This window comes from Thunnus maccoyii, chromosome 16, assembly GCF_910596095.1.
Source record: "Thunnus maccoyii chromosome 16, fThuMac1.1, whole genome shotgun sequence".
NCBI classification, from domain to species: Eukaryota; Metazoa; Chordata; class Actinopteri; order Scombriformes; family Scombridae; genus Thunnus; species Thunnus maccoyii.
Window position 1 is genome coordinate 4,254,409 of NC_056548.1, and position 131,372 is coordinate 4,385,780.

At 38.9% G+C, this 131,372-nt stretch overlaps 4 protein-coding genes and 1 long non-coding RNA gene across 13 annotated transcripts; 2 read left to right on the forward strand and 3 right to left on the reverse strand.

Moving 5' to 3' along the window:
* Positions 1-4,993: 4,993 nt before the first annotated feature.
* Positions 4,994-20,716, reverse strand: zfyve21 (zinc finger, FYVE domain containing 21). Of its 2 annotated transcripts, XM_042388786.1 has the most exons (8): positions 20,515-20,716; positions 16,095-16,145; positions 13,671-13,839; positions 11,729-11,804; positions 11,057-11,148; positions 10,700-10,753; positions 8,575-8,705; positions 4,994-7,356 (listed from the first exon to the last, which is right to left on the reverse strand). In XM_042388786.1, exons 1-8 carry the CDS (start codon positions 20,638-20,640, stop codon positions 7,321-7,323), a joined length of 735 nt encoding a protein of 244 aa, XP_042244720.1. In that variant the 5' UTR covers positions 20,641-20,716; the 3' UTR covers positions 4,994-7,320. The 2 variants fall into 2 exon arrangements, with proteins under 2 accessions (XP_042244720.1, XP_042244719.1); XM_042388785.1 differs by lacking the exon at positions 10,700-10,753 and having other exon boundaries at positions 20,515-20,714.
* Positions 20,717-29,372: 8,656 nt separating this feature from the next.
* On the reverse strand, positions 29,373-82,511 carry klc1a (kinesin light chain 1a). Of its 3 annotated transcripts, XM_042389233.1 has the most exons (16): positions 81,956-82,511; positions 74,097-74,364; positions 72,227-72,457; positions 71,087-71,165; positions 63,920-64,148; positions 62,280-62,367; positions 58,739-58,840; positions 53,168-53,341; positions 52,305-52,404; positions 51,913-51,965; positions 51,324-51,391; positions 50,174-50,282; positions 48,568-48,729; positions 37,333-37,466; positions 34,132-34,198; positions 29,374-30,499 (listed from the first exon to the last, which is right to left on the reverse strand). In XM_042389233.1, exons 2-16 carry the CDS (start codon positions 74,361-74,363, stop codon positions 30,434-30,436), a joined length of 1,929 nt encoding a protein of 642 aa, XP_042245167.1. In that variant the 5' UTR covers position 74,364; positions 81,956-82,511; the 3' UTR covers positions 29,374-30,433. The 3 variants fall into 3 exon arrangements, with proteins under 3 accessions (XP_042245169.1, XP_042245167.1, XP_042245168.1); XM_042389235.1 differs by lacking the exon at positions 81,956-82,511 and having other exon boundaries at positions 29,373-30,499; XM_042389234.1 differs by lacking the exon at positions 34,132-34,198 and having other exon boundaries at positions 30,466-30,499; positions 81,956-82,509.
* A 3,768-nt stretch (positions 82,512-86,279) lies between these two features.
* On the reverse strand, positions 86,280-95,166 carry LOC121881468 (cytochrome c oxidase assembly factor 8). 3 transcript variants are annotated; one of them, XM_042389242.1, is made up of 6 exons: positions 95,079-95,166; positions 94,180-94,232; positions 89,962-90,159; positions 88,410-88,473; positions 88,044-88,134; positions 86,280-86,432 (listed from the first exon to the last, which is right to left on the reverse strand). In XM_042389242.1, exons 1-6 carry the CDS (start codon positions 95,149-95,151, stop codon positions 86,312-86,314), a joined length of 600 nt encoding a protein of 199 aa, XP_042245176.1. In that variant the 5' UTR covers positions 95,152-95,166; the 3' UTR covers positions 86,280-86,311. The 3 variants fall into 3 exon arrangements, with proteins under 3 accessions (XP_042245176.1, XP_042245177.1, XP_042245175.1); XM_042389243.1 differs by lacking the exon at positions 95,079-95,166 and adding an exon at positions 94,413-94,449; XM_042389241.1 differs by lacking the exons at positions 94,180-94,232; positions 95,079-95,166 and adding an exon at positions 92,659-92,941.
* bag5 (BCL2 associated athanogene 5) lies at positions 91,025-102,412 on the forward strand. Of its 4 annotated transcripts, none has more exons than XM_042389237.1 (3): positions 91,025-91,508; positions 99,283-100,179; positions 101,032-102,412. In XM_042389237.1, exons 1-3 carry the CDS (start codon positions 91,450-91,452, stop codon positions 101,570-101,572), a joined length of 1,497 nt encoding a protein of 498 aa, XP_042245171.1. In that variant the 5' UTR covers positions 91,025-91,449; the 3' UTR covers positions 101,573-102,412. The 4 variants fall into 4 exon arrangements, with proteins under 4 accessions (XP_042245171.1, XP_042245174.1, XP_042245173.1 ...); XM_042389240.1 differs by lacking the exon at positions 91,025-91,508 and adding an exon at positions 93,140-93,350; XM_042389239.1 differs by lacking the exon at positions 91,025-91,508 and adding an exon at positions 94,186-94,392.
* An 8,064-nt stretch (positions 102,413-110,476) lies between these two features.
* On the forward strand, positions 110,477-121,161 carry LOC121881371. The gene is made up of 3 exons (XR_006091767.1): positions 110,477-110,517; positions 111,017-111,247; positions 120,940-121,161. It is a non-coding gene; the product is annotated as an uncharacterized LOC121881371 (long non-coding RNA).
* The last annotated feature ends 10,211 nt before the right edge of the window (positions 121,162-131,372 follow it).

Below are 131,372 nucleotides of genomic sequence, written 5' to 3' on the forward strand. Positions count from 1 at the left end.
CTGCGCCGCGGCCGGAAAGGCGCGAAGGACCGTTCAACGCTGCTTGCAGCTTTAATTAGGGCCTGAGCCCCAAAGAAGACCCTATTGTATTTCGTGTGTTTGTTTCTTTCTTCTTATTATTATTATTCTTTCTTTATTATTACGCCACTTCAACCCTTAATTTGACCCCCTAAACATGCTCAAAAACTCACCAAATTTGGCACAGACATCTGGTGAAAAATTTGATAAAATGTAAAAATTATCCCACAGCGCCACTTATGTATCTATTATGGCTGCCACAGCCCATAGGAATGTCGTAGAGAGATTGAACCAAAACTCAATTATTCACCTCATCAAGACCTACAAATCATATACTGACACCCCTGACCTAAATCCAACAGGAAGTCCGCAATATGCCCAACTTTGGACCCCCAAGAAACGCTATCCTCTCCTCCTAAGGTGTTAATGGTATCAGCTTCAAACTTGAATACATGACTTATCACACTGTGCTGAACAAAAGTTGTTAAAAACTTTGTAATAACTCAAACGGTTTAGATGTTGTAAGCCCTGAAAGTTGTAGTGCCACATCACACCTTACAATTTAAACCAATGGGGAGGCAATCTCTAGGCATGGACTTTGTGTCAAACAAATGGTTCTGATGTCTAAACTATAAGTCTGACCACTTTGAAACCTGTATCAATGGATTTGTGACAAAATTTCCTACAAAAAATGTGATTTTTAATGTAGGATTTGGCCAAAGTCCTGGGATTTATGAGGATATTTCACAAGAAGAGTGACATTCTCTTCTCCAACTGAGAGGGAGAGAGAGAAAGAATGGAGGGGGGTGGGGTTGGGGGTTGAATGGAGCTCATTGAGTGAGAGTGGCAGTTTAGTGATAAAGTGCTGCAGAAAATAAAATCAAAACTAAAATTTGTAGCTCTGTACTGCAGTTTTTCCTTTATTAAGGCCCAAGCACCTAGCGGTTCACTCACACTCTCCATTCAAATATATGAGTATTTTTCTGTGTCCAGCTCCAGGTCATGTGGGTTAAAAGTCTTTACTTTTCTAAAAATAAACTTGATGAAAAATAGGAAATGAATTTGTTTTACACACAAACTCATCAAGAGTTTTGTTTACTCATTGAAATTCAAGTGAATGGGCCCAAAAATTTTGATGCCACAGGTGTGAGCAAGACAGACATGTCTCACCTTGCAGAAAATTCTCATCCTCACACCGTTGAGATTTGATGTTTCGCCATGACAGAGGAAGTTGCTATAACTTTATTGTACATGCTCCAGTCTGCACCAAACTTTACATGTTTGATAAGAGTCCCGGCCTGAACACGTCAACATGACAATATTCCAACAGTGATGCAAACTTGCTGAATAGCGCCCCCTACGAAATTGCAGCAAAGCAGCCCCAGCAGCCGGCAAAATAGTGGACAAAGGAAGTGATGTTTATCTCCGTCTTGCATTGTCTGAAAACAGCCCGGGTCTGAAGACAACTACATGCCTGTGACAGAAGCCCTTTGACTGTGCTGCGGCCGCGCGAGGGCCCGTTCAACGCTGCTTAATTAATGTTAGGTTTTTCTTTCACATCTGACAGGTCAGCTGTTAGGCTACACACAGACTCAATGTTTATACAGTGAAATTGGAATAAAGCAGCTCCATCAGACCTGTCATGACGTTTTATTCTAAATAAGTAGTAAGTGTAAAGTCTATTCAATTGTTAAATACACTCATCAAAGAAATAATCTTTAGTTGCCCCATAAGGTAGATGTTGCCCGATTGGACAGATAAGCCGATCATATCAATACTCATAATAATGTCAGCGTTATTATTGAGTTCTGGGACTTGATGAACTTTTTAGTTCTTCTGATACATCTGGACCTGTTTCCTACTGGTCCATTTAAATGGTCAGTTCATTTTTCTCTCTAACCTCTAATAGTATCTCTCCATTCAGGTAGTCTTAGTTTTGTTTGTCCAGGTTCTGTCTCTGAGAGTTTCAGATCTTTTCAAACTGGAACGCCTCTGAATTTGATGTTATTTGACTAAAAATAACCTTCAGATTTAAATGGGTAATGTTTGAATTGGTCTCCCATATAATTGATTTATGTCCATGTAACTGATGCACCTAAGCATGTACATATAAAAGTTGACAGTTCTCAGGGAGCTGCAGCAAAATTTGATGAACAAAGCAGCTTAATCACACATTTTAATGCCAGTCAACGTTCACCCTGTGTTTGTCTCTTCATGGAGGAATCACTTTTTCCAAATGAAATAAACAACAAAACATATGTATAAACACTTGATTTTATTCTCAGCAGAATAATCCAACAAAGGGTGTAGTTTATCATTTTCAGCGTAATAAACGAAGCAGTGGGATAAAAAGGACAGTAATCGGGGACAGTAATCCATAAAGTGCAGGTACAAACACTGGCTGAGTCATGACTTGGTGACGTTACACAAAGTGCAAACTTACAACACAAACTCATCATTACATTTTAACTGAGGACAGACTGTAAAAGCTGCACAGTCAATCACAGTGTGATCATAGCTGGTTCTTAGCTTAATTAAGTTTTAGTTTAATGCTTTTGTGTCTAATTAACAAACAGTTACTCATATTGGCACCAGTAATCTCACAATATTACAATAAAGCTGCATTCAATGGCAGCTAGAAAAAAGTAAATGACTAAAACTATTATATTACATTAAATAACCAGAAATCCTTTAATATCAGTTACCTGCAGAAATCCAGAAATTCAAGGTATGTTTGTGTATTTTTGATAAAACTTGGAGAGAAGATTTTGGCGGTGTGTCATTATAATTTAAAAAAGGGGAAAATTTCCCATTTTCTGATTTTAAATGAACACAACTGCTAATATCAACAATCTGATTTAGATATTTAGACTCAACCTGTAGGCAGAGTTAGTTTTAATATCTTAATAGTGCAAGAACTGTAGTAATTGGCCCAAAAAATGAGGAATTAAAGAAGGGAAATTCTTTTAGTTGTCATTAACTGAGGCTATGAATTAATATAATAGTTACAATGATCAGTTTTGCTCATAACTGTGCAGCCCTCACATCTACACATCACCACAAACATCTACAAAGGGAAAACGTTGTAAAAACAAAACTGGACAACCTCGTGAACGTAAAACCTCTGAGACAACATTAAGAATGACCACACAGACGTCTCTTTTACACAAAACCTCACAATCCTCCTCCGTCTCGGCTCTGAAAGCCTCAAACCAGATTACAACTTGTGATTTCAATTCTTAGGTGAGCAGCGTATAAAAATAAACTTTATGTCACAAAGTGGAGGTGAGACAGGAGGTGTGACACGAAGGTCATAAGGAAGGTAAAAGGCCGACGAACGTCCGAACAATTCTGTGCTCCGTTAAACGTCAGAAATTCCCAACTAAGAGGGAATCAAACTACTTTAAGTTCCTGTCGTCCAGCTGAGAAAAACAGGGAAGACACACGGATGCAAGCAAACTTTTCATAATGAAAAGTTATTCTGAAGTCATTGATAGTTGGTAATTTTAGTTAAATATAGCATTTAGTGTTAGCAACTCAAATACAACTTTACATCTATATAGGGCTGCAACTAATGATTATTTTCATTATCGATTAGTCTGTCGATTATTTTCTCGATTAACCGATTAGTTGTTTGGTCCATAAAATGTCCAAAAGTGGTGAAAAATGTGTTTTTGTTCTGTCCAACAGTTCACAACCCAAAGATATTCAGTTTACTGTCATAGACGACTAAAGAAACCAGAAAATATTCACATTTGAGAAGCTGGAATCAAAACGGTTAATCAATTATCAAAATAGTTGGCGATTAATTTAATAGTTGGCAACTAATCGGCTTTCAGCAGCAACCCGTCGGGTTTCCTCAGTGGACGGAGTTTGCTCAGTTGTCATTGTGCATAAATCCCTTATATGACCACCTGTTATCACCTAAAGTTTTAACAGTATGGCGGTCAGTAGCGAGATGATAACCGAGCGTACACCATCTGCTGATGAAGACCGTGAGATACAGCTGAAAGCCCCCTGAAAAACACTAGCTAGATATTTGTCAAAACCCTACGTGATCTTAAAGCCGTACTTAAATTCACAAACACACTTCACACTTCAACTTTAAGTGTATTTTCAAGATTATAAATGTGTTAAAAGTACTAAAATTTCCCTCCACGGTTTTATAGTTCTGAGTTTCAAAACTTTAACAGAGATCTTGAGTGAAACTTGGTGATTAGTGGGAGTGTTTCTTTAATGTAATGTCGTGTAGCGTTAGCAGCGAGTGGCTCCATGCTGACAAGGCATCACATATCTGCATCGGGGGAAAACTTGAAACGGTCCCTTCATTTTCTTTTTTGTAAGTAAATCCGACTTTCAGGTAGCCCTAATTTGTGCTTCTTGTGTATTATCATTTGAGTGCAAAGAACGGTAAGAAAAAAATACCTTCAAAACAGCTGTTAGTGTTGGTACAACAACCTTCTTGGTTTCATTCAGGAATAAAAAAACGGATGTTTAGCTCTGTGAATGTTAATGTTAATGCTGAGGAACTGAGGAAACTTTCAGAAATGATTTTGATGCAGTGAATGGAACAGATTTAGGTGCATCACGAGCTGAAAGATGGAACACTTTAACTTCTCTTCTCACTCAAAAAGTACATTTTTGTTTCAGAATAGGTTCTCGGAAGCACGTTTAACTATCCGCTGAAGAGACAAACCTACCAACTCAACCAGAACTGAACAACATTTGGCTGATGGAGGTCCTAGTTGTGGCTCGGCACATTATTGTCAACGAAAAAAACAATGAAAAAAAAAAAGAGGAAAACAGAGTCAAGGAGTTTGAGAACGGACAAAAGGAATTACTGTATACTGTATAGAAGTGTTACAAAAACTATAGTCATAATTCAGCTTTAAAAAGTATGTAAGTACGTACACGGCTTGTGTTAAAGTAGGAATATTTAACAAAATAGCTCATACAAAACTTCAATACATGAAACTACATTTAAAGCATTTTTTTATGTCTGTGTGTGTTTATACTTCACTAGAATCAGTGAATAGTCTGTAGATTTCCTTAGACACTGACGCCTAAAGATTTAAATCTGTAAATACTTGTAGCATAGAGCAGAGTTATAAACACGACTTACAGAGAAGAAACAGAAACGTTGTCGCCTGAAGCAAATGACTCTGAACTTTCATCTCTTTTACTCTAAAACTGTGACGACAAGTCGATCCCTTAAAAAGGAAAAAATCCAGCATGCGACGTCACTCTTATAGAAACTGGAGATAAACCTGTGATGTTCTTTAAAATTTCAGCAATCATTTTGTCGTGAATGTTTTTCTGCTTCAAGTTTGAGAATCCTACATTTCCCAGAATGCCCGAATACAACCTACCACTGCATTCTGCTGTATTTCCTGCTCCTGTGGGTGTATAAAACGCCCTTTGAGCCTCTTTTCTGATGGACGTCTCTCTGTATAATATTTAAGAAGGTTTAAAACATGCAGAGCTCATCACAGATAGCTGCTTTTCTACCTGCGTTAAAGGGTTTTAAGGTAAATTTGTCCTTCAACCTGGGTGAGACAATTAGGCCTTTTCCACTACATGACTCAACAACCTGAAAATTAATTAGCCATTGACACGGTTTCTGCTTTTGATTCCACTGTGCAGCTTTAGGGCTGCGTTTCTGAACCTAAATTTGTCCGCCACAATGCAACAACTCGTTTGCATTAAGATAAACATCACAAAAACAAACGATGCTGAATTTGTGTTTAGCTAAAAACTGCAAGGAAGTGTTGCAGTGTTGCAGAGTAAGCTACCAGTTTAAATATATTTCCCTGCAACGTTTGGGTTGTGTAGGTATTTTCAGAATCTTGTAATGCTTCAAATAGTTAATGTTTTTTTCCACTAAGTAGCGGGTTAATGCTATCTGTCTCCAGGGACGCGTCGAGCTCTGCAGAACTGGTCTGATGCTGGTATCTCTCTCTTTGCTCTGTTCTGCCGAACTCCTCCTACAGGTGGGGATGTTTCATGCATTTAATGATACTGATGTTTAAAAGTGTATGTAAAGGAAAGTAAATATTAACCATAGCTGTCCGTCAGCACATGGCAGCGTGTCTACACAAAAAGCGTTTCAGCCTTCGTCTCCTTCACGTGCGTCTGAAGCTTATTTTTGCGCTTCAGGTCTATTTTCTTTCATTTTAGACACGTCACTATAGTGATGGTGTTTAGGCTTCGGCGCGCTGCCAAAACACAGGTGACCTGCATTTCTCATTGTGCCTGAACGCATCCTGTGCTCACACTCTTCCTCCTGTGTAAACACAGCATGAAAATGAAAATATTTGCTCTGTTGTTGCCATAAAACACAGTGGAAACAAGGACTTTGGCTTAAAGCCTTAAGCATCTGAAAAGTTCCAGTTACAGGACGCTTCAGGTTACTGGTTGTTAAGTTCCCATAGAGGAAGACCTAAATGCTTCACCTGGAAGATCTGGGTTCAAATTGGTTCCTTCCCACTGAAGGTCCTTTGAACAAGACATTCAGTCCCTACTTGGTGTTGTTTAGCTGATCTCTGAGGAAGCAGCAAAATGAAAATAAAAAAGTCCCTACAGGGATCCGTAAAGTGTCTCATTACCTCCATCAGGAAACAAAATCCTCGCTGACAAATAAACAAATTAACAGCAGCATATAAAATATTATGTCGTCATGAAACAACTGTGCCTTGATCTGAAGTTATGAAAATGGTTTCTGGAAGGTCAATAATCACATTTCATGGATGTTATAACGTTCAAAGTTCAATGTTTGTGCAGAAAAACATACTGTAACTATAAAAAGGATCATCTGGCAAACAAAAACAATGTCCAAATCAAATCTGAAAAAGTAAAAGGAATTGAATTAGAAACCTCCAAATATCGACTGATATGGACAGATGTTGTAGAGCTTGTTTTCCTGCTCAGTTTAGAAACATTAATGCTGCATGCCCTGATTTATGTATTAAATCAAAGAGGATTAAAGAACTCTCTGAGATGTAAATGTGACAAAAATTACAACAACCAGCCTACAGTAGTTGTGGTAAACATGATGTACAAAGTACTTGTTATAGAGGTAATAAAGTTTTTTTTTTTTCTTTTCTATAAACATTTCTTTCTTGCAAAAATTACCATGATAAGAACTGGTATCAAGAACTGATGAAGAAACCGGATCAGACGGATAAGCGGAATCAGAACTGGCGTTAATAAAAATCCAAACGATACCAACCCACCCCCCCCCCCCCCGGAGAGACGGGGTAGAAAACACTTGGGTGTGTGCTGCCTGCGGGTCCAGTCTTCACATCACTGGTCCCGAGCTTCGTACAGAAGTTTGGCCGCCTGCGGAGGAGACGGAGGAAAGACGAGTTAATGTGGCGTTAAGAACAGGAAGGTTGACAAAACACTGAAATTTACAAGTTACCAAAAGGTCAAAAAAAGTCAAGATGTTTAAGACACTGTAGGTCGAAGCTTGCAGATTTCAGTGTGCTGTATAAATGGACTAACAATTAATACATTTTATGTTTATCATTCTTAATGATAAAGCCCCTCGGCTTTGGAACGACCTGCCTGAGGAGACACGGTTTGCAGAATCAGTAACTTCTTCGCTACTTAAAACCCATTTCTACAGATTTGCTTTCATGTCATCTCTCTATTGCTTTTCATTGTCTTCTACTGTCGTCCTCTTAATGTCGGACTTGTTATTGCTTTCTGTGTCGAGTCTTTTTGCTTTCGTATTGTACCGCCTTTGCTTTGTCTGTCAAAGCACTTTGTAAACTCCGTTTTTAAAAGGAGCTATATAAATAAAGATGACAAATAGTGTTCTGTGCGGGTTTCATTTCTGAGAGTCCAAAGTACTTTCAGACAGCACCTTTAACCTCTAATGTTTTTTTTGTTTACAACACCGGGGGGGGGTCGGCTGTGCATGCTATTATCCTTTTTTGCCAGGAACAAAAAAAAAGTCTCGTTCATGGAGTTAAAAGAGTCTACAGCCACACTAGCAGCCCCATGAGGCCGTAACGCTCACTACACACCAGAAACCTTTCTACTGTCCTGAGGGAGAAAAGGTCGCTTGTTACCAAAATATCATCTGTATGCTGATCATTTTAAACGCTGGTGATATTCTACATTTTTCCTCATCAACAAAACAAACAATGTGTTAATCCACCTCTTGATACTTCCAAACCTTCCTACTCTGTCTGTGGCACTCAGCAGCGTTAATATATATTGTTCCTCTTTTTCCTAAAAAAGCTGCTTTTCAGCTTTTCTGGTGCTCTAGTGAGAATTTCTGGCAGCAGGGCGGTGTGTGTGTGAGATTGAGTTAAAATAAACTACAGTGTGTGTTCATGGCATTGACGTGTTTGTAATTGTTTTGGACAATAACGGAGGTCTACAGCACAGAGGAATAAGAAAATACATGAAGATATAAGAGTCATATCCTTTAAGGTGAAAAGTGAATCTTTACAACACAATGTTGATCTACTGCAGCTTTGGAGTAAAGTTTTATACATGCAGGTATCTGCAGTGGAGTGACTGTATGAGAGTTTCTGTATTTTCTACCTTGTGCATTGCAGCCAACCATAGTGAGGCCACTTTCTTGTCGTCTGCTGCCTCCATGCGGAGCTGCTGGACGTCCTGAGAGCCCATTGGTTTGTATTGGAGCAGCATGCCGGTGGCCCGCGACGTCCCTCCTGCGCACACGCACACAAAGATCAGGTTAAATGATAAAAGAAAATGTAACAGGGAAAAAGAAAAATAACAAACTGAAACTAAAAATTTCAAGAAATCACTTGAGTAGAAATCCTTTTTTTTCTCAGGAGATCATGTTTCTGCTTCCGTATCCGATCACAGTCAAAGTTCTGTCAGTTCTCAACAATATCAATCACAACCAGTTGAAAACGATTAATGCATGCACGAACATACAGATGCAATAACAAACAGATGTCAGAGGAGTAAAAATGAAATCATGGAAGATTAAAAATCGATGAGAACAGAATAAAAATGATCTTTCATGCTTTTAAAAACATGACAAAAGGAATAATGAATATAAATACACGATGGCAGCAACAGAAACTAAATCAGGTGTGAAGAGGATTCAGAATGCTAAAATCTGATAACAACTACATGATGAGAATTCTGCGATCACAACGTTTCATTCCTTTGAGACACACGTGTTGTATGAAGAGGCAGGAAACACATGAAGACATGAACGTGTCCCAAACAGCACCTGAGCATCATGAAGTGGACGGTGTTTAAGACACTACGTCAGTACTAAACTTAACACTGCTCAATCATTAATTACAATAATGACATTAAAATATGGAGATTTATTAAAAACAGTTGCATTGTTGTTGTCTGAGAAAACCTGTTGATACTGTTTACAGTGTTGAGAATCTACGACTGATGAGCTGCTTCACAGTACGGATCCTTAAAGGTGAAAAGCTTCATAATTATGAACTTAAAAATGACAACAACTCTGTCTGCTGAACTACCTGGTCGAAATCATTGAACCTAGATCAGTAATGTAAAAAAAAAATCTCTTTTATGGGCAGAAAAAGGTCATTATCTTCTTTAAAATCACTTCTTAAAACTCCTTTTTATTGGATAATCTATGAATAATTTGTTTATTTATGTTCATTTATGCATGATATTTTATTGTGTTTTATACACTGCACTTTTTTGATTTGTATCTTATGTACTTGTGATACATTTGTAGTACTGGTTTTTACTGGTTTCTGTCTTTGGATTTTATTCTTTTTTAATGTTTGTTGTGTATAAAGCACTGTTTATGTCTGCTGTCTATCTCAGGTTCAGAGCAGAAGTTCAGTTTACAATGATTTTCAGTACTGTGCAAAAGTTTTAAGCACTTTAGATGTTTAAATTCTTCTCCATAATGCAACACCATCAGGGAGGCGTCTGACTGTCCCAAATTTATTCTGCAGCCTGACAACGACGAGTCATTAAGAACTATCTTCACCTACAAGAAGAACAAGGAGTCCTGCAGCAGATGGTCTCTGATCTCAACATCATGGAGTCAGTCTGGGATTAACATGAAGAGACAGAAGCAGCAGAAGAAGAACTGTGGCGACTTCTCCAAGATGCAGGAACAACTGACCTGCCGACTACCTGAAACACTGTTTCTACTGTTTACTCAACTTTGTATGAAGTTAAGTGATAAATAAAAACTATTCATGGTGTCCTCACTTTACTCATAGAGCTTAAAACTTTTGTACGGTACTGTAAATCAGAGAAAAGCTCACACCTGAGGAGCTGGAACCAGCAAATTGTTGCATTTCTGCTTGAAAAGTAAAGCTAAAGATTAAAGATATTTGATTATTGAAATAGTTGCCAATTAAATTTCTGTGGATGTTTAGATTAATAGACTAATCATTTCAGCCCTAATTAACTTAACTGAAAAAAAGGCCCTGTTTTTTTTAAATGTAATAGTATTCAGGCCAATACTGTACAAGTCTGCACTATGGGAATAAAATTTGTGGTGTTACAAGATGCTTTTGGGACTCATTGAGGCGTAAACATAAAGCAGAACAGTTTCGGTAGTTTTATTTTCATGCAGTTTCATGCGGACAAGATGCAAAACAAGAGAAATCAGATCAGATAAGAAGGAGGGACGGAGTGACAACAATGAGTGACTCAATACAGACGGAGGCTTTGTGGAAAAGCTAACCTTCAGAGATACAGTGACTGTCCAGCAGACTGGTATAAGTGTGAATGTCATTCTCTGAGCCCAGCGGAAGAAGAAGAAGAAGAAGAACCGGGTGTCAGAGCAGCAGAGGAGAAACGGTGTGTTAATGTTAGTTTAGAGAAAAGACAAACAGGCTTTTAGTGTTAATCCACAAACTTCTCAGATAGTTTGTGGATCCGACTCAAGAAGAAAACCAGAGTTTCCATCACACTTTATACAATGGAAATTAATATATTAAAATTTTCTTTGTCAAAACAAGCAATACAAAACTTTCAACAACATACAATGAATGTTTTATCGCAACAGGGGGTTTTCAGGGTTTTCTTTCTTTAGTCTCACCTCCTGGACTCGTCCCATCTGTCAAAATCTGCATGCTGGAGATCCGAGACAACTCCACCTCGAAGTGACTTTCACCGTCGAGGAACAGATACCTGATGTTTGGATCAGAACAAACAAAACTGATTCCACATCTCAACTAATAAGACTTTTATTCTTACCAGCTGTTATTTTGAATATTTGAAAGACCAATAAGCACATTTAATGAAATATCTGTTAAACATAAGACTCTTAGGCCCTGATCTTGCATCCAGGTAGGTCCAGATTACGTCTAGATCCACTTCATATGGACAGCTGTTCACACATGATGTCAGAATGTGTTTCAAATTATTCTTTAAGACCATTTGAGATCAGATTTTACTTGATTCAAACAGAGGAAACTGGGGAAACAATGAGGGAACATGTCACCCATTTCAACAGTGTGACTCAATAATGTTTATATATAATATAATAGTACAATAATTTCTGGACAACAATGGAGCACTTTGGCAAAAGGAATAAAATATCAGGCTTTGGATGCAAACACGCAATACTTGTTAGTAGATCAATTCATTGTTGGATTTGTTGACAAAAAAAATAAATAAAGGAATATCACCAGTGTTATCTGTTAGCATGTTCAAGTCATTTTTAATGTTAGCATGTTGACATACTGAGTGTAGGATTTTAAAAGCTCACCTGTGGTTGTTGGAGAGGCGACACGTCATGGTTTCAGACTTCTCTGACGTTCCCAAAGTGACAACGAAGGTGCCACCTGGAAACAGAAAACTCATGTGATAAACAGAAAAAGAAGAAACTCTCCAAACATCTTTCTGACAAAATTTTAACACATGTACATATGAGCATAAGTTGTGACATCACAACAAATTCAGAGCCAATCGTGATCCAGAAAGAGAATTATAATAACCGACGTACCAATCTGGATCTACTGCTTTTGAACTGTGAAGCATTGTGGATACATATATTAAACACACTATCACCACATGGACTGATTTAAAAGCTAGACTTGAGATGTTTCCTTACAAACTAACTGTTATTATAATTTGTTGGAAATGATACTGGAATTAGATTTTTTGTTTGCTCCTTTGGCTGGGTTGACTTGTTTTTATTTAACCACAAGATGGTGCTACAACATATAAAGACAAGCAACAATACAAGTGACACAGTTGATGGCTGGTTTACTGAATGATGTAATTATCCAATATGATGATGTGTGTGTGAAGTATAAAAAGTAATTTTCAACCAATTATTCTTAATTGGCCCCTGATGAAGACATAAGCTGAAACTCTGGATTTGATTCAACATGATGCTGTTTAAATAAAGTTAATCAAAATGATGAAACCAGCAAGTCTATATGAGAGACATATTATTCAAAGTGTTTTCATGAGTTTTAAAACATGTGTGCAGGATATCTTTGACAGCAGTTGATATTAAACCATAACAAATTGTCAGCAAAACAGACAAATATTTAAAGGGAAATAGCTCAGATTATTGCTTTATACGTCCATCTTGTGTCCCCGTTCTTGTGCTGAGCTATTGATAACTTCATCATCAATAAAGCATGAGGCCTCAACATGCTGCAGGCTTTCCATCGCATTCAGCGTTCAGCTCGGTTGTCGCCCCGCGGCTCCGAGCTGCTGATGGATTTTTCATTAAGAGCCTGACTGACTACTGACCGCTGCTGCTGCGTATTTATAGCTTCACACTGAACAACAACACAATGGATTATCAGGACAGGATGGAGGCACTCTGCAAGATTATTTCACAGATGATTTTTATGTATGTGAGCGACCAGGAAGAGAGAGAGTTTGTGTCATGTGACAGATCAAAAAAAAAACATGCTGAGTAAACAAATGGCAGGCAGCCAGTTTCCACACACGGACAGATTAAAAAGAAGATACCAAAGTCCAAAATGTAATGAATTATTAATAGGAAACAGTGACTAGACATTATTTCAAAACGTCATCATTTATAGCTGCAGTTTACTTTGCTGTTTCAAATGAAGTGATCATAGATTTGGCTGAGTAACTGTGAAATTATTTCTGAATATGGTGCAAATATGTTTAATAACATACAAAATTATTAGTTAAGGGATGAAAAATGTTAAAAACTAGCACAAAAAACTACAATTAACACTTTTATAATTCAACTCTTGATACACGTGGCTGATATGTTTTGCCAATAATCTCATTATTTTATCTTTTTAATGCAAGAAAATAAAAATTTATATCAAACATGAAGGAAAAATGTGAGAAATTGGCAACTAAAAAAAAGAATTAAAAGCATAATATGTGGAAAAATATGCTACTTTATGGCAACTTATGATCACTTTCATCATTTATTAATCCTCCAATTGTTTTCTTGATTAATCAATTGATCGTTTAGTCTATAAATGTCAGAAAATAGAGGAAAACGGGCATCACAATTTCCTAAAGCCTGAGTTTATGTCTTCAAAAAGTCTTGTTTTGTCTGACCAACAGTCTAAAGTCCTAAAATATTCAGTTTACAATTATATAAAATTCTTAATGGGAGAAGCGGGAACCATCAACTGATCAACCAATCGATTTCTGCTCTAGCGTCTGCTTCATTTACAAATATCAATCTCAGTTAAACCTCTCACCTCCAAGGAGCACTTTGAGCTGCTTGTCGTAGAACTCCATCTCCTTCTGAGAGACCAGGCTGCACTCGGCGCACTGTCGCACCGGATCGACGAAGCACATGCGGGGCAGCACCACCTTCTTACTGCAGCACTTATCGCAGAAACACCGGCCGCACCGCCGACAGTGATGCTGCAGGAAACATGAGTTACAGTCAGCTTCACTACGACTTTCATCTTTGTCTGTCAAACATAACACAACTTAGGAAATTAAAAATAGTAGCGTGTAAAAAAACTATAAATCTGAGCTGCACTGTGTTCCTCTATGATCACCATATGAGAAGTTTGTCCCAATTTCATACAACTCTGAACATGTTTTTAGTATGTTGCGTGTTCACACAAAGAGTGAACACTGAGTATAAAAAGTTATTATGCAACACATTGATCAAATAAAATGTGAGAGCTGCTCACAGCTGGAAAAAAAAAGCCAGAACTAATGATACATAATAATATATTAGAAAACAAAAAATAACTATTGAATATTTGGGGGGAAATTCTTACAGTTGCAGTTTGATCGCTTTTGAAATGTACATATTGCATCATTTCCTGTTACTGTAAAACAATGAGACATGTTTTTTATACACTAGCTGTAAAAAATAGTACACTATAAATATTAATATATACTGTAAACAACTAGTTTTGGGACACAGCTGAGCTTCTGTATACACTAATACTGAGCAGGTTTTCATTATATAGTGTGTTCACACCAGAAAAGTACCAAAATGTATACAGTATACTACAGTACAGTATACAGAATATATAAGACAGGCAGTATTCACAATAAATACAGATGTTTTTTTTGAATGTGCACCATTCTCCCACAATGCAATGAACACAGAGGAGGAGCTGCTCACAGCTGGAAGAGATTAAAATAAATGGAGTGTCAAGGTGAAACAGCTTCAGAAAGAAACAGAAAAATAAGTATTGAGTATTGAAGTATTTGTTGACGGTTTCTGCAGGGTTACGTTTAAGACTTTTTAAATACCACATAGAAGACCTGATGGAAAATCAGCAGGGACAATATGACCTCGAATTATTTAATATTTGTTATTATTATACCACATTTTGTCTGTATCTCTCAGCTCTATATAACAAAAATTCATAATGATATAACTAACTTAATGACCCAAATAAACTGCTGAAATGGATGGATTAACAACAGAAAAATGATTCATTCATTACTCATTAAAGTTTTTGCTGTAATTGAAATTTGACCTCTGAGTCAATGAGCTTTGTAGCAGCAGCGACAGTGTTTGCTGCAGTTTACCGCAAACTTTTCGGCTTGTGAGCCAATAAAATGAATCAATGTCTACTTGTGACCCCTCATCACAGATTATAACCTTAGTGTGGACATGAGATGTAGCACCAAAGAGTTCAGTTTCATCCTCAAAGATGTTTCAGCTGAGTGATTATTAGGGGTCTGAAAAAATAAACCTATTTTTGTGTATCATAAACACATAGTTTGCTCTCTTGTACCATCATCCTCTCAGATTTCTCTTTAGAAACTGTTTTACAGTAAAAACCATAACAGTGACTGTACAGTGAGCTCATGGTTTTCTGCTGTAGTCTGACTGCAGTGACAGGAAGTCGGTCAGTGGAAACTGCTGCGTCTGTAAAGTGTTTTTGTTCCAAAAACAGTTTTAGCCAGAAAGTGATTTTTCGCTGCAACAAGTTTGCAGAAAAACAGAATCACTGATATTATTATTAATAAAACTGCAGGTATATTCTGATCATGTGATGCTACAGGATGTTAAAAATCTTTAAAACGGGACAGAACATGAAACAGTCAAAACTAACGTAAACCTGAAGGAACACACTGTATGATTACACTTTCTGGATCTTCAAAACTGCCTCAAATGCAGAAAAAAAGCTAAAAATGAAAGATAAAAAGTGTTAAAACATCAAGATACCAAGGAAGTGAGTAATGCAAAGGACTTGAATTGTGCAATTCATTCAGTTGAAGGAAGCCTCAATATTCACATTGTGTCACATCGTGTCAGTTACGCTTCTTATTTTAGTTTTAAATATACAGCTGGCAGTTACATTAATGAAGGTTTGGCCAGAGCACAGAAGGTTTTCTGAGCTGATTTTACCATAAACTGAATATTTTCTGACAAATCTAAAATAGGACAAAGAGTCAAAGTGTTATTATGTCAGTAGTCTTTGTAAAAATAAAACTGTCATTACTGAGGCGTCAGTGTGAATCTGTGCCAAAATAAATGAACAGAAGCCAAGTGGGGGGGGGGGGGGGAAGTGAGGTTTCACAACACAGACAAAACGAAAGCTTCAAAATCTTCTGGAAAACTTTCCTTTCTTTCCAACTTGAGGCTCTTTTCAGAGAGTCGGATAAAGCTGTGACTTGTTGTTGTGTTGCAAAACAAAACAGACCTTTCTTCTGATGAAGTCGAACTTGGTGTCACACTGCATACATCTCGGGCACTGGAGGACGGGAAAGAGGAAAAACAGGATGTTACACAACATGCTGAGTAAGGCGGATTTGAGCTCAACAGCAGCTGGACAGAATATAACAAAATAGTTAGTTTAGGTTTCTGACCCAGATGTCATCAATAAAACAACAGACAGGCAGCAGGTTGTTGCTGCAAGATCATCATGTAAACAAGGTGGCAGCAGCAACCAATAAAACCATTTGTGTTAAGTGAAGACAGTTAAAGATGCTGTTTTAGATGCTTTGAACACTCTCGCCAAGGTGTTTTACACCTGACCTCACATGCAGTTTAGTGTTCATTTTTGCCTTTATTTGACAGTAGAAGAAGAGGTAGAGAGAGAGGAGTATAACCTGCAACACAAGTCCACGGCCAGAATCGAACCACAGACTGCAGATGTTTTACTACAGTGTTACTACATATCGCTGACAGTTTCTATTGCCGTCATTACCTTCAACACAGCACAGACACTCTCCTGCCTTCATTACCCGTTTCACAAGGGAGTGTCTTTATACTGATAAAAGAAAGGAAAATCAACCACAGCTGCTTTCATCTTATGTGAGAGACAAAGAGAGAAAACACCATGTTCCTCCACACTGGTCAGGTTTCTGCCAGCAGCGGAGATTTTATTTCAGCTTTGGGGAGAAGCTGCTTCAGGTAATATCACGATGAAACTGATTACATGATATTGCATCGTGGACGTTGTGGTTGTGTGCTATGCGTGGTAGGCTACCAGGGCGCCCCCTGAAAGGTAATTCTAAGTTTTTATTCATTTTCTGTGTCATGCTAAACATTTGGCCCATCCTACATGGCATTACAATACACCTCTATTTTATAAAGCATGCATCTTACAGCAGTATGTATACAATGTTTATACGGAAGCATGTGGAAAAAGAAAAGACACACAAACAAACTGAAACTGAAATCAGAGCTTTTACATATCTGCAGATTATCTCGATAAAGGGCTTGTTTTTCTTCTCGCAGTCTTTCTCCAGGTAACTGTCTCGTTTATATGTTTCATATGTGAACAGCCAACTCAGTCTTTGTGTGTCATCCATATTTACAAAATCAATATCAATATTTTTATCTTACTAGACAAAGTATCATACAGTTCCCAATAAACAGGACAGTAGAAAACAAAATGAATCTCATTTTCTTCATCACATATCAACAAATCCACTTTTCTTCTTCTAGATTAACAAACTGTCCAATAGAGATCTTTGCTTTTTAGACAGATTATATACACAACATAATTCTCAGCACCGTATTCGGTTTTTATCATCATAAATATACAGTTTTGGTTTCGTCCATATATCATCAGCCTGCTGCCCTTTGTTCTGAGCAAACAGACTCTCTGAACAAACATTCATTATTAAAATAAAGCTTCCCCAAACGCAGCGTTGCAGATTAATGTGCTCACATCTTTTGACCAGAAACCAATAATTAGTTTATCCATAATTGAAGAATCTTTCAACGAGCCGGAAGAGCCTATTTGTATCAAAGTTTAATAACAGACAGATTTATGAATGTGGACAAAGTTATGACCGAGCCCAGAGATAAGGACCGAAGTAGCTAAAAGCACCTTCACCAAATTTGGATCTTATTCTAGGTACAGTTACAGTGTTTTTCCTTTAACGAGACTTAACGACATGTAGCCTGGAGCTTCCCAGAACATGAACCTTTTCCTTTACATTTTTACACTTTTTGGCTGTATGTCATTCTAATTTAAAAAAGGTATTTTCAGACTGCAACTAACAATTATTTTCATTATCAATTAATCTGTCAATCATTCATTTAGTCGCTGAAATATGAAAGAATAGCCACCGAATCACAGTTTCTCACATGATATGGAAAAGTGTGTGCCTGGATGCTGTTCAACCCTTTTCAGACTGTTCTTCTAGATGATGGGACTTAAATTGTTGTTATGATGACCCATCATTAATAAAGCTATTCTCAGGGATTAAAGCAAGTAGGAAATGTGTACACTGTATTGAATTAAAACTGCTCTATGCCTGAAATCATTCATGGTGCCTGAGAACTTTAAACTCTGATATTCTTTCTGTAAACCGTTAACAGATTATATTGAAGATGGAAAACAGCAGATGAGAAATGATTAACTTCTCTGACTGTAGTTTACTGTCAGTCAGGGTAAAGTGCCTCTGTGAGAGGACAAACAGTACAGCAGACAGTTGGTGTTTGTCCTGCTGTAGTTTTACTGCACTGACAACAGACCAGTCAAACAAATAGACACAGAGAGGCTGCAGCTAGCATAGCAGCTCCACCGGATAGCTACATACGACGAGCTACGTGCGGACGCAACATACAAAGTAACAGCTGTTTTCATCACTTTAACGCTCTCTGCTGTAGATAAACACATTTAGTGCGTCTGACAGGGCTGTTCAGGCTGTTTTTCCAGGCTGTTTATCCAGCTGGCTCCGTTAGCTGCCAGGCTGGCCGCGGATGCCTGCAACGCCCAGTGCGTCAAGCTCCCCGCAGTGAGCGCGAGGAGACCGGATGTACAACGACCTCACCTCCCCTTCACCTGAAAGTCATCCTTTCTGCACCTTGGAAACATTCCCAAAGTCTCAGTAAAAGTGTCACAAACACATATCTGTTCAATGTTTTTATGGCCGCAAGTAAAACTAGAAATATTGTGCACCTCTGCCAACCAGTCAGTTTACATCCATGTCTGTCCAGACTCATATAATATTTGTAGTGAAGACTTTGAAGTGATTTAATAAAAAGGTATTAAGTGTATTTTCCTTGTATGTCTTCTAGAGCCCGACCGATATATCAGTCAGCTGATATTATCGGCCGATATTGGCCTATCACAGATCTATCGGTATCGGCATATATGTTTTCCGATATTTTTTTAATAATTAAAAGTTATATAGGCAGCATTTTATGTATATTTGTTCCTTTTTCTTAATTCAAGTATAATATATATGTACATATGATTTTTTGTTGTTATTTTTTGATTTATATTTTTTATTATCATTAAATTCTGAGTGAAGTTAACTGTTTCAGTGCACTAGTGTCATTTTATACAATAAAGTTTATTATTAATCTGTAAAATATCATGCCTCCATTACATATCTTTGTCATAAGGATCACCGAAAAAAATGTGCATTTATGTAAATATTCTGTATATATAAGATTATCAGCCGATATATCAATATCAGAATTTTTTTACTCCATAATATCAGTATTGGCATCAGCCCAAAATATCCAGTATCGGTCTGACCATAATATATTGTGACCGTTATGGTGTTGAATAACGGCCAGAAAAGTATTTTTTGCAAAACATCATGATGTCACAGTGAAGCTGACCTTTGACGTTTTGGATATAAATTATTAGACATTTGTGTTAAACTTTACGATTCATATAAATTCTTGAGTTATGGCCAAAACATGTTTTGTGAGGTCAAAGTGACCTTTGACCACCAAATTCTAATCAGTTCATCCTTGAGTCCAAGTGGATGTTTGTGCCAGATGTAATGAAATTTCTTGTTGGGCCAATCACAACCATTTCTCTAATACAGGGAGGGTTTGATATGATGACTGTACAGTGGAGCGCCATTGAGGAATTTCGTAAACACGTTCTGTTGACAGTATTAAACGAACATTGTATTTTCTCTAAAAGAAGAACGAACAACTGAACTTAAAGCTTTTGTTGACGACAAAGAGGTGTTTGCCGTACTTCTGACAGGATTCAGTGCATCACTCAGCGCTACGTCACATGTTTCATTGCTCTGATTGGTTGTAGAGTGCAGAGTTTGACAGTAAAAGGCTTTTTTCACATTCATCTGCTGAAAGTGGAAAGTTTCTCTGAGCTCATTAAAAATCATATTTGAAGGGGCGGGACTATGAGCATGATTTCTGACATCACAACTAGTTTGGAGCCAATCGTAGTCCAGTATTCAACTTACACAAGTGTGATGTGGAAACAAAAGCCTCCAGGCACATACACTGAGAATGGACTTTACAGTGAAGTAAGAGACATCGTGTGTCCAATAGTTAAACCTCTGAGATTAAATATATTTGCATATTCTGGATTTTTAATGAGAGAGAAGGAAGTGATGTCATTTTAAAGATTTTAACAAGATAATTGAATTTTTTGTTGGAAAAAACTATATCAGACACAAATTATAATTTGGAGCAGAGTGTTTTACATACATCTTAAAACTTGTCTAGAGGATACTGAATGTATTGAATGAATTTCTTTGATCCAAAATGTCCAAAAATAATTCGCAAACGGCTGGTTTATTTTGAAAACCACAACCGGAACAGCTACGCTTCCTATCCTCGCTAGCTTGTCGCTAATAGCTCCGCTGTGTCAAACAAATCCCCCTCGCCTGTCTCACCTCTTTATCCGGGACCCACTGTGGCTCGTCCAGGGAGAAGGGGCTGTTAAAGGCACCGTTTTCCGGCACCATGCGCAGGCCGCTGGGGCTCCGGACCAGCTTCTTTCCGTCAGGCACTGAAGACATTTTCCTTCGGCGGTGGTTCGTCCTCACACTACAGCAGAGGCTAACTCCTCTCTGAACACGCCCCCCGACTTGGCTGACAGACCGTTTGACCAATGAGAGCGCAGGACTGGTGTCACGTGGTGTGCTGGGCAGAGTGGAGTGTTTTGGTTTTTACAACCGCACCCATTGGCTGAAAATACACACGCTGCTGAAGGATGGGGAAAAAATATATAATAATGATAATTAATTCATGAAGAATATAAATAAATATATATTTAATAACATCAGCTGAGACAAAAATAGATATTTATATAAATATTTAGCATGCTGCTGAAGAAGAGAGATAAAAAATAAAATTAAATGCACAATATGTAATTTTCTGCCACTTTCAAGTTTGATGATGTTGTGAAGTACCATGGGATTATGGGAGTTGTTGTCTTCATTGTTAAACAACCACCATTGCCGTCATTGCAGTCAGCTTCTCCTGGTTAGCCATACTTTCTTTCCTAGGATGGCAAAGTCATGACCTGCCCTTCTCTGCCTCTGATTGGCTTACCCTGATATTCTTAGCCTAACCCTAACCAGTCTCACTCCTCGTGCCTAAACCTAATCAACCCAACCAACAAAGGCAATGAGTACTAACCAGTCACAGGCAGAGGAGGACGGGTTATGACTTCGCCATTGTAGGAGCCGGTCTGCTGCTAACATTTGCTCAGCTTGTTTCTCTGACAACTTAAGATCCAGACATCCGATGACTAAAATCCTTCATCCGGTGAAGAGATATAGTTAAAAACAACCAAGATCTAAAAAATATATTGTAAAAATGTGGCTTAAAACTGGATAAAAAGTCTACTCATGACAGTTTATGGTGGACAACCACAACACTGATGCATGCACAAAGGGGATATGACGCCATTGACATGCAACCAAATGAAACGGTCCGTTACCTTGATTAAAATTACAGATTTCTCTGGGTTTGAAACTTGTTGGAAACATTTGGGATAATGTAAGTACACAACTCAACAACATATATAACATAGGTCCAGTCATTTTTAATGATTTTAATGCAGAAAAGTTAGATATTGATCCTTTAAAAAATTAATTAATTAAATATATATATATATGTATATTTCATATTATGTCAACTGAGAAAAAATATGTATTTAAAAAACATATGATACAAATGCAGAAATATAAAGAAATATGTATATATGTATATATGTGTGTGTGTGTGTATATATATATATATATATATATATATATATATATATATATATATTAATCAATTAGTCAATCAACAGAAAACTAATCTGCAACTTTCTTGATAATTGATTAATTGCTTGAGTCATTTTTTAAGTCAAAATGATAAACAGTCTCTGGTTCCAGCTTCTTCAATGTGAGAATTTGCTGTTTTTCTTTGATGTATTTGTATAAAAGACAGTTAAATAACTTTCAGTTCTGGATAAAACAAGCAAATTAAAGGCATCACTGTAGGCTCTAACTAACAAACAAATAAAAAAATGACTCTTTCAATTATTAATTAACATTTCATAGACCAAATGATTAACCAATTAATAGAGAAAATAATCAGCAGATTATTTGATAATGAAAATAATCGTTAGCCATAAAAGTACTTGAGTAAATATACTTTCCACCATACAGATATTAAAAACAACAGCACAGAAGTCATGAATTTGACCATTTTATTCTTCAAATACAATTTAGCTGTACAATAATTTGCAGGACAAACATCAATGCTGCTCACGTTAAAAAGGGAGCGTGGTAGAGCATCAGTCTGCAGACAAACGACCTCATAATTACAGTGCAATTAGAGAGTAAAAAAAAAAAAAGCACATCATAGTTTTTTGTAGTTGTAAATTTGCTGGTGAAATTTTGTCAATTTGTTGAAATTACAGTGCCCATTCTCGCTATTTCATCACACCTCATTACTCTCTAACGACACCATCATTAGAAGAAAAGCCCACATGTTTGTGAGAGCAGCAGTTACAAAAGGACTAGTAGTATCATGAATGCCAGTCTCATCCAGGAACATTTACACACGCAGAAGAAAAGACATTCAAACCTGTATTTAATAATTGTGCCCGTAAAAATTTGGATTTAGAAGACGTTGAGGAGCCTCTGAGTTGGTGGAGCGGTAGATGAGGAGGGTGCAGCATCCAATATGTTGTCATGGTAACAAGACTGATGAAAACCCAGGTAAAGATTTGGGTCTTTTAAGTGAACTCAGGGGTGGAAACTCTCAATCAGCTACAACTTCATCCCAAAGGACACATAAGTGAATAAAGTTTTATCATGAAAATGTGAGACTTTTCTGAATTTAACACTAAATGAGGTTGAATTTGAAACTTACAAGTGTGATGAAACCACACTGAATGGTTTGTTTTTCTGCCCAGACAGAAAAAAACTGTTGATTTACCTACAAATTTCAATTTAATGTGTCTGTTTCTCAAAGTCAAGTACAGGAAAAAAAACAGCACTGCAGTGGTACAAAGCAAAAAAAAAACACTTCATGTCTTTATCATTTTGGTGAATTTTTATTTTCAATCACAGCCATATTGTCAGTCCACTAGTTGAAAATAAAAATTCACCAAGATAATCTAAACGTGAAGCGTTTTTTTTGTTTTTTTTTTTTACTAGTGGAGTCGGTGCTGCCTTGGTTTTTGGGGAAACAAACACATTGCAGTTTGGCTTTTTTAGAGCAGGAGAGGTACACCTGTTTATTCTCATAAATTCAGTTTCAGTGAGCGTGTTTACATGTGCACTAGTATCCTGGTTCTGATCGGGTTTTTGGAGAACCTGGCTATGTGTCATGGTCTTGTCACGGTCTGGTCTGTGTTCCTTAGTCTCCTCGGTTCCACCGGAGACTCTCAGCCTTTTTTCCTTTTGTTATGATGAGTTTGGACTCAGCAGGAGAAGGACAGATAGTTTGAATATTAAGATGAACTGACTGTTTAATCCTGCGTTGTGATCTTACATCGTGTTTATTGATCTGTTCTCTATCGATATTCATGGATAGATTGAAGGGGGATCTGTAGGAGGACAGAAGGTGGATGTTTCGTAAATATCCAACATGCTTAAATGATTCGACAGTATCAGTCTGTAAGATTTTGTTGTTCCTTATGCTGGTTTCACTTGTAGGTTTCCCTCCTCACCTGCCCTGCATCAGTCTCGTTAGCCCTGCCCTGCTGCATTTGTCTTCAACCGCCAATCAGCTCCTTTCCTGTTCTCCTGTCGCACCTGCACCTCATTCCCTCAACAGTTTATTTTCTATTTAAGTCCCAGTTTTCAGTTTACTGTTGTTGGAGCCTTTGTTCTGCTCTGTATGGGCTGCTTTGGGTCCACCTGTTCTGCTACTATTAACATGGTTTTTGGAGTATCCTGGTTACATTTTGCACCTGTAAACACCTTACCCTGGTTTCAGAAACCTGGATAAGGCTTTATAACCTGGATATACTCCAATAGAAACCAGGATACTGTTGCATGTAAACACCTTATCCAGGTTTCTGAACATACTTTACTGGTACAAATTACAGAATGTTGTGGCTGAGACGGTGAGAAATCAACATACAACTGCACAGAGATGATTAGAAACCTGGATAGTGTGAGAATCATGTATATAGAGACACGAATAACCAGGTTTCTTATGTTCCATGTAAACATCATATCCCGAATATGATCAAAACCAGGATAAGGCTCAAAACCGGGATACGAATGCACATTTAAACACACTCAGTGTGTGTGAGTGAGACTAATATGGATCAAAATTCTGAATAAAAATGTCTTTGCTCATTACATTTCTCTGGTGCTGAAGAACAGGGATGTAAAAGCATGTTTTACCTTTAAAATGTTTCCACACCTTCACTGAGCTGTGGCTGAGTAAATAAACCACGTATGAAGCAGATGGGATGAAGTAACGTCTTATTAGCTGACTGAAAACTTACCGACCAAATATTGACATCCATCTTTTATCTACTCTGCAAATAATTCACACAGTTACTTAGAACTTAGTAGAGACTTTACACACAAACTGATGGATTTACAAACAGCAAACCAGTTCAGGTAGCTAGTAAAGTGGCTGGACGTGACCAAGGTTTTATTAGAGCTATCTGGTACAGAGTGACATGCAAAGAACCAGCAAAATCTCTGTTATCGCAGTGTGCAGTGAGACGCCTTCAGATGGGAGGATGCTGATAGAGGTCATATGTTTAATTTAAGGCCCCTTTACTTAACAGGAATAGATACAGAAACCTCTTTTTCATTATGGTAAGTGTTCCCACTTAAGAATATACTGTATGCAACCCTCCACATTACCACTCCACCCAACAGGGTCCACAGCCAGGGAGGAGAAAGCACAATCTGATAAAAAAAAATGTTAAAGTAAAAAACAAAAGGATGGACTGTGACACTTTTACCTTCACTGCTTTAACAGGAAACACACTAAAACTTTTGTCTGTGCTTCAATAAATCCACAAACTTACATTCATAATCATCACTCAACAATAGTTTACAAACTGGTTATAAGTCGAAGTTTCAGGGCAGATTTTAAGTTTTTCCTTCTTTCTCTACATGAGCCTCTAGATCTCTAACAGCTGTGATGAACGGGGCAACATGTTGGTCAACTTTGACCTAAAATTGGGCAACAGAGTCCATGATGATGCATAAATATTGCTGCTTTACTCACAGAGAAATATTTTGTTGCCAGTGAGTAATTACAGTATATACAGACGATTACACACCAAGAGGACTTTTAACATCGTCACAAGAAATATTTAAAAAATAAAGACAACTTTAAACAGCAGTTAAATTCCAACATGTCAACATATAAATGTTGGTAATTTGACTTGGCTGAAAAACATATATTTCTTGTGAATATGAAAGCCCCAAATTGCATCAAAAAAGTACAATTTTATCAAAAAAAGGCACTTTTACTTTGTTGCTAAAGTTGCTGCGTTGCCCAAAATGTTGCCCTGATCATCAAAAACATTAGACATTATTAAGTTATGTGCCTCGTTACTCTGTGGAGCCTCTACAGTAAGACAATAAAGACAAAAAAAAGAAGCATGAAGCAGGTTGACAAGCAGACTGATCAACAGTCAACAAAAAGCTTCAACACACTCGACTCTGATTTAGTGTGAACAGAGCAGCAATAAAGACAAAAGCAAGAATTTCATTCTAAAATGAGACATTTTTAAAAGAAATTTTGACTAAATCATTGCGTGCAGAGACGAAAAAATCACTATGAATATCATTAAAGTTGTCAAATCTACTCAGCTTTTATAATTAACATTTTAGGGATGAAGTCATATGTGTTTTTATTTTAAACATGACAACGGCTAACATTCTGTAAAGGAAGAAAAAAGGGACATATAATGTTTTGGAATACATGTCTTCATATTTATGCTCTACGTAAATCCAGACGTCGATTTTAATTTCATTAAATTTACAAATCAGAATCATAAGATGTAAGCGTTTTTCCAAAGAAGTGTAAAGTCAAACACAAGCTTATTGCACACCCCTGCCAAAAAACATAATGTAATGTCTGCAAGAAACCTAACTTTCCAAAAGAACGCAGCAAATGCAACCAAATCTGATCTGATTATATCAGTAAAAAAACCATCATCACTTCAATCCCTACAGTAAGACGGGAAATGTCTTCCAGTCAGTCTGTTATTTCCAGAGTAAAGTCGTCATGACTGGTTGTTTATTATGAAAACCACACTGACACATTTACAACAAGATTTGGGTTTATCAAAGAATCCAGACATGAGATTATTTTATTTTACATAAAGACACTACAGATGTTTTTGGGAAACTCTGAAACTATTTCAAGATGGACAAGGGTAAAACCTGATTAAGGCTGGGTACCAAACCTCAATATTTTTTATTAGTACTGACCAAAATGTGTCTGTAGCTGAATATTAAAAAAAAACTATAAAGCACCAGAAGCTGGCAAACATCGAATCAGTGATCTTGTTTATTTCTAACTAACTGCTTGTCTGAAGTTCAAACAGTTTAAATGTTTGTCACTTTCAGAAAACCAACAATCTGACAACGGTGGCTATTTTACGCTGTGGCTGGTGTAAAAGTAAGCAAAGTTTTAAAGGACCAGTTTGAAGGATTTAGTGACATCTAGTGGTGAGGCTGCAGATTGCAGCTAACCCCCCCCCCCTCCCCCCAAGTATGTAGGAGAACCTACAGTGGTCATGAACATGCAAAAGGTCCTCTCTAGAGCCAGCGTTGTGTTTGTCCTTTCTGGGCTACTGTAGAAACACGGCAGGGCAACATGGCGGCCTCCGTGGAAGAGGACCTGCTCCCTCTGTTGATATAAAGGGCTCATTCTGAGGTAACAAAACACAATAATTCCTTTTTTCAGCTGATTACACACTAATTAAGATATACTTATGAATATTATATTCCATTTTTACCAAGTCTGTTCCGCTAGATGTCACTAAATTCTACACACTGCACCTTTAAAGAAGCTGTTTATTCATTCTTTACACGACTATTTCTGCACTTAAGTCACGACTGTCCAGAGACTGTCCAAAAGTGTTCACCAGTATCTTCAGTTTAATGATTCATTGTGTCTCGCCGCTCTATGATGGCAGGTTTTAGTGCAGCCGTTCAAAACAGCAGCAACATGCTGTAACACTTTTGCCTGCCGTGTTTAGAAAAACCGTTGTTCATTTCAAGTATATCCCAGCCTTTAATATTTGATCAGATAGTTTGTGATTTAATTAAAAATATTTAGACTGTTTTAATTTCTCATACTGCTGCTTGTGTTTAGATTCAACTTTTGCTTTTTGATTTAAGAAAAGTAAAAAGATTTTGTAGAAAATGTATATTTTTTTCTCTACGTTAGATATCTTAAACAGTACTGCTCTGGTATCGGTACCGAAACTCAGGTATCATATCGAGTATCAAAAATTTTCAAATGATACCCAGCCTTAAAACTATCTGATAATTTTCATCTCAAACATACAAAACTACAGACAACAAACCCCCCCCCGAGCCAACATTAACACAGCTCAGCACTTCATCCTAAATGTGTGTTAATGGGGCTTTACGTTAAGATTTTTTTTCTCATGTTGTTACAATTCAAGTTCGTCACACATTATCTTGTCCCCCTTTAAGAAAATAGCATGTATGCATAGAGAACTTCATTTAATATAAGGTTAATAAAAGGGCAGTAAAACTAGAAATATTAATAAAAGATCAAATCTTGAAATGACAGTCAGTCATTATAAAACTTTGGTAGGCCTTTTTTTTTTGTTTTTACATAAAGAAGGCTTTTGTATGTAATAAAAGTTTATGATTAATCCTTCAGTATTTAGGCCAAAATTTTAGCCAAAATTTGTGTGATACATAATCAACTCTGTTTTCATTCAAAATTCTTTATTATTATTAGTTCAGTGAATGAATTCCAGTTTTAAATAACACTTCAAAGTGAATCGCTGGTATACAGTGTTATATATTTGTTAAAATATATCTAACTAGCTATAGGAGGACTATTCCTTCTTATTTTGGTAATAGCAAATATATATTACTAGCACTTTAACTCCTAAAAATAAAAAAAAAATGCTCCGTAATAATTCTTGCATGATAATCATTTCATTAAATAATTTATAATTTGTACTTTTTGGTTGGATTTGTTCAAAATAATAGCTATCGACTTTACTCACATGGTAAAGTGTTGTCGTGAATAAACACTAAAACACCTGGAAGTAAACAACGTTGTAACATTTCTCCTGCCATTATTGAAAATGGCACGAACGAGCAAAATCGTGGAGTGATTATAAACTTGTCAGTGTGTGAAACTACAGCCTCGATCCTGAGAATGAGCCGCTCGGCCTTTCATGTGCCAATAAACGCAATCATCTCGCCTTTTTTTTTTTTCATTCGTAGCAGCGAACTGGTCAACCTCAGCGCTGCCATTCTCAAGGCTTATTACAGAAAGGTATCAAAAGAAACACTTCAGAGCAGCGCAAGGAGAGAAACAAACAAAACATCATTTACAAAAACCCCAAATGTAAACATAGAACTTCATACATCAAAAGCTAAATCTTCAATCAACACAGGACGGAACATTTTAGGAAGACGATTTGTAGTCCTAAAACCAAGAAGTATTTGAAAGGTGGGTTCCCTCAGCAGGTTTCCAAGGCTTTCGTCTCACAGGATTTTAATAAATGCAGGAAATAACACATCAAATTGGTTTAAAGTTCAGCTTAATCTGCTTCAAAGCCTTTTTTTTAAAAGATCAGTTAAAAGCCCAGTGCAGAACCTCCATTGGAAATCTGCAGAGGGAAGGTTGAGCTAAGCTAAGCTAAGCTAAGCTAAGCTAACGTCCGGGTCGGCCTACAAAAAGACGTCATTGCTGGACAAGTTCTCAGCAGAGGGGCCGGTTTTAGTTGTTAACGCATCTTTCAGAGGCAGAACTGTTCTCATTGGTTGAGTTTAACTTGAGATGCAAATGCGAATTGCATTTGATTCATTTATGATCGTGTTATTGATGATCTCGGATGCTCTGCAACCGATCAGACTGAAACTGCAACTTCGGAAAGTAAATTTGTCAACTTCTCTTGACAAAATGAATTTTTCCTCATGATGGTCTACAGTAAGGACTGAAATCTTGTCAATAAAATGAGCACAAGTGACTGAATGTGTGGGATTTCTAGTTTCTTCCCAGTCATATTGGAAAATATTAGTATTTGTGTTTTTAGCATTTTTGAACAGTTGTGAGTCAAGCTGCCACAGCTAGTTCAGACATGGCTGTACAACAACAGGTTTTATACACTAACAATTGAATCATTATTTAACTTTGTGAAGTTCACAAAGGGTCCAACTTCTAATTGCAAGTAGTGTAATAGATATAATAGATACACATTTATCTTATGGATGCTCAACTCCATAAACACGTTTTACTTTTTCAGAAAGTTACAGAAGCTAACGGGTTAGCAGTTAGCGGTGAAGTGACGTTAGGACTTTCCTATGCAGTCTGATTATCATGTTAATCTGTAACCACTTTTAGATTTACTCGTTTAGTTGTGAGTCAGTTTACTACTTATGAAATACATTTTATGTTGCATTGCAGCAAACTCTGAAACATAATAATATGTAGTTTTTGAAGTTCAAGTAAAATTCAGAGACAGTTGGACACTTAATTAAATATACTGTTTGTGATTTGTTTAATGTAGGGTTCCTTTTTTAATTACTGTGCTAAAAAGCTGAGCTCTATTTTTATCATTCAAGACTGTCACAGTGAACTTGAGCTCTGTATTTCTTTGGATTCATCCACTACAGTTAAACTCGACCAATGAGACTCATTTTTGTCTCTATATCAGAAATGTTTGTGAAACTAAAACTCCGCTCTGCATCTGCCTTCATTCAAGCGACAGCGTAGCATTAAATATTAAAAAGTCTTCGAGGGTAATTACTCACATGGGCACTCAACCACAGCACACGCTAACATACAGTACACGCACACACACGTAGACAGAAAAGATTTACACACTTAAACCAAAAACACACAGCAGGCCACTGTATGTTTATATTCTTCCTGTTCCACGATATGTATTGATACAAAAAAAACCCACCACAAATCCCCATCTAAGAGCACAAACCTTCAAAAGTGCAATGAAAGATTAAAACCTGTACAGTGGTGTGATGCTGAAGTATAATGGCGGACACATGAAGTTTTTCACAAACAGCTATTTACAGCGAGGAGAGTGTGAAGTTCTGACGGACGATGATGGAAAAGCCTTCGTCCTTCACCTCTTCCGGGCGTCGAAAAAAACCTTCAACGCGCCAAGTCGGTGTGGCTGGCACTCAGGTCGCGACTTTTGCTCAGACGATTATTTCGTTCCTGGAGGAAATGTAGTGAAAGGAAATGAAATTAGAAGCTGACAGATGGACTTATTTCAAAAAAAGTAAACCCCCAAACTTTTTAAAAACTGAAAATGATTGTTTTTAACTTGTCCAATATGATTTTTAGAACTTGTCTGCTGGGTTATAAACAAGTTTTCTGAGATCAAGGCTGGTAGAAGTTTCTCAAATAGACAGAAAATACCTGCACAATGATGTCATCTTGCTAATTGATTGTTAGCTAAACCCCTCCGTCAAACAGTGATTGTAGCTTGGTAGCCATAACGCCTCACAACAGGCCTGTCGAACTGTAGATCTTATTTTCTTCACATGTTGAAGAATTTAATCTTTCTTTTAGCCTCTCCAAAATCATTAGCATGTCCGAACGTTACTTCCAAGGCCAAGGAACACATCAGTAAGTGTGTGAGCTCATAGCTTACATTATAAAAGTCAAGTTTTACCAAAGTTTAGGCTAATGTTAGCAGCTCTTTCCTGCTCTTTACTGAATTTGTGGAAGTGTTTAACAGCAGAGAAACCACATACATCAGTTAGTCCTCATCCTGAAAGCTTTTACTGTTGTTACATTAAAAGTGGGAACATGCTGTTTGAAATATAAAGTCTGTAAGTTAAGCAGCCAAACACAGTTACATTAGAACAACATAAACTGATCATACATTTTTAAAAAAATCATACTTAGGAGGCTACGGCTAACTAGCAATACAAACAGTGTTTCTGTGTCTTCTACATGGATCATTAGCTGCAGATTCAGCCTCAGATTGTCATTTACATGGCTATTTAAGACCCTTTTACAAGGTTCTCACTTTTAAAACAAGTAAGCTGTAATAACTAAGAGCTCAGCTGTTTTCAACCAACTGCTGGAGCTTCAGTCAGTTGAGAAGCTGCTTTTTCAACTTCTGTTTGATATCAAGAACTTATATTTGTTTCAAAAATCAATAAGACTTTTGAAAGGAAAATCTGCCTCCGTTATTGTAAACTATTTGCTGTTGAGAACGGATAGGGGTTGCGGGTATTTTTTCCTTTTATTGAGCAAATATAACAAATATATATAAGATATAACAGATATAGCAAAGACTTGTGTGTGCATCTCATTGACTGTATATAAATATAATATATAGTGTTTATATACAATCAGTAATGCATCTCCTGATGATTGACACATTTTCTAAATTTATACAGAAACCTTTATTAAAACTTGAAAAATCTAAAAATCACTAGAAATTTGATTGTCAGAAGAGATCAAAACATCCAGAAGTTACACAAACAATATAGACAAAATTATAATTTAACTATAACTCACACAAGTTGTCAGTATGTGTTGATTATTTAGTCATTACCATCAATAAAGCTGCTTGCATGGCTAAAAACATTCTCTCTGTTAATATAATCTGTGTTGATTAGTGACGATAACGATGACGTGAAGTTAGTCTGTGAGTCACGCTGATGCTGTTACTCATCATCTGTCTTTAGTGACGAATGTGATACATCTGCCCGCAGAGACAAATACAGTTCTCTGGTTTGGCCACAAATTCAATTAACAGCCTCTGTTGGAGATGATACAGCTGATAAAGTCATGAGAGAGACGAGAATGAAAGAAAAGTTGGTGTCAGTCAGACCAGGTCAAAAAGTATCTGCAAAAAGCTCTTTAATGGTTTGATTTAAGTGTCCTGTTCAAAGAAAATTTTACATTTTACATTACATATTACATCTGTGAACTCAAGAGCATTTTGGGATTTATTTTAAGATTTGTTTTTTGTTGTTTACACCTTTGCTTCCTCATCTACTGCTACCTCAGTCTGATTTCCTAAGTTTTGAACAATGTCCTACAACAACACTCAGACGTGTGTGTTGACTTTCAGACTTAATTGCACTTTTCGTTTCACTATTTGAATCACTGAAGAAATCGGAGACGAGTTTGGTGATTCAAGGTCTGAAACCAGGATAATGGATTTGTCTACAGGAGGTTTTGTGGGTATATATATATATATATTAATTTCTCTGCTTCCTCTGTTTCCTGCAGACTTTCTCCATTTTAGATGATAATCACGTCAGATACGCCTAAAAATTCAATTTACCTCACCAGTGGCTGTTTCTCTCAAGCATTAATGAAGGAGCTCAGATTTATCTATTTCTGGTATTAATGTATTACACCCAAAAATGTAGATGGTCCGAATTGCAGATAAAGCAGCTGTAAAACATTGTTTTCTTTTTTAACATCTCTTCTTTGGACAACATGGACACTGAGAAGGAAGAAGGACAGATTTCTGGTCTGTGGAAAGTACTGAAACTACAAAGCTTATACTGTAAACTGAACATGTATTTAGAGATAACATAATGCAGTTTTTCAGTAATTATTAGTAACTGACGTCTTCAAATGTTCTGTTTTGTGCAACTTCAGCTCCTTAAGATGGAGGAAGTCCGGATTCCCAGCTCGCCACTTTAAGCTTGAGAAGGTTAAATGAGGAATTAGACTTTTAAAGACATTTTTAGTTTGAGTTTATTGGATCAAATTTGTTCTCAAATAAAAAAAAAAACAATGTTTTTGGGAACATTTGGAAACTTTGTTCATAGATGGATATAATGGGCGCCACATGCAGATGGTTGGGGTTATTCAAACATGTCAAATAATGTAAATGGTGTAAATACACTGAAAAGACTGAATAGTGAAACAATAGTTTTATTTGCCTTTTTTTATTCATTGCTGGCTTGAGATGAAATTAAACATTCTAGGGAATATTGTGAAAAGATGATTGGATTTACAGTCAATAATATTTCACTTATAATGTTTGTATCAATTAAGATAAATGATATTTTGTATGTAGTAATTTTGAAAAGGGGGTTGATGATGTTTTTATGGTATTTATAATGATTTGTTGATCACATGATGAATCAATCAATAACTGTATATACAGGAAACAGAAGCAAGCCTCAGACATCACTCTGATGAAGGTGAGATAGCTGAAAATGTTGGTGGATAAAACATGTTGTACTGGAGAGTTGTGTGACGTGTCTTGCATTAAAACTCGCACTGTTCTGCACTTCGCTGTGTGAATTTCTCAAAGCGGAAACTGTTTTATGTGACCGACAGTCTAAAATCCAAAAGAATTACATTAACTGATATAAATCCAAGAAAATCAGCAAATCCTCACATTTGAGATGCTGAAATGAGAGAAAACATTGTACTTTTGCATGGATGTTAACTAATTTTCTGCAGATTGATTAATCGATTAACTAAATGAGCAAAAATTTACATCCTGCGCTGGTTTTTCAAATTAATAGTCATTCAGTATTTTCCTTCAGCTGTTAATGCTAAATAAAGTATTGTCTCTGTTAATTAAAATCCAAAAAAAAAAAAGTGGGATTGCCAACCATCCAACATAAACTGCAACCCAAAATGAACTCCATAATAAAGTTCAATAAAATTATCACTGACAAAATATTGATTGTTATTGAAATCTTGCATATTTTAAGGCGGATTTGTCCTTAATTAGAAGCACACTGGGAGGTTTTTTTTTCAGGATTGAACTTTTCCTTACAGGACGTTTCTTCAGACAAACTAACAGACTCTCTGCAGATACTTTTGGACTCTCGGTCCCCGACACTCGGGCTCCTTACTTGGTAGTGGTCACTCGCAGCCTTGTCCGCCACGTTAAGAACCCCCAGTGAGCTGGCTCGCTTCATGCTGCACCCAGAGCAGTGACATGCAGGCGGGGAGGCGTCAGTGAGGGGTGGGGGAGGGGTGAGGGGTCAGAGGTCAGGGGTGAAGGGAGTGGAGAGTCAGGTGTGAGGAGTTTAGCTCGGTGGAGATGGAACATGTGTGTGTGTGTGTGTGTTGGTTAATCACATACATGATATTTTCACACAAAGGTTAGTTTCACTGTCAGTAGAAAAATACAATATTAAATTCACGTTTTTATCACTTTGTATATGAAATTTAGTTAACTTTTACAATAAAAAAAAAGTTAAATTGCATCAAATCTACAATCATAATTTAATCTGCCGGTTATAAGTGGTGTAGCCTGATATTTACAATATAAATTCATGCACACACTTACATCAAACCTGAGTTCAGTAAGGTCACGCTGCAGATCATGTCCATTATAACAAGAAATGTGATCTTTACCTCAATCTTAAAGGAAAAGTTCCACATATTGAGAAGCTTATTTGACTTCTTTCCTCATGTCTGTGTTTTAAGTACAAAGCTGGAGTTAACAGTGTTTAGCTTTAGCTTAGCATAAAGACTGAGAGAGAAATAGATATACTGGCACCGTCTAAACTATGAAAAAAATGTTTACCAGCAACTGTAAAGCTCTGTAATTAACATAATGTGTTTGTTTAATCTTATGCTTTTTCTGCCATGTCTCTGCCTCTGGAAGTGAAAAAGTAATTACACGCTGGAAACAATTCTTACTGAACTACAGTTTATCCGTCCGCCCGACACTTCTGTGTAGCATCTCTGCACTCGACTGTTGTTCACCAAGAAATACAGCAAGTAACCAAATACCTTTGAGGCCATAAATGATCATATTTTACATTTCTTTTTAAGTACAAATTAAAAGAAGATAAAAGTGTTAATTAGTGAGCTTTAGAGATGTTGGTAGTAGCAATTTTTAATTACATTTTCAAGGAATTTAACGTCCTGGGGGGCCTACGTTGCATGTCCATCCATATTTTCTGTTTATTTCTACTGTGAATCAAAAAAAAAAAATCTTACAAAAAGGAAAAACTCTTTAAAAGTTGGACGTTTAAGTGACTTCCAGTCAAACCTGTTCTCTTTCCTGACTGTTTTATGTGTCGTGTGTAACTTGTAAACATATAAATACTTATTAAAATGGACATTCTGCAGTGCTTTAACTTTACTGCTACCTGATAAGTTATGATGATGATGACGACGATGATGGCAGTGACATCATCACGTCATTCATCTTAAGGAGCCACAGAGAAGAGCAGCACGGAAAGGAAAATGGAAACCAGTGAGCACACAGATGAGGCATGCAGGGAGACATTCAAAATGAGAAGATTTATTCATAAATAAAAATATTCAACACAGCATAAAACTCTAAACAACAGCAGCCATGCAGACAGGTGTTCCTTTCAAAGTAAAATTCACAAAGAAACAGAAAAGTCATAAAATTCCAAAGCAGAGTCAAACTGAACTATATTTCAAAACAAATTGAAATAAATAGCCCAAAGCCACAAAATGCAATAAATAGATGAAACTATTAGTGGTTAAAACCAAAAAAAAAAAAAAAAAAGGTAAATGAGTTCCACAGGCATAACAAGCATAAAGGCATTTCAAAAGCAGACATTAGTAGTTTGTGTCTTGTTGCAGATGCTTTTACACACATCGCCGTCACAGCATGTGAGTCAAGTAGTTGCTTTATTTTCCCGTTGCAACGATTCTGTTCTGAACCTGCACTGCTCGTTGTACAGTCACTCATCACTTTGGCTTTCTGTCTTAGTTAATGTTCAGTGTTGCTCACCAAAACTCTGTGGCCTTAATACTCCATAATAATCGGAGATTTTCAAAATAAAGTTGACTTTGTTGACTGAGAATTTAATAACATGAGAAAAAGTCATACTATTTTTTCAAAATAAAGTTGCAATATTGTGAGATTTTAATACTCTGTCGTAGTAAACAGGTGAGAACAGTCAATGACCTGAAGTTACACATGTAGGTTTCACCAGTAATCAACTTATTATCTGAGATATTTTGGGATACTAGATGAAATAAAACCAGTTGATTATGTAAGTCAAACTAACCACTGAGTCTGCGTCATTGAAGCCTCTTCTCTTGTTGAAAAAACAAGACTGAAACTTCTACTGATGAAGCATAATTCTCCTTTTGTGTGTCTTGTTGATCCAAATATTAATTTCCTCACTTCCATTAAAGTGCAGCGTACTGAGCTTTTTAACAGGAAGCATCCTGGACTGTGGGAGACGGTCCTGAACAGGATGTGATCTAATCAACCTAATCTAAAAATAACATATAACATTTTATTCTCAACTTTTCTGTTAAAATGTGATGTGTCTTTACAAATATTTTTCAACATTTTTTTTTACTGTTTTTTCTTCTTCATGACACTTTTTTCTCAAAATGCTGTGCAATTTTTTTTTCAAAATAATACAATCTTTTTTCTCTAAATATTAGTTTTTTTCCCCAAAACATTAAAAACAATGTTCTTGAAATATTCTCTTTTTTCTGTAAATATCACAACTTTTCTTCAAAATATTACATATTTTTCCTCAAAATATTACAACTTTTTTCTCTAACTATGACAACTTTTTCTCATAAAATTACAGCTTTATTTTGAAAACATTATGACTTTACAGTGTTCTGAAAATAGTATAACCTTTTCTCGTAATATTAAAGGTTTTTTTCAAAATACTTTTTCTCAAAAAATCTAATTTTTTTGAGTTTTTTGAGTGGGTCTAATACTCTGTTAAAGGTCACGGAGCAGTGAACAGAAAGCAGCATGTTTGGATGCTTCTGTTACTGAAGACAAACGTTCAAATAAACACTGTACAGAGGCAGTGAGAGTAAAGAGAAGTTTCTTACAGGAAAAAAGGGCCAATAAAAGCTCCCACAGTCGTTTCATGTGCAAACACAGCTTTAGAGTTACACCACTTCACCACCAGCAAAGTAGAGCGAATCCCTTCTTTTGTTTTTGGTTAGTACGCCAACCGCCGAGCTGCGGGCTGGAGGCCGGCTCGTTCCTCCAGTGCATTAAGTGAGAGTCACCTTCATTAACTCAGTCAGGTGTTTGATGGGGGGGAGAATGGGGGGGGTGGGGGTGTTGGAGGGGGGATAGTTACCCGGGGTTTTTGGGCTCACTGTCTCGTGACGAGCCGCCGCCTTTCAGCTTGCGGACGAGTTTCTCGCTGCTGCGGCGGATCGACGCTCGCAGTTTACTGAAGGAGCCGCTCCTCTTCAGAGTGCCGGAGCCGTCCTGATGGGAGACGTCACACAGTTAGACTCACACTCACACACACACTACTGTAATAACTAAACACACATACACACTGACACTAGTGTATATATTGTATGTACATCAGCATTAGACCAATAAAAACCCATGTTGATGCAGATTCTGGCTTCAATCATCAGACTCAAGACTGTTTCTCAGCTGTAAAATCTGCAGTTACCTTGGAATATTTTTAACTGTTTGTTTTATTTACTATGAATTGAGACATTTAGTAACACATTGCCAAATATATTTTATATTTTATTAATAAAATAATAATATTATAATATTCTACAAAATAAATAATATTCAGAAGCTTTTCAGTCCTGTAAAGAGGCTGATGTTGCTCTATATTTTTCTTTTTGTCAAAAATTCCCATGAAAAGACCAAAACCAACAGTGTGTTAGTCCATTAGTCTCATTACTTCCTGGCGTCTCTTCTCTCCCTGTTGCTTTCAGCTTCAGGCCCACTAGTTCCTATTACAGATGTAATTTTTTAAAAACAGTTCAGAAATACATGGTTTCACTTTTTAAATGGGTTCAGTAATTATTTTAAACAGCAGGACGCTCTAGTTTTTAACAAACAAACAGGAGGAAATTGTACATCTGTCTGGGACTATTTTCAGCAGTAGATGAATCCACATTTGGTGCTCTAGTGAGTATTTCTGGCAGCAGGACGGTGTGTGTGTGTGTGACTGAGTCAAAATAAACTACAGTGTGTGTATTCATGGTGATGAAGGAAAATGTCACCCAGTGTAGCTGTGGCTCAGTATCAGACTTTAGATACAAACATAATAGTTGTTAGTAGATCGATAGATCGATCGATTGGTGTTGGTCTTTTTATGGGACGTGTTGATGATATATACAAATATATAATATTACTAGCCTTGTCCTTTAAGGTCAAAATACAGTAATGCAGTAATGTAATTCATCACCCACACTGGTCAAACACTAATACACAGACACACAAACTCAAAAGTGCAATGTAAACAAAAATAAACAATCTGTCAAAGTCTCATGTCTCCTGTGCTGCGATGCAGACGGACGCTCATTTATAAACCAGTAAACTCACTCAGAAATCTGTTAACTGTACCATATGATGCTTTAAATTCTGTCTCTATTGTGCTGTATTTAATTATAACTTCTATCTTAACTAGCTCTCAAACAAAGTTTGTCCCTGATGAATTTAACATAATCTGTAGTGGAAACAGGCGGCTCAGCCTCGTGTGATCAGAGAAAACATACAAACCCTGAGAGAGAAATGTTCACAACATGAAAGACTCACAGACTCAGCTGCAAAAACATTTCTGTAGTTTTGGTTTTTTTTATATATAATTTATGTCAAATGTGGTTACAGTTTGAGCTGTAACACCTCTCTGTCTGTCTGGATGCCGAACAAAATGGAGGTGATGACGACATCGTCTCTGACAGTCAGAACTGGGTTATGAGTCTCTGTGCAGCAGATAGATGCAGCAGATTCTTCATTATCTATCTATCAAAATACATTATGTGGTTTTAGTTATTTAAACATAACCTCAGAGATAATATAAGATTTGTTGATTTAAGCTAGTTTTTATGGCTGAGTAAAGTCAGACTGAAGTCAGTGAAAGAGTCAAAGAATGAAAGTTCAGGGTTACTTTGTACTGACAGAAAAAACTGTGGTCATATTACAGCAGACAGCTGACCCGACTGATCTTTTGAGTTCAAATTAAATATATCAGCCTGGAGCTCTCTAGTTAATCCAACTAGTCTGCTGAACTCCCATCATGACTGCCTGGGTCACAATCATCTGTATTTTTATGAGAATTTGGACTATAACCTGACTTTTATGGGATTTTAAGCCCCATACTCTTATTGATATTTGAGTGACCCATTGTTAAACCAATTTTATTCTTCAACTTACACTTTTTTTTTTGCCTATTCAAGAATTGTGACCAAGTTTATATTTCTCTCTGATAGACAACACTGTTTACTGCCACTGCAACTCGGATATTTACACAGATAATTATACTGATCTATCTAAGATAAGCTAATATTGACTGATGATATCAAACACTAGGCTGGCAGTTGATTACGTGTCTTTTGGTTCTGTTAAAAAGGAGAGTCTCTTTAAGTCTCTCTACTTGACTTTTGGAACATGATATCTTTTAATTATCCAATTTCCTCATCAATAAAGCTTGTCAGGGCTGCAACTAAAGATTTTTTATGATTGATTAATATGTCTATAATTTTCTTCATTAATCATTTTGTCTATAAAACATCAGAAAACACTGAAAAATGCTGATCACATTGGGTAAGGTGACATCTTCAAATCCAAAACCCCCAAATATTAAATTCACTTTTCACTGAGACAAGAAGCTGCAAATCCAGTTTGAACAAATTGGGACAATTTTCTGCAAAACTAATTTCTACTTAATTTGGCAGGTAAAAATTATTTTGAGTGTTTTTTTCATAATTTGGGCTAATTTTTGGGTATTTTCCAAAGTTGGAAAATTCATCTATATTCCAATTAATCAGCCCTTCCTCTCACACACTGAGTTCAGTAGGCTCATGCTGCATTCATGTCCTATCAGTGTTTCTGTAATTATGAGTTTCCAACTTGAAAACATAGTTCACGTCAACACCCAGGTCACAATTTCTACTGGGAAAACCTATTTTTCTGCAATTTAAATGAAAACTGGGCTACTTTTATGATGATTAGATGGTTTCTAGGCTTTGATTTGGCGACTTTTTTTGACATTTTTATGTGAAAATTGACTCACTTTATTATCAGAAGAGTTGGCTATTGGTTTTCTGATGATTGACACATAATTAACTAATTGTTTCATCTCTTAAGTTAATGTTGGCTTTGAAGATAATGACATCAATCCACTCTGCAAGCCTCTAAACAGTCATTACCACCATTCAAATGATAAATGGTGTTTATTCATTCAGGGACATGATTTTCATATGAACACATTTATTGTAAATCAAACCAAAACTCCCTTCAATAACTGACAGATTTCCTGACTGCTTTGATTCCAGTCAATCCATTGGAACCTACAGTGCTGCTGCTGAGAGGTATTAAAGTTTAGAGCTCACTCAGTTATGAAAGCGCACACAGAAAAAAAAAAAGAGGGAACACACACAAAGAGGCGACAGGCACAGGTTCAGGTGAGCAAAGAGTTTAGGTTTTATTAGAAGTTAAGAAAGACAAACTGTAAGATGCACAAACAGGACAGGACACGCAGAAGATTAGTAGTAGGAGCCGAGAACAGAGACGAGAAGACTATTTTCAATTCCCAGATTTCCAACAGATGCGACATCTCTTGTTTAACCCTCTGACCTCCTCCCACCTCCTCCCCCCCCCCACCCTGACATCTATATACACAGATATACAGAAGGTCGACAGGCTGGATGCACGATGCTGAGGCTTCATATCGGCCCGAAAGTGTAACTTGAGATTCGACTGGAAACTTTCTAATCGAACTGACTCTCCTCCAGAATTATTCCTGTTAAGATGGTTGAAAATTTTGAATCCATCGTGCATGGAGCCTGTCACCTTTTTAATGCGTCCTCTCGGTGACATCACAACATAGTTTAGTCCGATATCGATGCTGACAGATGACACACAGAGCACAGAAGTGACACGCTAAACGACTAAAACTATCGGGAGCAGAAGCCACAGATCAGCCGTGCTCCGTGTGAGCGTCACGATCATGCTGACGGGTGTTACGTCGATGTTATTTACAGCGTGTTCAATCACTATGAGCTGAAGATGTTTTAGTCACCACCACTAATGATTTTAGATGTGAATGCTGGAATGAAACTGCATGAACCATAGAGGAAGAGGAGAGAGAGAGAGGAAGAACGAAGAGGCAGAGTTCAAAACTTTAACTCATTCATAGCTGTATCTAGAGGGTCGTGTTGGAAGTGTATTTATTGTTTGATCACATGACTATAAGCTGTAATCAACATGGTGTCCACATACAGTATATATCTTGTTCTTTGTTGTGTTTGCTGTTTACCTGATGAAATGTTTTTTTTTTTTAGTCCACTAAAGTTTTTGGAGTGCGGATACTTTCCATTTTTACTTCATTTAACCTCCAACCTCCATTTAAACATGCTTTACAGTTAAGAGTTTTCCTATTTAGACACTTTCTGTGCTGTTTTTTTTTTTTTTTTTTTAAATTTTATACCAGTTTTTCAATTTTAACCAAAATCTTATAAAATGCTCTACACATGTTGTTCGTCTGATCTGCTCTTTAAATTTACCCAACAAGAACATCCCGAAACATATGAGTAGTCTATTGTTATGATACTATACTGTGAATTGATACTTGGGCTACAACTGAAGATTATTTTCATTATCGACTAATCTGCTTATTATTTATTGTTTTGTCTGTAAAGTGCCAGACTACAATGACAAAGGGCTTTATAATAATAATAATAATTATTATTATTATTATAAGAGCCTGAGATGACATCTTCAAATTGCTTCTTTTATCTGATCTGCACTCCAATACCCAAAGATTTACTATCATATATGACATAGAAAAGCATCAAATCTTCAGAAGAAGATGGAAGCAGAAAATGTTTGGCATTGGCATTCATTTTCTCTTCATCAACTAATCGTTTCAGCTCTATATGATACTTCTGTAATTTTGCACATTTCACAAGCACCTGAACTAACCAGGATAGCTTTAAAAAAAACTGCTGGAAATTCGGACTTTGTAGTTTCTTCACATATTTCAACTTGTGTGTTTCTTGCAAAGCAAACTGTTCAAATGTTTTGGTGCTTTGGAGATTTATTAATGTGTGTTTTGGCCATTTGACAATTTTTTTTTAGAGTTCAGCTCAGAGAAAACAACTTTAAAATGAAGCATCTGGGATTATTATAGTCAGAATTGTTATGATTGAGAGTTCAGAGACCAGGTCAACGTGGAAAGAGTTCTGCTTTAAATAGACAGCTGAAGGAAGGAAGCAGAAAATTGATCGTACAGTCCCGTCTCCACACAATTCCTCCGACAACCTATTAAATGATTCTACAGCCGATATGAAAGTACAGTTTAAAGACACTGGCAAGTGACAGAAAGGGAGAGAAGTAGAGAAGCAGAGGCTAGCGTTAAAGGACAGCAGAAATAACAAGTTTAAATGATAAACATCACCCCGGTCCTCTCCCTCCCACAGCAGATAAACACAGTCGAGCAGAGTGCTTCGAGACAAATAGGAAACTGAAGTTTGGATTTAGACACACAGGCTGTCTCTTTGTTTTCCTCCCAAACTACTTTTTCCACACGCTCTTTGTTCCCAAACACAGAGAAGAGGGTGTAAAAGCAACATTATCGTTCTGGTTCGACCCGGCATGAAGAATCCCAGCAGAACCCAGAGGCGGTGGAGGAGAAAGAGAAGGAGGAGGAGGAGGAGGAGGGGGGAGAGAGTCAGAGCTGAAGAGAACTGCAAAGCTGAAGGGGTTGAGGCGAGGTGAGGTGAGGCGAGGCGTCCGTCATGCAGAAGACAAGTTTTTTTAGAACCATTACAAGGCATCTGGAGTTATGCCTGCCGGTCAGACGAGAGCAGGAAGAGAGAGAGAGAGATACAAAAAGTGAAAGAGAGGAAAAAGATGTGGACAGACAAGTTGAAAGAGGCAATTAAGGAGCGAGAGAGAAAAGAAATGTGAATTGTCCGATGGAGGGAGAGAAGAAAAAGAGAGAGAGAGAAAGTGTGAATGATATAAACTGAGACAGACGTTATCAACACGTTTTACAGATCAGACACAGTATTTCTCAAACAACTTGTGCGTTGTTTAGCCGCCGGCTGATTTTTGTGTTGTGTTCAAAAAATATGGACGTTTAGGTTAATTAGGGTTGGAAATCAGCCCCTCTGTGACAGATGAAGGTTGTTTCTATTAATGTGGAAGTTATTAAATCTCACTGATGTGAAATTAAAATAAATAAATCAATAAAAAATTGTTGTTTAGCCTCAGGCAGATAACCTGCTACTGATTAAACAGAACCTGCAACTCATAATTTCTTGGCTAAAATGCATCATTTAACAAAAAAATGACACAAAATTGTACAAAAGCGACATTTTCGTCATTAGAGTCTTTAGTGATAAACCGGTTGGTCCCGTGATGGCATGTCGCTCTGGATATAAACATGAGGATGTAATGGAGGTGAGTTAAAGTGACGGCACGGCGCAGTCAGTGTTGTTATGGTGATTTAAAGATGAAAAGACGTCTAGCCATCTACTAAAACTGGACTAACCCTAACCCTAACCCCTAACCCTATTTTATATTATAACCTTTATTATAATGGCATTTTATGACTGTATATTAAACATGTAGGTTCTATAGGATTTCCTGGATTTCTAAAAAAACTAAAAAGTTTAAAAGTGAGATGCGACTGAAGGAATGGGGGCTTGTTTATTTCCACCTTCAACCCAGATTTGTCTAGAAAAATATGGAGGCTTTGGCAAAAAGTAAAAAGCATCAACTAACATAACAAATCCACAGACTGAAAACGTTTAAAAAGGAAATAAAAACAAACAAAAACTCCTTAAAACATAAATTATATATGTAGATATACATATAAATTATATCTCATCTATAGTGGTCACGTCAGAGTGGATCAAAGCTAGTCTATAGCTGTACATCAGTGGTCTCGCATGCTAAGATAATCACTCATAACTTGTTTTTGTGGACCAAAACAGAAGAATTATTCTGTGTCTGTTCTAACCTACTTTAATTTCTGGTTAAAAAAAATAGCCAGACTGACGTGTGTGAGGCCCTCAGCTATTTTCCACAGTCCGGTCCAGATGGCCTTGGGTCTTGCCCAACGACTTGTTAAAAGCTCCAAAACCCAGAAAACCAAAACAAACCAAAGAGGAGCTGAGTGCTTTTACAGAATCGAGGACGAGCTGTTATCAGTCCGGTCCAGACACACGTTGGCCTTTTCACACCTCCTGCTTCCTGCTTCACGTGTGACAGTGGAAATAAAAAGCCTCCGCTGACTGAATGAACATCACCATCAACGTCAGAGAGGGACAGTAACACGAGCCACCAGCCGACATGTCTGTAAATGTTCTGTAGTTATTAAGCTGGTTTAAATGTTGAGCCACTTGGACATGAAACTAACTGCTATTCTCACATCTAATTTCAGTCTAGATGTTCATTTTCATGCTAGGATGTAACAGCCTCAATAATCTGTTTAATAGTAAAAGATAATTAACAATATTAAAGTATTCGGCTACTTATTTACATACAGATGAAAACAGGTTTCAAACACAATAAAGCAGATCAGATGTTGATCCCGTCTATATTTCTTTTCTTCTGTTTTGTTGTTAACATGAAATATTCTTAACAATCTATGGAAATCACGTAGTCCAAATATATCCAACCAGGGTTACTAGTACAGTTCTTCTTCTGCACTTACTGGGGGGGTTGAATGGAAAAAATAGATATGATTGAATTATAAATCAATGTTTGTGTTCAGGAGGCGACAGCACAGAGTATCTGAGTGGTCTGAGTCAGCGGTGACATCATGTGCTGCTATTTAGAGGTCGCAAAAACTGGTTATCGAGCGTCACAGATAAACGTCCAACTTCCGCCTCTCCGAGCGAGAGAGAGAGAGAGAGATTTTGAACTTTTGAACGTCAACGACTCCACGGTCATTGTGATTTGTATTGATTTTCCACAGATGCACCACATCCATTGTGAAAAACTATCAAGCTGACACATCTATTAGAGGTGTATGATAAAGGTTTACATCTGACAAAAAAAGGTTGGGAACCACTGATGTAGTGTTTATACTAATGTAATTCACAGACTTTGCCACCGGGTGGCACTTCTGGACAGTGTGTTGGAGAGATACTGTGTCTTGAACATTGTTAACACACTTGAGTTTTACAAGATTATTAAACTTTGTTAGACCACAGAAAAATCAACACAGGGGGATGCAGGTAGGAGACACATGAGAGTAGCCAGACAGCAGCATACAGACTTAAATTTTGGGTTATTTTGGGACTGAAACTCATTCTACTATTGCATTCTTCTGGATATATCTAGAAAAGAGAATCAACTCAAAGCCTAAAATATGGGTGTAACGTAAACAGCAAATTAGTGGCTTTAATCCATCATTTGCATTATACATTTAGGCTTTCAAGCAGATGCTCCTTCACACTCTTACTAGAGATCACAGCACTTTGGAGCCTGGTTTACAGGCATTTAACTGAAGCTGACTGTAAGATAATCAGTATTTATTGCGCTCTTTCGGTTTTATGTGTTGACTTTTGTTTCCCTTTTAGCTCGCAGGCTATCCAAATATACGGATTTTTTCCTTCCTGTCTGGCTGCTCACATGCTGACAAGGCAAGCAAAAGTAAAAGATCAGAAAAGTTGCACGTTACATTCTCAGACGGCAGCCCATAACACACACATGGAAAAGGAGAAGCAAGTACAGTATATATATGTACATACGAGATCACAAACGTCAACAAAGAAGAAGAAGGAGTACAGTACAGAGCCCTTGTTGAGTCAAGATGAACACACTGATGAGTCTGTCAGAGGACGTATTTATACTGGAGAGAGGAAATCGGTTTTCACACCTGCCTGTGGAGAGCGTTGAACTGGAAGTGATGGTTTCTTTGACAGGATGAAAAGAAAAATGGAGGTGGACAACTGAGGGAAAAAAAACCCTGTAGGGTAAACATACCTAGAATCTATTGAAACTGTATTTTAGGTTAATGTTAAGTAGTTTAACCCTTTCATACTGTTGATATTCTGACCCTTCACAGTATCTCCTCATAATTAATCTCTATGCAAAACTTCTTAAACAAAAATCAACGTTCTACTCATAAATACCTCATCAGTCATTAATAAATGGGTGATTAATCCTCAATTTAGCTTTCAGAGAGCAGAAATAGTGCATTGTTTAGGTTTTACATTATTTGTTTATGGAGAAAAAACATTCACAATCACAGTATATTATGGTGTCATGTTAACTAAAACAGGAGAACATAACAGACATCATGATTTCAGTGATTTTTGAATGGTGCTTTTTGAATTTTTTGAATAAATATGGATCAAATTTAAACACCCTCTGTGTACAAAAATGTGTCAGATGCACAAAAAAAAAAAAAAAAAAGTTGAAATATTTTCATTTAAGTCATAGATTTAAAGGCCATAAGGAGGTGTTTTGTATTTTCACTGCTCTCAAATGTAAAAATGGATCAAATTTGACCTGAAAAGTATTTAAGGGTTAAGTTAATAATAGTCTGTAATATAACTGTAACTTTAGTATTCTCATTGACTTTATGGAGACATTTCATCCATCACTTTTATTTACTGTTACGAGATTTGGAGGGCAAAACAAAAAAAACGTAATATTAAAATTTATTTCCAGCTACAGCTCTTTCCAGGAGACAGACTCCTTTCCTCCTTTCCGGTTATAAATATGTCCAGAGATCAGCTGCTGATGTGGGATTCTCGGAGGGAAGCTGTATCTTAATAACTGGCTGACAGGACGAGGTGTACTGACGTCGCTGTGTCTCACACCAAAAACCTCCCAGAGCCACCAGCCGAGGTGTAGCAGGCAGGGGACTCACGGGAGAGATGCTGATTGGTTGTTCAGGGAGCTATGACTACTGTTGCTATGTGAGCGGGCCAGCTTTGGCCGGCGGCAGCAGCCTTTTAGAATATAAGATGGTGAGCCGCCTACAGCGATCCTACATCTACATATTCTGCCACTGCAGTCACTAGAGGCTGAGGAAATACTGCAGATACTCTGAAATGTAGCGGCTCTGTTGTGGCTCTGCTGCAGAGGGAGTTAGGTGGGTGTTATAAAAATGTGGAACCAGCAGGCTTTATTGCTGTGAAAGCAGTTTTTTTAAGAGTTAGTTAGAATTGCTCTACAGAGAGAGAGTTAGTGGAAAAACAGTGTTTTTTTACGACAAAAGCGCTACGTAAATGTGAAACACTACGACTGAAGCACAGAGATGTGAGATGACTGGTTTCAGATTCAGCCAAGTGAGCGCTTCACTTTTCACTTGCTCTTATTAATCAAACAGTGCAGCAAAAGCAACAGCGACTAGACTTCACTACACTACTGATAGCTACTGTAGGAGAGCAGGTTGACTCTGACAATCAACATTATCAGCACAGTACAAAATGAAATGATCCTTTTACAATCATTTAGCAGGTCTGACAGGATTTACACAAACTGTCCCCATGTGTGAGAAGTTCCTGATTAGAGTAAATTAACGATGGTTGAGGGAACAACCTCAGTATCTTTCTGGACAGAAGCCAATGATCAACCCTGATATTATATAATTCTAATAGAATATAACAGCTGTTTTTAGAGAAAAAGCTCTAAAAACCGGACTGTACACTACCTGCTCCGCACCAAACTGTAAACAGACACAGTTAGCTGTAGACTAGCTGGTGAACATAGTGGAGCATTTAGCAGCAAAAGAGCCAGATGTTCCCCTCAGGAGTTGGTAGAGAGCAGAAACAGAGCTAAAAGAGAGTGAATATTGGACTTAAATTCACCAGGTGGAGAGAAACACGACTCCAGATAAATGATAATGTTGCTCCGTAACTGCTGGATGTGTAAATAAGCAACTGTTTGCTAACAAGTTCAATATATCAACTTAAAAGGTGATGATATGTCAGTGTTGTGCTCACTACTTGTTTCTGCTGCCCCCAAGTGGCCAAAAAAAAAAAAAAAAAGTCAGTTAATACAGATTTCAGTCAGTCAATGAGTTCTTCTAATTGTACACAAACCCTGATACTGATACTGCATTTCCAGGTGTCTTGCTGTTATTTGGTGCTGCCCAAATTTCAAAAGCTACAGCAAATGAAGCAGTTACTGCACCAGAGTTCAAATAATCTGCTCCAACCAGCTCGGCGTGAGCAACCAGTTAATATCAGTACTTGTAGTGCTGGTTTCTTCAATGCTTATATCTGTTACAACAAGATTCATGTTGTAAAACCAGATTACTGTTGTAAGTGGCTTCTGTCCAGAGAGATACAGACTTGTGTGGTATAAACATGTCTGTCTCCCTGTTTTTAAGACTCTCGGTAACGTGTTGAGGGCTGTGTACTGTACTTACCCCGTTCCACTCCACGCTCATACTCACTTCCTCGCCACCGTCTGGCCCGCTCTCGTACTTCACCGTGTCAGAGGTCAAACTCTCGCGGCTTCGCTGCTTCTCACGGGCCTCCGGTTCGCTCAGGACCTCAGCCACACGCTGCTTATGCACATTGTCCAGACCCTGATAAACACACACACACACACACACACACACACACACACACACACACACACACACACACACGTACACAAGACAACAATAAATGCCAATTCAACTAATCCAATTACAGCAGAAGCTGAGCACCTCTGCCACCTGCAGCTTGTCACATACACAGACACATACTTAAAGCTGACAGTAGTAAGAACCAATTCAACCAATCCAATTAATATTAAAGCTATAAACTTCAACCACCTGCTGCACTGAACCCAGGCCCTGGCAGACAATCACGTCTTACGTTACACAGCAGGAAGTTACGTAGGTAAAACGGGCAACAGTTTATTTTAATGAAATCATTACGGAAAAAAAAACCACGGCCTGTAAACTCTGTTGCTTCCTTCTGCTGATGTAGATTCTTCGGTGCCACCCTCCTACCTTTTCTAGGGAAGAATTTCATGCATTTAACAGCCAACAGTAAACGAGGGGAGACAGACATGCAATAAAGGACCCCAGATGGATGCAAAACTGGGACGCTCCAGTTCATGGTTGGTGCCCCATGAAAGGAAAGGAATATTATGATGCACGCACTGTGACCCTACCTGACGAAATAATGTAAGCAAGAAAGGAAAAAATACAGACCAACAAAACAACAGTGATGGTGTGATGAGTGATGATGTCATTTAAAAGGCAAATCTAATTTTCATGGAGGGCATCAGTTGTTTCAAATACAAAAACCTCCTTGTGACATCAGACCTCTTCCTCATACTTAAGTGCAGATATTGTAAAAGCTGCTTATATTTCTACACCATGACCATACATCTCAATTTGCATTTCTGCTTACTATGTATAATATGAGAATTATGTGCAAAAATGACAAAGCTCAACTGCAATTCGTGGCAGTATAACCTGTTAATATTTTGTGTTTCATATTTCTCAGTAGCAGTAAATCACCTGATTCAATACAGATTTAATACAGGTATCAGTACAAGTGTTCAGTTAGATTAATTATGAGACCATCGTTAGTAACTACAGCTGTAAATAAAGTTGCACCACAGGACTCCAGTTTAAATTCTTAGTGCAGTATCATGTGCGTGTTACTGTTACTGAGATACTTGACATTAAAGCTTGGAAGGATTCCTAATTTAGGATAAAAGCTGCAGGGCTTCAACATTTCCACCCACTTCTTCTGTCCACAGGAGACCCCATTAAGTCTCATAACTAACACGCGATCAGAGGCGGTTTTAAAGCTGCACTCCAGGCTCCACAGCATCTTGAGCATAGCATCTCATCCCTGATTTTACTCCAGACTGCAAATTTGTGCCTTTTAATCTGCAGTGAATGCTGAGATCAGCCATTTCATCGGAGGTTTGGTAACCGGCGACAGTCATCTCTTTCTATCCCTGCTGCTTTAACACCAACACTTGACATCTAAAACCCCCAGCTAGGAATCATCACCCAGAGACCACACCTGCTTTCTGGAACGCATGGCAGCTTCCTCCAGAGTCTCAGCTGCCTCAAACTTGCCCTGCCGCCTGTAGAGGGCGCCCAGGTTCTTCAGGGTGGTGGTCACTGTGGGGCTGCAGAAACAAGGAACATCTCATCACAGAGAATCATTTCAGTGAAGGAAAAGTATTTTAACTAGTGAGAAGAAACTCATTTGAATGGGCTTGTTTTGTTCTTCAAAGGAGAAACTTTAGAAAAACATGATAAGATCGTGTTCTTCTGGTCCTATTAACCCCATTTTTTTTCTATGTTGATTTGTAAAAGATTCTTGATAACTGAATCTTTTTATCTATTATGAGTGAAGATCAGACCAGCTGAATAAAAGTGGTTTAAACAAATGGAGCCTTAAACATGTCAGACACAAATTATTCTAAACTTTAAACAATACTAAGAGTTTACAGCCTTGCTAGCGGCTCTGTGAAGCGGTATTTCGGGTGGTGTACAGCGGTGCGTTGACCTAAATGCAAACATCAAGATGCTAACATGCTGATGTCTAACAGGTATAACGGTTAGCTTACTAAAATTTAATAATTAGCACAAAGTACAGTTGAAGATGATTGGAAGAATTAGTTTTGCAGGTATTTGGTCATAAACCAAAGCATTGGACAAATTAAAACTTTGACCTGATGATGACGCTAGATAAAAAAAATAGGAGATCACTGATGTTTCTACAATTAACCTCTTGTTACCATGGAGATCTATCTCAAATTTCATGGCAATGCATCCAATAGTTGTTGAGATACTGTATGTCACTAAAAATCACAAATGTTAACCTCGTAGTGACGCTACAGGAAAAGTCAGAGGATCACTGAAGTCAGTAGGGTTTCTTCTCTGCGGACGATGAATGTTCATGGTAATCCATCCAATAGCAGTTGAGATATTTCAGTCTAGATCAAAGTGGTGGAGCCACCTACTAACATCGCCACTAGATTAGCCACTAGATATTTAGCTAAAAAAATATAGTTTTAGACACATTATTTGGAAACTCAGATTAGAAATAGTCCGCTCTGAGTGGCCTCCGCAATTTTCCTTCATTACTGTAATGAAATATTTGAATAGAGTTGTTTTTGAATGTTGGGAGCCTGAACACACCGAGTCCAAACAACCAAACTCACCTGTCGACTTTGCAGGCTTTGTACCAGCCTCCATATTCTCCAAATGGTGAACCGTCCTTCTGCTTCCCCTACAAGACAAAACTCATGTTTCATTAGTTTGCAAAAAAAAAAAAAAAAACTCTCCAAGGAATCAACAAACAGTCACATGATGCACTTTCCCCTTAAGTCTGGACAAGAAGCATAGATACATGCATGAAAAATGTGAAAAGATGGAAATTAACCCATTTAGAAACTGGAGTCTTTTTAATACCATCAAAGACAACATGAAGGGATATTAGATGCTGGGATTATAGTCGGGTCAGGATTCCTTCTCCTGAACAACTAAACCCTTTAAACTGTGACCAAATACATGTCGTACTCCTAGTTGGGGAAAGTTGGGTACTTAATCACCGCTGGCTGGTTATTACTGAGACTTAAGCTGCTAATCCAACTCTTTGTAAAGTCAATCCTTCATATTCATAACACTCTAAGAGAAGTTAAATGCTGCTGTCAGTGTTACTTAATTTAGGAACTATTACGTTATCTGGAATTTTGACCTACTTTATGCTACTAGATGTAAAATTTAAACGTCGCTGTTGCAGACACTTGCCTTGCTTTGTTCCTCTCTCTCCTCAGCGTGCATCCATATTGGTTTGTTCTCATCTGCAGAGAAACGCAGAGTCATCAGACACAGAGAGAAGTGAATCAGTGCAGACAAACAGTCACTCAGATAAACAGCAGGGGAGCGGAGGGAGGAGGTTTTTAGGAAGTCACTCTGGTTCTGAAGAAGTTTTTGTTTTTCAGCTGAAAGGTCATTTTTGTTTACAGCTGTGTCTTCGACCAAAATCATAACAGCAGCGTGATAATATTAACCTTTAAGAGAAAGAAGTCTGAATTTGTTGGTGCGTGTTGTTTTTGTTTCAAGTCAGTTTGGATAAGAGGAAACTGGCTGCAATGACCTCAATATGCGTGCGTGTGTGTGTTTACTTGTGCACATCCTACCATCGACAGAGCCGAACTCCCTCTCGTGAGCGCGGGTGAGGATTTCTTTGTAAAGAGTCTCAGCCTGCTTGAACTTTCCCTGCTTCAAGTAACAGGATGCCTGGAAGAACACACAAAACAGAAAGTTAATAGTCAGCAAAACGAAAATGAAAATGACAGCCAAAGTCCAAGATTGCCCCACAACTATCAGCAGGGTTTCAACAGGCTTCACCAAGTTAAATATAAAATGTTTTAAGACATTTTAATGCCACATAGAATACAATTTAATACCTGTTTCACTGCAAGAGTTTGAAAGATATCATTAAAAAACATGATGATAAGGGTAGAATTATTTACTAGGTCCAATATAAAATAGATGTCAATTTATTTTGTCATTACCTTCTGGCAGTTTATAACAATCATTACCAATAATATAAATAATTACTCATTAATCATGACCTGGGCGTGCATAGCAGCAGAAAAACACAATGATAGATTAATCTTGACAAATAACTACTTAATTTGAGGTCAGAGGTCTGGAACAATAGAATTGGGGATTTTCCAGTGAGGTTTTGAGGTTTTAAATACCTTAAGGACTTTTTTTTGAGGAAACTTAAATCAAGGCTTCAAGACCTGCAGACACCCTGCATCAGGGAATCTACCACCAAAACCACAAATGTACTTTTTATAATATACAGTTTATTATGTATTTCTTTTTGACGCCTAACAACTGAACCATAAAAGGTGTTGATCAATGCATGACTTGTAATAAAATCACTGGGTCTATATATGATGGACATTTTAACCAGCATATTAATCAATAATAAACTGACAGTTCCTCCTTTCTTGAAATACCGACCCCACCCCGCCTCCATCCTTCTCACCAGGTTGTTCTTTGTCTTGGCCACGTTGGGGTCGTCGGGGCCCAGTTTGGTCTGGTAGATCTCCAGCGCTCTCATGTAGTAGTACTCCACCTCCTCGTACTTGCCCTGGTTCTGGCACAGCAGGGCCAGGTTGTTCAGCTGCTTGGCCACATCTGGGTGGTCCTTCCCCAGCACCTGGGACAGAAGGGGGGGTTAAAACAACACTCATCAATCTACATCAAACAAAACGAGTGATAGATGACGGTGTGTCTGGCATGTGCCATTTGGTTGGACAGTTCTTAGAGACTTTACTACCAGCCAGTAGCCAGGTGCTGGTAAATCTGCTCCTGTAGCTTCTAGGGTTTCTAAAAAATGTGGTAAAATTGCGCAAGTGGCTGTGCAGCTGGAATTAATTAGCAATGATTCACTATTTCATTTACAGCACTCTGAATTTTTCTCAGTGTCACAGAGTTCAAATGTGTAACCCTGTTTTACAGTTTTGCCTACTTTTGTAATTTTGGTTTTTCCAGGCTAATGGGAATCGATATAAACTAACATGGTTCTTCCAGGAACTGAGGAATGTTTGTCTCATCTTTTGCCAGGTTGCTTTGACCCTTGCTCTGCTTGCTGTAATTTATAATGTTGCTTATCTTTAGGCAGGAGTCTAATATAAATAAACAGAAATTTCTCTCGATAGCAGTGTAGACATAACCTGCCTTGCCACTTAAGAAGTGTAAAATTGTGCTGCGATATCGGGAATTAAATCTGTAACAGGTGTTAGTGCTCCAATCTGACCTGAACTACATACTGTATGTGTCTCATAAAGGATTTTGACCGGTGCCAGACTGATGGACTATTGATCTGCTTGATTAAATAGAGGACGAGGACAGTAGACAAACATATCTGTGCACTAAACAGTGTTTATCATAGAAAACTAGATCTTTCACATTAGACACGGCCAAATAGAAAGCTGAAAAGCCATGAAAAAATCTGTGGATGTGTTCACATTAATCTGGATATGAGAGCGCAGTAAGCTTTCCCTGTGTGCTGAGAAGGCTTAAAGCCATTAGAGTCGAGTGTAGCAGGCGTGAAAGAGATGCTGAAGGATCATTAGAGACTTGGTGGCTAGACCTAGAAAACCGCAGCAGCGAGGTTTTATCTGAGTGACTGAGTCTAACCGAGCAGCAAAGAAAGGGAGCTCAGAGAGGGACTGAGTGAATGAAAGCGCCAAATAGAGAGGAAACAGGCTGAGACTTCGGGAAAAGGAAGCACCAGGAAGAAAAAAAAAAAAGAGGTTGAGAAAGGATGAAGGTAAAAAGACTAAAAAGAGAAAAGGGGATACAGAGAGAGAAAGCCAAAACTCCCCGCAGGCTGATTCAGTGCTAATTCCTTTGAGAGAGATCTAAACATTTCAACTAAGACGTCAGTGTAAAGAGACAGAGAGCAGCCAGCCGGGATTCAGTGTCTTACCTAAGAATACTTGAGCAGAAAAGAAAACTTTGGCTGTTGTTGTAGTTGTAAGACAGTTTCTTCTCAGGTACAAGACTCTATTAAACCTGCTGTGTGGAACTTTTACATATAAATGAGCGTCCGTTACATGAGTTACATTTGCTAAATGAGTTCACACGATGCTGATTAAGCCTTTTACCGCCAGATTTTTAAAATTCATGTTGCTGTTTGGCTGTTAACTGTGATGTAACAACTTTACAGTTTGTTAGAGACATCGCAGTGGATCTGTGGGTTTTCATAATTTAGTTTCATTTTAACAATCAGGCTGGAGATATTATGTACTTTTGCTATGGTCTACAAATCTAATGAAAAAAAACGAGCATTAATCCGTCTTTCAGTACTTAATGAGAGTATCTGTGGCGCTCAGTCCATTAGTTTCTACTGAAGACATAAATCTTTAAAACAGGTCACAAATATAGGATATCAGTAATTTCCTAAAACAGCTGGGCACTCTCCTTTTTAGCGAGCGTTACTTAATCTCTTAAACTCCCCAAGGACGCTGGCGTCCTCGGCCAACATTACTTTCTTTCAGAGGCTGTAGCGGGCTCAGTTTTCATGTTACAGTGATGATTCTGGTATCATACAATACCGACCATGTCATGCTAGCTTGTTGGGAAAGGGGCTAAATAGCAGTCCAAAGTTAGGCTAAATTTTGGCCTGGCCATTTCCAAAGGGGTCCCTTGACCTCTCAGCCCAAGATATCTGAATGAAAATGTGTTCTATGGTTACCCACAAGTCTCTCCTTTACAGACATGCTCACTTTATGTTAATCCCATGCAGTTCTGGATGGGAAAAAACCCTGCAGTTTGGTGCATGCAGTATAAATGTGTTATTTTTGCCTATTCTAAAAATGGTGTATTTGAATATTTTTGCATACTGATGTCCCTAAACAGTCTTGGAATTGCATACATTTGGTATGACTGGAAAAAGCTGAGACTCTTGTGGATTCAATGAGCCCAAGTGTATTCATGTGTGATGATGTTCGTCCCCACAGTAGTCATGAAACTTTAAAACCACAAACTAGAGACCTAGAGCATTCAGAGGATAATGGCCTTCCTACGTATATTGACAAAAAAGGGGTTTCTGAGAAAGGTCTTGGTGTCTTGTCTTGGTGTCTTAACGTGGTGTTTTAGAGGGATTATTGACCATTTTTATCAATTCTTGAGTGGTCAAAAATGGTTAAATTTTGCACCAAATCTGTGTGACAAATGGTCTCAACCCAAAAATTGCTGCAACAACTTGTGAGAGATAACTGAGCCTGGGAATAACCATCATGTACTTCCATCATAATGTTCTAAGCCCTTATACACTCTAGACTTTCAAAATTTGAATAGGCGCCTAACCGAAACACAGTGTTTATTACAGATTTATGATGCTGAGCTGCATCTCAAATTAATCTTCAGGCTCCCAGCTTTCAGATGATGTAGTCCACTTCCTCGTTGACATTTACTGTTGACCTGCTATCTCCCTCTAAAGATCCCCTGCCCCCCCCCCCCTAAAAAAGACAAAAATGGGTCTATGGTAAGAGGGGAGGGAGTGGAGGACATTAAACAGGAATAAATAGTGCGTTTGTTGGGGGCTATTTTGAGCAGCGGATTAATCCACATTTGGTGCTCTAGTGAGTATATCTGGCAGCAGGACTGTGTATGTGGGATTCTTTTAAAATAAACTGCAGTGTGTGTTCAGTGTGTGTTCAGTGTGTGTGTGTGTGTGTGTTGGTAATGAAGGAACATGTCACCCAGTGCAGCAGTGCGGCTCACTGATGTGTTTTTAATAGTTTGCGTAATACAATTTAGCTCTATGGCACAGAGGAATAAGATATATCAGGCTTTGGATAACAGAATCAGTTCATTCATTGTTTTGTTTTTTTTTCCATCAGATTTGTTGACAGTAAGTAAAATATCAAATATCACTGGAGTTATAGCTTAATTGAGATTTTAGTGTACTGTATGTAAACATTAATTTGATTTCCTAAGAGATGAAATTGCACTTATTCAATGCAGACATTTGGAGTTCAGACGTTAATTACAGAAAACATCCGGTCAGTATTCATATCGGCAGATACGTAATTTAATCACATAGTTCGGTATCAGAGAAGGCAGATCTGGACTTTCCTATCAAGAAACAAAGCACAGACTATTTACTATTTATTCAACGTAATGATGTTTTGATTTGCTCGTTTTTTTGGTTTTAATTTAAAAACATATAAACTGTACAATGAAAAGCTTCAATACTAATTTATCTCCAGTGTCCCTGATTCCCAGCAAACCCAGTTAGAAGCTGAGCTTTTCTGAGCTTCTATAAAAAAGGCAAAACTGCAGGAAAAACAAATCCTTCTGATTCAGCAACTCTGCCACCTTGCACCGCCCCGTTTGTGCAAGAGCATTATCATCTGAGTTTGAGTTGCATAAAAAAAATTGAAATGGCTCAGCTTAACCAAAGCTGATGTCTCATTCTCGGAGGAGGAAGACGGAGAGCGAGCCAGAGTTTGGTCAAAGAGAAGAACCGAGGACGGAGACAGAATAGTAAAGAAAAAGTGTTGTCTGTACTCTGAGGACTGCTGAACAGTTGCTCCCTGGTTAGAAGGTCGTCCCATGATGCATCTTCTTTTAACAATACATAGAGGGAGAATGAGCAGGAATGACTGAAAGGAGACGATACTTAGGTGAACAAGACTACTAATATATGGCTGGACTGTGTATGGATGTGCAAAATTGTGGCCAGTTTGTTACAGGGATAGTCAGTGGTAGTGTCTATGATGTGGATTCCTAGATATTAAATATTCATCTGGAGGCTGCGGAGGAAATTATAAAAGAAAGTCCTGACAGCATTGGGTGCAGGAGGCTCATCTCCACCCAGTTACTGCAGTTACAGCAAGAACACCTACACTAAGCTGATATAACAGCCTACATGAGCGAGACTCGTATTTTTATGCTGTTGTTTGCGATGTGAAGATGTCGAAAAAAATTAAAAAAAAGTTTGCATCCTGGTATCTAGTTCAGTTATAAAATCCACCACAGAGCGCCTCTCCCGCCGGCTGCTGACAGCGTTGTCGGCCCGGAGAGTCGATCGCACTGGATGTTAGAGGAGGAGACGGCAGAGACGATGGTACGTGTCCGTGTTTAAACAGGAGTTTAGTCGACTTCTCTGCATTTAACACCGGAGCTGAGAGCATCAGAGCTCGGAGCAGGAAACAGTCGCTCTGTTTCCATCACAGTTATGTATTCAGGTCATTTAGAGATAAGACTGTAAAAGTTTGCGGCCTGTCATGTTGTCACGCATATCCAGGGGGATGATGTCAGTAAATTCAAGTAAAATAAAGACTTTGCTTATCCCATGTGAATGCACCACACAAGACCACACTTGATGTTTAACTTAAAAACTGAGTTAAGGCTGAAATATGATGCTATAGGCTGCAGAGGGTGTACTGCAGAGACCAACAGTACTGTTTAAAGGTTTTAAGCACTTTAGATGTTTAGATTCTTATCCGTTATGCAACACCATCAGGGAGGCGTCTGATCGCTCCCAAATTTATTCTGCAGTGTGACAACAAACCCAAACATCCAGCCAGAGTCATAAAGAACCGGCAATAAGAAGAATAAGGAGTCCTGCGGCAGATGGTTTGGCCCCCGCAGAGCCCTGATGTCGACATCGTGGAGTCAGTCTGAGATTAAATGAAGCAGCTTCTCCAGGATGCAGGAACAACCAACATTATAAGTCGGAAAAGTTGGGACACACTTTCTCATTCAAACGAGTTTCGGTCTTCCAAATAATTTAAAATACATATTAATCATGAACATTTCACCTCATCTTTTTCTTAGTGGGAGGAAGTGTTTGTCCTTTATTCTCCTGCCTTTAAAACTGACATATGGGAAACATGTTTTGATGCGGTTGTCAATCTTTAGTTCAGTGTTTAGTGTTTGACTGCTCTGTACCGAAGTAGGACACAGAGTTTGTGTGTGAAAGAGAAAGTTTTTAGTCTGGTGAAGAAATAAAAAAAACTGTTGTTTTATTGGATAAACAGCTGCTTGTTAGTATTACTGGGTCTTTTTTTTTCATGGCGTTTGATGACCTTTGACCCACCTTTTCTCTGATCTCCAGTGCTCTCTTGCACAGCGGCTCTGCTTCCTTGTACTTCCCTCTTTTCCCGTACAGGACGGCCAGGTTGTTGAGGGTGGCGGCGACCTGACAGGGACACAAACACACATTTCAAAATACTTCTCGAGCCTCATTCGTCTTCACCCATGTGCGCAGTGTGTGTGTGTGAAACTGCCGAGACTCCATCACAGCAGCGTAGTGCCATTGATCTGGTGAGTGAGTAATTGACAAAAAGGAAAAAAGACGTGCGGAAACAGGAAATGATTATGGAGTGTGTGTGTGTGGTAATTTGATCCCAATCAGCTGTGTGATGAAACTCCAACCCCTGCGGTCATGAGGAGGGAGACTACGGAGGCGCCTGGAGGTCCCCCTCTGATCTCTGATTCAGACCAGGCTCTGGTGGCCATGTGGATAGAGTGGGAGGAAAGGAAGGAGGAAGGGCAGAGTGACTGGAGGAGGGGGAACTCATTCAGGAAAATGAGAGGCGGAGAGCAGTGAAAGAAGGAAATATGAGTAAGAGAAAGAGAAAGAGAGGAGGGGAATGAAATCTCGCTTTTCCAGAACTTTATTCCTTGATTTCGATCTAGTTTTTGAATCAAATTGCTCCACGATCTATAAGAAATGACTCCAACAGTTGAATATAGATGATGATGATGATATTGTTGCGTTCTCAAAGTTACAACCACTACAAAGTAAGTGAGAGCTTTGAACTAAGGTGTATCAGGTGAACTCAGGAGCTACTCGGTGTTTGAACATGGTGTCGTCATGTGACTACTATACAACACTCGGTTTCAGAGTAGACGTTCCAGTCACCCCCACATCTGATTTTCTTTGTCAAACCGCAGCTCATCCAGTAAGTCCCCAGGCAACGCCCTCAGGACCCCTCTAAGGGAGTGCTGTGCTTTTCGATGCGCTGGCACAAACAACCCTCAGAGCCTCGCTGCCTCTGATATGCAGACGCAACCTTTTCATTCTCCAGAGAAAGTTCCAACTCAGCGGTGCTCAGCTGGTGGCTTTTTGTGATTTTCTGTCATTTATATCCTGTTATGATGTTAGATGTCAATGTTGGTCAAAGCTTCAAAAACCTGATGAATGTATGTATGTATGTAAACATGCTCCCTGCACGACAAATGTCTACGTTTCAGCTGCTCTGAACATTTGCATTGTTTGTTCTACTGTCCTGACAATGTCAATAAATGGCCGTCCGTTCCGTAACCTTTGTTGCTAACGTTGTCCCATTGGTTGTTCACGTTGTCAACTCTCATATTTTGGATCTGATTCAGGTTAAAAAATTTACAGATGTGTTTGAGAAGTTGCCATTTCCAGTAAAGAACAAGAAAAAAAGAAGTGAAAACCTACTACGATATGTTTAAGTAGCCTCTGCAGCTGGCAGAAGTTTGCCAGGAGGCAACTTCCATACTAGCTCCCACTGTTTCCCCACCAGAGAGGCGACATTCCACTTTTCACGTTCTCAAGAGCCAGTTTTCATAGCCAGGAGTCACCGTGTCACAGCCGACACCTTCACCAACCTCCAAAGTGGCAACGTGCCAGACATGTAAAAGACAATACATGTGTGTTTCTACATGCGAATCCAGTGTTGTAGATGGAAACCTGATTCAGGAACTGATAAACAAACTGAAGAGAAAGTTTCTGAATAGCTGCTCTCATAAATTTGGAACAGGTTCCAATTTAAACTGGTTCTCAATACTGAACATTCACAATAAGAGAGAAAGAGAGAAGAAAAAGAAAGGCGAGTAGCTGGAATTGAGAGCTGAAAAAGGAGAAAGAGACCAAAAGATTTAAAATGAGTAACTGGTGAAAAAAAATGGAAAAATCAGGAGACAGTGGATCATTGTTAAATAACTGGCTATATCGTGGTCAAAACTATGATTTCTTCTGAATGACAAATCACTGACTAATCACTTCCTTGTGGAAAAGAAGGATCAGGGCCCGGTGGCAGGATGAGAGGGTGGAGGTGGTAGTGGGGAGGAGAGGGAGGAGGGGGGAGGGGAGGGGAGGGCTGGGCTAACCTCAGTTTCACAAAGTGGAGAGTGATGGAGGTCCAGACAGTGGAGACACAGGCCTGCTGGGGTTAACACAGTTAGTCCACCTGCTGTATGTTTACAGTCACACTGACAAACAGAGGTTAATGGATCTGAGGACGGGCCTGCATCAATTATTTATGAAATCCACTGTGTTCGCTCTGATTGTCCTGCACTGCAGACACAGTCTTCCACAAATACATTAGAGGTGTTTGGAGGAGGTGTAATTGAGTTTGGGGGAGGTGTGATATAAAAAATATAAAGTAGGAAGCCTGAACACAGACACTCGAGTCTTTAGGTTGTCATGCAAACACTTAAACTTTATATCTGCAGCCATCATTTAGTTCTTGACTGACAAGATCTTAAACTATATCTTAAAATGGCAAAATGCTCCTTAATTTTTCATCCAAGAAGTACCTGAAAATTCAAATTATTATGTGGTTGATTAAATATGATGTGAGATGATGGCTATTAGTTATTCAACCCTAGTACCTCACATCTAGAGGTACCGATAAACAACAACAACTCAGAAACTCGCTTAATGGGATTTTTAATAAAGATAAATGCCACAAGACTGTAATTCAAACAGTACTTTTGGCTGCACTTTTATTATGTCTGTCTGTGTTGTTATGTGTGTGCCTGAAGGGAGCTGGGTAAAATATTTTTCAATTAGTTTTATTGATCCCCAAAGGGGGGAACCGGGACACTGCAGCAGCCCAAAATAGACACACACAGCAAAGAGTAAAAGGTAATGACAGTGTGAGAAAATAGAGAATAAAATTGATGGTGGATGGCTCAGTCTAACAAGGTAAAGAAGTCTTATTTTCTTTGTCTATTTACTGGCCCGGGTTAAAGTGTTTATTATATAGCCAGGAATCCATCGGTCGGTCGACATTTTGGTAAACAGGCTTATTTGCATTCTTGCTGAGAGGTAGATGAGAAGATCCATATCACTCTCACGTCTGGTAAATATGAAGCTACAGCCACTAGCCTGTTAGCTTAGCTTAAAAGACTGAAAACAGGGGGGAAACAGCTAGCTTAGCACTGTTCAAAATCTGCCTCCCTGCAACTACCAAACTACTACTTGTCATTTTTACATTTTATTTACATTACATCTTAGTTCGAATTAAACAAACAAGATATAAGGTGTTAATTATTGATATTTAGAGGTGTAGGTAGGCAGAGTGTGTTTGTAGGCTGAGTTTCCAGTCTTTATGCTAAGCTAAGCTAACCAGGTGCTGGTGCTAGCTTCCATCAATCTTCTCATCTGTCTCTTAGCAAGTTAATGCAGTTGTACAGATGGATTAAGTTGTTAAAAAAATGATCTGCACATCTTGTGTTAGGTTTAAATTTATTTTTTTTAGCATTAATGTAAGTCTTCCTACATATTTTTCTGCCCCTGACTTAGCATCGTCTTTAGCATCGTCAAGTACAACTGGAGGGATGAATAACTTTGTGTGTAATTTAGAGAAAGATGAACTCACAGCTGGATGGTCCCTGCCGAGAGTTTTCTCCCTGATGGCCAGAGCATCATTCAGTAGGTTGGCTGCCTCCTTATATTTGTTCTGATCCCTGATAGACAGAAGTAAACGGAGTCAAACAGATGCACAAACACTCTGATGGATGGCATAACTGACAGTCACACAAAACATAAAATATGCTAATCATTTCCACCAGCGGCTCATTATTTTCAGGTGACCTGGTCAAAATAGCTTTGCTGGAGTTCCCACACTCAACGCTGCAGTCCTTTGACAACAAGTCGACCCGCCCTTCATTCCCTCAGGGTAACCAAACCAAAAACCTGAGCAGACTATTCATGAGCTAAGATTTGTGGAAGTAAAAAACACAGGACCGACACTGTTAAATACTTTTCCGGCTCTTGTGTGTCATTCTTTTGTTCTGGTGTACTCAGACTAGGAAATTAACACCAGCCAATTCTATTACTGTACTGTAAATCTTTGCTTGTGTCTGCTATGTTTGCTATGTTCCACTGCTGACGTAGAAAGGCATCCAACGATCATTTGGAGGTCCTATAGAGGCCAATGACACAGTGCTTTGTGGGTGGTTACCAAAGGTTTCAAAGTACATGCCACCACGTTGTGAGGGGACATGCTTTACTATTTATCTCTGGTAAAAAGTCAAGTTTTTGTAGGATCTGTAGGATCTGAAGGCATTCAAATTATAATACAGAAGCAACATGTTAAAAACATTCCTTTCATAGTTAACTATCTAACACTCTCCCAGTATTCATTAACAGGTCTCTAATCCATTCTGTAATGCTGGGAAAGCTTGTAAAATAATCACAGTGGCCGGAGACTTTAAAGATTTACAAGCCTGTGAAGACTTTTGTTTCCCTGCTGCTACTGGTGTGATGTAAGAAACAAAAAGAGAGGTTCCAACAGATAGAATATTAATCTTAACACTGGCTGCAGTTGTAAATGTTCCATATTGTTGTAACTAGAAAAAAAAAAACAATCTCTTATATGTACTTACCTCCATATTGTACTAAATATATCCCTTGATTCTCAAAAATACATTAGAGCTTGTTTTTTTTTGGCAACATATTGTATTTGATCTAATCTTTTCTAAACAGATATACATTAAAACAGCATATTAAACCCCATTTAGTCAATCAGTGTGTGAGAGTCATTTGTTTACATCATTTTATTACTCTATTATACTCTAAGTTAAAAGGGGAAGGTCAAACCTCTTAAAATAGACATTTCTATGGACTTCTAGTCATTGTGCCTGTATTAGGGCTGCAACTAACAATTATGTTCATTATTGATTGATCTACTGATTTTTTTTAATTAATCAATTAATTGTTTAGTCTATAAAATGTCAAAGTAATGAAAAACTGTCCGTTAATTGACGAGAGCCCAACATTCCAAAACCCAAAGATATTCAGTTTATAATAATTTATAATATAAAAAACAGAGAAAAGCAGAAAATCCTCATATTAAAAAGCTGGACCCAGGGGAATTTTGGTATTTCTTGTTGAAAAAGATCACTGACATGATTAATCAATCATTAAAATCGTTGTTTATTTAGCTATGTCTCATTTTGCTGGGAACTCTAGAAGAACAGGATCCTGTCTGAGAGCGGAGGATTCGACAGGACTAACCTGTAAACGAGGGCTAGGATATTGAGCATGGTGGCCACATCCGGGTGGTCGTGTCCAGAGGTCTTCTCCAGGTCCTCCAGGGCCTGTTTGCAGAGGGGCACAGCCACCTCGTACCTGCCCTGGGAGGCGTACTGGATCACCAGGTTGTGGAGGGTCCTCAGTCGGGCCGGGATCTCATAGCCTCCCTGCTGGGCGGCCGCTGCCGCAGCGCTGCCATGAGCCGGCTGAACTGGAAGTGAAAGGAGGAAAATGGAAGAAATAAGGATATACCCATCTTTTGACCATTTCATTGGAAGTATATTGCACTGAGAACACTCCATGAAAGGTCAAGAAATCACAAGTAGAGCCATCCTTTAATTAGTGTTTTTTAAATACCAACAGTTTTTGTTTTGGTTCTATTTATGAACATTGGTCTACATTACTGTACTGTAATGTAGGGCTGCAACAACAATTATTTTCTAAATCAATTAATCTGCAGATATTTTTCTTTTTTATTCTATTAATCCATTTTGGTCTATAAAATGTTAAAAAAAAAAAAAAAGATTATAAAAAGATTATGTGCATTGTCTTCTATTAGGCCTATAATGTCTTATGGCTGAGTGCAGAGTGGGAGAGACTTTGTGAGCATTTTCAACCACTGGTTCCCAGAATGTTAATATAAAGACACAGGTGCAGAAACCCCCGTAGATAGAGATATGAATGGACAAAGGACAACAACATATTGTGTTATGACGCATTTAACTCCATGTACAAATAATTACTGAACATTCATTCAGGCATTTCTTCAGCCTTGCAAACTGGGGGATCCGCATTTGTAAATGTGAACTGTTTATTGCAATAAAACTCTGAACTTGCCCTCTGTCAATTCATCTTTAAATTTCTATGACACTGTTCAATTAATTGACTAATAACTCTATTGTAAATTTTTAATTTTGAGTCCTTGTTGGCTTTGCTTAATTTTTCAATTAAATTCTGTTGTAAAAGAAAATGACACTGCAGCAATTTGTCAGATGCTAAAAGGTGCAACACATCTGTCCGTACTGGTTAAAGATATGCAGGTGACATACTGACTTATTGTAGCGTTTGAATGAATCGACCCAACTGTGTTTCAAATACCACAACCTCTCTTCCGCTAGACTCATGTTCTTTCCTATAAATGAGTCTCAACTACAACCACAACAAACAAACACTGTCTATCTGTTAACATATGCCCTACAAACAAGATTATTCACACGTAAACAATGTCCTCATTCTGCTACGACGCACAGCACAGCAGCAAAATGCGCCGACTTCTCTCTCTGTGTTACGTTTAACGGGGTCAGAGGGACATGTCTGGAATGTCTCTCATGACATGCTGTATGTCTGTCTCTATGTCGGTGTGTGTGTGTGTCAGAATGTATGAATGCGTGTGCGAGAGGTCAGGAAACCACATGATTGAGTTTCTTATTAAAAGGCAGGCGGTTCTATATTTACTCTGAAGGAGAGCTGGTGGGGTTTGGAGTGGCAGCGGTAATAACATCGACCGCAGTGAGGAGTCCGCACAACAAGTGATACCAGGTGTTCAGCGGCCGGTCTCTACTTATGCTCGTGGCACGGGAGCGTGTTGACAGCACAACAGAAACGGATAAAAAAATAGCAGATCCTGAATGAGTACAGGAGTTCGACAGCGTCTTTGCAACGAGGGAATTCACAGATCCTCAGAAGAAAGTAAATATATCACCGAGAGCCGACTAGAAATAGCACCTCGTGGTTGTTTGCTTTCTCCGTCCTCATACCCTCATGTGTGTCCAGACTCATAATATTCGTAGTGAAGACTTTGAAGGTATTTAATAAAATGGTGTAAGTGTAAGTTATCACTATATTGACATGTACAATTCCAGTGAGAAACATGTTGTCTTCACTTAGAGACTATTTTTACAGTCGTCAGGAGTATAGAGGACTGAGAGACCTCTTCGTCACATGATGCAACGGTAATCATCTGAAGGTCAATATCAGTAAAACCAAAGAGCTTGTTGGTAGACTACCACAGGAACAGGAGGCCTCCTGTCCTGGTTATCATCCAGGAAGAGGAAGTGAAGACTCATAAAAGTACCGTGGGAAAGCAAAAAATGCAAAGAAGCTGCAAATTCTAAAACATGGATGCTTCACACACGTCTTCAAACCTGGCAGGAAAGAAGATCTGAACAATCGCTGCGGTTTCAAGGTGTCACCAGTTCGGTATCTGACCAGATGTGAGATATGGTCACAATCTCTCCCTCTGTTCCTGAGTTATGGCGTCACAGTGAAGTTGACCTTTGACCTTTTGGATATAAAACTACATCACTTCATCATTTTACCCTTTTAGACATTTGTGTGAAACTTTGTCATAATTAGCGAATCAATTCTTGACTTATGGCGAAAAACATGTTTTGTGAGGTCACATTAACATTTTCATTATTGATTAATCTGACAATTATTTTCTCAATTGATTAATGATCTGGTCTGTAAAATGTCTGAAAATAGTGGAAAATGATCATCACAATTTCTTTAAGTCCAGTGTGACATCTTTAAATAGTTTGTTTTGTTTTCAAACACCCAAAAATATCCAGTTTACTATCATATAAGACATAAAAAAGCTGCAAATCCTCACAATGGAAACTCTGGAGCCAGTGAATGTTTGGAAAATGACCGAAACAATAAATCAATAATCAAAACAGCTGCCAATTAATTTTCTGTCTATCAACTGATTGAATAAACAGCTGATCATTTAAGCTCTGGAGGAAAGATTTCTTGAATTTATGAAAACATAAACAAATCAGACTGAACAAATATTTTCAGCAAATTTTCCTTTTAGGCATCAAAGCTGAGGTCTGAATCAAAATCTTACCATATTTGATACCATTGAAAATTGATTTATAATGAAAATTATCATTATTTGCAGCCCCAATTGGATAATTTATTAATTTAATACGTAAAATTAAAATCCTAAGTTTGATCTGATTGACAAGGGGCAGGTGTTCTTCGTGTTTACATTGCAGGTAAACAGTCTCATGTTGTATTATGTTGCATTATGGAAAGTGTAGGAGCTTCACCTGCCTCTGCTTTTCACCATTTCTATTTTAAAACAGTCTCCTGTGAACTTTTAATAAATACTGCATGTTCAACTGAAACAGCGGGAGATTTGTCCGATTCATTAACAGAAACACTGGGACGTTTAATCTTTACGAGCTCATTCAGTAGCTCGCTGTGGATAACAGAGCTAGCTAAATGACTGAAATGTAAATATTTGTACAGAGAAAAATCACTGTACGTAAGCCTCAGGCCAATTTTTTTTTAAAAAAAGGCAGAGTTGTCCTCACTATTATCTTCCCCCTTCCACCATTATCTTCTTCCTGCTGACAGCAATTTACCAAAACCCCAAAAGCTTTTCAGGCAGTCTGAATAAGCTTGAGGAGGAAAGACATCTAATCTACTCCACCGTTCACCCAGTCAGTATCCTTCTCACGCACACACACATACAAACACACACACACAGTTTCAGGCAGCTCTGTTTCACACTGAGAGGATTAACGCCAGAGGAAGTTGCATTCAATGATGAGTTCCTTCTCTGTGCACCGAAGCACATCGCATCTCTTTCTGCATACAGTTTTCTCCCAATACTCTCTCTTCCCATCCTCGTTATTCATTCAAAACACACAATAATTAAAGCTTTATAAAATGTCAGAAAAGAGGGGAAACTGTTCTCCTTTCCCAGTAGCAGTGGTGGAACGTTACCAGGTACATTTACTCAAGGACTATAAGTACAATTTACATTTGATGCTACTTCATACTTTCACTCCTCTACATTTATTTGGCAGCTTTAGTTCAATAAATGTTCAAAAGTAATTAGAAACATAAAACCAATGAATGAACAATGAATGAATGAGTCTCTGACTTCCAGGAGACCACACATCTGGTTCTATTTCAGTTGTTCATGTTTTGTATATACCACCTTCAAATGTAGCCACTTGTATTTACTGTAAGCAGTGATGTGGGTGTGAGTAGGAGTGTGTGTGTGTGTGTAACAATAATTTTATGTGTGAATGGCTGCGGGTGTAGAGTCAATGTATTACTGTTTGCACTCTGTACTATTTCCTTTGACAACGACATGAATTTTTAAAATTGTGTTAATCCCAAACTTCACTTATAATCACCAGCAGTTCATTTCCAAACTGAATTGTTAACAAGACTCCGATTCATGTTTTAATCTTTGGAAACAGCTGATCTGACCTACTTCAGCAGCCAAACGCTGACAATAACTATTGTTATTTTTTAATAATGTTGAAAAGGATATTGAGACGTGTGTTTATTAGAAGCAGATGTTCATTACCAAATATAATGACTGTATCCTTTGGTGTGAACCGCCACTAAACAGATGCAACTAGAGGTGAAATGAAAAGTAGATTCATCGATCGACTGAAAAAGAATCATCAAAAACAAATCAATCATTTAAGTTTGGTTTTTTTTTTCAAGGAAAATTGCAAAACTGCGTCTGGTTCCATCTTGTCAAAAGATGATTTGCTGCTTTTCTCTGTTTTATATTATTCTAAATTGACAATCTTTGGGGTTTGGACTGTTGGTTGAACAAAAGTAATCCAAAGACTATTTGAAGACGCCACTCTGGGCTTTTGAGTTTTGAAAATAATCATTCATTGCAGCCCCAAACACGACAGAAAAAAATCTTTGTAAATAACTTTCTGATGTCATTTTATCTTCTTAATCATTGTCCTTTTATTGAGATTTATGCTGTTGAAAGTCAATCTTCTGCCTCTCACAGCTGCAGTATATGCTCTTAAACTCCCGTCTCTCCTGTCTGGTCATAATTCATTCATGTGATGCCTCTACTAGTACTGCTGGGGAAAAATGCTGAAACAGAATATTGAAGCCAGTTTTCCATTTTAAAAACATGAAAAAAATGTATTCCTATAATGCGGCAGATTTTCTTTTGGGACAGAGTATCCCAGAAAACAACCCGCTCTACTTCCTCTGTACCACAACCTGCACTGCAATGAGGCCAAAACATGGAGACGTCTGGTTTCAAACTTAAAATTACACCCACGACACTGTGTAAGAGAGGCGAATTACAACCGGCCACGTTCAGGGACAAAAACAGTGGAAAAGTCGGTTTCCTTAAGAGCAGAAACACATAGAGGACGAGCTGTTCAATGACAGAGAAATGTGCAGTTAGTGCGCATCAGAGCGCTGCCTGAGGAAGAGAGTCAGGCTTAAAATGAACTCCAACTGTGAAGCCTCTTAGGTGCTTATATTGTGTCATAATTGAGCAAATTAAATTGCACTAAACAGCTTTCACTACCCACTATACCAAGTTATATAAAGACCTATATAAAGATATCGTTGACTTCATTTAATATTAAGTTTAAACATTTATTACTTTCATCAAACATGTTCTGCGAGCTTCATTTCCATTTTGACCGAAGCTCCTGCTGGTGGGTGAAATGAAACGGTTTGATACAGAAGAAACAAAGAGGACGGGAGAGTCCGGAGCTGCAGTCTGGATCAGACTGTCATCTGCAGCGATTACAGCCTCAAACGGTTTGTTGTCTATTGTGTCGGCGATCCAAACTGGCTGACAAACTGGTGCCAGGAGCCAAATAAGAATCACCTTGATGCAAAGGTTTAAAAACGTATCCATGCCAAGTTTGGTGGCTTTTGTGGAAAAACGCAAAGCTAACAAACTTTTCTAGTGAGACACTGGACTTCAATTAAATTTAGGGCTGCAACTCGATTATTTTTTCAATTAATCATTTTGTAAAACGTCAGAAAATGGTGTGAAAATGCCTGTTATAATAATGTCTAGTTTTATCAACAGTCTAACATCTACAGATATTCAGTTTACTATCATGTCTGACACAGAAAAGCTTCAAATCCTCACATCTGAGAAGTTGATATCAGCAAATATTTAGCGTTTTTGCTTCAAAAATGGCTAAAACGATTATTTGATTATGAATAGCTGCTGATTAATTTTCTGTCGATCAATTAATTGTTGCTGCTCTACTTAAATTTCAATCCTGTTTTGGAAAATGAGGCTTTTGTATCTGTTTTAACAGAAGCAAACAGGTTGTAGCTTATAAGATTTATGTGCTTTCTTTTTCTTTTTGCCACAGTACCCATTTTTTTTGTGTGTGTGTGTGTGTGTCAAAGTCAAAAAATTCATCCACGATGAAAGAACACACTGTGGAAATCCTGGAACTGTATAACACCTATCTAGTGGGAAACTTCTCCCTGCGTTTGGCCTCCCTCCAGGCTGAACTAGGTCCTGACTAATGGCTCCCTACAGCCAACACATCTTTACTGTCTGAGCTACTGAGCTATTGAAAGCCCGTGTCATCAAACACTCAGGGGACGGGGGTGGACATAAAGAGAAAAATCGGGGCGTGCGTGTGCGGGAGAGTACAAAGAGATGAAGAAACGAGATTTATAAGGCTGAAGAACAATGCGGAAAGGCGATAAACGACAGGAAAAAAAACTCACCGCTATAAGTTACATGATATACTCTGACTCTGGAGACAAACGCTGACTAGACTTTGGTACATTACACGAGTGTCATCGCTGCAGAGATTAAAGTTTTGTTCCCGAAGGAGGTATCAATTTTACAGCGGTGACATTTTCCAAATTACCTCTAACATCAGATAGAATAAACACATTTTGGAAAAAACAAACATGCACATCATTAGCCGCAGCCTTCAACTGTCTGATACTAAAAACGCAGGGTGTGAGGAGTAAATCATAAAAGAAAGAGTGACTGTTTGATTAAAGATCCCCTCCAATAACTTATAAAAACATTTAAAAATACTCTGCTTGGAACTATAATGTGAGTTTGATATGGTTTTACCTCAAAAAAATATAATTATCATGTTAAAAAAAACATGGAAATTGAATCTACCTGAAAGTGAACGATCTCTGTGCCCAAATGAAATGTGGAAATGTGGTAAAAGAGGTATTAAACCTCTTTGTTTGTGCAAAAACATTTACGGACTCGATCTGGACCTGCTTCAGGTTTGCACCTACATTACAAGAGCAGCCCCTTCTATAAAACCTACATCTCACAGTCTAGAAACTACACTTCACATTTAGGTTCAGGGCTGAATAAATCTTCCGAAAAAAAAAAGTTGAAGGTGGAACACTTACTGCCTGGGGCTTGGTCGTCCTGGTCATCTGGGAAGAGATCATCCAGAGTCTCTTTACTGGAGTCAGAGTCCTTCTCCTCCTGTCAGGAGAGAGGGGGAGGGTAGAAGAGGAGGAGGGAGAGAGAGAGAGACAAAGATAGAGGACAAAACCAAAAGGAGAGGAGGAAGAGGAGGGGGGGAGGAGGGGAGGTTAGGAATGAGATGATTGAATGTTTTTGTAACTCATTCTATATATGTGCTGATGCAGTCCTTCTGAAGCCAAGAATATTTCAAAGTACTTAAACTACATGAGATTGTTTTTGTTGATAACTTTCGGTCGTCTCTGCTGCTGATAAGAACGTTCGTTATTTAAAAGCCAAACAAGCAGAAATGAGCGGCGGGGAAGACGAGGCAGGAAATAAAACTCTTTCACTGGTATGAAGGCTCTTCCTCAGGCAGCAATGGCAGCTACATATTAAAACAATGCTGAGAATCCTGGAGAATAAAAAAAAAAAGCAGAGCACCTAGCAACTAGAGCATCTAGAGCTGACGCAGACACAAATAAACTGAAAAAAAATGAATGTTCATCAATGTCTGATGAAGCCTAGCTAGAAGCCGTTAACCACAGATCCAGCAAGGATTTTTTAACGTTACAAATCAGGTCAAGACTGTTGCCAATTTCTGAATAACTGCCGCACTTCTTGAATAAAAACAAAACAAACCTTTTGACATAAAGTATTCTATTATCAACTTTATTATCGTGTCGCCTTTGTGCAGGTGTGTACTCTCCAAATACTTTCTTGTTTGCAAATGTGACGGGAGAGTGAGCAGATTACTACTCCAAACAAAAGCTTCACCAGCTGATTTTAATGCTTATCAGTAGACTCCACCGAGTGTTGGAATAATAACATACTTTCACCGGTGACACGTGGCCATTGCTGCAGACAGTAATGCTATTCTAACAAGTTGAATGGATACATCATTCTTGCAAAGAATCATGGGATTCCCATTCATTCATGCAGATTACACATCAAATACTCTACTTTCTGAATGTCACGAAGGGTTTTTCATTTGTCTCCTGTTCCTGGAGTTTCTTTTCTTTTGAATCTCACTTCATAAGATGTTTGAGATAACAGATTCTAAAGAAGACCTGAGGACTCACAGAGGGGGACAGGTCTTCGTCGTACTTCTTCAGCTGGTTCATGAACTCCAGGTGCTTCTTCTCCTCCTCCAGCTGGGCCACGCTTTGTTCGCTCTTCTGCAGTTTCTGCTGCGTCCCAGCCAGCTCGTCCCTCAACCACTGGTTCTCCTGGCACAGCCGGCGTACCTGAGCCCGCAGCTTCTGCTTCTCCGACTCCACCGAGCTCAGGTGGCTCGACAGCGCCATCATCACCTGGACGAGGAGCAAGTTCGAAAATACAAATCAGATCGCGGTCATTGGAGTGAATGTTCAGGATAAATTCAGGCATCTCGAACTACTACTCTTGATCCATAATGTGAACACAAATCAAGATAGATAGCAATCATACTCCTTTGTATCTACAGTTCAGTCTAATTCATGGACATTTTATCTGTGTCAACAACCTTGAGCTAAGTGGAAGACTGACTGGGCTCTTCTGAAAATACATTTATAACAAAACATTTTAATTCCTGTGATATTCAAGAGTATCTGAATATTTTTAAATAGCATAATAGCAGAATGTATGATACATGAAGGACTGTATTGTTACAAATTTCTCCAGCACTTTAATACTAATGGATATAGTCACAGATTCAGCGGCAGCATCATTTGTAGAATAGTGTACTAAAGTACCCCAACAATGTGCACACTAATGATGCTCTGAGGCACTTTGGGTAAAAGCATGAAAGGCTGGGAGGGTGTAATTGAACAAAAAGTTGAAGGCACAGAGACATTAGTGATGTCGGAGGAGGGAAATCATGCAGAAAAATATGAATCACACTGTACTTTACCACAAATGCAAACTATCCAAAAAGCTGGAGGTGGATATTAAGAGTCTGAATGGTGTACGTGAAGTGTATTTTAATTTGTTAGACGAAGTCTGCTGCAAGGAGACGAGGATGAAGATGAGGAGCTTACGCACCAACGATGACTCATCGGTGACTCACAGGCTGATGTTTGCCTTAACTGAACAATGACACAATCGATTTTAGTTTTGGGACTTTCTCTGCAAATCTGCATTTTTTAAAAAAAGTTTTATTTCTGAGCTGTAAAAGCTTCTTTCTTAGTTTTTGTTCTCTTTGTTTGGGAGAAAGTATTCGGAGCATATAGATTTAAGAACAATGTATGTGTTGAAGGTGAAAATTATGAATTGAGAAAGAGACAAGAAAGGCAACACGGTGTATAAACTTACAAAGTTAATAATCCTCTCCACGTTGTAATTTGTCTTTATGCTTTGTTGTTCTGTTAATATGTTGACAACAATGAGAAAAATGGCCGTCATGTAAAGTGCAATCTACACCAGCAGCATTTTTTGAAGTCTGTCACTCGTCGGTCTCACAGAACAGATTCTGCTTTTGCTTTCACATATGAATCCAAACCTGTGACCCTCCTCATGGAGCCCACTGAGGCAACTATCTCTGTCTATTGAACGTCTGATATGAGTCAGCCGAGTGAAAGCTGTTGGTCTGCCAGCTGACGTATCTCATCTGCTGTGAATGTGGGTTAATAGTCTGTGATAAAACGGTGAGCTGTACCAGGAAATACGACAAATACAACCTGTTTTCTGGCCATGTAGAAAGGTTTTCCTCCACCTCATTTTTACTGGATGAGTCACAAATGCTTAAAACTAAACATCTCTCTAACATCCTGGGATTGTCAGCGGTGAAAATCAAAATAAATGCATGCAGGAAAATACGCATCTTTAGACAAGGAAAAGTGGTTCAATTCTGTGCTGAAACTCTTCCTAACAACTTCCTGCTCTTATAATATATGAGAACATTCAGGCTGCATCACCGACACAAACACCAGATATTTCTGTTGGTAATGATTCACCATCGGTCGACAGACGTACCTGCGCTTCGCTGAGCCCGAGCTCCAGCATCTCCAGGGACTTGCGGATCATGTGGGACTTCTCCTCCACCAGGACTCCCTCCTCGTCCTGCTTCAGGCAGCGCAGCGTGCCCAGCAGGCCCTCCAGGATGGAGTGGTGCTCCTGCTTCAGGGCCTCCAGCCCCTGGATCACCTGTTTGGTCCGGGAGATGATCTCATCCTGGGACAGCTTCTCCCCGGGATCCTCCTCCTCCTTCACGCACACCATGGTGGACATGTCCTCACGCATCCTGCGGGTTTTAAGACCGTGGGAGGGAAAAGTTAAAACATCATGAAGACGCATTAATCATTTTAACAGCGGCTTCGGTTGTTTTATGCAGCATGTCCCCTGATGTCCTGGAGATCAGACAAATCAAACTGAGAAAATTAAATGTCAAAACATTGTATGAATTTATATAACGCAGTAGAGAGGCTGGATGAAATCAATCTGACTTGGACGTCCTCATAAAACATTAAACTCTGATTAAAGCAGGACAGAAAATAATAACTTTCTAAATCGTTATAACAACAAGGAAACTAAAAGCAGCTTGTTTCCATCTAAAGACTGAACTGAATCCTGTAACTTCTAGACTTAACTGTTCATCATAACAGAACGATCGATAACATTAAATCCAAAAAGGTTGTGAAATGAACACTTTCTACTGTAAAACTACAAAAGTTCAGAGCCAGGAGACTGAGGTTCACCCGAAACATGCGACATATTGATCGATGATTATTAACGGGGCAACCACATAACCTTCAGATGCTTCATTGGAAGTTGAATCATTCTGACCTTTTCTGGTCTCGCGGCAGCTACAGAGCTTTTTACAGCCCTGCCAGGGTTTCATCTCCCTTTACAATCAATACTCAGCTCAGAGGGAGAAACAACATTGGCTTAAACAAAAGGTTAGACAGTCGGTGTGTGTGACTGGTTCAGGTGTTTGGGGGGGGGTTCAGGTTGGGAGAGATTTAATAAGAAATGTTCGTGCCTCCTCTCCCCCGACTACACTCGAGGTGCCTTTGAGCGAGTTCAACGAAGCACCTGCTCTTCTGGAAAAACTCAGCACCAAGAAAAAGCTGCATAAACAAAGGCTATAAGCGTATCGTACCGTTTCTGTTTGAAGTGTGCTAAAAAAAAAAAAAACTGAGGAGTCATCTTTTAAGATGTTTAGAAAAAAAAAAAAAGCTGTGAAGAAAAGTTAAACCGCGGACGTTAAACCTGCCGCCTGCTGACAGTTCAAATCCAGATTTGAGGTTTGTGGGCCGCGTGTGGTTTACAGATAACGACGGGAGGAAAACTGTGAAAGGAGAAGCTACAAAGAAAACACACACACACATTTTAGATTACATGATGAGTGGCTGACACTATTCTGCCTTAATATGATCTTTATAAGCAAAATATCATTGTGTTGCATCCTTCATATGAATTAAAAAGTCAGGATTGAACAGCTTTACCTGTATTTAGTCGGTGTTACACAACAAAAATTACCTATTAAGGACATTTTTTAAAAGTCTGGTATAAACTAGAGCGTTGGTGTAATGCTAGCGGTACAATTTTAGCATTTATGCAAATTTATCAATTCTCCACTGCAGTTACTGAATACAGTCAAGTAATAATGCCCCTTACAGCGTCTCCCATAATAATCAGCTTCTTAATGCTGCCATAATGCAGTCATAGCACATAATCACATCCTGAATCAGCTTTGTTAAGAAAGTCTCCTGTTAGCTGCAGCAGGTAAAACAGACGCTATTTATCACATATTAGCACGACTCTGTGAGTTACCATCTGTACTTATGACATTGGCCCTCGACACGCTCCCCACGCGCTCCTCTCCGCTCTGTCCCCACTTTCTTTGCTTTGTATTCCTCACACACACACACACACACACACACACACACACACACACACACACGCTCACACTTAAGAGGATTATGATTGAGCGCTTCGGCAGCACTTGTAGCGAGCTGCCTAATAAATCTCTGCAAGCACACCGAGCTGAACCTGCAAACGCTGTCGACTGAGCAGAAGACACTGAGGTTACTGTATGTTTTACTGCATGTTTCTGTGATAAATACAGAAATCAAACCACTCTTAGATGTGGCTGATCTGACATTAATCTTACCATTGATGTTTTAATGATACAACCTCGAATCAGTTTGCCTACTTTAGTGTAAAAGCTGCTGTGGTATCAGCTGAACTGCCTCAGATTTCACATTTCAGTTCGAGTGTAAAAGAGAAAAAAAAAAAAACAATAGCTGAAGATGGCCTTGAGCAGGCGAGGCAGACGGAGGAAGGGCTATAGCCCTGATCGCTCCATGTGACTCAGCAACCGGCCTGCAGCCTATCAGCTGACAGCAGAGCAGGAAGCTGACGCTGCTGCGTGCAGGAGATGGAAAACAGCAGCTCCAGGTGAGCTGAGCTGAGCAGCCAAGAGGAATTTAGAATGACATGAACTTTGACTGATCTGCAAACTGCATTTTCTCAAAAGGATTTCAAAATGTATTTTAGGCAAACTGATAAAGCAAAAATGATTCATTTTTCTTCTAAAAATGTTTTGATTTTTTTCATTATAAAATTACCCGGCTGATTATGTTCTCATTTTAACTGATTAATCTTTTGGTCTACAAAACAGAAACTAGTGAAAAATGCCCATCGCAATGTCCTGAAGCCCAAGATGCAGTCTTTATATTGCTGCTGGTAAAGTACAGATGTTCAGTTTGTTATTAAATAAGACAAAGAAAAGCAGCAAATCCTCCCAACTGAGAATCTGGAACTACAATACATACCTTTATACATCTATTGATCAACTGACTAATCATTTAAAGTCTAAAAAGAACACTTATTTAGACAATACTTATTATTAAGTAGCTAACAGTAATACTACAAGAGTTAACAACAAATCATGTCATCTGGAAATTTCAAAAGGCATCACTTAAATACCTTTAAATGCCATCTCATCACTGAGAGCTTTTAATGCAGATTATAGAGAACAGATGAGCTGTGTCTGCAGTAAAAGAGGTTTGTGAAATTTGGTAATAACCCATCACAGTGGCCAGTTATCTGTCAGTCAAGGAAAATGCACATCAGGTGCGTTTACACCTGTGTTTCCTTTACAATCCATTTATCCACCAGGCAATATGTGACAGCTTGCTCAGGTGAACGACTTTTCCTTCAAGCTTGAAATAAAAGCCGTTCTTACACCACGGAACCCGAAACGGATCCTTGAAGGACCCGAGCGATGAATCTGAGTATCAATCTAAAAAATCCCCATTTCATACCGCAACAAAGCAGAACAAGGTCAAACATCAGCGAACTGCAGAGAACAAGACAACAACTATCACTGCGGGCTGTGTGATACTGAAGTGAAAGTAATAGCACGAGACTTTTTTCCTGTGCTGATCTAACGGTCTTTTATTTCTGGCATCAGATGAGTCTCAGAGCACAAAGCACCACGGGGAGAAGCAGTGAAAACTATTTCTGATGTTAACTTTTTGAAATGTAAATAGTTGGCTTGAAGCTGAGCGTCCGGGGACACTGCAGCTCTTTATATAAGCGGGTCATGGTTGTCGTATAAGGCCATGGGGAGACTGGAGACAAACGTGGTGGTGTTGGGTATATGGGTGGGGGTGAGGCGGAGGGGGTTTTTTTGGGGGGTGGTTGGGACAAGTGAGGAAGAGGAGGAGGAACAGTAAGTACTTGCTCTGGGCTTCATGCGTGAGGATAAAGCCGGCAGCAGGAAGAGCAGCGCTGCGAAGAACAATCTTAGTGATGTGTGGGCTGATAGTGTAGTCGCTGGTGATAAGAGCTATGATTCACATTTAAAGAGAAAGTAAGAGACAAGTGTTGCAATACTACAAGTTTAATCTGCTGGACAGATTTTAATCTTGAATCATTTGTTTGGTTTGTTCTGTCATGAAACAATCTACACAAACCTCTGCTAACAAGAAAGTGAAGCTAGTTTTTCTGGCACGAATAGATCATGAACTGGGTAGGATAGTTCAAGGTGATTTTCTATATATTTTTCTTATTGTCAACAATTCTCATGTGCAGAGCCAAACTAAGCACTGTTACTAACAACCAGGGTGGGAAATTAGCACCAGCCACCAGCCAAATGCTCGTAAAATATGAAAAATAATGATTTACTACTGAGTGTCTGCTGAATTTGAACATTTATGTGTCAGTAGCTGATGTTCACATTTTAAAAAGTTCATCCTAAGCCTGATCTATCTTACTCCTCTGTGTTGTAGAGCTCCACTGTTGTCCAAGAACTATTAAAAACACATCAATGAGCCACACTGCTGCACTGGGTGACATGTTTTTCCATCCCTGAAGACAGTGGTTACTGTAGTTTGTTTACCAAGAATAAAGATTAAAAATGTGTTAACTTTAAAAAAGTTTACCACTGTGAAATGATGAGAGAAGTGTATTGTTGATTGATAATGTTGATTTTAAATGCTGCTGGTCCCTGACTGTGTGATTCCCACAAAACAGTCAGTCTTACTCAACCATCAAGCCGTTACTTATGTGACATCATGTGATGACATCAGCTGTTAGCTTCAGAGACCAAGACAAAGGTTAATACATCAAGCAGTCATGAGCCATCACATTATACGGCTGAAACACAGGAAGTGACGAGTATGATTGGTATTACTATTGAACAGATTTGGTTCTGTGTATCTGGTGGACAGCGGGACCTACAGACAGCTGAACACTGAAAACATCTTAAATGAACCCAGGAAACCAGCAAAGCTGTGGAACTTTGTGTTAATTCATTTGCTGCATCCTGCCGTGTTAAACGACGTGTCATCTCATGAAATGAGTCGCAGGCTCACTTCTGTTAAGACCTCACATGACAAGGGCACCAATGATCTTTTATTTCCATGAGCGGGCCTTGGGCGAGAGATTAAATTTATCATTTGAATCGCTGAAGTAGTTTAAGATCCACACAGACAGCAGCGGTGGCTCTGCTCCTGACTGCAGCATCCCCAAGGCTGAAAGATACTAAAGTTATTTCTTATACAGACACTGACTTTGATACAGAACTTAGTAAAGGCTTTAAGACTATGTTACCAAACTTAGACATGGCAGAATGAACGACAGGGGTCAGTATATTCATCATTGTTCAATGGGGGGGGGGGCACTGTTTCACTGTTTTATTTCTAGTAATTAATTTATAACTGATAGATGAAACTGTTTCTTTTAGGACTGCATCCAACAGCAAATTTCACTTTTTTCCTTTAGTAAGTGAGGATGACTCGTATGTGAAACTGTTTCCTCTGTGTTGCTCTAACAGACTACAGATGTGATAGTAGTATCTACTTATAGTTTAATTGTGAAAAATAACAAAAGTTTTCATGTAAACTATGAAAGTGAAAAGTCCAGCTTTTCTTCAGGGGCCAAATGTTTTTGCTAGAGGGCCAGATTTGACCCACAGACCGTTATTTGCCCACCACTGCTGTATGAGATCCTACTGACTTTCACATTAGGCTGCTTAGTATTTCTCTGCCTCTCTATCAGACAGTCCTCACAACAGTCTAGATAGATATAGATAAATCAAAAGGTTGAACAACAGAGAATTCATTGGCAACTATTTTGATGATCAATTAAATATTACAGTCACTTTTCACGCAAGAAAGCCAAACATTCTCTGATTTTAACCTCTTTAAATGTTAGGATTTGCTGCTTTTCTGTCTGGTGAACTGAATTTTGCTTCTGGAGTAACGGTCTGATAAAACAAGGATGCCACCTTGGGATTAATCAAGAAAGTAATCAGCAGTAGCAGCTCCAGCATCATTTCACACTGTTCAGCATTACCCAGAACCGGTGATTAAATATGTGTCATCACCACCGTCTCAACCATGAGTCACGATGAACATAAATTCAGAAAATATGTTAAAAAAAATGTGCCAATTTTCACAAACTGGAGCAAGAATAGTAACCTACAGGCGACGGTGCTCCGATGTGTTGCTTATTTTACTAACACCCCCCCCCCCCCCCCCCCCAAAAAAACCCCCAGATAATTGGACAGCAGCTCGGCAACTGTCACTTAGGATTGAAAGTGACAAAATTGCACGTCAATGCCATCTTCTAGTCTAAATTTCTCATATTCAGAGCGGCATGCAGATCTTGTGCAGTTACAGTTCATGAATATATAATAGAGTCCACCGTTTATAGCATGTTTTGCACTAAATGTAAAGCTCTTATCCCTACATCAGCGTTTATATTCTGATGTTACAACTCTTATAAATTATTGAGAATGTGCACTCAGTTGCCAGGTATTTAAGTCTAATACAATTAAATACAACAACCATGTAATAACACCTATAATCAAGAGGGTTATAATGTTTGTATAATGTTGTACAGGCCTTTTGGCAACAGTTTGCTACTCATGTTTTCAGCTTCAATGAGGAGCAAGAACAGTTCCTTTCATTGTAAGTTTTTATGTTTTACATCCACAAATGCAAATGTTCTGAATCCCTGCCTAGTTTGCTGCCTTTCCTTGCAGAAATTAAAAGCCTCTTACAGTCTTTAAGCCATATGAAGAACCACAAAAGTGCCTCATTACTGTCTCAACACTCACTTATGTAAACATGTAATCTTTATTTACTTATTGTCTTCATTTCTCTTGTTGTTGTTTTTTTGATTCCTGTGCCTTTTACGTTGTTCTATGTCCTTTATATGGATTTGTTCGACTGTTTGTTCTGTGTGATGGGTTACCTGTATTCGTGTGTTATTTGCATGTGTTGTGTTTTGTTTATTATAATGTTAGCATGCATTGTGGTTTACTTGCATGCTGGTTTTAAATGCCTCACCTGCAAAAGCATATCTTGGTGCTTCTAAATCTTTAACCTGCAGCATTATACAGTAAAAATCTGCTGCTACAGCATAACACCATAATAAGCATTTCCCACTAGCAGAAAGAGCTCTATCAGGTTGACACACAAACCCTCCGGGATGTCAGAGCCAACAACAGGCTGTCCCAGGGGGAGCAGAGGGGTGTTAGCCTGGAGGAGGAGCCCTGCAGGTTGTCATGAACACTCCTTTGGGTGGATTAAATATTAAAAGACTGCAGGGCAGGGCAAACAAAACTCCCAGGAATACTTGTGTGTGTGCATTCTTGAGATTTCTGTCAAGCAGTGCAGACGCAGGGATTTGAGTATTTGCATGTCTCATAAATCTCATATGTTCATACTTAAAACACCTCTCGGTCCTTTTTTGGGGGGGTGGTGATGGGGGGGTTCAGATCCCAGCTGTGAGTCCCCACACTGGGATCCACTGTCCCTCTGAAGCTGTCTGCTTAACACAGGCAGCTTTCACAGCCTTCTCACCCCGCTTTGAATATCAATGAAAAGGACACACAACACAACTAACCATCACATGACAAATTTCAAGATCAGGGCTTCTTCATCGTGCTGCAGTGGCCAGACAAGTGCATCTGTCCACCGGTTCACGAACATGTTTTCAGTCCCTTATAGTTCCTGGTGCTTTGTCCAAGCTATCTCGCTTTACAAACGGATTAACCTGAAGAACCGGTTAGCCAGTACTTTCCTGTCACACGAACTAACCGTTGCGCTAACTCCGAGCTAGCAGACAGTGACAGTTAATGTGCTTATTACGGCGTCTAATTCCTGCTATCAACGTAAACACCAACCACACAAGGCGGTAATTGTTTTTTTTTTTTAAAACACGGGTGTACAAATAATTCAACATTCATGATTCAAAGATTTTCAATTTCATAAAATGACATTTGAGTATGACATGATACAACGTGATAATGTCTAAAAAAAAGTGGTTAACAAGCTAATGAGACCATTCCAAGAAATACACGGAGCCGCTCTTACCGTTCTCTAGGACATCCGTTGCCGATGTATCGCTCGGTTTTCTCGCCTCTTTACTCTCTAAATCACGTTTTTATGAGATGGATGTGTTCCTCCTTTAAGCGACAACGTGTGCCGATAACCGTAAAAATGCAGCAGTTACGTGGGCGTTGATAAAAAAAAAATAAAATTTCCAAACTGTCCCCCCCGGGTAGTTAGTTAGATAGTTAGGACGCTGGGCTTCACCGCATCAACCGCCGTTAATGATGACCAGCTAGCTCCATAGCTTAACTGTCAAAACACTGGCTTTAGTCGGAGCCGTTTAGGAAAAGCCTGCTCTCCTTCGCTTCCATGGCGGGAGCAGCGTCCGTGAAACTAACTCGAAAGCGGCTTCATGAGGCTGGAGAGAAAAGAAGTTGACTAGTAGCCCATGAAGATGACAGCTCCCCCCGGTCCGCTGGCTCGCTGGCTGGCTGGCTGGCTGGCTGGCTGACTGGCCGACTGCGCGGTGCGTGAAAATGGCGTTACCCGGCGCCCTCCACCTCTCCCCCGGTAATGATGTCATCCCTGCCCGGATTAAAGGGGAAGCTGCGGGGCGAGCTGAGCACTGAGCAGCCTGATTTATTTAATGCAACGCTGCTTGAAGACAGAAAACAAGAAGTACTGGCAATGCTTGTGTACATTTCTGATTAAAGGATTACTTCACAATTTTTCAAGTCTGTCTATAAATAACAGTCAGGAGCCCAAATGAACATTAAAACAGGTTTTTCTTGCCATAATAATTCCTCCAGTTGACCATTAGAGGATCCCTTCATAATGTACTTACAGTGTAAGTGATGGGGGACAAAATCCACAGTGTAAAAATCTGTGTAAAAATGTATTTAAAAGTTCATCTGAAGCTAATATGAAGCTTTAGCGTTCAAATGAGTCAAAACAAGTAGATATCTTTCAACGTTACAGTCGTTTTAGTGCCCAAGTGCCTCTTTTTGTTACTATTCTTCCACTGCAGCTCAACAGGGAAACACAAAGAGGGAATTTGATGCTATAAAGACTGTAAATGATATGTCTAACTCAGACTACTGAAGCCTCATATAAGCTTCACATCAACTTTCAAATGTATTTTTGCACTAAATGACTGTGTGGACACACTGTGGATTTTGGCCTCTATCATGTACATTGATAGGTTAACAGTTTTCAAGTCTGTCTTTAAAAGTTTATATGAAGCTTATATGAGGCTTCAGCAGTCTGAGTTGATCATATCAAGTGTATATCTGCCACATTTACAGTTCTTTTTAGTACCTTTGCGTCTTTTGTGCTTCCCTGTTGAGCTGGAAGAAGTATTCAGATCCTTTACTAAAGTAAAAGTACCAACACAGCAATGTAAAATGCCCTGCATGAAAAATGCTACAGTATAAGTACATAAGTATTATGAGCTTGATGTAGTTAAAGTATTGCAGTAAAAGTAGTGGTTTGGTCCCTCTGGCTGATATATTATTATATATGACATGATTAATGGGAGAGGAAAGAAGAAAAAACAAAGTTCTGATACACAAATCTGTTTTCAGTTTGTGGACTTTTTCCTCTCATCTGAAACCATGTGAGAAGTTTAGAGGGAAAAATCACTATTTGGTGGAGCTGTTAACAACTCATAGACATGTGAAATGTGACCCCGACTACACACTGCTTTTTGTAAGACATCAAAAGCCAAAAAGGTTGGAAACCACTGGTTTCATCTTTAACAATGTGTTGTATTTTAAAAGCTTGTTATATTATCCATTGTGTCAAATCTTCATCTGAAAAGTAACTAAAGCTGTTAAATAAATGTAGTGGAGTAGAAAGTACAATATTTCCCTCTGAAATGTAGTGGAGTGGAAGTATAAAGTAGCATCAAATAAAAATACTCAAGTAAAGTACAAGTACCTCAAAATTGTATTTAAGTACAGTACTTAAGTACATGCATTTAGTTACTTTCCACCACTGAACAAATCTCAATGAACTGATCGACTAACAAGTATTGTGTGTGTGTATCAAAGTCTTGACTTTATAACTACATAGTACATTGTAAATAGCTTTAGTCTACGGTACAGAGGAATAAGATATATCAGGATTTGGATACACACACAATACTTGTAAGTAGATCAGTTCATTGTTGAGATCTGTTGACAATAAGAAAAATATAGATAATTGCTAGCCAGCCATATCCTTCAAGAACCTTGTCATTTCAGTTGTATTGTGCTTTTCTGGTATATTTTCTGGATATTACCAAATAAATGAGTAATTAATCAAATTACCACACAGTGAGCCTGGTGCCCGAGGCCCCTAGGAGTCTGGGGCCCCAGAGCAGTTGCCTGTTTTGCCTGGTTAGTAATACTTCAATATAAAAGAGCTGAAAAGCAATTTGGGTGCCGCTTTCTAATAAAGCACCCTTCACAAAGGCTTTATAAGTTGTGACTAATGGCTTTAATGATGGTTAATAAATCAAAACCAGAGACAGGTTTATTGCCAAGTAGGTTTGCACCTACAAGAAATCGGCCTCTGTGTTGCATCACAGTCGAAAAATAGAAAGTAAGAGAAACTTCAACAGACAGTTGATCATAAATAAAACTAATACAATTTTACAATAAACATATTTAGTAAAACATATATTTTAAGTGAGTGAAAATAGCTGTTTAAAAACATACTGTACAAGATATTGGCTGAGAATTTGCTAATGTATTAACAGTATAAACAGTATGTGTAATGTATAAATGTAATGATACAAAGATTACATTAATGTAATGCAACATGTTGGATGTGATGGTTCACAGATGTGCACATGATGACATTCTTACGTTACTATAACATGTGGTGTGTCTGGGTGTCAGTGGGGGTCCTGAGCCTTGTTGAGCTGCAGCTGGGAAAATCATCAACTTCATGCTTTATTGATTAATTATAAGCCAAACCTAAGAACAACTTTTGGTTAGACTGACAACCCAATATTTGTTCTTATTAATGGGTTATTATAATGAATCTACACTATACTAGTAAATGATTTATAAACCAGGAGTAAAGCCAGTACTTACAGCCTATTAGTTCTTCATAAAGGGTATTATTAGACAGTAGTACCACATTTTATTTGTGGTGCTCAAAGCAAACACAAGTACATTACAAAACTGAACAGCAATGTCAGTGTTGCTGTTTCTGATTAACCACAGAACTCACTGAGAACAGATTTCACTAAGAACTAAAGTATCCTCTGAAAAATTATGAATCTGAACTGGACTAAGTTCAGATTTATTTATTGGTGACTTAACTGACTTAACTTTTCAACAGTGAAACAGTGAAGAAAGTATTTTGGTGTTTTTTCTCTTTTGTGTTGCATAGCAACTGAGCAACACTCGCGTTGGGAGAGACATGTTGGTTTCTCCATCGTTAATTGCCTCAACAGGCGAGAATGAAATGCAGAACCAAGACGTTTTTTGAGAAGTTATACTTCTGCAAAGTTTTGGTGGTTGTTGTAGCTGAAGGGGTTTTGTCATCCCCAGCTGCCTTGCTTTTATAAGGGACCCTAGAGTCCTCACATCCCTTCACCCAATGTGTCACAGTGCATGAATTTGCAGAGAATCACACAAGAAAACATTTGTTCAAAAACATCCAAAATATTAACTGAATCAGTTTTCCAGTCCATCAAGCAAATGCGGACAAGTCAGTAGAAGAAAAAGTCATCCGGAAAGATGTGATGAAGTCGCAGCTAGAAAAAATAACATTTTCACTGAGAGGGAATATTTATAGATATTATTAGATTTGACAACCTTTCATAGACTATTTTAATAAGACAAACTCAAGATTATTATCTGATAACACAGGAGGGTTTTCAGTGATATCTGCAACATCCTTTTTTTGTCTTTTGCTCTGTTTGTTTTTTCTTTTGCACAAGTAAATATACCAACATATACTTACATATGTAATTGTATTTACATATGTACCACAATCCCCATTAAACAGAAGTTACACAACAAGTGACATGTTCCTCTGGGCGTCTTCACAACTCATCCTTAAAAATGTAGTAACATGTCTGCCTGAGCAATATTGGGTTTTATAGTAAAGTGCAGGCAGGTGTGAACAGATTTAATAAATCAATTTATCTAATGGATGCTTCTATTGAAAACTGTGCTGATGGGAAACTCCTTAAGATTTCTGAATATTTTTCTCCATAATTACAAGAAAGCAGAGACCAAATAATTCAAAACAACAGCTCATGAAGGAGAGATAAAGCAGACAAATCTTCATCAGATACGAGTCATAGTTTTACAATTCCTGCAATTAAATGCTTCTAAATAATGGATCAAAAATAGAGCCAAACACTTGATGGGAGGGTAGGAAGGTAGGTTTTATTTATCATTAGGTTGTAGGAGTGCTGTTTTTCTTGCTGTTGTGTTTATGAGAAACAGTCCTCCAGATGTTGTGAAGGGCGACTCGGGCCATGAGAAAAGTGATGGTGAAGTTACGTCGATACCATTCCCTGTGAATAAAAAGAAGAGAATAAAGAAGAATTAATCCACTGACATGACTTAACAGCTTTAACAAGTATGCTGACCTGTAATACACAACAATATATTCTATTATAGAAAAAAAATACATCTTTACAAAAGAAGTTAAACGGTTGTACTTCATTAAAGTTTCTCTGGATAAACCGTCAGCTCAATATCTTAAATATTAACAGAAAATACTGGACGGGAAAAAGAACAGTGACACATTAAAATGAGGGCAGTTAACTTGTGTTGTTAGTGAATACATAAATGATAACTTAGATACTTCAATTTAAGATATAAAAGTTAAATATGTACTGTATTTACATTACATGGAGCCGAGGTTTGAACGTCTCTCTCTAGCGCTCCTTTTTTCACCGATGACACAATTGTTTATGTCACGTTTCATGTGAACAGCCGAGCGTAACACTATGACTTCACTATGACTTCCAGAAGAACCGTTATCCCCGTACTGAAATGATATCGCGTCTCCCCGTCGCCTTCCCCTCTCTGTGACAGCCGGCTTTCAATCGGCCTTTGAGTGAAGCCGTTCAGAACAAATATAAACACATTTGATTTCAGACGTGGTCCCACACACATTGCAAGAACCAGTTCTGAGAGACCATAAATCAAACTTTAGGACTATGTTTCTCAAGCTTAGATGATAGTAATCAGGGTGCAAAATTAACTTTTTTGTCCACCGGCCAATTGGCTGGTGAATATTCTAATTTTACCAGCCCCTCAACAGATTACCACTTGCATATTTTACCAGCATTTGATTGGTGGCTGCTGCTAATTTTGTGCCCTGGTAAGAATTATTTGCCTTTTAATGTCATCCCATCTAAACTACTTTACCTCCTTTTCACCTGTCTTAGCAAAAAAACCTCTGCATTGTTTACAAGTGGCCTGAAATGTTGCTGCAAAGCTTTTGAACAAGTCCTTGATACGGTCAAATGCGACAGAGATCTTAATCTCTTTACACTCGGCTCCCCTTCAAATTCGGAGAGCAATTCATAGAGAATTTAAAAACCAACCTGTTCAGATTATTTTATGTCTTTCTTTTATCCTTTGAAGACGGCCGCCTTCAGATCAATATCATACAAGACTGTGCTTACATCATACGGTGAGCTTTGCACATGTACAATAACATTCTTAGAGATTTTTCTATATTGGATGATGATTATCTTTCAGTTTATCTTTCAAAAATGCATGTAACAATACTGAAAACATATAAACTTAGAGAAAGCAATAATACTTTGGGGAACAAAGGGGTGGTGACAGCTGTTATTTTTTGATTTACCACAACCTGAAACAATAAGAATATCAAGGAGACAGTCACATAATCAAACTCAGATTATTTTATAGCCCACACGCAGAGAGAAACTAAAAGCAGTTGCAGAGGTGACGTGTGTGGGCAGAAAACTTCTCTTCTTTTCCAGAAGATTCACTAACAGAAAAATACCACTTTGCAATGCTAATTCATGTTTGTTGTTCTCTACACACAAGCTACAGTATGCAACAGTCTGGGAGGGAGACGTACCCAAACACCCACCCACCCACCCAACGGCATCATGGGACAGACGCTCTGCTGCGAAACAACTCACTTGTTGTAATTTGCATGTCGTGTTCTGTTTTTGTCCAGGAAGTTTTTGTAAAACACGGCCATTTCTTCGCTGTTCAGGGACTGACGTCGTCCTGAGGGGGAGAGAAGGCACAACGGACAACGTTATACTCTCATTAAGATTCAGTTCCTTATTTTTAAATCAGCAGCTGTTACATAAAGAGATTCATATTCACTGTCTGACAGAGCTTCTACTGAGCAAACTGATTTACAATCTATCTAAAAGCAGAGCGTAAAGGAGAATCTTGTTTTTGTCATATTAACCTGTAAGCAGTGTGTTTGTTGTGCTAATGTGTGTGAACCTGTGAGTAAGACACCAACAGTGTGTAGAAGAGCTGCATCTCCTCACCTTGCTCATCACGCATAGGCAAGCCTTTGGCCTTCAGTTGTGAGATGATGTAAGCATCTTTTTGCTGCAGAAAGCAAATTGAAAAAAAAAAGAGAGACGGTGAAGATCTGTGTCAAACAGCTGAAACCTCCAGAAAAAATTAATACAGTAAGAGGACCTTGAGTTGGGATTGTTTTGTCAAACTACTATTTGCATTGTGATGAGCTGAACTTTGATGCTTTATGCAAATAAGAAGTCCAAAAAGTGGTATGGATGAAAATATAACAGCTACAGAGCTCAGATCCATCTCCATGACAACTGAGCGAACTGTGTCTTGAAAGCTCCAGAAAAAGCTAGTAAGTGGATCTTGAGTTGGGATTGTTTTGTCAGATATATCTTTGTTGTTAAATTCGAGAATTAAGTAAGTAAGAAAGAGAATCGATAAACTTTACTCCGCCTGAGAGCAGAGTGCTGTTGTTGTGTGATGCTGCCCTCTGCTGGTGAAAATAAGGACTTACACACAGAAGAGCTCAGCATGTAGAGGACACGAACATCTGCTGACATTACAGACCTGATAAATAATGATGACAATGATTGATCATGTAGGAAAGCTCAGAGGTCAACTGCAGGCCGGTAGCTCCGGAGCCAGAGTCACAAATCAGCCTGTTTGCTGACGCAGGATCGGCTCCAGTTCATCTGCTTAATGTGATTTCTCGTCGCTTTGCCTCCAGACTCCACTAACCCCGATATTAACACAGAAAACCTGGTACTTCTTGACATATAATGTAGGTAGTCACATTAAATTTCTGTTTAATTTCAGTGACACAATACTTTTCTTAGTGTAAGGTAACAGGTTGATACCTTAAACTTAAAACCTGCCTCTTAAGCCTGAGAATGATTTATAGACATTAATTCATTTTATTTTTATTCACTTTATTGTATTCATGTTGTAAAACTGTATTTTATCTTTTATTTTATTATTAATATTTATTTTAGTCTTTTTTTAAATCTATTTTATCTATTTTTTTAATCAAAGTTTTATTTAACTCATTATTATTATTATTATAATCATAGATTTTAAATCCATACATGAATCACTTTGATTGCACTAACCTGTATGGAAGGTGCTATACAAATAAAGTTTGATTGATTGATTGATTGGGATTTGTCCTACCTGGCAAGCACTACAGCACGAGCGCTGTTCTTCACTTATCAATTTTTTTAAAAATCAAAGTATTTCCATATAACAATTGATCAGTATATATGCACTGTATACACACACACACCCTGTAAAGCAAATTATTTTCCTGTTTTTGAATTTTTTTGATGCCTTTTTGCTCTTATTCAGGACAGTATACAATGTTTTTGAATGTGTTATGAAGGCTTAATTAACCAGGTGCTACACCGGACTACATCAGTCTTCTACTATTGATCACCATGCAGCACTAGTGAACAGTCATCCTCACATGCTGCCTTCTTTTCACACCACCAACACCTTCAGAGGTTGAATTAACTGCTCTCTACGCTGCTGAGTCAGATTTCTTTTCTACTGGAGGAAATATTTGACTCATACCTTTCTGAAGGTGATATTCTGCTTAGTCCAGAACTCGTGGTTCCAGTCCTCCGTCTCCTGCCTCAGGTGTCTCAGCCGTTTCTCCAGCTCTGATTCGTTCTCAGGGATGTGATAAACGATCGGCCGCAGGTTGGACAGCGGGTTCGGCGGACCGATCCAGTCGTGTGTGGAGCTGGCTGGTGGTCTGGAGGTAGATCTCTACAGAACAAGATAAATAAGACATGTTGGATAAGGTAAGATACTGCTGATAAGTTCAGGATCCGTCTTGAAGAGAAAACATTTCTTCGATAGAGGAGATCAAAGTAAAGTCTTGCACCAGCCGCTCTGATCAGCAAGAGCAGAAACACCACAGTACTGAGACTTTCTTCTGTACATGGTCCTTTATAGTGATCAATTATTTACAGTGCTGCTTTATATCAGAAAAGAGCAGCAGTTGTGGTTATTAGGGACGAATTCAGATTCATATTTTGAAGTGTACAGTAAAAACAGCACATCTCTAGCAGTTATCCCACATTTTCTCCCTCCCAGCTGTGAAATCCCCACATGACCTATATCTTCCTACGGTGGCCCTGAGAGCTCAAAACACTGCAAGAAAATAAAACACATGCAAATCCAACCCGATACAGAAAACATGTTTCTCAGTTTGCCCGTGTTTTTATTTCTTCTTTCTTCATTTGCGTGTGTTTTGCATCTTTTCACAAGCTGCAGCGCGTTGAGCTCTCAGGGCCACCGTACCTTTCCCCTTCATATACGCATCAAAGAAATGATGTCACCTCTGTGTAACAATCTGTGTGTGTAAAAACAATGTCGACAACGTGACATAACGAGAGTTGGAGTTCACACGTTCAACAGCTGTCAGGAGCCGGAGTTTCATCTACTGATAGAATAAATAATACGACTGAATGAAGATGACATGAATATTTAAACAGATCACAGAGGACCAGAAAACACATTACACCTGTTATAAAGTCCTTACACTGGTTTCCAGTCAGTTTCCGTGTCGATTTTAAGATTCTTTTACTGGTTTTTAAAGCATTTCATGGTCTTGCAGCAGCGTATTTATCTGATGTGCAGCAGTTGGACCCTTCAGGCCTTTCTGAGTCTTTTAGTTGTTAAAACTCATCACACTGGCTCTTAATTGTTTATTTTATTTAATCATTTATTTTACTGTACTCATCTTTTAAAATATTTTATTCCATCTTCTATTTTTTGTATTGTTTCTATCAAATTCTTAACTAATTTGAGATCTGTTTTACTTGTTTTTAGAAAACGTTAGAAAACTGAGTTGTTGCACAGAATTTATTAAAACACTATAAATATTAAAGTGACGATCTAAAGACAAAAGGGAAGTTGCCGCTCAGCAGGGAAAGACCAATTTAATTTAAATAGCTGCGTCGGTACAACTTTGTACACATACTGATGTCACGTGGGGTTTGATAAGCAACTGACACACCGGAGCCTCCTTATCATTTCTGACCAGACCGCACGATGGGAAAAGCAGCGAAGAAGAGCAGAGCTGGTTCCAGGACCGGAGCGTCAGGCAGAAGGTAGATTCAACGGTAAACGCGCTCATTCAGAGTCACTGAACTATTAATATTAATATTAATATTAATATTAATAATGTTAATATTAAACACAGCATGTTCAGAGTTATTAGTCAGGAATGTTGGTCATATTTGTGGGAAAACTAATGATGATGATGTAGTATACAGTACAACTTTGAAGTATTTAGCACACATTTTATGCCACTTTGTTCTTTGTACTTTATTACAATTTCAGAGACCAATATTTTACTTTTTACTCCACTATTTGACAAGTTAGTAATTAGTTTACTAATTAATATTCTACATACTTACAAATTAAACTACCCAACTGTACATAAAGTACTTGAAAAGAGTTAAATCGATTAGTTTGACGGACAGAAAATGAATCAGCTGTTTTGATAATTGATTAATAATATGCTCTGCAAATCCAACTCCATACAGAAAACATGTTGCTCAAAACGATTAAGGGAAAATGTTGTTGATCGATACTTTTAAGCAAAATTCAGATTGAAGGAGTTTTTACTCAATATTTCTGCCTCTTCTGCATGTAGGGCTGCAACTTACAACGATTTTCATTATTGGATTAATCTGTCGATTATTTTCTCTCTCGATCGATTGTTATTTAGTCTGTTAAATGTCAGAAAATGGTTTGATGACGTCCTGAAATGTTTTGTTTTGCCCACAACTCAAAAATATTCAGTTTACAGGAAAATATTCACATTTGGGAAGCTGGAATCAGAGAATTTGGACTCAAAACGATTCAATTGATTATCTAAATAGTTAGCGATCAATTTAATAGTTGACAACTGATCGATTAATCGAGCTAGCTGCATGTTCACCCCCAAAGGTAAACGGTAAATGAAGTATGAAATGAGAAGAAGACTTGAAGAATAAGAGTCCCTCTAATCACACACATATATTTATTACTATTTCTCTTCTATTTAAACTATTTTAATGCCCAAATTGAAGGAACATGTGACAAACTTGATTGATTGATTGTAAAACGAAGAGATGGCAACACACACACATGCTGGTGAAAGAGGAGCTAGCGTTACTTAACGCTGCTTCTGAAAGTCAAATCTTCAACCTGGAAATGTCATGTTGCTGATAATATTCATGTTATGAAGGATTATCGATCATCAACTGTCCGAACCTGCGGTGTTTTGTCCCGCTGTGCCGCCTGACTGGAGCTGCACTGCCGGCTGCTGCTCGCTGCTCGGAGGCCGAAAGGACTGAAAAGCCTCCGAGTTAAACATCCCGCTGCCGCTTTACACGCCATTTAAATCAACTGACACTAACCGTCGTTTTTAACGGCGGTTTGTAACTGTTATAACCGAGACATTAACGTGTCAGTCAACATTGCAGCTCATGTCGGTGCCCTTCTGTGTTCCTTACGAGCCGTCCGGTCACGTGAGTCCAACCATGAAAGGGTACGCTCCAAAAAGTCACCGACACAGCCCTGTTTGAGCCGACCGGGAGCGATTTCCGCTATTTTTTATTCTATTCAGCAGTGTTGGAAGAAATATTCAGATCTTTTACTGAAAGGACCAGTGTTTAAGATTTGAGGGGATCTGTTGGCATAAATAGTGGCAGAAATTGATTATATATATGTAGTTTAATTAGTGTATAATCACCTGGACAAGCTCTGATCTAGGACTTCCTGGTTTCACTCAGGTGGGTCGTCTGACGCAGGTTGTACCGTTTATTGTTGCCTTGCTGGGAAATTCTGAAAGGGGTGGGATTTTCTTTTTTTTTTTTTTTTGCTTAAAGCCTATGAAGAGAGATTGATCAAAGCTCCAAACAGAACAAGCTCTGATCTACAACATAGGAGGTAGCAGCTGGTTGGTAAGTGTTTTTGAAAGTTTGTTGTTGATTCGTATTTAAGCTGTTGTCAGGTTTTGTTGGAGCAGAGTAGCTCTTGGTTTCACTCTCTGAATTTCGACAGGTGAGTCTGCTGATGCGCCCTTTACTTGAGTATTTCCATTTGGTGCTACTTTATACTTCCACTTCACTACATTTCAGAGGGAAATATTATACTTTTTACTCCACTACATTTATTTGACAGCTTTAGTTACTTTTCAGATGAAGTATATAAAGTAGTTGAAACTAGCTCCACCTCCAGCAGCTACAACAGTAACATGCTGCTCTAACACTGATGCTTAAGTATTAATAATCCAATGATGTCATATATAATAATATATCAGTCAGAGGGACCAAACCACTACTTTTACTACAATCAAGCTCATAATACTTATGAATTTTTACTGCAATACTTTAACTACATCAAGCTGATAATAGTGTATACTTTTACTGTAGTAGGATTCTTCATGCAGGACTTTTACTTGTAATGGAGTATTTTTACATTGCTGTATTAGTACTTTTACTGAAGTAAAGGATCTGAATACTTCTTCCACCACTGAAAGACTTAAAATAAATTAAGTTGATCGCAGCATCTCCATCTCCTGCCGCCTGCACTCCACTTAGTTTCCCCGCCCTTGCAGCTAGAGAACAACCGGCACTCCCGTATGATTAAATGGAGCGCCGCTAATGTTGGACAAACAAAACGTACACTCTGTTAAAAACTGTCAAGCCGTCCACTCGCAAGATAACAACTTTGTGTGTTTTCACCTACTTGTATATTAATTTATTACACGTTAAATAAGTATTTACTCACATTTTTCATCAGCTGAGTCCAACAAACCTCGATGTGAAGGCTTTTATTTAATCCTGTTAAGCAAAGAAAAACTCCGTGTTAGCTCATAACTTACTGGTGAGCCACCGGAAAGTAACTACGAGAAGGTAGCTAGGTAGGCTAATGTTTAGCTTTAAACAGAGGAGGTGCGCACTTTCCCGCAAAACTTCAGATGGCTGTACGCTGGCTATGCAGGTAAGGACGAAATTATTTACGTGGCCAAGTGTTTGGTGGCATGTTTAGACCCGAAAAGCTGAAGGTATTTGGCCAAGGTGGGGCTGAGTCAGGTGATCATCTGTAGCCTAGCATGACAGACAATGGCATTCACAGAGCAGAAGCGGAGGCAAACAGGGTTCAAATGCTTCTGTTTGGGATTTAAAACGACTATTTAAGTGTTTTTAAATGCTTCAATAACATTTCTGAGTGTATAGTAAGTTGTTTTAAAGCGAGACTCAGCGGAGGAAACCCCTCTGGTAGCCTGTGGGAGGGGCGACACCAGCCCGACCGCAGTCAGTCAGTCGTCGGGTGCTGAAGCTGACCGGAGCATCATCGCTCCCATCCCGATATTTTTTACGGGGGGAATTATCCGTTTGGATGCCACTTTCCCGCACGAACCGCCCTGCTTTTAGCTGATGGAAACAGACATCCGCAAAAATGTGCGCGAATGTGTTCGGAGTTTTGAAAAGGTGAGAAATAACGATGCTTTAAGACACGTCTGCTGCTGCTGCTGCTGCTTTTGCTGCTGTTGTATGTGTATGTGTGTGCGTGCGTGTGCATGTGTGCGTGTTTGCAGCTGACAGCTTCTGGAGATGCATTGAGGTGTTTGAGATATATGGAGATGTGGTATGTGGTCATCTGCATGCACTCACAGATATAGATACCTTCACAGCCAATTGACCAAACTGGATTTTCCAGGGTGACATAATGCGCAAAGCCGTGCAGGACCCGGTGCATGCAGGCAGCCTGGAGCTGGGGAAGGTGCCTGAACGGTTTTGGGCAAAGATTTAAGCAGCAGGAGCGGTGCTCGATGCATGTTACCTCCAGCTCAGTTAGCTTTAGTGCATCATGCTGTGTGACTCATGGGAAGGAAGACTGATTCCTACTAGCAAGCCTATTCTTAGCATTGAGACATCAGTCCTTTCTCTTGTCTCTCTCTTGGATCAAACTAAGGGGATGAGGTGTTCGCCAGGCTGGAGTGGATTTCGTTGAGATTATCCTAATATAAAGGCTCAGATTTATAAGCTCTGGCCTGGCATGCGTTCATCCACTATTCTGGAAATGCCCGTCCCCCCCTCGCCCTCTTACATAAAAGTACTTTAGGGAGCATCTGATACATAATCCAGTCTATTCTAATAAGTCTTATTTATTCTGTGAATAACAAAACATCATATTGTTGGGGCTGCAGCATTCATATGCAACAATCACATCATGCTTTCAGGCTCCTCTGCTGTTAATGACAGGCTGTCTCATGATGTAACCGCTCCCCTGAGCCATGTTCTGTTGCAAAAACTAAAATCCGCTCCTTTTCTTAATCCCGTACCATTCATCCTGTAGATATTTAAAAAAAAAAGTTCACTTTGATGTCGACTTGGCGTTTTTTTGGGGGGGGGGATGATGGAAAGAATTCCCCATCATTAACAGTTTTCCTGATCTCTCTTTCTTTTTCTCTCTCTGTTTTCTAAATCCAGAGTAGATGTTTGTAACGCTGGATATTTGTTTTATCCCGCAATCTATCAGACCTAAGAGCCTGATCTTTATAGGAGCCACAAAAGTAACCCTGAGGATGAAAAAATACCTTTTCGGCAGGTGAAATTTCAGGATGCACGCTGTCACGACCTCCTTGTGACACACGTCATCTCTTTAAAACTACAAAGACCGACCTGTATGCTGCAGTTTAATTATCTTAATCAACTTAGAGAAGAGCACAGAGCTATCACGACCTCCAGGTACTAACATCAGTTTTAAATGTCACTTAAATAAATCAATGCTATTGTTTTCATATGAATACCTACAAATAACCAAACTAGGGCTTCATAATTGAGTAATCTGACCAATTATTTGGTCAATAAAATTCAGAAAATAGTGAAACATGCTCATCACAAGCTTGATAATTGTTTTGAGTCATTTTCTAAGTGTCATTTATTTGGCAAAAATGCCAAACATGTGAAGGTTTGAAGCTTTTCTGTGTCGTACATGATAATAAACTGAATTTCTTTTGGATTTTTGACTGTCGATCAGACAAAACGAGACATTTTAAAGCTCTGAGAAACCATGATAACGGGCATTTTATTCTATTTTCTGGCATTTTTAGAGCATTTTATGTCTTTTTATTAGATAGCAACGGCGGAGAGATGACAGGAAACAAGAGGAGAGAGAGACAAATATGACATGAAACAAAGATCCGCCGCCGGAATCAAACCGTGGACGTTGCAGCTGTGTGACTTGTGTCTTTTAGCAGCAGACTACAGGGATGCTCCTACACTGTTTTCTTACATTTTAGAGATAAAACAGTCGATCAATAATGAGTATAATTGTAGTTACAGCCCTAACTGACTGATTGTTTTGGCTCTAATGAAAGAAAAGCCTTAAATCGTCACATTAGAGAAGCTGGAACCTGCAAATATTTCACATTTTTGCTTAAAAAAAAACGACTAAATCGATTATCGAAATAATTGCAGATTAGTTTTCTGTCAATTGACTAAAAATTGCAGCTCTCCTCTAAGAGAACCCACTAACATTTGACTACTGGCATGTTTTTTTAAGTTGTGTTGAATTGGGAATACGTTTCACATTTCGAGGCACCTGTGACACAGTTTATGAGGCAGTTTGACCGAATCCTCCCACGTTTATGTGGAGATTCACTGAAACCGTTTTTTGGCTCTTGATCACCTGCGTTCATTTCCTCCTCCAAGTATTTAAAGCTTGACGGACAGGCAGCATTTTTTTTTTTTTTTTTAAATGTGGATTAGAGAGCTATCATCTTCCCGTCAGCGAACGAGCCGGATAGAAACGCACAGCGATACTCAGAACGGTTGTCATGTGGGTGTTCTTGTCGAGACGAAATGTAGGTTAACCTCATTCATTTCCTCGCACGGTTGTAAGGACACAGAATTTGACATGAATGTGTTATGTGGGCATTTGTTCTTGTTCCGTCTTTAGCTGGTTCTCCTGATCTGGAGTCGTGTTTTAACAAGATATAACAGAAGACTAAAGAGGTCAACGTCGAGAAAAGACCACAGTGTTCGCTCATATCACCATTCCCTCCTGTTGAGTGCATGTACAGGAACATCATTACAGTCTTTAACAGCCTGTACATTTATTATCATCTGTAGTTAATTAAAATCATTGACCTGTTGGTTAAAACTCTGTTGCACCTGTAAAATAGGATTATTTGTCTCAGAGAATAGAGAAAAACACCTGTCAGAGTTTCACAAAACCCAAAATGACATCTTCACATTTCTTTTTATGTCTCACCAACAGTCTAAAACCCAAATATATCCAGTTTATAATGATATGAAACAGAGAAAAGCAGAAAATCATCACATTTGAGGTGCTGGAAACAGAGAACATTTGGCATTTGTGCTTGAAAGTAGAGCTGCAACGATTAGTCCGTCGACAAAACATTAATTCTCACCTCTTTTGGTAATCTAATAATGGTTTTAGTCATTTTTTACACAAAGATGCTCAACATTTGCTGGTTTCAGCTTCTCATAAGTGATTATTTAGTGCTTTTCTGTGTTGAAGTGAATATCTTCAGTTTTGGATTGTTGGTAGAATAAAACAAGACATATGAAGACGTCACCTCTACCACTGTAACGTGCATTTTTCACTATTTTCTGACATTTTAATCTGGTGTAAAAGTGTAACATGTAAAATCTCTGGTAAATGACTCCATTGTTAATCGTCTCTGTTCTTAATGAGCTTTTAGAAAATATTTATGCCGTCATCTTGGACAGGTCTCCCCTACATTAATGGGACTTAGCTTGTTAAATAAATCTGAAATTAAAACATAATGGAAGGTTTGGTTGTGCTGGTTTGTAGCCTGTAGTCTAGCCGACACTGAATATTTGAGGCTGATGTTGATATTTTGGGAAGTTTTTTATTTGTTTGATTGGCTTTTTTACACAAACACATGACAATCAATGCTATTTTTATTTAATTATTTAAAACTGTGATAGTACAAACTGAAAAACACACTGAGCCCAACATTTTACAGTTAAAAAATGAGCGTGTCAGCGCTTTCTGGTGGAAAACCTAGTTTGGCATTTCTGTACTGATATAATTTCTTATAATTTATCAGCCAAAGTTTACACCAGTACTGATAAATCTGCTCTAAGCTACTATCACCCAGTTTATCTGTCTAGCTCTACTGGTCAGGTACTGGTTTTTGGTGTTAAAACACTGTAGGTCAGCTCTGACATGACGGTTATCATCCAGTTACATAAATAAGGCTTTTCTTCTCTTTCTCAGAAGTAATCTCACATGGATTATTTAAATGTATTTATTTTAGTTTAATGACTTCATCTTTCAGGCTGGATTTTTGACACGTTAAGCATGACATTTTTTACCAGTGGGTGACTCTTCTCTCCAACGTAACAAGTCTTCATGGCTGAGGTCAAAAGGTCACATGACTCTGAACGACGTGTGTGCTTCACCCAGGAATGCTGATGCTTTTGTTCCCACTGGAACTGTGCAGAAACTGTACTTTTGTTCTCGCACGCCAACGCAGGAATGCCGCAGCATTTACATGTAATTACACGTTACGTGCGACAATGTGGCTTCATTAATAGCCTTTATGTCCGACCGCATTGTTGTAAATTCCTCTGGACCTGATTTAAATGTTTGGCTGAGGTTACTGAGCCCGTCTTCTCTGCCAGCCGCTTTGGCGCGTATCCAGACATTAGTGGGAGGTCCTATTCAAGCGTTGTTGGCTGTGAGAATGTGAAAAGAAACTTCTGAAGTAATCCAGTCATTCTGGCCGGTGGACAGTGATGTAAGCTCCACTGACGCTCCGTTTCTCTCCGCTCTGAATTGTTGCTTATTGTTCTGACTTCCGTTCATGCCATCTTTTTTTTTTTTTTCCAGCCTGTTTGGGAAGCCCTTTGATGGAGGGAAGAGGATGGACCATGGCGGCTCGCAGCAGCAGCAGCAACATCCAATGGAGCAGCAGCAGCAGCCGTATCATCCGCAGCATCCGGCCATGATGCGTCTGTACGAGGTGCAGAAGGAGGTGGCCTCTCTGGGGCCGCAGGTCTGCACCTTCAGCGGCCTGCAGAACGACCGTGAGTACAAGCGTCTGGAGCGCGACCTGACCCGGCTGCTGCTGGAGGTGGACCAGGTGGACACGGAGGGCAAACTGGAGCTGCAGGGGGGACGAAAGCGAGCGGCACAGGAGGTGGAGGGCCTGCTGCGCTACCTGGAGGAGAACGCCACCCACCCGTCCCGTCTGGCCATCGAGCAGCTGAGCAACGAGGCGCGACGGCTGGTGGACGAGCGCGTGGTGGCGCCGCAGCGTTCCGGCGGGGTGGCCGAGATCAACGACGAGCTGGTGGACGCGCTGCAGCAGCTGGTGTTGAGGCTCACCCAGGTCAAGACCGAAGGGAGGGTGCCGCTCCGCAAAGCACGCTACCGGGCGCTGACACGCCTGTGCGCCGTGCAGGACGTGATCGAAGGGCGCACGCAGCAGCAGACCCTCTCGCTGCCGCTGTCGGGGGACACCCACGAGGCCGTGCACTGCATCAACCAGGTGATGGTGAAGGTGAGCGTGGCGCGCAGTCAGCTGGTGGCTCTGCTGATGGGCCTGAGCGGGAGGGACAGCTGCGCCCACCTGTCACGCATCCTGACGGAGATGCAGGTAGAGCTGGACGCTCTGGATGTTTCCGGGAACGCGGCGATCAGAAATTACCGGAAACAGGTTGTGGAGGAGATTAACGGGCTGCTGAAACATCTGGACCTGGAGGGGGAGGGAGACGACACGCGCAGGTGAGCGTCACTCAGGGCTGCAGCTAACAGATATTTTCATTACCAAAATAGTTACCAATTAATTTTCTCTTGATTTATTAATTGATTAATCAAATTTCTGTAGCTGCACGAGAGCAACTAGAGCAGATGTGGACTCTGCATCAGTACATGTTTCTCAGCAGGAAGCATCACATCACTACAGAAGCTACCAAGTAGTTTAATGTTTTATTTCATGCAGCCTAGTTCGTTGGCTTTAATTACAGTAAAAAAAAAAAAGGTTTACTGATGAAGTTTGTTTGATAAAGTGTGAACTGAAAATCACACTAATAGAGCTCAATGAAATATAAAATGTTAATGCTTTAACACATTCAGGACGACATCTCAACATTTTCATGTTTATTTGCTTGTAACTGTCAGATGTTGTTGCAGATTAACACAAACTACCTCCCTGAAATAAAACATCTCAGAGAGACCTCCCTGCATATTTATACTGACATTAAAAGTTACTTCCGTTCATACTGTACTCTGGCAGTGTACTTAGCTTTCTTGTAGTAATTGTGATTTTTCTGGCTGCTGTGACGGAGCTGCTTCGCCTCCTCCGCTCCTCGCCTCAGCCCGGCACAGCTGGCACTTTGAATCACCACACCGCAGACATTTTCCCTCCCGTCACACAATCATTTTACTGCAGCTCACTCAGGTATTAGGAAGCTATGTTTCACAGTCCAGGTACCTAGCACCATGATAGTGATTTAAACAGCATCACTCAGTCCTGATTCTGATATTGATGCTTGTTACGGGTTTTATCGTCCTCTTTCTGAATCTACATTACATGTTTTAAGTTTCAAAGCAGTGATCCAGTGTTTGTTTCTTCAGGTACGACTTGGCTCAGAACAACTCCATCCGCGAGATAGAGGCGGTGCGAGCTCACGTCTCCCACCTGCGAGAAGGCGTCCTGCGGCACTGCGCGATGGGCGACCTCGGCTTCAGACCCAAAGCCGAGCTGCAGAGCCTCCTCACGCACCTGGACCAGGTGGACACGGCTAAGAACCCGTGTATCAGAGAGGCCCGCCGCCGCGCCGTGGTGGAGGTCCAGGCCATCATCACCTTCCTGGACCTCCGCGAGGCCTTGGCCCGCCGTCAGCCGGGCCCCAGCGAGCACCCATCGCACCGGGCCGTGTGGCTGGTCCTGGGGAGCCTGTCGGACCTCCAGGCCCAGGTTCTGGGCTTCGACGGCAAACGGGTCGACAAGAGCTACATGATGCTGGAGGAGCTGTTGACCAAACAGCTGCTGGCGCTAGACGCCGTGGACCCGCAGGGCGACGAGATGACCAAGATGGCGCGGAAGCAGGCGGTGAAGTTCGCCCAGAACATTCTCAACTATCTGGACATGAAGACGGACGAGTGGGAGTATTGATTGATTGATTGATTGATTGATTGATTAAAAAACCCCAAACAATCACAGTGGTAGCCGTGTTGCTAGGTGAGTGGACATCGCTGCAGGAATGAAAGGAGCTGATAATGTGTATAAATAAAAAAAAAAAAAACTGGTGCGTTATCGTTCCACAGGCTGAACTCTGTAAATATTGACTCAAATCCCCAGAATGCACTGCAGCAGCGCTTTTCTTTTGTCTCTTTGTGGTAGTTGTGGCCGAAACCTGCTGAGAAGTCAACAACAAAGAACTCCTTTTGTGAAACACACTTTGAAATTTTTTTGTGTGTGTGTGTGCTTTTTTGAAAATTTTCTTTTTGAATCTCCCGTATGTATGTATGTGTATGTGTGTATGTATGTGTGTGTGTGTGTGTGTATGTGTGTGTGTGTGCGAGTTGTCGTCTGTTGTCGCCGTGTTAGTGTTTGGTTGATGAAGCTTGCTGCCAAAGCACTAAATAATGCCTGTTAGAGTTGTCGTATCCTCCAGACTGCACTTGATATTGATAAATTACCCGAGTGTGATGGATTACTTAGCAGGGGCTTCCCCCCTTCTGGCCTGATTAAGTTGAGTGTCAGTTGTTAGTGGAGACAGCTAATGTATGTGTTAAATACAGTGACCTAATTTGGGAGAGTCGTCCACTGATTGTTATACCTGTCGGCCGATTTTTAGGGTGTTAACATGTCAAGAAGTATCAAAAAACACCAAATTATAAGCGTTTTTTCCTTTTATTTTGCTGCAGTTTGTATCGAAAGAATCAAATTCGCTCCGATTCTGTTTAGCAAAGCAGATGGTGTGAACAAATATTAAACAGGAAGTTAATTTAATCTGCTGTAAAATGTGCTTTTATACAATTTAGAACGTTTCGGGGGGAAAAGTGAGATTTTTAGAAAGGTGAAATATTGGAAGCGGAGGCAAAAAAAACATGGCCTGCTTAGTGAAGCCAGGCAATCTGTGTTTAAACAGAGCTGTAATTAGAGGGAGAACAGTGGGAGTTTGCATTAGTGATGTAAGGTCACTCTCCACCCCTGCGTGACCCTGTTTATCCCCTCAACATTTGGTCCGTGTCTCTGGTAACGCTCCAATCCACACGACTGTGGCAAGCTCCCTAAACTCTGGAAACCGCAGCTGTCACGGGCAGCCGGTGAGATGACAAGACAAAAAAAACAAAAAGAAAAAGGCGAGCCGTGTTTACAGCTTCTCCCCTCCCCTGCAAACAGCCGCGCAGAAGCATCGGTAAAGTTAAAATCTGTGTGCAGATGTTGTCTGCTGAGGCGGGATGCTCAGCCCAGAGAGCAGGATGTTTGAAAAGATAAAAGTACCTTTCTCCCTCTGCTGCTTGTGTAGCTGTTAGTCTGTAATATGTTAATGTTCGTTGTGACTGTGTATAGTCGCGCTAGGCTATAAATGGATCAGGTTTGAATTCAGAGATGGAGGAGAGGAGGTGAAGTTTTCGCTGTTGCTGCTGCTTTAGGTTTTTTTGTTTCTACCCCCACTGCTTTCTACTGATGGAGGAGTGCGACTGTTAGTGGTCCCCTGGGGAGGAGGTAGAGGAAGAGGAGAGGAGGCTGCGGCGGCGGCGATATCCACTGGATTGACACATCAAGGCTGAAGCTCGCAGGGCCGACAGTCGGGTCCTGTGCGGTAGAGAGTACTGACGGTGATCGCAGTCGACGGAGCCTTCTAGAAACTTGTCAGAGCTGCTGCTCGAGACGGTGGGAGGGAGGGAGGGAGGGGAAAGGACTAGTAGAGAAGTCCAAATCTCTGTGCCTTTATTTTCACCCTTCCCTTTGACTAGTTTTTTGTAAAAGCAGCCTTGTAGTGCAGCGCCGGAAGATAAAGAGCAAGCAGCTGCCCGTTTTGATACGTATCAATGCACAAGAATGAGGAACACTGAATGTGTTTACAGAGAGCACCTTGGCCATTATCAGCCACGAGAAAGTTGCACTACTTAACAGAAATTGAGGCTCTTTCAAAATCATTTCAAATTTATTCTCTGATAATCATCTAAAGGTGGTGGTATCGTGGTCAATAATTTGTGGTAACACAGACTGACAACCGGAGCGGTTGTCAGCAGGCAACAACAATATTATTCGCTTTGTGCTTTCACACTGCAAACAGCCTCGCTGAGGAAGCTGTTCCTTTGCTCTGAAGTCAATTAGACATCAGTAACCGAAAATCCACCGACAAAACAGAGTAATTACTGGCTCTTCTTCAACAGCCGCTTTGGAGACATGAATTCCTGCAGCCTTTTTAAATAAAAGTGGAAGCAGCAGCAAACCAAACAATAACACTTCGTTTTTATTAGCTTTTCTGGAGCTTTCGGCCATATCTCATGATCTTTATTGGCAGATGGAGTTTGCCCAGTTGTCAAGACAATGTGTATTTATTTATTCATTTATTATATTAATTAACTTCAATATGATGTAAATGTGTCATCTGCAGGTTGATGTTACGCATTAAAAGAAACACAAAAGACAAACAAAAATCAGACAAAATAACAACATGTATGTGTTAATGTTGTTTAAATTTCTATTTTTCTGAGCACTATGAGGAATTTAAAGCTGCTTTAATCAATATTTTTCATTAACAATAGATCAAATTAAGCATCACAGATAAATAGCGCGCAACTCTACAGTTCTCCTCGGCTCTACGGAGCGTTTTAACGTCTTTCAGCTCATTGTTTTGGTTTTACGGCCCACAAATTTACTGTTTTGGTTCAGCCTCACTGCTCTTATCAGAGCCATTTGCAGCAACAGGGAGCAGTTTTCAGCAAAAAGCTCTAATAATATATAAATCTACTGTCACTACCTGCACAGCACCAACTGGCAGATAAAGCAACTAGCTGGTGGAAACCAAAATGGAGCTAAAAGGAGAGTGAATATTGGATTCATTCATCAAGTCCAAATGAATCTTACTCCATGTTGGACATGTAAATAAACAACTGTTTGCAAACAAGTATCATATCAAATTTATAAGATGATTATACACCGAGCACTTTATTAGGAACACCTATGCAATCTAATGTAATCCAATACAACAGCTCTGCCATAAATTCAACTTCTACATTTTCAGTTTTTGTTGACGTCAGAAAGGTGATGATTCTACTTTATGTTTATTATTGAGGTCGTAGTGGGTGGTGATGGTGCACTGGAGTGCGTTATATTGAAAAGTGTTTCTAATATTTTGTCCACTCCATTAACATACATGTGGAGGGCAAAATTTCAGGAACGCTTTATGTAAAAGTGTAATTTATAGCAGAGCTGTTGTATTGGATTTCAGCAGATTGCGCAGGTGTTTCTAATAAAGTGCTCGTTAGTGTAGGTGAATGTCGTGTTTACAGCTTGTTTTGCTGCCCCCAAGTGGCCAAAAACAGTTAATGCAAGTTTAAGAATAGAAGACAATTTCAAGAGCGAGATTTGAAACTTTACTTTTAAGCAAACATGGACGAGAAATCCTTAAAGTGCTCAGAAAAAAACATGGAAATTTGATCATCTACATTTCCATGACAACTGTGCAAACCTGATGAGGATCATGTGAGATGATAGAAAGCACTAGAACAGCTGTCAAATGGACCATGAGGTGAGACTGTTTAGCCATGAAATGAAAGGTTCGTTTGGCTGTTATCAGTTTCTCATTTGGTTTACACTTGCCAACTGAACCATCGCTCATGAAATAAAAATACTTCTGTAAGGAAATCAGTCTTGGCCGAAGTTTCTTGGCTGATGAGATGAAGCGTCCATACATCAGCCGAGTGTCTCTGTGGGAACGGTTTTCCACTGGCTCGTTGATGCTGGTTGCTCGCAGTGTGAACGCACACTAAAGGGTCAAATGTCTTGATAGTTTCCCAGCAACAAGACACTGAAATGTGATTAAAGCAACAACACAAAGCGAATCTTTATCCCTCATCGCAGCTGCCCAGCAAGTTGAGTCCTGTGTATCTCTACTTTTTTGAAAACACAAAAACATATTTCAATGAGCTCCCACAGCCCCTTTTTATCTTCATTAAACTGCTATTGGAAGCATTTTCTGGCACAAAGCCTGCAGCTCATCCTCCTGGGTATGACGCTGACTCATACGGGAGATAAATTAGATTAAAGTGTTCATTAAACATCGTCAGTCTGCCCGGCTGGCTGTCGTTGCAACAGATGTTTTTTCTCACAGTGAACCTTATGATCTCTCAGACCAAACCAACCCGAACACACCTTAAGTTCACATGCTCTTTTTTGTATGCAGTAATATATAAAGATGTACAGTTGGCTGCATTTCTATACATTTACATTCTTTTAAACAATTTATCAAACGTTTTACACTGTATAAAGAAATGTTATTTTCTTTTTGTTTTTGTCTTCGCTCTGGCGTCAGAGTGTGTCGATGCTTCTTTTTATTTAAAATTCAGTATTAGTGGCGCCTCCGTGTGTGGGCGTTCTGGCAAGAAAGCAAACTGGCTCATCAGTGCAAACATAATAAGGAGGATGAGGATGAGGAGGTGAGGTGAAGCAACATTTTCTAAATGTTTTACCGAAGGTTTTTGTTCGAATCTACGCCAGACCTTCAAAAATGATCCCTGTTGGTGTTCTGGTCCCAAATACCACCACTGCACCTGTAATACTGTGCTGTTTGTATGCGGACGCTGGTCCCCAGGAGATTTAGATCTTACAAACCAGTTTCACTTCAGAAATAATGGGGACTGGATCAGATAACAGTATTGTAAAATCCACTTTGTTGGATTTTTGTGGCTTTACGCCCCGGATATTTTTATGTGTTTAAACTAGAAAGGAAAGCGCGTTTTATAGGTTTGAAAGAAAGGCCGCCACAGGGGCACATGTATTTTTAACTAACGTGTTCTTGCATGAGTGAGATGATTTTGTCAGATTTGTACAGAAGCCAGGTGTAGAAAAAAGTCAAGAGGGAAACATTTTAAAGGACAAAGCTGGTGATAATCTATATTTTTTGTTACTGTAAAACAAATCCCATGAAAAGAAACAAAACCAACAATAAGTTAGTGACTTCTCTAACCCATCTGTAGCTCTGTAAAAACTTCCTAAAACAGCTGGGAACTGTAGTTTTAAGCAAACGTTTCTCAAACAGGAGGAAACGCTGCATTTGTTGGGGACTATTTTCAAGAGCGGATTAATCCACATTTGGTGCTCTAGTGAGTATCTGGCAGCTGTGGGATTGAGTCAAATTAAACTACAGTGTGTGTGTTCATGGTAATGAAGGATCCAGTGCAACGGTGTGACTCACTAACGTGTTTTTGATCATTTTTGGTCAAAAATGGAGGTTAATGGTGCAGAGGAATAAGATAAAGATGAATCCGATGGCTGATTTATGTGTTGACTGCAGTGGAACTGAACACATTCACACTAACAGTGGACACAGAGATGTTTGGGTCAATCGTGAACAGCAGTCGCCCTCTCTGACAGATGACTGTGTGAATGTGGAAGTTATTTAGTCTCTAAACACGAGTCCCAAATTATTCATGACGCAGGTTTTCACACAAAATCACAAGAACGTAGCGCATCTGTCCGACCTTTAAACCTATGATTTAATCCATCAAATTCCATGATTACTTTAATTTTAATCAATGTAAAAGCACAATTTAAGCTACTAAGAACTCTGAAACACGTGATTGTTTAAGTGGAATTTGGGCTACGAAACGTACTAACGTTATAGTACCAAGCTAACAAGAGAACTGCGGGGCGGCAGCTCATCATCAGCCCCGTGTAGGCAGCTCGCTCGGTCTTTAGCGGTATCCGGTCAGTACGAATGTGATTGGAAAAATGAGGATTTAATGGAGATTTATTAAAGTAAAATTGATTTCATGGAGCAGAGGTTTGTCCCATTTTTCCAAAGTCTGATAACATCGGCATCACAGTAGAGAGACGTCTGTAGAAACTGGACTAGTGGTTCAATTCTGCTAAAAAATGAAGTTTAGTAGATTTAACTTGTATTTTAATGGTATGTGATGACTATATTTCCAACATATAACTCCTTTACTGGATTTATGGGACTTTTATTGGCAAAAACATCCAAACAGATCATTTTAAAAGTACTTTCAGCATTATATGCAACTTTACAAGGGAGGCGCCACCCAGTAATGGCGCCTCGGCTACTTCCAACCCGGATTCTTCTATATCAGACAATACTTGTTAGTAGATCAATCCATTATTGGTTTTGTTTTTTTCATGGGATTTATTGACAATAAGAAAAACAGAATATCACCAGACTTGTTCTTTTCAAAACTGAGCTAATTCTGTAAATTTCCATGTGCTCTTGAACAATTTTGGACCTGTTTTTAAAAACCAGTTGTTGAATGAAATAGACGTGGGCATGTTGGCTGTGAAACATTTCACTTCTTCCGAAAAAAAAAAAAAAAAAAAAGGACATCAAATATTGATTAGAAACTAAACTGATAGGTGGTTTGGATTTGATCTCTTTGAACCAGTATTCAAAGTGAATACTAAAATAACGTTTGATATTCAGCTCCTCCCGCATGTATTCCCAGTCCTCTCTACACACTGCCGGGCCGCTAAAAGCAGCTCAGGGTCGTCTAGAGGATCTGAACTTGGTGGCACTTCAGTCCATTAGTCAAGAGTTTAAAAGATTCAGACCCAGTGGGTATTTGAAGGCGGCTGTCTGACTTTTATCAGCCCTTTACGGGGCGATGCATTTCCTGTACGATGCAACACAAAATAGGTTGAGTGACTTGCAGATTCGGAGAGGATGAAAAGTTTAAAGATTTTCCTGCCATAGAGGTTGAATGTAGTCATCGAGGAATGTTTTGTCTTTGTATTTCATTGTACCAAAGTTTATTTCAATAAGGAGAGATCTGGTGGAAATAAGAAGTGAGACGGCAAAAGAAAGGTTTCAGTGATGATAATATGATGATTAATGCGGTGAAAGCGGGCGTTGGAGGGTTGTACTAATGTCAAAAACTGACTCACAAACTCTATATTTAAAGAGTAACTTTGTTTTTGAGGTGCAACAAACATTTAACCAGAAGAGGTCAGTGAAACGCTTTTGATGTTGGTGTTCAAGATCAGCAGCCAGTTGCATCAGCTGAACATAAGTTCAAGTGTTAAGTCAACACTAACAGTGATGGAATGTAAGCAAGTACATTTACTAAAGTACTGCACTTAAGTATTTCCATCTGTTGTTACTTTATACTTCCACTCCACTACATTTCAGAGGGAAATATTGTACTTTCTACTCCACTACATTTATTTGACAGCTTTAGTTACTTTTCAGATGAAGATTTGACACAATGGATAATATAACAAGCTTTTAAAATACAACACATTGTTAAAGATGAAACCAGTGGTTTCCAACCTTTTTGGCTTTTGACGTCTTACAAAAAGCAGTGTGTAGTCGGGGTCACATTTCACATGTCTATGAGTTGTTAACAGCTCCACCAAATAGTGATTTTTCCCTCTAAACTTCCTCTAAACACATGCTTTCATTTCAATAAATGTTCAAATGATCCAATATTTCAGCAAAAGATAAGAGATAAAGTCCAAAAACTGAAAACAGATTTGTGTATCAGAACTTTGTTTTTTCTTCTTTCCTCTCCCATTAATCATCTCACGACCCCTCAGATTTAACTGCTGACCCTTTGGAGGGGCCCGACCCCTAGGTTGGGAACCACTGGACTAAACTAGCTAATTGATATAAAGTAGTTGAAACTAGCTCTACCTCCAGCAGCTACAACTTACACACTGAAGAACATTTTTCTTTGGCCCTTCCATTGTAACCTTTCACCAGTTCAACAGTTAATAAGGAACAACTCAACACTAAATGTTGTGTCTTAAGTTTATGTTAACTTGTAATAATGAAGCCTGTTTTTACTAAGGTTTAGCGACTCTAAGCTACTTTTGAACTTACACACAGCTGGTGCAACCGATCACACAAAGCGTGACCGATCGCTCAGAAATGATGAAATATGAAAGAACGATTAAGAAAAGATCTTCCTTATTGAGCTTTAGCAAAAAGTTTAGCGCACTTTTTTTATGTTATGAAGTCACTCTTTGTTATTAATCCTTGGCCTTTTTTTCTGCAAATGACAGGAATGTGTTCTGGGAATGGAAAAGGGTGTTGCATTTCTTTTTCTTTCCAAAATCAAGTATGTTTTTCTTAAGTCGTCTTTAACTGCATTGATGGTGACAGGCTTTTGCTGTTTTCTCCTCCGAGACGCGCTTGTACAAAAAAGCACACTGAGACTGAAAAAAAAAAAAAAAAAAAAAGTTGTGTGAATGCTCCTTGGATGGTTGTGTTTTGAATTTGTATTCCCACTGCAAAATAAAGACGGTGTGTCTTGATCAGTGTTATGTTAATGTGTTTTTTATTCCTGAGTCTGGCAGCTCTCTGTGACGACCTGACAAGAAGCTTTAAAGGCGATCACAAGCCGTACAAACTTTAGAAATGCCTACTCAGGGTTATTTTAGGAAAACATACAGTATCACCAAGGGAGGTTGGATAAAAGACATTTCATGCGCCACAAACTCACTCCCTGCTGCGGATGTGCATTAAAATTTTAGCTGACGTTCTCATCCAGAGCGAGCGAGGGGGATCAGTGTCTCTCGCTCAAGGGCGTTTTGACAGGACACATGGCTGCTTCAGGGACAGAGAAGTTAGAATAAGTTTGCAGCATGTTTTGTTGACCCCAAATGGCCAAATTAATCAGTTATAATGCAGATTTAAAGGACCAGTGTGTAGGATTTAGTGGTATCTAGCGGTGAGGTTGCAGATCCCCCTCACCCTCATCCTGCAAGCATGTAGGAGAACCTACGGTGGTCGTGAAACTTGAGAAAAACACAAAAAGCCCTCTCTAGAGCCAGTGTTTGGTTTGTCCATTCTGGGCTACTGTAGAAACATGGTGGCCTCCATGGAAGAGGACCTGTTCCCTCTGTAGATATAAAGGGCTGATTCTAAGGTAACAAAAACACAATGATTCTTATTTTCAGGTGATTATACACTAATTAAAACTTACTTATATTCAATTTCTGCCAAGTTTGTTCTGCTAGATGCCACTAAATTCTACACACTGCACCTTTGAAACAACAGTCAGGTGTCCATGTGACCACTGACGCATGCTTTTCTTGCTGTAATGATTCCTCCTGTTCATACTGACCATTAGAGGATCCCTTCATAATGTTCTTACAATGTAAAGTGATGGGGGACAAAATCCACAGTTCTCCTTCTGTGCAAAAATGTATTTAAAAGTTGATCTGAGGTTAATATGAGACTCATATATAAAGGAAATTGCTTCTGTACAGTCTCATATCTGACCACAAAGCCTAAGATTTGGTTGCAATTCCTCCAAGTTGCTAACAGACGTCAATAAAGGTCGTAAGTTCATGACACGCCTTAAAGCGTCCAGTTTTCTCAAACATGTATATACGTCCCCATGCTGATGATTGGACACAATTTAGGGTTTTTCCAGTGATGATGACACCAGGGAGAAAACCGGACCGAGACAAGACCACGGTCACGTTTTCCAGTCTCTGACCGCCCGGCCGCCCCCACAGAGAGACTCCATGTGTGGGATCAGGTGACCTTTCACACTGTGAGTCACTCTCAGCTGGAGCTCACGTCCGCCCTCCATCACCATCACCATTATCATCATCATCACCAGCAGCAGCAGCAGACTGAGGTACCCTGAGGTCAGGTGCATTTACATTTTGTGGATTTAGTTGTTGTTTTTCATTCACGGTGGCTGAGAATCACTGAAACGGAAAAGACTGAACAAATTCCTAGACTGCCGAGTTTTTTCCCTGTTGAGAATTTGTGCCAGATGCCACATTGGTTTCTTTTCTTTGATGCAGAGCCAAACTGATTGCTGCAGGGATGCATATTTAGTGCGCTTCATAACACTTAAAGAAGGGATTAAATCACTGAAACTAATGCAAAGACTTGTACATTTATAAAGGCAAAAATCCATCCAACAATGAAAATATGTGAATATTTGTATGTAAGTAGAGTTAGTTGTTTGTCTTTATTCATATTTATCACTACATCACTGATCACATTAACGGAACAATAATAATAAACTTGAGATGCAGGTCAGAGTATTTTACAAAAAGCATTTAAAAGAGACACATTGCCAAGAAACAATACAATAAAACCAGGAAAAAGGAAAAATCTAATAAAAATATTTCAGCCAGATTCAATAAACTATGAAAGACAATAAAACAATTAAGTGCTTTACTTAAAAGCAGTATTGCTTTTAAGTATATCTTCAGATGTTTCTTAAAGGAATATGATAATAATATAGAATAATATGATCCGTAATAATCTTTGTTTTATCTGTTGGTACATTTAGCGTTGTAGTGTGATGCTGCAACTGACGATTATTTTCATTACCAATTAATCTGTCAGTTATTTTCTTGTCTTAATTTGAACTAACTTTATTATAACTATTTAATCGAATGGTTGTTTGGTGTATAAAATGTCAGAAAATGGTAAAAGAAAATGTTGATTACTGTTCCACAAACCTCAAAGTGACGCCCTCAAATGTCTTGTTTAGTCCCAAAAATATTCTGTTTATTATCATAGAGGATTAAAAAAAACAGAAATATTTACATTTGAGAACCTGGAGCCATGCAACTTTTATTTTTTTAATTGCTCAAAACAATTAATTGATTATCAAAATGGTCATCAATCTGTCATTGGACTCATTGGTGCAGCTCTACTGTAGTGGTCACTGACTAACATGGCAGCTCGGTGTATAGAGAGAAAGACAATCAGGGTATAAAACTGCTAAAACATTCAGGGATTCGTAATCTAGTAATAAAAATCGATTCTTGAAGAGACAGTGAGTCAGTGTGAAGAGGCTGTGATGTTTTCTCTTTGGCTTGTTTTGGTTTGTTTATCGATTTCTTGGGAAGTCCAGCATGTTTATACTGTGAACATTTGCACATTCCTTTCTCTTCATTTTAAACTCTGTATAGCTCTCCTCAATTATTCTCTTCATTAACTAATTAGTTGTTTGGTCCATGAAATGTCAGATAATGGGGGGGGGGAAAAAAGTCCATCAGTGTTTTCCAAAGTGACGTCCTCAAATGTCTTTATCATAAAAGACTAAAGAAACCAGAATATGTTCACATTTAAGAAGCTGGAACCAGAGAATTTAGACTTTTTTCTTAAAAAAATGACTCAAAACGATCAATCGATTATCAAGATAGTTGGCAACTAACTAACTAACTAACTAACTAACTCGTTGCAGCTCTACAGTAAACCTGTTCCACCTGACTCAGATTAAAAGAACTTTGCAACAGTCAAGACGAGACAAGACGAGGACGTGACTCATCGTGCAGGATTCAATCTGAGCTTTAGCTGCGTTTCATGGGTGGAAAAATGAAGTCTTCAGTTGTACAATCACTGTTTCTTTCCTAATACTTACATCATGATCTATGTTGACGCCCAGACTGTTGTTTTAAGTTTTAAGACCAAATGTAATTCAGTTGCTTTAACCTATGTTTTATCCTCATTTAATGTGAAACAGCTGTCAGTCATACAAATTATAATAATACTGTTTATTTACAGAATACTGTTTGGGTCATTGGGGACTAGGGATTAATACAACTGTGTGTTATGCACATAATGATGAAATTTCACACCGTGTTGTTGTGTTGTCAAACCTCGGCCATATTGGTATCTAGATATTTGTGTGGCGGAGAGATAGAAACAGTCTTTTAGTAAAGTTTATTTGACATTGTGAGAAGGAAGACGACACCTACGCTCCCAAGATAATGTGACCTTCTGCCAAGAGGTGTCTTTCATGCAGAGTAGGAATTTCTGGCACATTTCTGGCACAACTTCACCCACTTCAACGGCGCATGGAGGAGGAAACGAGTCTGCAGAAGTCAAAACTCCAGCGACCGGTGTTGTATAAAGAACAACTTTATTGTCTGCTTGAAGCAAAACACTAGATGTCTTTTATTTCTGCTGCTTTTCTATCAACATTCTGTCATAAAATCTTGAAATTAAAGGATAAAGCTGTAATTTTCTTACCGTCAACAAATCTCATGTGCAGAGTCAAACCAATAATTAATCAATCTACTAACAAGTATTGTGTGTGTATCCAAAGCCTCTCTGTTGTTTTCCAGAAACTATTAAAAACCGCTGCACCGGGTGACATGTTTCCTTCGTCCCTGAAGAGTGTGGTTACTTTTAGTTTGTTTAGAAGAGGCCCCCATGCATGCACGAGGACACGGGTCTGTTAACATGGCTATGCTAGTTTTGTAGTTTCTTTGAGACATTTACAAGTGTGATCAATACGAGCGTGAAAAAATGGTGGTTGTTTACTGTAAAGATTTTATGACAGAATGTATTTTTCATCTTAAATTACTGCAAGCAAGCTGCACTCTACAAACATTACACCGAGTTAAGATTAATCCTACAGTTAGCCTTTATACATGCTGTCAAAATACACTCTTGATATATCATTAAGTGTATTATTATGAGTAATAATAAAAGCATTCAACCGACAGTATTATTAAATCCATTCCAGCTGCTGCCTTGAAATGTATTTTGGGCAGAGCAGCTTGTTTGTTGTCTGAGGATGTTGTTTGTTTTCCTGCATCAAAGCTGCAACTGAGGAGATAATAAAGAAGCTTATTTTGTTCGCCAGAGGATCAGATGGTGGAGCAAACGTCATTTTTAAGGTGTTAAAGACTATGATGGCCTACGGGTTAGAGAAGCGAGCATGTGACTGGAAGGTCGTCAGTTCAATCCCCAGATTGGCAGATTAAATCTTGGTGGGGAAAGCGAGCACCACTGAGGTGCCTCTGAGCAAAGCCTTTAACCCCAGCTGCTCCAGTGGAGCTGCTCAGTGACCAGCAGGTCAGACTGTGGTCATACTGGGCAGCCGGACAGCTTGTTTTTTCACTGACCTTTGACCTCCCTGAACAGCTACAGGGGAAAAAGGAAGGAAAATGCATCAGCAGTGTCTTATCAGCGTTACATGGGACGTCCCTGTTTCACTTATATCCACCAGAGGGCGCCGCATCCTCAGCTCTGCAGGCAGCCTGAGAGGCAGCAGGGGTGTGTGTGTGTGGGTGTGTGTGTGGGTGAGTGGGTGCGTGGATAGAGCTGCTATGGGCGAGGCTCTAGTCACACACACACACATACACACATAGAGTCATGTTTCCATCACTTCAGAGGACATTACATTGACTTACATTCATTTCCTGGAGACTTATTCTAACCTCAACCATAACCACTACATGCCTATCCCTAACCCTAACCTTAATATAACCCTAAACTAACCTTCATTTCAAACCAAGTCTTCACCCTAAAAGTAATGATTTACGTTAAGCAGAATTGCTTTTTGTCCCCATAAGGAAGGCGACTCCCCACAACATGAGGAATACCTGGTCCACACACACACACACACACACACACACACACAGTGTTATTGATAACAGCAGACAGTGGCATGTTAAAGCTCTGCGAGGCTGTGCTGATTGCATAAGCTGCAACACAGAGGTGATAAACACTCAGGACATTTCACTTTATCGACAGCATGGACCACAGTGACGCCAACAACATCGAGGCTGCGAGGACATGCAGGCCACAAAGCTTTTAATGAGACTCTCAGAGAGAATTCAGTGTTGTTTTCATTTTTTGAGGGTGACACATGACATAAAAATCTCCATAAAACACAGAAACGCAGTCGGACTAAATGCTTTTGTGGTGGCAACCAAGAATCAAGCACTGTTGGTATTTTTATTTGAGTCGCTCCATTTCCTGCTACTCTGCTGCATTTTGGAGACAAATGTTATACTTCTCACTCCACTATATTTATTTAACAGCTTTAATTATGAGTCACTGTGACAATTCAGATTATTAATACAAAATACACTCACAGAGCACTTTATTAGGAACACTTGTGCAATCTGATACGATCCAATACAACAGCTCTGCCATAACTTCTACTTTTACAAAGACATTTTCAGAAAGGTGATAATTCTACTTTATAGAATATTAGGAACACTTTTCAATAAAATGCACTCCAGTCCACCAACACCCACTATGACCTCAATAATAAACATAAAGTAGCTTGAAAAGTTCCGGGTACAATTGTTCCTGTTGGTCAACTAATCAATTTATTGACTTATCTGTGAGCTCAGTTTCAATCATGAAAGTCTGCAAAAGAATTCATGGGAATCCATCCAATAGCTGTTGAGAAATTTCAGATATTACACAGTAATATCAATCTAAAGGAAGCTAACATGGCCACCAATTAGCTTTAGCTGTAGCTTTGCCAATTTTGTTAGCTTTAAGGCCTAAAGTACGGTGGCCCTGAAGTGCAAAACACAACAACATTTCACAAAAGTGTTTTTGTGTTATCCTAAATATTATTGTGAGGTGGTTGTGGCTCAGGAGGAAGAGCAGGTCGTCTACTAATCAGAGGGTTGGTGGTTCGATCCCCGACTCCTCCAAACTGCATATCGAAGCGCCCTCTGGCAAGATACTGAACCCCAAATTGCTCCTGATGGTTGCACAAGCACCCTGCATGGTAGGTAGCTTGCCGCCATCAGTGTGTGTGAATAGGTGAGTGAGCAGCAGAAACATTGTGAAAGGCTTTGAATAAAAGCACTACATAAGCAGACATTTACCATTTTTGTTAAATGTGTTTTGCACCTCAGGGCCACCGCACTAAAGGTCTTTCCCAGATAAAACCCTGTAAGTTATTTGATGTGTTGCAGAAAATAAACCAAACAACAGTAATAACATATAAAAACATATAGAGAATAAAGACAATGTCAAAAAAATAATAACTTTTTTTTGACATTGTCTTTATTCTTAAAAAGCAAGGAACTAGCTTACGTAGCATTAAACCAAGACACGTCAGTTTCAATATCAACCTCAAACACTACAATGCTTTATTTATATTTCCTGGCTGTGTAAAGCTGATATGTCAACTTATCACAGCACTGGAAGTGAGAGAGAGTCAAACAGAGAGGCTAGAGAGCATCAGGAAGAGGAAAAGAGATAAAAGGAGGACAATGTGTTGACTGTGTGGTGACGGTTATGTCATGAGGAACATAACATTCAGAAAGGACCAGTACCAATAAAAGGGTGAGTCACAAGAAGCATGATAAGTGCATGAAGGTGCCCAAGGATGGATATTAAATTCATATTAATAAACTGTAGAGCGTATGTCTGCTTTTTTTTTTGGTGTAAAAATAGTCACACGGAAGAATTGCTTTGAACAGAGAGGGAGGCAGATGAGCGCTGCAGAGAGCGCCCGAGGGGGGGTAAAAGAGAGAGAGGAAAACATACAGAGATGAAGGGAGGACAGTTAGATGTGTGGAGGGTTATGTCATGCAGTATGCAGCAGGGTCCCTGGCGCTGTCAGCTGTGCAGCGGTGCAGAAACAGAGGAGGAGGGGTGTTATGTAATAGTCACAGAGCCTCTTTACTGGGTGAGAAAAGCTTGCATCGATTAGCGTAAGCTGCTCAAACTGCAGGGCCGAGGGGGTTAAAATACAATGATTTCTAATCTGTTTGACCTATGTGGCCGATACAAGTAGCCAGGCAGGCGGAAAACTTGATTTGAGATCGGTTTGGGTTCTCTTCCTGTGAGGAGACACAAACCCTGTTATTAAATTCACTTGAATTGAGCTTCTGTGTTATTGTACTAAGCATATTTTAGGATAAAGTACTGAAGCAGACCACATGATCGTCAGCCAAATCATGTACTTTTAGGAGGCTGTCCTCACGAAGAAAAACAACAAAACAGGATTTGTTGTTTTTCTTTGATGGTAATCTGAATATTTTTGGGGTTTGGGAGTGTTGGTCGGACAAAACAAGACATTTAAAGAGCTCACTTTTGGATGTGGGAACAGTATAATTATCTTCTGATACTTAGAAAAAACAATCGATTTAGTTAGTTAATTAGTTTGTACGAGTGCCCAGCCCAAATGGATTTACAAGACACCAAAAGTTACAGCTGCAGCAGTGAAACGCTTGTCAAACATAGACAAGAATGAACCTTCTTACACTACAAACAAAGAACAAAGAACCCTGTCTTCTGTACCAGAGTCTACAAATAAAATCAGCCACACAAAAGGTTCCCTTCATGAAACACAGCTCAGGTTTTTTATAACCGTTCATCCAGAAAAAAAATCGTCAGTAATTGAGGACATTTTACGAAAGAGTGAAGCCCTTAATTCATTATATAATGAGCGATAAAATGTAAAATGGACTTCGTCTTCAGTCTCAGCTAAATCACACAGCAAACAGAGTCTTTTCTCCTCAGAGAGAGCAGTAAACCTGCCTGTTTCTATAGTAAATGTACCCGAACGTAACTGTGCACACGGATCTTTGACTTCTGGTTGAATTCTGCTTCACATTTTGGCTCCACACTGTAGTTGTTTTTCATCAGACTGTCAACTGTCCTTGATTTAGATTTGTACCAAACATCAACAGAGAATCTTTCTTTGTACATCATGAATATTACAGTGAAATCTGTTTTGGAAAATAAAAAAAAGACTCAATCATACAGGGGTCTTTGTGTAAAATGTCCCCATTAAAAATCTTTCTAGTGAGCTGCTGTTCAGGCATATTCACAAATCTGTTCCAAAGTCATGTCAAAGGCATGTTAGCATGCTAACGTTAGCATTTAGCACGAAGCACAGAGCCGTTAGCCTGGTTGTAGTCTTGTTGTGTCTATAATTTACCAAACCTTAACCATAGGAGTGTCCACTAAAAAAACAATGATATGTATCACTCTGGAATGAAAGAGCAAACAAAATACTTTGTCATTTAGTTTGGAAGATCTGAATTATTTTCTGTTTGTTTTGTTTTCAGATTTTTAAAGCCTTTGACAGTTTGAAAGTGGTAGATGGAAGAAGCATTCAGATCCTTTACTTCAGTAAAAGTACCAGTAGAGCAATATAAAAATACTCCATTACAAATAAAAGTCCTGCATGATAAATCCTACTTAAGTACTTAAGTATTATCAGCTTGATGTAAAGTATTGCAGTAAAAGTAGTGAAATGAAAGCATGTGAGAAGTTTAGAGGGAAAAATCACTATTTGGTGGAGCTGTTAACAACTCATAGACATGTGAAATGTGACCCCGACTACACACTGCTTTTTGTAAGACGTCAAAAGCCAAAAAGGTTGGAAACCACTGGTTTCATCTTTAACAATGTGTTGTATTTTAAAAGCTTGTTATATTATCCATTGTGTCAAATCTTCATCTGAAAATTAACTAAAGCTGTCAAATAAATGTAGTGGAGTAGAAAGTACAATATTTCCCTCTGAAATGTAGTGGAGTGGAAGTATAAAGTAGCATCAAAGATAGATAGATAGATAGATAGATAGATAGATAGATAGATAGATAGATAGAATAATTACAATTAAATAATCTTACAGTATAGCACAAATCCTATTTTTTCTTCTCTCTTTTGTTCTGTCTCTTGCTTGCTCACAGTTGACCTCTGACCTCTGTCTTTTTCTTTCTTCGCTCCCCACCATGTCAGCAGGGTTACATGCTGTTCAGAGCGTCTTGCATCTATGAACTTGTTGTCATGGCAGAACAAACACAGCTGTAGCCTGAACTGAACGTCCACGCTCAGAAAAATCTGAGGGTTTTCTACATCAAAAGTAATCAATCGGGAATCTTTACTTTCACCTGAATTCACCTAAAACACTGCGTCATCTGATCTTTATAAATGTAAAATCCATCTTCAAATGATTAAGATTCTGTAATTAAGCCTAACGAGGGAGGATTGATTCATGTTCAATCATAAATTTGAATCTTGCTCTGCATCTCTCGCAGCTGCATCTGAATACATTCGTGAGCCCTGAGGAGAATTTGTGTTCACAATCAAAAAGATCAAATGCTCATTTATTGATTTAATTACACAACAGTTCCTCCAGGAAGCACAAAAAAGGAGAAAATCTTAATTCTGTGAAGCAACGAGCAGTTATGAAGAGCATGAAGGGCATCCTGTTGTATTGTGTGTGATAAGAAGAAATTAGTCCATTTTTTATCAGCTCTTTTTCAATGTTATAATGCAGTGAATGTGTGTGTGGGTGTTTGTGTGCACTTGTATTCATTGTGTTGACTTTCCTCCCATTTATTTTAGTGTTAAGACCTCGTTTAGGTTTAAGCCAGAATTACAGAATACAGAATGGAGAAAAACACCTCTGGAACCTGCAGCGCCTAACACTCTGCAACTCTATTTAAATTTTTTTTAAAATTGGCTTTGCAAATGTTTTATGAGGAAGGAAATGCACTCGACATGGTTGTCTTACCTCCAGGATACACAGTGTTTGATGAGTAACACTGAACGTAAACATACACAAGAAAACTCCACACGACAGCTATAAGGAGTCAAATCTTTGTCACAAATGGAGCTTTAGTGAAAGTTCAGTCAAGAAGACCATCTTTTGCCTGCTTAGCTCTGTCGTTTTATTTCTCAAACCATCCTGCCATTCACATCTCTGACAAGCTCATAATTTCCTAGCTGTCATTGCCTGGTCGTCAATTGAGAATTCAGCTGGTAGGGATGTACAGAGAGCCCAGTATTTGTATTTATATCTATATTTGTTGAGGGAGCAAAATTATTTGTATTTGTATGCAAGTAAAAGTGGAAAGAGGCTTAAAAATCCTGTTTTTGTTTTCATTATGCTTTTAATTTTAGAAAATCAAAGTGTTACAATAAGTGTTTGTACATGAATAAACTACCTTACGAAGGAGGTCCCCACACCGGATCTTGAACTGGAGTCTCCCAGATCATAGACGACTGCGCTGACTACTGAGCTAAAACTTTACTCATCGCCTCATTACAGACAGACTTCTACCTATTTATACACCCATAACACAGAGACAGCACACCGTGTAACATGTAGGGAAGAACTTCAAAGGTGATTCTTGCTTTGCACTTTTCATTTGTTGCCTATTTTTTACAACCTAACTTTGTGGAAAGGAGAAGGGGAACAACACGTTATGGAGAGTCCCTTGAAAGCACTTTGCATGTGTCAGTAGATCAGCTTTATCTCTGGGAGTGATGTCCAAATCAGGAAATGTGCATCATGTAGCAGGTGGATGTGACTCCCCTTGTTGAGATCTGCTGATAGACAGAGGAGAGACACTGAGATAGCGATGTAACTGCACTGGTATTTGACATGTTTTTTTTTTTCTTCCCAAATATTTGTATGAAACAAATATTCATAAATAAAGCCCCATTATTTGTGCTTTGCTGAATAACATATTTGTATTCGGGCACACCCCTATCAGCTGGTCACATCTATCCAATAGCGCAGCAACACAGCTCCATTGTTAGCTTAACGTCTTGCTGCTGTCTTTTTAAATATGTTTCTCTCTCTCTGCTTTAGTGTGTTCATGCTGCTGTTATGCACGCCCCTCCACCTCCCCATCGCCACCTGGTCTTCACAGATTCATCAGCTTCATCAGCCTCATCAGTGTCAGCAGAGTCATCAGCCACCAACACCACCAGTGTTTGGACTCTGCGGGGGGATTTATCTTGCAGCTGCTCCTCGATTACAAAATCTGCCTGTAGAGTCTAAAGCGCCAAAGACTTTCTTGACAAGACGTGTTATCACTTTATAATCTGTTATAATAAACAATAATCTTCATTCATTCGTCTCTCCTGATTGAAATATCAGGTTTATATTACGTGTTTGTATTGTGCTATGAATATATCTGTATCAGATTGTTTTAATCTAAAATATTGATCCTGTAAATCTGCTTTAAAGTCATTTAGCCGGTAACTACAGTAGCCATCTTATCATGAGTGCTCCTTCAGTTAAACACCCAGGAGAACAGTTTTTATTTTCCTGTCAGTTCAGCGTCGTCCTCCCACATTCCTCCTTAAACAGATACGAGGGATTCAAACTGGCCACCCTCCAGTAACAAACTGACCTCGCTGTCTTTTAGGTTGCTGCGACATGACAGCCTGAGGAAGTGAGACATTTGGAGAGAAGACATCACGCCCCAGTTGAGACAGAATTTACATAACCTCATTCAGTTAACTACTTTAGAAAGAACAAAGATATTCAGAGAGAAAGAATAATAAAATAATTTATGTTGGCTGGTTAGCCGGCTAAAATGCTAAAATGCTAAACAACAACAACAACGCAACAAATAAAAAAACAATAGCAAAAACAAGCAACAAATGAAAATGAAGGAACTGAAAAATAAAATATAAAAAAATATATATTTTCTCTTTGTTTATTAACTGATTGGAAGTTAAAGGAGTATAAAAGTATAAACATTATATTTATTCTTATTTATTTATTGATGTAATCAGTTACATTTCTGACATCTTTTGTCAGTTTTGGGTCAAAATTGGATCAGTCGATTGCAGTTTAAAGGCGTAATGCATCTCTGAGTTTCTTTAACACTAATATCATTTCATTCATTTAAATGGAGACTTTTAGTTTCCCATGTTGCTTCAAATGCTACTTCAGAGGATTTTTTCTGACCATGATAAGGATAAAATCTTAGATAAATGTAGCATGTAAGTTAAATATTTGCATAAAATATCAGATTCAGTCCAAAAATGTTGGTGTAAGCACTTAAATTATAAAAACAATCAGTCTATCTATAGTTGCTGTGATGTGTACTGGTTCTATGGTTTTCTCTGTGGCTGTTACACTGGTACCTGACAGTGATGGGGATGGTGCCATATTTGGCCGGTTGCCACAGCAACAGCAGGATTTACTCACTCCTCCGCGGCAGCTGCCCTCTGTTTGGCCCGCAGATATTATTGTGTGTCTCCAATCCCACGTATTACATCTGCAATTCACTCTGAGTCCGTGGTGCAATCCGAGGAAGAGGCAAAGTGCACCAGTGGCAGCAGAAAGACATGTATGTATGTTAAGGTTAATACTCCTGTCAGTGCTCCTGAGCAAGGCTCTTAGTGTGTATGTATAGGATGGGTCAAGAGCAGAGGATCATTTTCCCCACAGGGATCAATAAAGTACTTCTTGGAAAGAGCAAAGGAGTTACCTAACGTGGTTGTGATTTGCAGAAAAGGAGAGTATTAGTCTCATAAAAGTCTCAGAAAATCCTAAAATATGAACACATGTCAATTTATCCTTCATCCCAAACAAAAATGCATGTCTTTTGCTTCTCTGCAGGGCTTTTTCTGCTCCAGAAAAGGTATTTTTAGGTGTACGAAGAGCACTTGCATGACATTCTCTATGCATTCTGACATATACACAGGAGTAGCGTGAGTGCCTAAACACTGAAGCCTGCATACAGTAGGCGAGAGCTGGAGTGTCATATTTTATTCACATCCATAAGCTGTACTGTAAAGTGCTGCAATGGAGTGGTGGAAAAACAGTCCATTTAGGCCCTGACATCTCAGTTTTAAGGCCAATATAATACTGTATAGTGTTGGCTGATACACCACCTTCTGAGCTGCAGGGGGCAGCCGATCATCGTTCCACATCCAAGTACTTCTCACCTTGAGTAAGACGTGTGCTATGTTTGGGTTTTTAGGACAAGGGGAAGCTGTTGTTCCCTTTCCTCTCCCTGTGGGAATATTCTTAACCTGTGACACAAATGTTTCAGTGCAGCCAAAAAGGAAGAAGAGGTGAAGTGCTTGAAGGAGAATGAGCCTTTTCTAATCGCACTTGTGCTGTAATTACAGTAAGATGAGTTTGGGAATCCTACAGGGGATTGAAGGCTGAAAGTCTGGTCAAGTGTGTGTGCAGAAGCCAATAAGGAAGTGAAACAGAAGATAGAGTTATAACATCCTCTTTTCGGCTAATGATTGTAGGAAAAATGAATCAGTTGTCTTTAAAAAGCCGTAAAAATGGGACCAATCCCTGCACAGTATCTGCACTATGAATGCAACTTATGATCTTTCTGTTGCCAGGGGGGGTGTAAAGTCTGATGACAGTCTTATGACTGAATTGTCACAGTAAAGCTCCTCTACTAAACATTTTCTTCAAAGGAATCAAATGACTACGTGTAAAGTGAAATGGGGTCACTTGGAGTTTGGAGCTTTTTTTCTTGCCTCTTTTAGCTCTTTTTTTTTTTTTTTTTTTTTTTACTGCACATCTTCATTGCTCATCAACCTGGCTTAAAAGCTCTGATAAACCTAGTGTAAGCTACCTGCTCAGCACCAAACTGGTAAAGAAAGTGCATTTAGCAGCTATAGGGAGATATATTTATCAGGAAGTGGTGGGGACCAAACCAGAGCTAAAAGAGACTGAATATTGGACTTAAATCCATGAAGTGGCCAGAAACACGACTCCAAATGAATATTATGTCTACTGGATGTGTACATAAGCGGTTGTTTGCTAACATGTGGTCTTGATATGGATATCTTCCGCCCCTTAGTGGTTTAAAAATATCTAATAATGCATTTAAAACCACATATGAGCCTTGTACAGTCTTTCTCTTTATCTGTGCATGAAAATAAGGCATTTGATAGATTTATGAACATCTCTAAACTGACTGAGTCAACTTTAGGAAGAGCCTGGAAATGGCTCAAACCGGTTCAGTTACTTGTGTTTTTGTTTACAAAGACTCACAAAAGGTTCCAGCTATCAACTTGATCAGTAGAGATTTATAAACAAACTGTATGAGGCTGATGGAGTTAAAAAAGTTTGTGTTGCTTCCTGGTGTTGCTGCTGAGCTGCTGCTGAGCTTCTGCAGTGCTGCACCCTTTTGGCCGAAGTCCAACCTGCGACTGTACGTCTGCCTTCCTGCCTCGCTGCACGTTCACTCAGCTCAGGACAAACACTCTTCACCTCGCAATACCACCAGGAATGTGACACACCTTCTTCTTACTATAAACATAAGTTATACATGAAGACACAAAGGCTTGAACCAGTGTTTTAAATTCTTGTTTTGTTTTCTCAATATTTTAGCAGGTTTTTAGTCATTCTAGCAGTGTGGCTCTAAGGAGGGAAATGTCAGGAACACCTTTGTAGGTGTTCAAAAGTTCCTGTGCTTCATATATTTTGTACAATATCAATGAGCCAACTTCACCAGGTGCTGAAATATCTGTCGCTCATAATCACATTTACTACCTTTCTCTTTATCTGTGTATGAAAATAAGGCAAATAATAGATTCATGAACTCACAGCAGTGACTCTTTCTCTCTAAACTGACTGAGTCAACTTTAGGAAGAGCTTGGAAATGGTTCAAACCGGTTCAATTACTGTTTTTGTTTACAAAGACTAACAAAAAGCTTCAAACCGTATGAGGCTGATGGACAAAAAGTCTGCGTTGCTTCCTGGCGTTGCTGCTGAGATGCTGCAGTGCTGCACCTCTCTGGCCAATGTCCAACCTGCGACTGCTGGTCTTCCTTCCTGCCTCGCTGCACATCCACCCAGCTCAGGACAAACACTCTTCACCTCTCAATACCACCAGGAATGTGACACACCTTCTTCTCACCACAAACCCAAGTCATACATGAAGACACAAAGGCTACACCCTTGAACCAATGTTGACCAACTCAAACACTAACAGGATTTTAAATTCTTGTTTAATCATCTTATTATTTTAACAGTCATGCTAGCAGTGTGGTTCGAAGGAGGGCAATGTCGGTCTGTCATTCGAACGCTTCTAATTGTTAAAATGGATTGCTATAATATTTCAGGAGCCAGGAAATCCCATTCATTTTTATCATAGAAAACGTTATGTGACTCACAGTTTGAGCTCTTCTACGAAAGATGAACTCCTGAACTCCTGTTCAGTGCTAATTAGCAAATATTAGCATGCTAACTTAGTGCTGCACTAAGGTGGTGAACATGTAGTCAAGTCAATTTTATTTATATAGCGCCAAATCACAACAGAAGTTATCTCAGGGCACTTTTCACATAAAGCATCTCTAGACCGTATTCTTTAGTTTACAGAGACCCAACATTCTTCCATGAGCAAGCAAAGACTCCCCTTTAACAGGAAGAAACCTCGAGCAGAACCAGGTCTGGGTGGGCGGCCATGTAGGCTCTTTTTGCTTGACAAATGACTGAAATGATCAATCAACTATCAAAATTGTTGTCAGTTAACTATTATTGGTGTCAATAGAGTGCTTAAGATAGTGAACAAGGTATCTGCTACTACAGCTAAACATCTTCAGGTTAGTATGAACATGTGTAAACACGCCATCAGCATCACTCTTTTTCCACTGTTTCATTGTAAATAACTTAATTTATTGTTAATAAATTTAAATAAGTTTATTATTGTTCATATTTGTATTTTAGCTGCTGTCTTAGCCAAACATTACAGTGAATGCAAGAACAGATAAAGGTTCACTTTCAGGATTAGAAGTATTACAAGCAGCAATTAGTAAAGAGTTCAATAGTTGAAGCCTTTATGAGCTAATAAAAGAAGATTTCTTTTGAGGTGTCCTGAGTTTTATTTGAATTGGACTGAGACTATTCGATAAAACAGCCTTTTAAAAGCTATTTAAAGCCCCATTACACAGTCTAAATATCACAGTGGTGAAGCTAAAATTAAAACAGCTTTTTCTTGATTATGAAAGAGGACTTTGTTAAAGATTTCAGCCAACATTAACAAATACATAAGCATAGCAATCATTGCTCAAAGGTCTTTGTCTATGAAATGTACCAGTATTTAATTATTCTTTCTGTCAATTACTCTGTAAGTGTAGGTGTCATTTTTTTCCAGCCAGGAAAGATCTCACATAGGGATGAAATTCTTCTTTCTATTGTTAACCAGATGTCAGCTGTTTCTCCATGCTGTCCCGTCCCCATGTTTCCATTTTCTGAGAATAAGTACAATGCTCTTGCTGCGTCCCATGACACAGTGACTCATGTATAGGCTCGGGCACATGGAAAACATAGATCTGATTTAACTCTTGGCTCAGCAGCATCCGCCTGAATGTTCAAATGGTTATGAATCAGATTTAATGTTGTTTGTCATTGTTTTAAGGAATGATTTTTTTTCAGCGGCAAAAAGGTCTGCATGTTTTACTGTTTTTGGTGCATTAAAAATAAGGATGGGTTTTGAACTCCTTAAAGGGGACATATCGTGCACCTTTCCAGGTCTATATTTTTAATCAGGGGCTGTACTGGAATATCTTTGCATTATTTACAGTTAAAAAAAACTCCTTATTTATCTTATACTGGCCCTGTATGCAGCCCCTCAGTTCAGCCTCTGTCTGAAACAGGCCGTTTTAGCTCCTGTCTCTTTAAGGCCCGCCTCCTGGTGAGCCCACTCTGTTCTGATTGGTCAGCTTCAGGAAGTTCCATCAGACTGCATCTAGTAGCAGGATTTCATTTCTTTTCCTCGTTCTTTACTCAAAATGTCAACTTCTCAAGTACACCCGTACGCGTTCAAGCCGAAATCCAATCTGAAATATGAGAATGGGCATCTCAGACAATACATGGAAAAACCTTAGCAACCTTAGGACTAGTCGTCGACACAATAGAAAAAAACGTTGCAAACAAAGCTGTCAAGCAGGTTGAAGCCCTGACTTTTGACTTGCAGGGAGCATTTCAATATACCTCAAGTTTTGGAACTCTGACCATGTTTAACATCCAACATCAGAAAAGTATATAAATTAGTGAAAACAAGAAAACCAGAAAAAAACATATGTCCCCTTAATGGTGGAACTGACTATTTTTTACTGTCAAAGGTATCATCTGACTAACTCCATAACTGAAAGCTGCCGCTGAAAACTATTCATTTTTATCCCGGTAACCAAAAACAGGACAAAGTCACCAAACTGAGACAAAATCTTCTGGGTTTTTTTATACGTAAATGTCTCAAATTCCTTCTGGGTGTCTTTCTTCAGAAAATTGATTCCCATGACTACTTGTGTGTGAAAGTGTGTAGTGATTTCACAGAGAATTATCACCCGACTGCAGTTTTCCCACATCTAAGTATCTTCAGTGAGACGGATAAGTGAAATTAGCTGTTTCCCTTTGCTTCCAATCTTTATGCTAAACTAAGCTAATCAGCTCCTGGCTATATAATAGCTTCATATGTACAGTAACACGAAGATATCAAGTTTTTCATCTAACTCTCCTCCGACTCATGAAACTTTCCGTATCAAGATTAATGTGAAACTTGCGTGGAAAAAGTTAGTATTTCATGTCGTTATTAGATCAAAGTTAATACTTAAACCTGCAATAACAGATTTTGTTTGGCCGCATGTTTTCAGCAGAAACAAGTTGTGAACACAACACTGACATATCATCATCTTTTAAGTTAATATGTTGAACACAGTTGCTTATTTCCACATCCAGCAGTTACAGAGCAACATTATCATTCATTTGGAGTCGTGTTTCTGTCCACCTGGGGAATGTAAGTCCAGTATTCACTCTCTATTACTTTTAAAGCATGTTTGGGTTTGGCCCCTGATTATATCAATGACTTATCAGCCTGAATGCAGCCTAAGATCCTCCGGCAGAGGTCTGTTAATAATTCCTTGGTGAAGGCTAAAAACCAGAGGAGACGGAGCCTTTGAAGTCAAGAACAACCTGCCGGAGGAGATCAGGCAGCTCTGTTTCTTCTTTTAAATCTCTCTTAAAAATGCACTTTTTCAGAATCGCTTTCTTCTAAATTGGTTCTTTTTCCATTTTTACTTTACTTGTTTTTACCAAGCAACAACCTCCAGGGCTGAAAAATGAAGCCAATGCAGAAGTGCCAAAAACTGCAGTTCCTCTAATGGCCACTTGAGGCTCCAAAAGCGAGGCAATCCCCATAGACCCCCATGTTAAAATACCCAACTTTACAGCAGAAATAAACATGTTTACAGCCTGGTACAAAAAATGGTCTCTATAGCTAATTTCCCCTTTCATGACAACTGTACGGGGGGTGAATTTTTTATAACTGGCTGCTTTAAGTGACAGGTCGCTAGCCGCTAGGTGGCTTGTTTCAACAACCAGGCTTCATTTGGCCGCCTCAGCTTCGATCTTTGCTGAATTTTGGATTAGCTGGGAGTTAGGCGGAGTCAGGCGCTGCCAAGATGGTGACAAAGATGGCCGCCCACTTTGAGCTTCAAAACTGCTCTTCAGAAACCAACGGGTGACGTCACTGTGGCTACGTGGCTGGTAAGAAAAGATCTCCATAGAGAAATGCGATACTGGTCAGAATGGAAAAAAGAGTGTCGAAAACCTGAACGCAGGTGGCGAAAAACAAATCTCAAAGTTCATTATGACATTTATAATTTGGAACTGAAAAATGCAAGGCGGTCCTTCTTCTCTGACATCATTACCAAAAATAATAATAATGCACGTGCCTTATTTGCTACTGTCGACGGGCTAACAAACCCTCCTGTGTCAGTAGCCCCTGAACTTCTATCCACCAAGGCTTGCAATAAATTTACCTCCTTCTTCACTGACAAAATTCAGAAAATCAGACAAGCAGTCAGTGCCTCTATATCAGGTGCAGGATATGCGTTGTCCCTGTGTCCACTTAAAATCAATTTGAGTAGTATGACACAATTCCATCCGATCAACCATAAAAACCTGGAGGACATTATACAACATCTGAAATCCTCCTTCTGCTGCCTTGATATTCTGCCTACAGGCTTTTTCAAAATTGTTTCACACTGTATGGCCTCAGATCTTCTACAGATTGTCAACACGTCTCTTCTCTCAGGTGTCTTCCCACAGGCCCTGAAAACTGCCGTCATCAAGCCACTCTTAAAAAAGAACAATCTAGACACATCACTAATGAGCAACTATAGGCCCACAGCACTGAGACTGCTCTTGTTAAGGTCTTCAGTGACATACATTTAAAAACCAACAGTGGCAAAATTACAGTATTAGTATTACTGGATCTCAGTGCTGTTTTTGACATGGTCGACCACAACATATTTCTAGACAGTCTGTAAAACTGGGTGGGACTTTCTGGCACAGTACTAAACTGGTTTGAATCCTACTTAAAGGGCAGGGATTACTTTGTGTCTATAGGTAATTACATATCTGAGCGGACAAAAATGACATGCGGAGTTCCCCAAGGCTCAATTCTGGGGCCTCTTCTGTTCAACATCTACATGCTCCCACTAGCTCAGATTATGAAAAACAACAAAATATGCTACCATGTTATGCAGATGACACACAAATTTACATAACCGTATCACCAGGGGACTATGGTCCAATACAAGCACTGAGTAAGTGCATTGCACAAATCAGTGATTGGATGTGCCAGAATGTTAATTACAACAATTAAACAAAGACAAAACTGAAGTCATTATTTTTGGAGCCAAGGAAGAACATTTAAAAGTCAGCGCTCAGCTTCAATTGATAATGTTAAAAACTACAAACCAAGCCAGAAATCTTGGTGTAGTCATGGACTGAATTTCAACAGCCACATTAAGACAATTACAACATCAGCCTACTATCACTTGAAGAATATATCAAGAATTAAAGGACTTATGTCTCAGCAGGATTTGGAAAAACTTGTCCATGCATTTATCTTCAGTAGACTCGACTACTGATCGATTTTTTAAAAAATCGATCAGACAGCTGCAGCTGATTCAGAACGCTGCTGCTCGAGTCCTCACTAAGACTAAGAAAGTGGATCATATCACTCCAGTTCTCAGATCTTTACACTGGCTTCCTGTCTATCAAAGAATTGATTGTAAAATACTGCTGTTGGTTTATAAAGCACCAAATGGTTTAGGGCCGAAATACATTTCTGATCTGCTGCTACGTTATGAACCATCCAGACCTTTCAGGTCGTCTGGGACAGGTCTGCTTTCTGTCCCCAGAGTAAAAACTAAACATGGAGGAGCAGCGTTCAGTTTTTATGCTCCACATATCTGGAACAATCTCCCAGAAAACTGCAGGTCTGCGGCAACTCTCAGTTCTTTTAAATCACAGCTGAAGACTGAAGACTGTAACTTTTATTCTCTTGTTTTGTCAGTCTTATTCCCCTTTAGCTTCTTTTTATTTCCAAATTTAACACTTTTTAATTGTTTTTATATGTCTTTTATGCCTTTTATGCTCTATGTAAAGCACTTTGAATTGCCTTGTTGTTGAAATGTGCTGTACAAATAAACTTGCCTTGCTTTACGTCCTTATTTTTTACAGTCTATGGTTTTTTACTGTGTTTTAGTCATTCATACCTCGCTTGTCATTGTTACAGTAACAATTCTACTTTTATTTGTTATTTATCTGGTAATTTCTCTTGTTTTTTATGTCTTTGTGAAGCACTTTGTGTTTGAAAAGTGCTATATAAATAAAGTTATTATTATTATTATTATTATTATTATTATTGTTATTAATATTAAGGTGTTTTTAAATTAAGTTTGTCTATTTGTTTTCTGGAATGAAGCTTCAGTTATTATGAGCACAGCAAAGCCAAGACTGACATTGTCACATATGAGTCTGTTGCCCTTTAAAACGGCGTCATTGTCCTGTTTTGTTATCACAAGGTTGAACTCAGACTAACCTGTTCTCACTGTCAGTATGTACAGTGCAGCAGGCAGCGATTAGACAGCACTGGGCCAACATGCAGGTCGGCTCGTCCTCGTGTTTTATCGGCTGTTTATGACATTTCACTTCTTCAATGACAAGCATTTAAACGTGTGACATCACCAGGAGCCAATCAGCAAGTCTGTAACGCCGCTCTCACAGCTTTTTACATATTCCTGATAAACTGCTGGTTAGGCAAATTGGACATGTTGTAAAACTGTCACCAAATTTGAAGGAACAAAGTTGATACTGATACTGTGCATGTGTTTCTATTCGCCCCAGGTTGTATCTCTCATGTATTAACATACATTCATGTCACACAGGTAAGCATCGGTTTCTCTGAAAAACCCAGAAGGTTTTTTAAAAACACTTACTGCTGTTCTGAAGGTATTTCCAGA

Excerpts from the sequence above, each read along its gene's own strand:
- zfyve21 (XM_042388786.1), bottom strand. The coding sequence starts at position 20,640 with ATGTCTTCAGTGCCTGACGGAAAGAAGCTGGTCCGGAGCCCCAGCGGC. Across the intron at positions 8,706-10,699 it reads CAGTCACTGTATCTCTGAAG|GAGGGACGTCGCGGGCCACC; the intron begins GTTAGCTTTTCC and ends GCGTGTGCGCAG. Across the intron at positions 7,357-8,574 it reads GGTTGGCTGCAATGCACAAG|GCGGCCAAACTTCTGTACGA; the intron begins GTAGAAAATACA and ends TCTCCTCCGCAG.
- klc1a (XM_042389235.1), bottom strand. The coding sequence starts at position 74,363 with ATGCGTGAGGACATGTCCACCATGGTGTGCGTGAAGGAGGAGGAGGAT. Across the intron at positions 64,149-71,086 it reads GGACGACCAAGCCCCAGGCA|TTCAGCCGGCTCATGGCAGC; the intron begins GTAAGTGTTCCA and ends TTTCACTTCCAG. Across the intron at positions 51,966-52,304 it reads GGAGTTCGGCTCTGTCGATG|ATGAGAACAAACCAATATGG; the intron begins GTAGGATGTGCA and ends GTTTCTCTGCAG.
- LOC121881468 (XM_042389242.1), bottom strand. The coding sequence starts at position 95,151 with ATGCACCGGGTCCTGCACGGCTTTGCGCATTATGTCACCCTGGAAAAT. Across the intron at positions 94,233-95,078 it reads TTGGTCAATTGGCTGTGAAG|GATTAAATAAAAGCCTTCAC; the intron begins GTATCTATATCT and ends TTTGCTTAACAG. Across the intron at positions 90,160-94,179 it reads GGACTCAGCTGATGAAAAAT|AGATCTACCTCCAGACCACC; the intron begins GTGAGTAAATAC and ends CTTGTTCTGTAG.
- bag5 (XM_042389237.1), top strand. The coding sequence starts at position 91,450 with ATGGGAAAAGCAGCGAAGAAGAGCAGAGCTGGTTCCAGGACCGGAGCG. Across the intron at positions 91,509-99,282 it reads ACCGGAGCGTCAGGCAGAAG|CCTGTTTGGGAAGCCCTTTG; the intron begins GTAGATTCAACG and ends TTTTTTTTCCAG. Across the intron at positions 100,180-101,031 it reads GAGGGAGACGACACGCGCAG|GTACGACTTGGCTCAGAACA; the intron begins GTGAGCGTCACT and ends TTGTTTCTTCAG.